We start from the raw sequence: 142,313 nt of genomic DNA on the forward strand, positions 1-142,313 counted from the left end.
TTTGGATAAACGGTCAAAGTCAAAGACACGGAAGCACTCAAAGCAGCCATATATATATATGTATATATATATTAGGTTATATGTCAATTCCCATGAATTAAAAGTCAGCAATTATCACTTTAATTTATTTCCTTTTGTTATGTGTGGAACGCTAAAACAGTCAAACTATTTAATCACACAAATAAGTCTTAGACCTATTATCCATTTTACTTCAAAAATTTAATAAACTGTTATACTATTGCCATACAACGAAAGTAAATGAACTATACAGGCTTAATTAAGGTTGTAGTATCATAATGGGTGTCGGAGACCAGTGGGTCAAACGAACTAAACGAACGAACCTTCCAACAAGTGTCACCCAATCACCTATCCTCTCTAGTAGTGGCCATCATGCTTTGACCAAAGCTTACTGAATTAGGTGCTTAAACTAACCTATTAGATGAAAAGATATGTGAATGACTATGTGATTCAATATAACAGTACGTACCTTGTTAAGTCCCCTTTTGGCAACCATTGGCGTGAATTCAAGTCTTGTTTTGCACATGGAAATTAGCTTTGTTTTGGCAACCCAAAATGGAGGAGCAAATGATGGGTTACGTTGTCAGGACGTCCGTTGAAGATAGGGACGATGAAGTCATCCAGTTGGGAATGATGGGTTGTCGGGACATCAATTGTGAAGTATGGTGGTATGTTACGATATATTCTAAGTGTCACATATTAATTAAGTTAATATTAACCATATGTATATAAGCTTTTAGGCACATTCCCCTTGCAAGCCAATTTTTAAGAGTGAATTCTATCTAAGATTTGTATCATTTGGTATCAGAGCATTGATCCTCAATTGATGATCTATACCGGCAAACAAATAAAGAAGATAAGAGTTCTCGCGATTCATGAAACGTTTAGAGAAATAATAGTAAAAAATGGTTGAGATAGTGTTAGCCCTCCACTAAAAAATACAATCAACGCTTAGAAGACACCCAACACTTGCAAGCAAATAGCAGCAACTACCACTTGATGACAGCCTATACACTGCCACCACACCACGAGGCTCCCTCCACACTGGGAGCAAACCATCCTATCATATACATTACGGTTGGAGTTTTCTCGATCGATATGACGGTGGAGAGCTATCAGGCTGGCTCTATAGAGCAAAGCAGTTTTTTGACTACCACTAGACAGCACCAATGCAACAAGTCCGAATTGCTTCCTTCTATCTAGAAGGTAAAGCGCTCCAGTGGTTCACATGGATCTGTATACCTTGAAGGGATAGAAATATTAAGTAACGTTTTAGCAACTATGACAAGGAGTTTAAACCTTGTTTTAAGAATGGAAGAAGCTCAATTGTGAAAACCCACTTATAGATATTATTTTTGTCATTTTCGATCGCGAAATGAGACATTGGAATTTCAATAGTAAATTAGAGAGGGAGACATTACAATAAGAATAGTAGTTAGAGAAAGTAAACATAATTGTAATTACGTTTACAATTACTCTTAAAGTGCGAGATTGGAAAAGAAAAAAGAAATTTCTCTAAAGGCAATTGGACAGACCAATAACTAGAACATCATTACATAGAAATTTAGACATGTGACGTGGACAGGGAGTCGGTTGATAACTTAACCTAGTTAACCAACCCATCCAATCATACAATGTACGGAAAGGCTTCCAAAGTTCCAAACAACTGCCAAAGACCAAAAGGGTGGGCCTCCTTCCTTGTTTCCGTGCTATTCATGAAGGACTTGTGTGTCTTTTTCCTCTCTTTCCATATATATACCTCATTGACCTAAGCGTCACAAAACCCATATTTAAGGAAAACTGAGAGAGTTGAGAGCTCCTAGCTTGCGCCCCAAGGAAAAAAGCTAGAAAGGGCGCGTACGTAACGTACGTGTGATCAGTTTTTGTGTGAGCAGAGATCGAGATCGATGGAGAAGGGCATCGACGGCGGAGATGGAGGATACAGGGGTGTTCCGGTTCACAGCCAAGTGATGAAGATCAAGCAAGAGATGGAGAAGATCAAGCACCCGTCGCTGCAGCAGGCGGAGATGAGGCGTGTTCTTCTCCGGGGATTCGCCGGCAGGGAGCGCTCGCCTTCCCCGCTGGGACCCATCCCTGTCGGGAACGCTTAATTAGTTACAACTTTTGTCAGTTTGTGGTTGTGGGGGTTTAGTTTTTGTACATATATAATATCCGATTAAGAATATGGTGAAGGCTTTTTATTATGTCGCAAAACTTCCTTTCTCAATCTGTTTCACTTGTTCAAGCTAGTCTTGCAGATTGTGATGGAATACCATACTTTTCTTCCAAGCTTCTCTCTCTCTCTCTCTCTCTCTCTCTCTCTCTCTCTCTCTCTCTCTCTCTCTCTCTCTCGCATGTATCAGCAGTAAAACTTTCAATGGAAATAATTAGCTTTCTGTATTGGCTTGCGAATCTTCCAATCGAATAATCTCGAAATATCTTCCTTTTTTTTTATTCTTTTTTTGGTTTGGTCGAACATTTATTTATTCGTTTATTTTTACCATATTTTCTTTCTTCTTCTGTCAAGGCAAGATTAATTCCCCCACTTAAAAATAAGAAACAAAAAATAAAAAAAGAATAAAAAAGAAAAAGCATCTGCCAATGATATAATTTTCCACGTACAGTTCTGAAAGCAGTTGAGGATATACTTGAGAGAACTAGAGTATATCAAGAACGGACAATTCCTTGCACACCAAGTAATAATTATTGAGTCATGTCAGCAAAGCTCAATATCTTCATTAGCAAGTGACATGCTTTGTCCAATACTCAAATCAGACAAAGGAAAAATGACAAAAAAAAAAAAAAAAAAAAAAAGAGAAAGAAAGAAAGAAAAAACTTTTATATTCATAAGTCTACACAGCAAGAAATTAAATCGGTAACATGTAGCATTACTCAAGTGTTATCATTCGCTAATAGTGGTGGTTTGTTGGCCTCAAGAAAATTCCTAAGAGGGCGTGGCTTCAAATCCCATAATGAACATCCCCACACTAGCCTGATTGGTGAGTAGTATTAGCTGTCTTGAGTCCTACTAATGCTCTAATGGGAGGCTAGGTCAGGTTATGACTTTAACGAACTTGAAGGAACACTTCGGTTCTCACCATTTAAGCCCCTCCTATGCGGCTCCCAACAGGTAGATGCTACTATAGTTACACCAAGCTAAAATAGCAACAGTTGGTCTCTCCCACCTGCCCTTTTAGCTTAGGAGAAGAAGAAGAAGAAAAAAAAACAAAAAAAAAAACCATCTCCTGCCAAGTTGCCGTGGGTGTGTTTGTTTCACGATGGCTTAAAACATGATCACAAAAATCACGAAAAAAAAAAAAGGCAGGTTAAACCCAAGCAATCTGTCTTTTTGTCTCTTTATTTATTTTTTTTTTAAAAAAAAAAGATTAATCAAATCTGTACAAGGCCCGATGTTAAACAAATTTTTAGATGCGATGCAGGTTGGGTGTTTTGCTATATAATTGTGTAGACATAACTAAATAAACCCCTGTGAAAAACCTTAAGTGAACAAGGAGGTATAAACAGTCAAAATTTTCTAGAAACCCAATCATCATGAGGTTACTCAAAAGCAAAACAGAACAAGTTAGCAATGACAACATACATGACAACGTTGGGATAGAGAGATCGTTGAGAGCCAAGAAGCCACACTGAAAATGACTCCACCATCATAGATTAGCATTTTGCTGCCGCGGCTTCCTTCAACGATAGTAACTTCACCCTCCTTGTCAGATCTCTCATCACATCTATAATCACAGATTTCTTCTGCATTCTGAACTGGATGGCCAACTCGGTTGAACCCAAGACGCCCTCTTTTTTCAATAGGGATTCATCCTCCATTATTTTGGTTGGGAAGTGTCCTAACGCAATCACACAGAGCGCGATAACGGTGCGGAAAGCAGCTACTTCGTTTGCAATACCAAGAGGAGCTTCAGCTGACAAAGATTTAAGCGTGTTCAAATCATGCTTATGCACTGTTTCCATATCGCTCGCAAGGAGTACTCTTAAGGCTGCCAACAAGCGTCCCTCCACCAACTCTTCACCTCCTAAGCTGACCTGTTTGAAAAACAAAAGGCAAATGGAAATGGTCATCCCTAAACTACTGCAAAGAAGAAGTTTTTCATGATTTTGTTAAACTTTAACGCAGCCAGATCGATGGTAATATTGCTCCAACTTATGCCTTGAGAAAAACCACTAGCAGTATACAGCTTACAAGATTATGTTCATAAGATGGTTGTAGGGGAGTTGGACATGCAAAGAGAGTAGGCTTGTTCAGAACTCTTTTGATGGTCAACAGGAAACGTATTTTTGTCACCTTCCAAATAGATAACAACCCACAGAAGTATTATTACATTTTCTTTTTGAGTAGAGAAGTATCATTATTTGGATACTCTACAAGGGCAGTTTGTTCAAGGGTTTTGAAACTGAAACGTAACGACGAAAAGTATTCTATCAAACATTCTGCACAAAGTCTATATCTACAAGGGATGGCATAAGGATTTTTTACTGAAAATATCATATAAACATCTTGTGCTTTCATCGGTTTTGATTTTAAAACTTGAGTTTTACATTTTTTATTTTTCTACCTCGGGCTATCCAGTTTTTTCAATGCATGGCCTCCATGCCATTTTCCATCAAATTGATAACAGAAATCATTACAATTATGCCTCTTAATATGAAATACATTTTAAAAAGAGAATGCAAAAAAAAAAAAAAAAAGCATAGAAGACGAGAAAAAAAAAAATGGAACTATCCAACCTCCATGACCATGGAAAGCCATGGAGGAGGTTCAACGTCCATGGTAGCATGGAAGATGTCCAACTTGGTTATGGAGGTTGGACCTCCATGGCCATGGTCATAAAGGTTTGACCTCCATGACCTTCCACGGCCATGGAGGTCCAACATCCATGGTACAATGGAGGTTGGACCTCTATGGCTGTAGAGGTTGGATAGTTTTTTTTTTTTTTTTTTAATTTCAATATTTTTTTTTTTTATTAAGGGCATAACAGTTTACATACGTTCTATTATCAATTTGACAAATGGAACGGAGGCTGCCCGTTGCAAAAATTGGATAGCCTAAGGTAGTTAAATAAAAAAATTGGAAACCTATGTCTTAAAATCAAAATCAACGAAAGAACAAGATAGTTACTTGATATTTTTCCAATTTCTTATTTTTGCCAAATCTTACAGATTATTATAGTAAGGAATTCAGCTGCTAAGAGTAAAAAGGATCGTATATGACTAATTACAAAACAAAGATTTCTTAAACAGTGTCATTTATGAGACCAAATGCAATTTCAAAATAGAAGCGGGAAAAAGAGAAGGAAAAAATATAAAGCAAGTCTAAAATAGCTGAATTTTATTTCACCTGAAATTGAGAAAAGAAAGTAGACAATAAAGATTGGTTCAACCTAGAGAAAGTGTACACGAGAAAACATGTTTCAATTAATTAAAAATCAATCCAAAAGGGAAACAATGATGGTAAGAGAGTACAGACCTTGAGAAGAGGAGCTTCTCCATCTAAATTAAGCTGGGATAAAAACTTTTGCTGCCATGGAGCTGGAGCAGAGAAGTTGGGCGAAGAAACTCCGGCAGCCATGCTTGCAGCATCCAACAGAGCACCGTCATATTTGAGTTCGATATTGTCATTGGGGTTTGAAGGTATCACAAATCCATAATCCAGCAGGAAAAGATCATTGTTTAAACAGCCATAATTAAGTACTAAAGATTCATTTTCTTTGATCACTGTTTCTGCTACAACCTGGTTTCAGAGAGAGAGAGAGAGAGAGTTTAGCAAAGAAAAATGCGATCCAACTTTTACACCCATTTAAGATTTGTGGGTTCCAAGAATAATGGAAAGAAAATAGAGAACATGCCTTTACTAGTATCCCGGCATCTTGTTCCTGAACTATTCGGGAATTTGGATTGAAGCTATGGTTGCACATATCGATGAGAGGAAGCATCATGGGGACATTACTGTGGGTTCCATCTGGGAGCTTTTTACCATGCAAACGAAATGCCCTTGAAGAGACGGCTGACATTGCCCATCCTAGGGAAGATGCATCTACATTTTGGCCACCAAAAGGGTGATCATCTGGTTCCAGATTTTGAAGAGCATGTCTGACATCTTGCTCAAAGTCGAGAAGAAACCGGCATCTCTTGTTTACCTGGTAGAAGAAAATTGCTAGCGTCTTTAAATATTATTGAAAAAACCATATGTATTGAAGGAATCTCGACATTGTCTATATTAGAACAACTCATATTTAGGTGTTGGATACAGATGTCTAAGTACCAGGCTTTGTCTAACTCCTTAACGCTTAAAAAGTAAGGAGACAAGGCCAAATTATTGAAGAACCTGATTCTGTTCATTTGTATTTTAGAGGAAAGTGAAGTGTAACCCAGCATGCCTGACATAGGTGCTTTCATAGATTTTGTTGTGCCATTTAACAAAAAAGCAAATATGCAAAGTAAATAATTTTGAATTAGTGAAGATTTTCCTTTCTTCCTTTGTTATACGCCCTTTGAATATGTTTGGTGGCTCTCTAGAACATATTCCACATTCATACCGTTAGTAGAATTAGTTAGTTTGGTAAATTGTTACAAGTTTGTTAGTGAGCTGTTAAAAGACTCTTTCGTAATTCTACCACTTAATAAAATCTATATAAAGGGGTTGAGAGGGCTATGATTGAATCAATCTAGTCACTCTCTCTTTCCCATATTTTTCCATACAAGTCTCTACACATTCCATCTCTTTTATGTTTATCATGGGTACTCGACACATCCTGAACTGTTCATGAAACATAGAATAAGCGAGTATATACGAAAACATAACCAAGAGAAACCACAAACAAAAACATAACCGAGGAATTCTGCAACGATGAAAACTGATGACAGATTGGATTTTGTGGCAGGATTTTCCAGCTGCACATGCAGCATTTTAGCAGTTTTGGTTTTAAGACATTGTAAATGGTGTCTTTTAAACTGCTCAAATGACATACCTGGTGAAGAAGAGGAGCATACTGCAAGTTCTTTATATCCTCCCCAGGAAAGAAGATGGGTACACTGTAAGTTTCAGGGAGATTGCTGATGTATGGCCACCAGAAGGACCCAGCCTTTGCTCTTTCTTGCAGAAGCTTCAAACCCAATTTCATTGCCCACAGTTCCTCTGTCAAATGCTCCCACAATGTCCAATTTACTCATATTCAAAACTCAGTACAGCCTAATATGCACAACTTGGAGTTACTAACCTATACTGAGTAAAGAAACCTATGAGCTATCATACATGCGTAGAGTTTTATGTTATGAGAAGATTTGCATACAACACACAGTTATGCATGCCATAGCTAAGTTATTAACGAAAACAAAAATTAACCACACTTTCTCAGATTATGCCATCAGTAAAATTTATAAAATACACATACATACATGTCATACAACTAGGGGTGTAAACGAGCTGAGCTACTCGTGAGCTTACTTGAGATCGGCTCGAATAAACTCGACTCGTGCTTGAATCGATTATTAAATGAGCTACTCGTGAACACGAAAATCAAACTCGATTATTAAACGATGCAAACTCGTATAAACTCGGCTCGATTCAACTAAAGCTCGTGAACTCGCTCGTATAAGGATCGACTCGTTTATTAAGGCTCGACTCGTATATATATATATATTAATGAATAATATACTATGTGTATTATGTAAGCATAAATTAAGTAACAAATAACAATAGTTATTAGTCAATATATATTAATTGTTAGTCATATGATATAATGACAATTCAGATACTTAATCAAATTATTCATGTTCTATAATATGATTATAATTTATAAGACTATAGGATCATATAATAATATAACATTGTACCATACTACCATATGACATGTAAATATAAAATATGCAATTACTTTATTATATGTTATGAGTATTATCATTAAATATTTAATAATCATTACATACGGATTGTTAGATCATGTTATTATGTTAAATATACTATCATATGATAATACTTAGATCATATGATCATATAATATTAGTATTATTAGTAGATAGTTATAAATTATGATAAATTTGATAATTATGATTTATGACTGATAAATTTATAATGATCATACTTAATTACTTATTATAGATTCATAGATAATCTTATAAATCAAGTGATATGATATGATTCATAATTCATAATCATAAATATATATACATATTAGTTAACATATATAATTTTTTTTGATAAGTAAATGAATTTTATAAAAAGCGTAAGGCGCCTCTCTAAGTACACTGGAAGTATACACAAGGAAACACCTAAGAAGGCAAAGAAAAACGAACAAGAAAATCAGAGAAACTAATAGACACTGGTGACAAAAAAGCCTTCGTCCAAAGATACAACATAAGAAAAAACGAAGCAACAATATCCTCCATGGAATTCTCTAAGTCTTCAAAACACCTAATATTTCTCTCCTCCCAAACACACCAAAGAATGCAAATAGGCACTATCTTCCAAACTACAACACTCCTTGACCTACCTGCCTTCCACCAACAAGCAAATAAATCAACAACTCTCCTAGGCATAACCCAAGACAAACCAAACCGAGAAAAGACATGATTCCACAAAGTAGAAGCCACATCACAATGAAGAAGAAGGTGGTCTACAGTTTTCCCATCTCTTTTGCACAAATAGCATTTATCCACAATGATGATCTTTCGCTTCCTGAGATTATCCGCTCCAAGAATCTTTCCAAGGGCTGCCGACCACGCGAAGAAAGCGGCCCTCGGAGGAGCTGAGTCCTCCACACACTCTTCCAAGGGAAATGACTACCCTCACAACCGGCCAAAGAGCTGAAATAGGACTTCACCTTGAACACCCCTTTCTTAGAAGGGACCCACATAAGCCTATCAGCACGATCTCTACTCACCGTGGCTAAATGCAACACATGATAGAAAGATGCAAATACACCCACTTCCTAGTCATGCGCCTCTCTAACAAAGCTCACATTCCATTGGATAGATCTGCCCAAAACCTCCATATTATCCGCAACAGAAGCATCCTTCATCCGAGCAATACCAAACAGAACAGGAAAAGCTTCCTTCAACACCCTATTCCCGCACCACAGATCATGCCAAAATTTTGTTCTAGCCCCATCCCCCACTTCCAATCTAGAGAGACCAGAGAACCTCCCCCACTATTTCCTGATATTAACATATATAATTATAGCTACGTAGTGCCAAATATGATATAGACTATAGTATACAAATTCATACTAATATAATGGTTTAGTATTTAGATACTTAGTTAGATACACTCATACACTTAATAAGTATGATTTATGATTTTAAGTATTTAATAATTATTAGTAATATTTAGATGCATTGACTATGTATATAGATTACATACGTAAGTTACGGTAAGTATGAATTCACATTATTCATATGATATAATGATACTTATGAAACTTAATCATATTATTCATATATAATAATAATGTGATTCATACAATCCCAAATTAAGTTATTAGGATTGGAATTACTTATATATTAATTATAATCACAATTCACAAGTTATGAATTATCATTATAATTTAGATATGATTTAACATTGTGATATATAACCATTCGTCGTTAGATATGATCTAATTAGTATTATCAATCGACTTTAAAAAAAAAGTATTATCATTAAAAATAAATAAATAAATAAATAAAGTTAAAAATAGATAATCGGATATATGGTGCATTTAAAAGTTATTAGTTAAACTAGATAAAGTGAGATTTAATTAGCTATTTTAAATTGAGATTTAGTTAGCCATTTTATATAAAAATTTAAATAAGACTTTGAAAATGCTCTTAGTCATTTAGACAAGTCCCACCTACTCATAATTTCCTATTTAACTTAGCCTAAGTCTTAGTCTGTTAAGACTTTTCTTTTTTTTAAAAAAAGAAAAAGAAAAAAAAAAAGAAAAAAGAGGTGTCTAGTACTACATTTCTCATTGTCTTGTGTAAAGGGAGTTTTATATTAGGAAAATGATAAAAAAAAAAAAAAAAAAAAAAAAAAAAAAAAAAAACCCCACAGTTACAGAGCATGCACATACCACCCTTTCAAACACTCCCCTTTATATTAATATGACCGTGTACACTATAACATCATATCTTCTTTTTGACTTGTCTGACTCAAGACCCATCATTCAACCCTTATATATTAAAACAAGAAAACAATTCACATCCAAACTCTTGATTTAAAGGAAAACGCGTTTCTCCAATTTTTTTTGTTTTCCTGAATGGTAAAAAGCTTTGTCCTTTGTTAAGTCAAACGAGGTGTTTTGGCTTTGACACAATCGTCCGCGTGTCAGGAAAAAATGTGAAGAAATGTTTTGAGCAGTGCGCCTATCACTTGCAATAATGACGCCTATTTCGCCTAACGTAAACATTTCCCTCCAAAAAATATCAGCCACTTTTATTCCAAATTTATCCTCAACAAATCTCGCATCTTCTCTCTACTGACTCTTCACATTTACCCCTCAAGGAAAAATTTTATCGTGGTTGACACTGTCTCGTCTTTCCTTCAAGTTCAAGGTGCATCTTCTTCAACCTCCTTTGCTTGATTTTTTTGCTTTCAATTTTTAACGGTTTGACGAAATCACCTGAAAAACTAACAAAATCTCGGTATGACTCATGAATCTCAGCCACAATGATCCACAACTCTGAAAAAGGACTTGCTCCAAAATCATTTCTTTCCAAGCTTTCAAGATTGAGAATGGCGCTTCTGGCTTCAGCTCCATTCCATCTGGTTTGTTTTCTACTTTCCTGTCCTTTCCTTTTCTGGATTTTGTGTAAGGGATTTGTTGGTTGATTTTTTTTTTAAGTCGGATTTGTTGGTTGATTGGTTTTGATTTTAGGGTTCTCGATCTACTTGTTTGTGCTAGGATTTTTTTTCACTCCAGTCGAGTTTGAGCTGAGTACTCGAGCTCGAGATCGACCAAAATGATCGAGCTCGAGCTCGATCAATAATTCTTTCTTAGCGAGATCGTGGTTGACACTGTCTCGTCTTTCCTTCAAGTTCAAGGTGCATCTTCTTCAACCTCCTTTGCTTGATTTTTTTGCTTTCAATTTTTAACGGTTTGACGAAATCACCTGAAAAACTAACAAAATCTCGGTATGACTCATGAATCTCAGCCACAATGATCCACAACTCTGAAAAAGGACTTGCTCCAAAATCATTTCTTTCCAAGCTTTCAAGATTGAGAATGGCGCTTCTGGCTTCAGCTCCATTCCATCTGGTTTGTTTTCTACTTTCCTGTCCTTTCCTTTTCTGGATTTTGTGTAAGGGATTTGTTGGTTGATTTTTTTTTTAAGTCGGATTTGTTGGTTGATTGGTTTTGATTTTAGGGTTCTCGATCTACTTGTTTGTGCTAGGATTTTTTTTCACTCCAGTCGAGTTTGAGCTGAGTACTCGAGCTCGAGATCGACCAAAATGATCGAGCTCGAGCTCGATCAATAATTCTTTCTTAGCGAGCCGATCTCGCACACCAAAATTAGGCTTGTGTCGAGCTCGAGCTTCACTGTTACATAAACGAGCCGATCCCGAACAGTCAATACCCGCTCAGGATCGGCTCGTTTACACCCCTTCATACAACAATAACAAAATGTCGACAGAAGTTCTCAAAATGAACCACTTTTTTTTCTTTTTTTCTTTTTTTCTTTTTTTTGCTTAGTAATAATTCACGCACCCTGTGCAATTAGAGCCTGGGACGTCTCATCTACCACCCCATCTTAAGAGGGTGGAAATGTCATCACTTGGTAAACTACTACATACATGTTCTGGGAAACAATCATGTTTATATTCTTAAGGGGAATCTGGCATTCAGATTGCCGGACATAACATATTAACAAACAAAATGTCTGTTATATGCCTTATACCATAACATTATATCAAAAAATAATTTACCAAGCTAAGGAATGATTCATGCGGATAAACCTTGGCTATGATAGACTCAAACGTGCTCGCATGGCCAACACAGAGTATTCGAGAGGCAACTGGGTTGCAGGACGTGGCCCCACAAAGCAATCCACGCATGGACAACAACCCATGCATGCTGAACACGAGTAACTGAAAATATTGTTGACAGTGGTCCATGCGACATGGAAGTTACAAAGAGCTCTATTCACTCCTGTTATACGCAACTAAAACAGAGGAATGGACTTACAACTGCTTTAACATGGGAGTTTGGTCAGACTACATGGAGGAGGTTTAGCGTTGAGTGTTATGTATATATATGGGTGTTTGTTAGTTGTTGGGTAGTTTTTGAATCTCGAATACTTGTATTGTGGTTACTCCCACCCTAAGGGAGCCAGTTATCCAAAACCTGGGTTATTTCCTCCAGTAGAGTCTCAGTATCCATCTTCTAGTATCAGAGCATGGCTACCTATAAAGAGCGCATCGAGAAGGTAAAAGTGGATGTGCATGAGGTTTGTTAAGCTATTCACTGACTGGAAGTTGAGATGCAGAGCGCCAATGCGCATTCACAGGGAATGGAATCAAGGGAATTCTTATGAATAACCGTGGTCAGGGATTTGAATGGAGATAAGGCTCCGGGTCCTGATGGCTTCACTATGGCTTTCTTTCAGAAGTGTTGGAATATTTTAAAAACTGACATTATAGATGTTTTTGCAGAATTTCACACTCGAGGCAAGTTTGAGAAGAACTTTAATGCTACTTTTGTCTCTCTGATTCCAAAGAAGACTGGTGCCATGGATGTGAGAGATTTTCGCCCTATTAGTTTGGTAGGGGGGATATACAAGATTATTTCCAAGGTCCTCGCGAATAGGTTTAAATCAGTTTTGGGCAAGATTATCTCCAACACTCAGAATGCATTTATAGGTGGTCGACAAATCTTGAATTCAGTGCTTATTGCCAATGAATGTGTGGATAGTCAAATTCGATCAGGGGACCCTGGGCTGTTGTGTAAGTTGGATCTAAAGAAGGCATATGATCATGTGAATTGGAATTTCTTGCTATATTTGTTGCACCGTTGTGGTTTTGGGAAAAAATGGAGGTCTTGGATTCGTTTTTGTATTTCTACGGTGATATTTTCTATTCTTGTGAATGGAACCCCGTCGGGGTTCTTCAATAGCTCTCGTGTTTTGTGACAAGAAGATCCTCTTTCTTCTTTTTTGTTTGTGGTGGTTATGGAGGCTTTGAGCCGGATGCTGAGTGCCGCATTGGATCAAGGTAATTTGACTGGGTTTTCAGTAGGTTCCAGGGAGTCTGAAGCCTTAGTTGTGAACCATTTAATGTTTGATGATGACATGTTGATTTTTTGTGGTGCGCAAGAAGAACAAATTCGACATCTAAGGTGTATCTTCCTTTGCTTTGAGGCAGCTTCAGATTTAAGGATTAACTTAGGAAAATCATAAATTGTTCCTATTCGTGCGGTAGAGGATGTTGAAGGGTTGGCTCATTTACTTGGATGTCAGGTCGCTTCTTTGCCTATAACATACTTGGGTTTGCCATTGGGTGCTTCTTACAAGTCCATGTCTATTTGGAATGGTGTTATTGAGAAAATGAAAAGGAGGTTGGCTGGATGGAAGTGTATGTACTTGTCAAAGGGTGGGCGACTGACTCTTCTTAAAAGTACGCTTTCCAACCTTCCTAATTATCTCTTGTCATTGTTTCCTATTCCAGTGAGGGTGGCTAATCATCTTGATAATATTCAAAAGGCTTTTCTTTGGCGTGGTATTGGGGATGAGGCCAAATTTCATTTCATGAAATGGAATATGATTTGTACTCCATTGCATTTGGGTGGGTTGGGAGATATGGTAGGGAGAGAGAGGCTTTATGGCGATTGGTGATTGACGCAAAATTTGAGAGCCTTAAGGGTGGTTGGTGTTCGAAAGAGGTGTCGGGTTCCTTTGGAGTGGGTGTGAAAACATATTAGGAGGGGTGGGAGAAGTTTTGTAATTTTGTTCGTTTTGAGGTGGGGGATGGGTCAAATATTAGTTTCTGGCATGATTGGTGGTGTAGGGATAGATCTTTGAAGCAGTGCTTTCCAGTTCTATTTAGTATTGTGAGAAACAAAGATGCGACGGTGGTAGATAACTTGGTCGTTCATAATGGAGCTATTCAATGGAATGTTCTTTTACGAGGCAAATCCAAGATCCACAAAGGAGGGCCCCTTCCAAAGAGGAGCCAAACCCGGCCTAACCTCTTCTTCCTTCCCAACTGTCTTGACCAACGCAAGTGAGGACCCAGGCCCGCAACCCGTTTTGGCAGAGAGATAATCTCTAGCCTTTCTCAACTCGTCCGAGAATTTGAGCCAACCCCACCCTCTACGCCCCTCAGGGATCACGATAAACCCTTTCCAGCCACCCATCCCGAATGCTACCACCTCTAAGAAACGGCCTGCTTGGTTGCCACCTCTCGGAGCAATCAAGATTTTCAACCCTTCCTTGAAGGATTTGATGAAATCTTGATCTTCCGAATGACCCAAGAGAATCTCCAACGTAGTTGCAAGCCACTCAGAGCATTGAGAACTGATGATGATTTCTCCGGAGAAACTTTTTCTTTTCTCCCCCACCCTCAGCATTGACGCCCCATCCGGCACCGAGAAGACAAAAGTCTTCGACTCCACGATAAAGCTTTTCTCCATCTCAACACACACCCAACACTCAATCGGCCACCTCAGAAGAAGAACACATTGTCGCCGGAAGAGAGAAACCCAAAAAGAGAAGCCACCGTTTGAGCCCCTACGCACGATACAAACGAGACCCAAGAACAGGAAACCTGAAGCTCAACCCCCAACAGCAAAACGAACAGTAGGAAGGCGAAGAGAAAGAATCTCCTAGCTTGACGCGCTCTCACGCACTGTTGAGAGAGAGAGAGAGAGAGTAGAAACTAAGTTAGGAGGTAGTAATGAGTTGCTTCAGTCTGTAACTCATGATACGTTTATGGATGATTAAACTTAGTAATCTCAAATCATGATTTTCGCTTTCCGCATGTTTTTTACTCTGATAAGTTTATGGGTAATTTCATCAGTCAATTACCAGTTAATTAATCTGGAGGAATCGCCAGTAACTCTCAAAATTAAATAAATACAATTACCTAATTTTGAGAACTACACCAACACCTCATATATGTGTCGTTGAGCATGACCCATCTCTAGAAGACACTAGCCTAACAGCAGTCTTGGAGGGCTTTTCCCATGAAGAACCAAAAGCGGATTCAGACCATGAGCACTCCAAGATTTCCTTACCTACACTGTCAGGGTGGTCAAGACCAAAAACTATGAGGGTCACAACAATCATTAACAAACAAACTGAGATGGAGTTGATCGACAGTGGATCAACACATAACTTTATCAGTGAAAAGGTGGCTTGCTCACTTCAACTACCTGTTTCGGTCACGAGGGGATTCACGGTTCGAGTGGCAAATGGTGAATGGGGAACGGCTAGAATGTAAAGAGTATTACGCTGATATTATGAGGCAGGTCCAAGAATTTCAGTTTTCAGTTACCCTTCATGCTTTGCCGCTAACTGGTCTAGATGTTGTGTTGGGCATCCAGTGGCTCAAAAAACTCAAACTAGTCTTGAGCAATTGGGGCAAATTGATGAGGGAGATTCAATGGAAGGGATGTACGTATGTTCTCAGGGGACAACACAATAGACCAGTACAGCATGCAGCCCTACACACATCGGCTCGGAATTTGTAGGGGGAGGTGACTTATTTGCTTTGTGCATAAAAAAAAAAAAACAGCAGTTCAGAAAAGCCACAGATACCCCAAGACATTAGCATCCTCATACAGGAATATCAAGACATTTTTAAAGAGCCCCAGATGCCACCATCATCTAGAGGAATCAACCATCGCATCCCCCTCAAGGATAGAGACACCGCCATCAATGTCTGACCGTATTGGTAAGCCCATTTATAGGAGAATGAAATTGAAAGGCAAGTGACTAAGATGTTGTCTACAGGGATCATTAGAACCAACACAAGTCCTTTCTCCTCCCCTATTATGTTGGTGAAGCAAAAAGACGACAAATGGAGGTTTTGCACCGACTATAAGGGCACTGAACTTGGTGACTATCAAGGATCGATTTTTAGTCCCAACAGTGGATGACATGCTTGACGAGCTCCACGACGTCATGTACTTCACAAAATTGGACCTAAGGGCTGGTTACCATCAAATTAGAGTCCACCCTAATGACATACACAAAACTGCTTTTCGGATGCATAGTGGCCACTATAAACACCTGGTGATGTTGTTCCGATTATGCAATGCCCCTTCGACTTTTCATGCAACCATGAACTCCATTTTTCGACCATTCCTCTGTAAGTTCCTCTTAGTTTTCTTTGACGATATTCTAACATATTTTGCATATCCATGCTGCCTTCGAGGTGCTAAGAAGAGAGAAATTTTTTATCAAGCCCTCTAAGTGCACATTTGCCCAGTATGGTAGAGTACCTCGGGCACATTCTTTCAAATCAAGGGGAGCAGGTTGACTCAAGGAAAGTGGCAGCAATGCAGAAACTGCCTCTGCCCAAGACGGTGACCGAGTTATGGGGCTTCGTCAGCCAGTCAGCCTAACCGGTTACTACCGGAAATTTGTCAAGGGCTACAGTCCCATCGCTGCCCCCTCACGGCCTTGCTCAAGAAAGGCAATTTTGCATGGAACTCTCAGGTGGAGCAAGCTTTCCAAATGTTGAAGGAGGCAATGACAACCACCCCTGTAATGACCAAGCCAAATTTTCAAGAAACCTTTGTGATTGAAACAAACGCCTCTGATGGAAGCATCAGAGCAGTCTTGACTCAGCAAGGGAAGACATTGGCTTACATGAGCTGGGCCTTGGGCCCATTCAAGAAAAGTTGGTCTGTTTATGCAAAAGAGATGTTGGCCATCCTTGACAGCATACGTTGCTGGCGCCATACCTGATGGGCAGAAGGTTTCAAACAAAAACTGATCAAAGAAGCCTCCAGTTGCTGTTGGACTAGTGGATTATCACACCCGAACAGCAAAGATGGGTGTCCAAACTACTTGGGTACGACTACAAGGTTATCTACATGCCCAGCAAGGAGAATTCGGTGGCAGACTCGTTGTCAAGACAAGCTAGATCACCCGAGCTTCAAGCCATCTCATAACCCCAGCTGGAACTGTGAATTGAACTCAGAGTGGCCGACAAAATAGACCCATATATGCAGACCTTAATGGATCATGTCCAAAACGGCCAAGAAGAAAAAAAACCAGTACCGCATCAGAGATGGGGTGTTATTCTACAAGGGCAGAATCGTTGCTCACCCAATTCACCCTTCAAACCTCTTCTCCTCAATGAGTTCCATAACACCAAGCTGGGGGGGCCATTCAGAGCAGCTAGCTCAAGTTTCCTTTTGGGAGTCGAAGTGCAAGGATGTCCAAAAACACATTTTAGCTTGCACTGTTTGTCAACATAACAAGTACGACGCCTGTTCTCCAGCAGTGTTACTTCAGCCACTACTGGTACCCTCTCAGGTGTTGGAAGAGATATCGTTAGACATATTACATGAAAAGTACAACTTACCCTGGGTGGCGTCCAGAAAATTTCTTTGATACAATAATGAAGACCACTTTTCTTAAATCTTACTCTTCTCATGACAAATTTGGACCTTGCATAGACTAGAAGTCTAGGTGGTTTTTGATATCTTAAATACGCAAGGATATGAATTGACTTCCTGTAAATTATCTACAACTGGCCACAGCTTAGGGATGTTAATTACGAGTTGAGGCATAAAGCAATGGATACTTTCACATATCTCAGTACTCGTATTTATTATTAACCAGGTCAAGTAACCAGGTTTGATTGAAAGCTTGGTAAAATAGAATTGCCTCCGACCACTTGTGTCGAATAGCTAGGAACATATTTTATCTCTAAATGGAATCTGTATTTATATCACTGCTTATTTCCCAAAACAGTCATATATCAAGGGCATTTCTCTATAAACCAAAACCAGAGTAGATATTAACTGAATGCTACAAAATGCACACTATATTTACTTGCCAACAGCTCATTCAATATGCAAGTGTTTACCGTGTTATGACACAATCAACGACATTATGTGCCACCTTAGCAACTTGGGCAATCAAATGATATGTGCAAGCCCGCAAAATGTATTCAAATTTCATCGGAAGTCCAGAAACACCTGATTGAATGATATAAACCCTACATTATCTAGTTTTTTCTTTTTTATAAGTAATCAAAATATCATTGTCTAGTGTTTTATCATGGCAAAAGAAACTTCCATTTCATCTTAAAAGATACTGCGTTAATAACAACCCACTATTTAGTTCACAGCTGAAATCACCTTATGCACTTAGCCACTTACTGTGCTTGCCCCGTTGTACATCATTTTAGTTTAGAAATAGGAACAACCGTTCGTTACAGTTGAAACAAACTTGACATAAGACCAGCTCAAAAGAAATTCAAATTGCACAATACTGTCGACACAAGAAAACTCCAGGATTTCCAAAACCCAATTATGTTATCAATAAGTTTCAAGAACTCAAATAATCCAAAACCCATATTGCTGTTCACAATCAATCACAATGATTCTCTAGAAACAAAAATGGCAAAATGCAGATACCCATTAACCAAAACATCCCATAAACACGGTCTAGAAGAGAAAATCAGCCCCAACATTAACTAAATTAAGTGTATAAGTAAAAATCCATACCGGGAACTTGGTGAGCCAAATTGGCCAAGACAGAGTCAAGCCCACGTCCACCATCCGATTCAAACCTCAAGGGTATGTGATCAGGAAGGGCAATAAGGTCGGACCCTCTTGGAATTTCTCCAGAGACAATGAGTCCAAGACCGGTGGTGTCGTCCTGAGCTATCTTCACCGACGGGTGCACGAAGCCACCTTCCCTCCTGACCCACTTGATGAGGTCTGGTGGGTGCGGCACCAGGCGCGCAGGGTAAGAGGCTGACGCTGAGGCCGTGGAGGCGCACGTGAGAGCGCGGCAGTGGGTTAGCGAAGCCATCACCATCTTTGAGGTAGCCATGTTGGAGCCACTTCAGTACCCGCTCATCCACCACTCGCCGGTTATAGCCCTGTAGGATTTTCTTGTGTCCAATTATTTTCCTTAAAAATCCAACGTATAGAAAGAATTTCAAAGTTATGGTTATAATTAGGTAATAAAGTTGTTGTTTTTTTTTTTAAGCATATATAAACTAGAATAAACAGACTTTGGATAGATTTAGTGATATTTTATGAAAAATATTCAAATCAATAATTTGAAAATCATCTAGACACATTATTATTTTGCTACATTTTATATTAAATCTAACCCTGAATAGTGATCATCTCATCAATATTTTTAAATGATCTTGTTATGCTTTTATACCCCCATGACCCCAAATTTTGATCGTTATGGGTAACCACTATAGTCTAGTCTAGGATTGTACAAATAAGACGGTTATTAATTGTTCTCCTTCAAACAATCGAGGGAGAACAATCATTTTTTTCTTCGAACGATCAAACGTTTGAAGTTTAATTCAAACGTTCAAAGCTGAGAGGAGTTTTTTTAAAAAAAATAAAATAAAAAAATAAGACACCTTAGCCATTCTTATGCAATTGATTGGCCTATAAATAGAATGCTATGCCCTCTTAAAACCATTTTCGCCCCTGTTGCTCATAAACCCTAAGAAAGAGAGGAAGAATAAGAGGTGGTTGATCTTGAGTCTTCTCTCAATAAATGTAATACATTTACTCTAATCTCATCTTTTACTACCTTTCCAACCTTGCTTTTCTTGAGTTGGTGTTCTATTGTTTGCTTTGTGGTGATGGTTTGTATTTTATTTTGAGATTAGTGATCTCATACGTACTTTTTGGTATATGTGTAATACCTCAAGTATTTATTGAGTTTAAGATTGCCTTAATAAAACAATATGGTATATTAGGGTTGGATCTAGAGAAGGGGAATTTTAGAATTTTGAACATTTTCTGTGAAGGCCGAACATTCGAATAGGATATCAAACGCTCGATGGGATGCCGAACATTTGAGTTGGAAAGCGAACGTTTGAGGCAAACGATCAAGGTTGGATACCAAACAATCCATGTCAGTTTGAAAACATTGTCTCAAGAGGGAAACATTGAATTTTTGAATTCCAAGAATACACTAAAAAATATTGGAATGGATACAGTTTCGTGTGTCTCGAAAAAAAACATTCTGAAATGGGGTCGCACGCAAAATTTTGAGACCCATAGCAAAAGTTATGCATGTATTACTAAACATTATACGATGTGGTTAACTGCTGAAAAAATGCAACTCCAAACGTTCGATGGTCATTATGGAACGTTCAATCCTGCATCAGACACAAAAATATCAGATTTTTGAGCTATAAAAAATGGTATTTGGGAGCTAAGCTTCCATTACGTGTGTCCCTCAACCCCAAGAACGACACGGCAACCTCTAAAGATAAAATAGAAAGAGAAAGAGAGAAATAGAAGGAAATATTGGATTTTTTTAAGAGGAAAGCAAGAGAAGATAGTGTGTTTGGAGCAAGAGGGCTTAGAGGAAGCTTCAAGAGCAAGATCCTAACACTCCTCTCTTTAACTTTCTTGAAGTTTCTACTGATTATTGGCTCATATATTTACTATTTTGAGATTTAGGTGATATAGGTTTGTATTTAGTTAATGGGTTTGTTGTTTAAGGTGTCTATGATGAATCTTAGAGGTTTGATGTTGGTTAATGTATGGATTATGAATAAGATTGTGTTATCTTGATAGTCTTGCATGATTAACCTACTGTTAAGAGATATTAATGAATACCCATGTGCGTTTAGAGACGTATTATGGTAGATCTAAGCTTACAAGTTGGATATTATAAGTTGATGTTGCTTTATGGAAAGATTAATGATGGGTTAGGGATTAGATGTTGGTGAATGGACATGTTTCTGCATAGAAGTTATATTTGGGCTTTGAATCATATTGATATTAAGAAGTGAAATCGAATCTTGAATTGTGGTAGAATGGGTAAAGTTAAGGACATTTTCTTAGAATTGAGATTCTGTCAGCTAATCGAACGTTCGATGGAAGTACCGAACGATTAACATCAATTGTTCGATATGAATATCAAACAATCAATGCCGATCATTTGACAAGAATACCGAACGTTCAATGGTCATACAAAATGACCATTTTGCCCTGAGAATAGGTTTAAGGATATTTTAGCTTAGATTAAGAATGATGATAGACCATTTCACAGATTTGGATGTCATTGACTGTTAAGGGAATTATTCAGTGAAAAATCACGGCCAAGGTGAGTAAAACTCACAATGGAAATGGATAAAAACTTTACTCCGTTATACTGCAAATGAAAACTATAGATTTTCTTAAACATATGAAATGGTATAATGTTCTCTATATGTTGTGAGCCCTAAATGTATTTCAATTACTAAATCGCGTTTCACATGCCAAGTATGTTTTATCAATGCAAAAGTTATGAAAATGATATGTATATCATATGACAACCTCAATTGTACGAGGGTTAACATACAAGTACGTTTACGTTACCCTGGGGTTGGCTATTGGTATGTTACAAATCATCTGTATTAGGGACTCAATATGTTTTGATAACCTCAATTGTATAAGGGAGGTACAAGTATGTTTATGTTACCTTATGGTGGGGGTACCGGTATTACGAATCACCTTTAATAGGGATCGGTATGTTTTGTTAATCTCAATTGTACAAGGGATAAGGTACAAGTATGTTTACACTACCTTGTGGCACGAGTACTGGTATGTTATAATAACATCCACTGAATGAGGATTTATATACGGGTACGCTATTATGATGAGATAATGATTTGATGAATGATATGTGGAATATTGTTTTATTCATATTCAAATGTATTTATGCGTCAAGGTAAAAATGTCACGAGTCATGCCTTGCATTGTAAAAAAATCAATTTTCATAATTATCTAGCAAACATTTGTGAAAATCCCTTAAGGGAATGATGTTGTGAAATGTCATTTTGAGTTTATTACAAGAGCTTATTACATGATTTACTTCCATGTGGTGCTTACTCATTAAGTTGTGGAGTTACACTTGTATCTTTTCTATATATGAAATATGTGTTGTTTTATAGTTAGACTACCTTTAGATGTCCGATTCGAGATGGACTTCGAAATAGATGTGGCCGTTTGGCACAATGATATCAATTCAGTTGACGCTTGAGAACTTATTGCGATATTAGGTGGGCTCCTCATGGTAATTAGAAATTTTGGGTGATGTTGTAGACTCTAGAGTTTTGAGGCATGGTTGTATATATTATGGTTTAGTCTTGATCTCATATAACGATGGTTCGTATAGTATGATTTCAGTTAATGTGACGATTTTTAGTACATGCTCTGATTGTAATGATTAATGTTGATAGAAATATCTTATGTTTCCGCTTTCTTTCTTTTTTTAAAAAATAAAAAATAAAAAAAATTGAAAGGAGCTAAACCATTTACTTGTGAACTGAACCATCCCTTGAAAGGTGAATAGTTGCCTTGAAATGTTCATTGGTAGGCTGGTAGCAATAGGTTGGTGTTGTTTGCTTTCCACGCGTATTACATTCAAATCATCTTCAACCTTGGTCTTCTTCAACCTTCGTAAACCTAATTACCATAACGCCTGATTCCTGAGCATTGGCAAAAAGAAAATCACATTGACTCATATGGCAAAAAGAAAATCACGGTGGCATGAGTCATTAGTTTCAGTCCTTTCGAAAAACATTTGCCCCCCAATGAGTGCAGAGTGGGGAAATCAAGGAATTCAGCAGAATTCTACTTGGTGTAAGGGAAATTCTTTAGAGGTGAGGGGAACATTTGACCCCTCTCGACCCCCTGCCTTTTCCCTTGCTTATATTAGCTCTTTCACGAGACTTGCACTAAAATGTCTCTATTTGATTTGCATGTAGACTGTTATTATTCAAATGGTACTTGACGTGTTGCTGAGGTAGACCGTTCGAATGTCTTTCTTATTTTACCATTACCTACTGTTCGAATGTTCTGCGGAGAAAGTTACTCTAAATGTCCAAAACTCTCAATTCCTCTCATTCCTGAAATTTAGGACTAACAAAACTCTATCGAAACACTTAGGCATTAATTAGTGTCCTCAACCCTGATTGTGTGTGTGTGTGTGTGTGTGTGGTGGGGGGCAATCACCCTCAAATTCAATCGAAATGGGCGGTCAGGCCAACCCAGGGGCTTTAGAGTTTTGAGTTACAATTTGGAGTGATAATAATATTCTCATAAAACAATCTTTTGTTTAGATAATGATAAAGAAGAAACTATTTTGAAATTATTTCAATTATAATTATGATTTTACACAATCTACTGTCATGCTCAGAGCAGGGTCGTCTCAATTTATTTTGGGGTCTAAGGCGATAATTATATTTAAATATCAAATAATATAATTTATTTTAATTTTTATATTATATTTTAATTTAAAAATTATTCTTATCGCCTTTAAAATTCAATGTTATATTGCTCATAGCAAATTTATATATGTTTTTTCTTTTCTTTTCTTTTCCTTTGAGTTTCAATTGATGTTTTATTCTTCTCTTTTTTAAAAGTTTTTTTATATATCCAAATGCATGTTTCTAACAACATTTATAATAATAAAAAAAAAAATGTAAATAAAAGAAACATCATCTAAGATATAAAACTACAATAAAAGAATAATAGAACCGGATTTATTCAAGACCCTTTAGCTTCCCTTTATGATAAGATCATCTAATTCTCTCAATCTATACAAGCAAAGTATTTGTTGACAAAAACGTAACAATTTACTAGTATCATTTCATATGCCTAGTATTAGCTTATTTATTTAAGTTTTTGTTGACAAAAAAACATAATACTTTCTTTTTTTGGCTAAACAATTTTATTATTCAACAAAAATATAAATTTTTAGTATTTTCTTTTTATTGTTAAGGATTTCTTCATGCTTATTCGACATTGGGAGCCACAACACAGTTGATCTACTTATATTTTTTGGACAGTAGTTAATTTTTGTTTACAAAATTGTAACATGAAATAAGAGGGGAAAAATAGAGAGAGAGAGAGAGAGAGAGAGAGAGAAAGAGAGAGGGTAAAGCCAAAATTACAATCACAATGACCAAAACAAATAAATAAATTACAAAGGAAAATGTACTTGTTCCACAACCACACATTCTTTGTGAAAAAAAAAAAAAAAAAATACAAACAAACTATGGTAAAAGTGTTTTTGTTCCACATCCACACATTTTTGTCTTCTCTCTTCTTGTTGCCTACACGTTTAGGTTTGAATACAAAAATTTTGAACGATTTAAAAAGAGGCATAAACATCATTGGCGAACTCTCAACACAAAAAAAAAAAAAAAAGTAGCAACAGCTTCGATTACCCCATCACGGTGGTTAGTGTATCAGTAGTGGTTGCTTTTACCTTGGGTCATGGGTGTGAGAGATTGCCGAAGGGAGAGGCTACAGGTGAGAGCTAGCGGGTGGTCAAGTGAACGAGCTCCTAACGACGGTCTTGGCCTCCTACCTCATGGCTACCAAAGAAAATTGTAAAGTATTTCAGAGAGTGATTTTTTGGTATTTTTCTGAAGAAATATTGTTGAGAGAATAAGAGTTGTGTTTTTTTTTTTTTTTGTAATTTTTTTAAGGTTTGTGTTCCTTGGCATATGGGGTTTTCTTTTCTTTTCTTCTATGCGGGAGTTCTAGAGTCTTCTATTATGAGAGAGAATGCACTGTTTTTTTTTTTTTTGGTATTAATTGTTGTATTCTTGGGCCTCTAACTTTTGATTTTTCTAGAGAAGTTAAAGAGTCTCAAAAGAGAGATTATACTTCTTTTATTTTTTTTCAAAATCATTCCAGACTATGATTAGGCTCTTTTTAAAAATAAAAAATAAAAAAAATAAAAATAACATTTCTTTGGGGCCTTATTCCAATGGGGGCTTTGGCAACCACCTAAGTGGCCTAGTGGATGAGCCGACATTGACTCAAAACCTCCCCCCCCCCCCCCCCCCAACGCAAACAGGCCATGACATTCAACTCTTAAAATAAACGAAATTATTCAAGTAAAACTCAAAGATATTTTGCTTTATCATTGTATAATTTTTTGGTGATGAATGAGGCTTTTATTTAGGTCAAAAAACAAGGCTTCAAAGAGAGAAGACAAAGAAAGAAATAGTTTCATCCCACTCTATACTTATATACGATTTGCCCGACTTGCCCAATGAAGCAACTCATTTATAATGAAAAATTGATGTGCACAAATCATAATGCCAAGAAGAATAAAACCAAGGCAAAATAGAGTATAAAAAAATTGAAAAACAAAAAACCATTGAATGCTCAAAATATTCACAAATCTTCATCATCATTGATCAAGAAGCTATGAAATCTCCCTAGAAACAAAAAAAAAAAAAAAAACCAAAAAAAAAAAAACAAAACAAAGAAAAAACAAAAGAAATCAACGATATAGAATATGTAGTTATTGGGTAAGATCATTGGTCCATCAAATCTAGGCGTGACCCCTTCATCATCATCACCTTAAACTCCTCAAAACTAATCATTCCATCCCCATTCCTATCGACCCCGTTGATCATCCTTCGGCACTCGGCCAACGAGCAGTCGTCATTCAGGCTCTTCAACACCTCGTGCAACTCCTCCGCTGATATCAACCCGTTCCCATCGATGTCATACACCGAGAAAGCGACCTTGAGATTCTCCAACGCCTCGTCTGAATCCACTCCCTTGGTGTTCAGCTCCACGAACTCTTGGAGGTCGATGTGACCGTCACCGTCGGCGTCCACCTCTTTGATCATCTTGTCCAACTCCTCTTCTGTGGCTGGGTGCCCTAGGCTGCCCATGATGGATCCAAGCTCTGACGACGAGATCTTGCCATCGCCATTGACGTCGAACCTCCTGAAGACTTGCTCCAGCTCCACGATGATCTGGGCCTTGCTGTTCTGGGACTGCGAGCACGGCGGCATTGGGATTGTGGCAATCATGGTTGATGGGAGGGAGGAACCGGTGGCGGAGTTGGATTTCTTTTTCCGGCGGAAAACGGATTTCAAACTCATGATCTGAGATGGAAAGTAAAGAGAATTTTTTTGGGGTTTGTTAGGAGAGAAAACAAAATGGGAGGTATAGACCGAGAAGAAATGGGAGAGGAAAGAGAAGGAGAATCTTAATGAGAATGATCAGTTGGTAAATTGTAACCGAATGGATCTCATTGTGGGAAAATGGAAAAATGTGAGTACCAAATTTAAAGAGAGAAATCGCGTGATACAAGCATGGGATTTGGGAGGTTATAGAGAGAGTCATAAATATTTATATATAGCATCTCCTATTTATTTCCTTTTTTTTAATTATATTTTTTTAAAAAAAAATTGCAGTTAAGTCATGCATTGCCACTCACTCTTTCAGATGAAACATTCACATAAATCTTATTTCTTTCTTCTTCGAAGAATACTCTATTAATCTATAAAAGACCATCATTATCACAAATGCTTCTTCTACTTTACTCTTAAGAGCCTACTCATATCACAACCTATAAACATTAATTTTAACGTTTGCAACTGATTTAAGCATAGGAATTTGTGAATCCTTAACATATACTGGGTAAATTATATGTAATATTGAGAAGTTTGTCACCCAAAATGTTGGCATCAATGCTTCTATTTCTTTGTATTATCATGAAATCACATAAACACTTTTCTCTTCTCAAAGTCAGGATGGATAAATTGTAAGTAGAACACGTTATATAAAACCAATTGCATACGTTAGAGCTCATAATTATTAGTGGTGGATCTAATGTTTTGGTTTACATGGGGCAAGATTAAAAAATATAAGAAACAAATATTAATGAATATAACTAATGAAATAAATAACTTATCAGTCTTATTTATTTTCTATTTTAACAAATGTCTTTATGTCACATGTTAACCATAAGTGTCCAAAGAGAATCTATTAAAGAACATATGAAACTATATGTTACATGAATATGTAACGGATCTTGCAACGCGCCTTTTAATAGGAAAAGAAGCTGGATTTATATTCTACCTATTTTGATAGATTGTTAGGTTCTGAAGGAACCTAAACTTTTTAGATTCTGAAGCCCTCAGAACCTAGACATTTTCAAACACAAGGTTTGGATTAATTTTTTTTTTTAATCCTTTTTATTCATGACTTATTCTCTTTAAATAGATAACATAGCATTGTAGGATTGAACCACAGCCAGGTACAATTCCTACTAGGACTCAACTAAGTGGTGATAAGCATCCACTCAAACTAATTATCAAATGACTCCTACCAATCGACTATCAACTAACACGATAACATAAACCATAGTGATAGACTCACAGTGATAGACTCATACTCGACTAAACTAACGATAACAATAATTAAAGATAAGATAAAAATCCACTATTAATGACAAAGACTCAAACAACAAACTAACGTAGAAGACTCTAACAACTCGGGTGATGACTCCTACTCCTCCATCTCATAACACTATATATGAAAATGTTGTGTTTGTTGTTCTTGACTTTCAATGGAGGTTTACCTTCTAAACATAAAATAAAGTTTGAATATTTTGATGCTAATGCATTTATCGTGCCAGCAGTGCTTTTGTTATAACCAATATTGTAATAATATGGGATATTTATAATAGTTTATTATACCCGGATGGACAACTCAATGATTAAAATCAATTCTTTTTTTTCTTTTTTTTTTTTAATAGCTCTTTTATAATAAAATTTACAACTCCCTAGATTTCCTTGTCTATTCAGTATTACCTTTTCTTTTCTTTTCTTTTTTTAATATAATCCATTACCTCCCAAAAAGTTACAAAGCACATGTTATGATAATAAAGTGCAAGGGATTAGCATGCCGTAATATCTACTTTTGTTGTGAAGTCAATGTTGCATTAGGAGTACTTAGTATCTATTCCTATATTTTATTATATGTCAGTATTGCAGTCGGATTACATATGGTAGCCATGTAGTTGATTACATATTGTAATCTTGTATTTTGTTTATCTTTATTATTAGCGTGAGTGTGGTATTAGGATTAAATGTTAGTCAATTGGGTTTGTAGCACTATTGTGCATTTGTTTGTGTGTAAGGGGTGAAACTCTAAGTCATGTAGGAGTTATCTCCTAGTCGAGTGTGAGTTATCTCCAAGTAGGTGTCATTAAGGAGTTCTACTCCAAGTCTTAAGTATTGTATTCCTTCTATTTAAACGATGTGAGTGAAGAAATAAACAAACAAAATTAATCTCAAACTTGGTGTCTAAAAAGGTCTAGGTTTCTTCAGAATCTAACAATTTATCAAAATAGGTAGGAAGAAGAAGCTCAATCAAGTTTATTTTCCTGTCGAAAGGTGCATTACAAGATCTGTTACGCAATTTGGTATCACAGCCAAGTTCTTGCTCCATGGCTGACCCACGTATGGATCCACTGGAACAGCAAATTGCAAGCATCAAAACGGTGTTCGAAGGGCTGATGAAACAAACTGGAGAAAACAATAAAGCTTTGGCTAAATTATCCAAAGGTGCGAAGAATTCAGGAGAAAACTTGATGTTCAAAACTCATGACAAGCAGTCCCACGGGTCCTTCAACTCGACAATGCCAAAATTAGCCAAACTAGATTTTCCAAGGTACAACAGAGTAGATGATCCCACAAGCTAGATTTGTAGGATGGAATAATTCTTTGAATTTCAAAGAACAGAGAAAGAGGATAAACGACCCCTTGTTGCCTATCACCTTGAATGAGAGGCGAAGATGTGGCATTAATTATTTAAAGAAAGTAACGAATTCCTAATTTGGGACTCCTTGAAAATAGCCCTCCACGTCCGTTATGGTCCAACAATGTTTGAAGATCACTTCGGAGATCTTACGAAGCTGCAACAAATCGGATCAGTTAGGGAGTACCAACTTCATTTGAGCAACTTCTCAGCCGCGTATGGAAGTTATTCGTCCCACATCAACTAGGGTGTTTTGTGAGTGGGCTAAAGGTGAGACTGAGAACAGAGGAACAAGCGGCAAGACCCGCGACTATGATAGAAGCAATTGGGCTAGCACGATTGTATGAAGCTTGCCATCAAAGGACTAGAAATATGTTTGGCATGAATATAAAGAACCTGAACCATCACCTCTACCGTGTTCTTCATTGAACCACACACAAGAATATGTGGTGAATTGCCTAAGTCCAGCAGAGTTGTGGGAGAGACGAGACTATGGCCTATTTTTTAAATGTGATGAACGACCATCGTTCCAAAAAGCTATTCTTTCTTAAAGGTATATATCCTAAGGAGGAGGAGCCTAGTGGAGATAACTATGGTCATCAAGGGGACACAGGAGCCCCTTTGAATCTCAAATAAGATTTTCTTATTTTGCCTTTAAGGACAAGGGTGATTTTCAGGGAGAGGAATGTTATGATAATAAAGTGCAAGAGATTAGCATGTCATAGTATCTACTTTTGTTGTGAAGTCAATGTTGCATTAGGAGTTCTTAGTTAGTATCTGTTTCTATATTTTATTATATGTCAGTGTTGCAGTCGGATTACATATGGTAGTCAAGTAGTTGATTACATATTGTAGTCTTGTAGTTTGCTTTATCTTTTTTATTATTAGTTTCGGTGTGGTATTAGGATTAAATTTTAGAGTTAGTTGGGTTGCAACACTATGGTCTCTAAGTCGTATAGGAGTTATCTCCTAGTTGAGTGCGAGTTATCTCCAAGTATATATCATTAAGGAGTTATACTCCAAGTCTAAGTCTTGTATTCCTTCTATTCAAACTATGTCAGTGAATATGGGCAAAGGGAGGGGGGGTCGAGAGGGGTCAAATGCCCCCCCACCCCCCACCTCCTAAAAACTCTCCAACAGGTAGTATAATTATTTCTTATGCCCTTGGAATGCCCCCCCACCACAGCAATTCATCAAGGGGCAATCGGACAAACTTGCCCACCATTTGCCGTGATTTTTTTTTTGTCACCTTTCTCATTTCTGTAACTAGGTTAAAGAAAATTACAGACCTCAAAAGTTTAGAGGTTGAAGAAGCCAGAAGGGACAAAGGTGGAAGATGACAACTTTTTTTTTTCTTCAAAACACACCGTTTAAAAGTTGGATGACTTAAAAAAAAAAAAAAAAAAAAGTTGGATGAGTTGAGTCTTGAAGTGGATGAAAGCTGGCCCATGTTCGGTTAGATAAAGAGAAGAATTAAGAAATAAGTAGCCAGTGTAGCCTTAGCCTAGGTTCTGCATCTTCTGCCCAATGCCCAGCAGGGCACCTGCATGTTATCAGCCTTTGCTGCTTATTGGCTATCAAAGTAGTATTGAGTCTTCACAAATCACAAGGGATTGAAGTCGTGGCTTTATGGGTAAAAAGCCAAATGAATTTAATGAGTTGCTTGCCAAACTTCAAGCCTACAACTCTACAGCTATAGCCTACAAGGCACATGACATCTTGTGGCTTAGAAAAAAAAATCTCAGTTAGTGTGCATCGTGCGTGTGTGGTGGTGTGTCATCTCGGGTTAGTGTGTGACGTGCGTCTTGAATTGAGTCAGTTTAGTGAGTTTAGAGCCGTGTGCGTGTCATTTAATCAGAATGTCAAATCTCAGTCAATTTTTTAGACTTTGAGGCTTTGAGTGTAAGAGCTTAGGGTTAAACTTAACACACACAAGTGTTATTTTTACAAATTGCGGAAAAGTCTGAAATAAGAGAGTAGAAAAATTTACTCTGTAGAATTTGTTAGGTATTTCTTTCAAGCTCCAACTCAAACATTCAACAATTCAACTAGACCTTTTAAGTTCAACCGTTCAAATCAATTTCTAAACAACAAAATCCAGCCTTTCAGTATCAGCCTATTAGGTATGTAATAAACTTTAATTTTGTTTAAGATTTAAGCTTTTATATTTGAATTGTTCTTTTATATTTAGTTTTTTTTTAATAATTTTTTTTATTTAATTATTTATGAATATATATAGTTTTTGTTTCATATATTAATTATATAAAATATATAATTGTAGTTGCCTGAGATTATGGAAAACAATGATTCAATTGAGCTATAATCAAATTCTAAACGAGCTCGTATTGAGGTAGATTTAGCAAATCTGCCAACCAATCCTTGCTTAAAGAAAAAAATTTATAATTACCATCCTGTGATAGAGACCAAATTCGAAAAGCATATCTATTAAATTAATGATCAATTATTTATTTATTGTGTTAGCTAAAAATTTTAATTAATTTTTGTTCAACTTTCGTTTTTTTATTTATTCATCGAAAAAAAAAAAAATTCTTGACCCCCCTCACCCAAAATCCTGGCTCAGCTACTGTTAGTAAATGAATAAACAAGCATAATTAATCCCAAACTTGATATTTGAAAAGGTCCAGGTTTCTTCCAAATCTAAAAGGTCTAGATTCCCCCAGAATCTAACAATTTATCAAAAAAAGTAGGAAGAAGAAACTCAATCCAGTTTCTTTTCTTGTCAAAAGACGCGTTACAAGATCCATTACGTATTCACATAACAGTATGTACAACATATCACTCTCCTATTCTTAAATTTGCGAGGTGTGGCTGATATTTTGGACAATAATCTAGGTTTGAAGTTTAAACTATCTTCTAAGAGTTAGATTACAGGTGATAAGGAACATAAGTACGAGTGATATGGTGAATTAGGAAACAAAGAGAATCACGGTTCAATGCAAATTACGCGTCTACACTATATATGTAACCATGGTGTGACTTGTCAATGTAGAACTTCATGCCAAGCAAGCTATAATAAGCTACCCAAACAAAAAAAGAATAAGCTTCTATCAATAAGTAAGCCATTTTTGGGTTAAAAGCTAAACGAGCCATGGGGGCCATTTGCCCATTCTCATCACCCATTGGCTCTGCCTATGACTTATATCACTTCGTAAATAATTCAATTATGATGCTATAGAAATTAACATATTTTCACGAGAAATATATACGTAAAAAATGCAAATTTACAGGTGAAAATATTCATGCTTGATGATAATTTATTTTGGCGTTTTCGTGGCGATTAATTACCTCGAGCGCTACAACTCCCCGCACGAGCTTCTTAGGAATTTAGAGGCTCCTTACTATGCATTATACTCTAATATTAGTAATGTTCTAAGCAAAAACCCTAATCTACACTTAAAATCCAGATTTGCACATTTACTACCAAACCAAAAAAATAAAAAAGTGTTTACTAACGTTTCTTTTCTCAGCGTTTGAAACTAATTCTATTATCTCCATCATTTGTTTCAAATGCGACAAAAAAATTCTTGGCCTTTTTATAAATACGCCATTAAAAATAAAAACTCTTTGTTTATTTATAAAATATGTAAGGAATGGAATTTTGTCTAGTCGTTTTGATATAAAACATTGGAAACCATAGAATTCATGACGTTTTTCAAAAAACGCTAGGAATATTAGGGTAAAAACATTAACATTCTCATTGCACCGCTCTCTCTCTCTCTCTCTCTCTCTCTCTCTCTCCATTGACCACCAGCTTCGTTTTGCCCCACCACGAGCCATGCTCGTTTTGACGCCGCCATTCAGCCAAAACCCAACTCATTACTCTCTCACTCTTTCTAAGTTAAATACTAAAATGATCTTCCTTTTGATGATGATTTCAAATTTTGCAAATATCTTCCTCGAAAACTAAATAGGATAGGGTGATTTTCTATTGTCTATTTGATTTAGGTCTTGCTTGGCTAATGTGGGTGATTTTCATCTAACTCGTGATTTGGTTTGAAAAAAATTTGGGGTTATTTCGCGGTTGATCATTCTCCATAATGACTTTTTTGCCAAATCAGTTGTTGGTTATAAGTTTTCAGGGTTTACTTATTTGATGTTCTTGTTGATTATCAATGATTGTATTTGATATTGACCGAATAAGTGTTGAAATTCTGATTGTTCTATGGTGTTTGGGCTGATTGGTGTGGTATTGTTTTTGTGAATATGATCTTGCAGTTTGAGTAGTTCTTACTTTCTTTCTTTTTCTATTATTATTATTTGTTATTATTCAAGAATGGGAAAAGGAAAAATTGAGTTGTTCTAACTTATTTATTCATTGCATGTTTTTACTTATAGTTTGTAGCTTTAGCTTCATATGTAAAATGGAATAATGCATGGGATTTGGATATGAACTTTTATTTCTAGGCCAGAAGATGATCATTGGTCCATCAAATCTAAGCGCGACCCTTGCAACATCATCACCTTAAACTCCTCGAAACTAATCATTCCGTCCCCATTCCTATCGACCCTGTTGATCATCTTCTGGCACTCGGACAGCGAGTAGTCGTCGTTCAGGCTCTTCAACACCTTGTGCAACTCGTCCGCCGATATCAATCCATTCCCGTCGATGTCGTACGTTGAGAATGCGTCTTTGAGATTCTCCAACGCCTCGTCCGAATCCACACCCTTGGTGTTCAGCTCCACAAACTCCTGGAGGTTGATGTGGTCGTCGCCGTCGGTGTCCACCTCTTTGATAATCTTGTCTAGCTCCTCCTCCGTGGCCGGGTGCCCTAGGCTGCCTAAGATGGATCCGAGTTCTGACGACGAGATCTTGCCATCGCCATTAATGTCAAACCTCTTGAAGACCTGCTCGAGCTCCGCGACGATCTGGTCCTTGCTATGCTGGGATCGCGAACGCGACGGCATTGGGTTTGTGGCGATCGTGGTTGATGTGAGGGAGGAACTAGTGGAGGTGTCATATTTCTTTTTTTTGCAGAAAACGGATTTCAAACTCATGATTTGAGATGGAAATTAAAGATAATCTTTTTCGGTTGTTAGGAGAGAAAACTAAATGGGAGGTAGAGAGAATATGGGAATTTGGGAAAAGGGAGGAATGGCCAGTTGGTAACGAAATCGGTCTCATTGTGAAGAGATTGGGAAAATGTGAGTACCAAATTTAAAGAGAGAATGCGCGTGATAGAATCATGGGATTTGGGAGGTTAATCTTAATTAGAGTCATATTTATTCTTTATTTGTTATTAGGTTTTAAATGTGGCAATAAAGTCATGCATGCCACCACATTAATGTCAGTGCCACTCTTTCAGCTAGATGAAACATTCAAATGTACAAAACCTTCTTCTTCTTCTTCGAATAATACTCTATTACTCTATAAAAGACCATTATTTTCACAAAGTTCATATCACAAATGTTTTTTCTACTTCAATCTAAAAAATCTAAACATTAAATTTAACATTTGCAACAGATTAAGCAAATGAATTTGTGAATCCTTCATATATAATGAGTAAATTATATGGAACATTGAGAGGTTTGTCACCAAAAATGTTGGCCACAATGCTTTTATCCTTCTTTGCATTATCATAAAATCACATGAACACTTTTCTCTTCTCAAAGTCATGATATATAAACTGTAGTTAAAACATGCTATAAAATTCATTACATACTTTAGAGTTCATAATTATCGATGGTGAAGAGATTTTAGTTTATAGGGAGTAAGGTTAAAATATAGAATCAAAGAATATTAAAGAATAGTACTAATGAAATAAATAAACAATTCAATCTCTATTTTAACAAAGGACCTTAGGTCATATGTTAACTATATGTGTCCAAAGAGCATATGAAACTATATATGAAAAAACTGCATTTGGTGTTCTTGGCTTTCATTAATAGAGGTCCACCTTCTAAACGTAAAATAGAGTTTGCATATTTTGATACTAATGCATCTATTGTCCCAATAATGCTCTTGTTATATCTAATATGATAATAATATCTGATGTTTATAATGGTTTATTATATGCGGATGGAAAACTCAATGACTAATATCAATTTTTTCTCTCTCTTTTATAATAAAATTTTCAACTCTCTAGATTTTCTTATCTATTTAGTATCATTTCAATAATATAAGGAGAAAATATGCTAGGCCCCCGGTGCTTTGCGTCATTTTGACATTAAGACCCTAGTTCCAATTTTGCAAATAAGATTTTAAATCTAAGAACTTTATCTATTTTTCCCTCAAAAATAATATAAAAAATAACATGAACATTTAATTTTGTTCTTCCTATTAAAATTTCAAATAATAATAAACAAGGGCCACTACTGTGTAGAGTCAAGGGTTGTCAATTTGGTTGGTGGATTGGGTTCAGGTCGACCTACCAACTTGTTAAGAGTTAACCCGAACACATCCCATTTAGTTAAACGAATCACACCCTTCAATCTGAAGATGACCCGCTTGACCCGTTTGACATGTTTAGATAGAGAGAGAGAGAGAGATTAGACTTGTTAAACCTGTTTGACTTAACCCGACATGACATGTTTGACCCATTTCGACCGAAACACGACTCATTTGACTTGTTTCAACTTGTATTTATTATATAAAAAATGTATATAATTTCATAAACCAGTGAAGCAGGTTGACTTGTTTATGACTAGTTTATTAATCGGGTCAAGCGACTTGACCCGTTTATGCCAAACCCAAACCCAAACCCTTTAATGTCTTTTTTGGTTCGCGAGTCATATAAAAAATTGTCAGGCCTAGACTATAAACCATAGTCTCAACCACCTCGGTCAAAGAGGGTGGCAATGAACTAAAGGTTGGTTTACAGCCACCCCCAACAAAGCGTGGCTGCCAGTAAATGGGGCCAAGGCCTCCATGGCTATTGCTCTCTTTTTATTTTATTTTTTTGCCTTTTTTTTTTTTAATACAAATAACGTAACTATATTTTCATGTCATTTTTGTTATGAGAAAAAAATTGGCAGATGTCTTAGATTTAAGATCTTGTCATAAACTTACAAAATTAAAAGCTGAGATCTTAATTAATGCTAAAATTGCATAAAGCACAAAAAAGTCCTATAATATTTTATCTAATATAATTGTCCCAATCAATGTATGGGGGTTGCAATAACTGAACATATGATTAAACTAAATTTTATTTTGGTTTATTGTAACCTATAGAGTTGGATGTTGTTCTTGGCCAATCTCAGCAAGTTATCCATTGCAGAGTTTCTGCCAAATCTAGGGCTTGGAGTAGTTGCATTGCTTCTTTTGTTTACGGTGAAAAGTGTCACTCATCTTAAACTTTGACATTAGTTAAAAAAAATTGGTTTCAACATGGAAAATGAATCAAGTTGAGGTAAATTCAAATGTAAATTTTGATTAGGAAAAAGTTTACTTGAGAAATTATAGCTCATTCCAAATGTTAGTTGCCTTCACGAATTACCACGTACTTTGTCACTCTTAACCAATTAGATGTATAAATTCATCAGTAAATTTGTGGAACCGCATGTAAGCTAAGTTTTAGAAATTCAATAATAATTTTTTTTTTTTTTTTTTTAAAAAAAATGAAAGAAATTAACACCAAATGCATCACGTTCGATACTAAAAAAAAGAGAAAAAAAGAAAAAAAAATTATATTAATTCTAGCTCCTGCCCTACGTTTATTTATGCCCCCACGCGAATCATATAAATATGATGATTATTATTCATGCCACATCAGTGACATCACAATTGGAATTACGCCAGAAAGTTAATTGTAATAATTACTTATTATTCCTAATTAATATAGTACGGATGATTCGTATAATAAATAAATTATGAGAGAGAAAAGACACGAAAGATATCTCTGCAATATTGAATTGTTTGAAAGATATTTTGGGTTTTAACGGAAAAATTCAAACACAAAAACAATTTTTATAATTACGTCACATCAAAATATTTTTTAAAATAATAAAAAATAATAATAATAAAAAGTATTCATACTCTCTCAAATTATCAGATAATTTACAATGTCTCTCGCAAACTATCAATTGAATCATGTCCCCCCAAAAATACCCTTAATAAAAATTTATAAAATAGAAAAATATTCCAGATGAGGCAGAGGCTAGGCAGCCACCCCACCTTTTTTTTTTTACCCTTTTTTAAAAAATAAAATAAAATAAAGTTTTAATTTTTAGGTTTTATATGTTTTTTTAAATATATTAATATTTTTTTATTAAGAGTGACACGTGTCATCATTTCATTGATGCTGACGTGACACATTAGCAAAATTCGTCAAGTGTTTTAACGAAATTTAATTGTAGGGATTAAATTGTTATTTTGACCAATTTCGAGGATCTCTGAATTATTTTTTATACCATAGAAAATAATTTGTAATTTAGGCCAATCAAATTGATTGATTTTATATAAAATAAAATTTCAAATTTATGAGTATTTTTGTCTTTTTGAAAGAAAAAAAATTAGGGTTTTTTTTTTTGTTTGTTTGTCTTTTTGCCAGGCTTGTGTCCCAATTAAGCTCGGGGGCATGCACACGAAGTGATTTGCACATGCATTAATGCATATATGGGGTAGCAATCGTCATTAAATATTTCAGATACACAAACTCTCTTAATTCCTCCTCTCTCTCTCTCTCTCTCTCTCTCTATATATATATATATATACACACATACACTTTTGGAAGCTAGCCGGCCACCACCATTCACGTACGTGCAATCTGTGTGATTTGATCTATCAGTAGACGATCGACGTAAGCTATGGGTGAAACACGCATCATAACACGCATCATGAAGGAGTTGAAGGACGTGGAGAAGAGCCCTCCCCCATTCTGCAGCGCCGGTATGGCTGGCAGCAACATTAGGCGGTGGCAAGCAACGATTATAGGGCCGCCGAAGACCCCATATGAAGGAGGCGTGTTCAATTTGTCCATCGCCTTCCCACCGGGGTACCCTATTAAGCCGCCGGTAGTTACCTTCAACACCAAAATATACCACCCGAACATCGACAGAAACGGCAACATCTGCCTCAACATTCTCAAAGACAACTGGACCCCTGCCTACACTGTGTCTGCTGTCTTGGTCTCCGTGTGCTCCTTGCTCTCTTCCCCCAACCCGGATGATCCGCTCGAGCCTGCAATTGCTGCCGTCTTCAAGAAAAACGAAGGGGAGTACCAGATTCAAGCCCGTGAATGGACCCAAAAGTTTGCCATGATGTGATCAATGTTGTTTCAAATCGTATCCCATGCTTTTTAATAAATAAATCAAAGAGTTAATATGGCCGGAGTTTTATCTGTTGAATTGAATGGGAACCTGCTTCTCTCTGTTTCTGATCAATGAGCTCGAGAAACAGCCGTACGTGCTTTTCCTTTTTGCATGCGATCGATCTCCTCTAATGCTATATATATATATATATATATATATATATATATATATATATATATATATATATATATATATATATATAAGTGATTATTATAGCTTTGTCAAAATATATATATGGAGAATATACACGTTATATTCATTTTCTATCATTTTTTTTTTTAAGAAAAAAAAAAAGCTTTTAGGGGATTAGATTATTCATTTCCTTCTCATTTTCTCTTTCATTATCTCATTTTTAAAAATTATCATTAGATATGTGAGGTTAGGGCCCCCCTCCAAAGCCCCAAGGTTTTCCTCAAAAAGAAAAAGAACAATAAATAAATAAATTTTACCCCTATTTTTTTTTTCTTTTAATTTTGTTAGTTTTGCCTCCCAATTTATTTATTTATTTTCAATTTGACCCTCCAAATTGTGAAAATTGGCTTCGCCCCAGTGTGGGGTCCATGTGAATCCCTCCTATAAATCTTATAGATGTAATGGTAATTTTTCAAAAATAAAAGAATAGGAGAAGACGGAAAGAAGATGTAACAAATTAAAGTGAATTGGTTCGGTATTACTCCAACTAGAACCATTATTTTCTGTCGTTTTGAGCTTAAATGTGGAGTTTAGAAGGTGATTTTGTGATAGAATTTTAAGCTTTTGGAAAGTATGATTGGAATTGGGAATCTAATCTTAGTCCCCACCACCAGACACTAGTGCAAGTCTTAGTGTACACTTACATTTAAAAGAATCCTACAAATCATGTTTTGTTACATCAAAAGTTTTAAATTATTCGGACAGGTAATTGTGATAGAATACTTATGGGACTCACTTGATTGAATAAGTGGTTGGGCAACCTAATTTTTATTTGGTCAGATATGTCTCATAAGTGGTATCTCACAATTAACTATTTAAATTCTCTCAAATTCAGATAAATAATTTGAAAGGGTCATAATCCGCTAGTGCTGGCCTAGCCCCAACTTTGTATGCATGTCCTTTAATCAAAGGGTAAACGCTAAACGAGTAGAAGTCAGAGCATTCACAATGGTCTTTTTATAATTTCTCTAAATTTAACTCACTTTTTTAAACTATCGAACAACAAATTATCTATAAATGTTTCTCTATTTTAAATAAATACTATTTTTTAATCATTTATAATAATATTGTTACATGGAACAGTTTTTATTTATAAGAAAAAATTGGTAAAATTAGTACGGATTGCAAAAATTATTATTAAAAATATTATAACATTGTCTTTTTAATTTGGCTATTTAAATCTAAAGAGAAAATCTGAAAAATGTTAAGTTTAATATTTGTTGAAGAATTTGTTATTTGGAAATTTTTATAATTTTTATTAAAAATGTAAAAAAATAATAATAAAAAAAATTTAACTATAAAGAGTCAATTATTAGTGCTCTCATGTACGGCAATCTAATTGGTGTCAATTTCCACCAACCAATCAAAGCAAAATAAGGTCTCGTAGATATATTTTATAGAATAGAGTTCATTAATTCGAATTTTACTGCCATTCCTTTGTGCGGAGATGTCAAAATAAATTGAAAAAAAAGGGGGCGTGTGACAGTGTGAATGTGAAGAACCTCACAATTCATACAATTCGCAACGAGATTTGATTCATACACAACACCATCACAACAACCACACAATAACTCCTTACATGAGGGTGGGCCCCAGTGTGTAGGGTCCACTCTCATGTGAGAGGTTGTTGTGTGGTTATTGTGTTGGTGTTGTAAATTTAACATTTTTCTTCGCAACAAGTCAATCCCCTCCACATGGATTTTCTGTCAAGACGGACCCACCCATTCATCACCCACGTCATCATTCATCATAACATGGCCGCTAAAATAGATTTATTTTTGTTAATATTCACATCGTCCATCATAATCATTACGATCAATTTTACTAACAATATTCTCGATTGCCGAAGTTGTGTTTGGTGGGTAATTTTAAACTAAATAGTAAAATTGAATCATTTAAAAAAAAATTGTAATTTAAAAATATAAAAAAAAAAAAAAAAAAAATTTGACTTTTAAATTACTGGCAATTTTAAAATTTATAATTTTAAAAATTAAATTACAATTTTAAAAATCAATTTAAAATCTTTATTTTCAAATCTCACTTCCGATTGTTTATACTTATTTTTACCCGTTATTTATTTATTTTTTGTTAAATAAAAAAGGGTCCGATAATTACAAAAGTGGAAATGACAAAAGTGGAAATGACAAAAGTGGTCCTCTCTCCGGTCTCCATTGAAAGACAGGTGGGAAACTTTCCAGTGGGGTAAAAGGAACTTTAATACAAGTCTTTTTCCATTGAATGAAAGGTGATAAGCCTGAAAGCTGTCCATTTTCCTTCGTATTTTCTCTTCTTTTTCTTCATTCCCATCCATGAAAAGTTAGAAACTTGGGGAGTATCATGGACTCTCACTCTCTGCGCTTCATCACCCACCACTCCTTCTTCTCTGCCCTTCGATCCGGCAACCTCGACTCCGTCAAACGCCTCTTGGATGAGCTGATCGGAGACGGCCCCTCAGATGGCTCCGCGGTCTCCGATCTTATGGCTTTGCAGAACGACGCAGGGGAGACCGCCCTCTACGTCGCCGCTGAGAATAATCTGCTGGACCTTTTCAGATTCTTGGTCAGTTTCGCTGATATTCAGACTCTAATGATCAGGTCCAAGTCTGATATGGACGCTTTTCACGTCGCCGCTAAGCAGGGCCACTTGGGTATTTTTCTCAAACTGTTGCTATGCTTCGGCTTTCATGTAACTGTGTCTGGAATTTTCTGATTTCAATTGGTTTGTTGGGAATCAGCTAAAAACAATTCGTTTCTGTATGGTTGTATTTGATTTATTGATGATTGTTTCTGGGAATATAAGAGGGGATGATCTAAGTTAGTTTGATTAGTTACTATTTGTTAACTGATTGGAAGTACTACTATTGTTTTCAAGGGCTAAACGCAGTCTAATTTTTTGCATCCCGAAGCAAGTAAAGTGCTTTGAGAATTCTAACTAAGCGATGTCTAACTATATGCTCATTTATTAGGCATATGTCGTTGCTTGTAACTGCTGCTCTTGATAAAATAAATTTTTGCTTTCATATATTTGGAGATTTCGGAGAATTAAATTTCATTGATTGGAAGCATAGCTCTATTCTGGACTTGGGTGTGAGGAAGTAGCTCATGTAGTAAATCGGCTTCTTTTTTTCTTTTTCCTTTTCTTTTTCTTTTCTTTTTTTTCTTTTTTTTTTTTGTGCAGGGAAGAGCTCAATATTTTGTTTCATACGAGTGAATTTATTGAACCATGGAATCATTGAATTCATCCTAAATGACTTCAACTCAAACTGTTACTGAGAATATTTATTCGTAGTGAAATGCTTTTATCTTTGTCGTTTTCATGATCTTCTTAGCCTTTTAATGGGGAAGTATATCATGATTTATTTCAGATATGGGGAGAAAAAAAGGAAGAAAGAAAAATCTGATTGAGCATTTTTCTTTCTTTGAAGGTTGAGGTTGGAAAGTAGAAAATAGTCGCTCATGGTAAATTTTTTTGAGTCTTCCCAAGTCATCATGTGAATGAAGGCCTGTAGTGCTCCTTGGAATTATGCATGGATAACAACTGATGTAAATTGCACTCAATCAACAAATCTTCATGGTTGTTTACTTCAAAAGAATATTGTGTCGTAGTCTGCTAAAGCACCTACAATTAATTGTAGATGTTTGTATGATCCATTAGAAAGTAACCACAATTTTGCCATTAACATTGAGCATCGTGCATCTAGGACTTCACTATTAGTAACCTATTGGTCCATCTTGCTTGAATTATTTACATTTACTATATCGTGTTAAAAGGATTGCACTTTACATTTATTATAGCGTTGAAAGGATTTCACTTATCCTTTAAAAAAAGGAGAGAGGATTTCTTTTTCTTGAGTATGGCATTGACTGTTATTTTCTTTAGGGATTGTGAAGGAACTTTTGAGCATTTGGCCTAAGCTTTGTAAGTCGTGTGACTCCTCAAACACTTGCCCCCTCTATTCAGCTGCTGTTAAGGACCATTTGGATGTGGTAAATGCCATCTTGGATGCCGATGCCAGCTCAATTAGGATAGTAAGGAAAAATGGGAAGACTGCATTGCACACTGCTGCTAGGTATGGCTACCTTCGTATCGTTAAAGCACTTATAGAGCACGATTCAGAAATAGTCAGCATCAAAGATAAGAAGGGCCAAACAGCACTCCATATGTCTGTAAAAGGTCAGTGTCCTTTGGTTGTCGAGGAGATATTGTCTGCCAATTGCTCTATACTTAATGAACGTGACAAGAAGGGCAATACAGCTTTGCACATTGCCACAAGGAAAGGTCGTTCAGAGGTAATATTCTACTAACTTTAAGATGAGAACACATCATATTTGTTTTCCCAAGAAATTTTTCTTCCATTTTTTCATTTAAAATGATCCTTATAGAGTCTTAGAACCTGTTTGGGATTGCGTTAGGAAATTGAGCTTTTAAAGTCAAAAAGAGCTTTTAGCAAAAGCTTCATTTTTAAGCTTTTTCCAAAAAGTGCGTTTTGGCCATTTTTAGAGTAAAAAAGTCAAAGAAGTACTTTTAGAGTTTTTTTTACCAAACATGCCAGCTTTTTGTTTGGCACAACTTTGTAGGTATGAAAAACACCTTTTAAATTCTCTAACGCAATCCCAAACAGGCTCTTAAGATTATGGAAGCCATTTCATTGTTGTGAGGATTCAGCTTGCAGCATCAGTACCACTTGCCAAGGAGCCTTCTCCTAGACTCTTTCACACTACCTGCTAGGGATATCTGTTTCACCTCTTGCCTACCAGGATATCTGTATCACCACTTTACAGATTTGTATGACCCTGGTAGTAATTTAAGATCAGGAAGAGGATTAGAAAAGCATAAAGTTATCACTCCTTAACATACGTAGGATTGCAAGGTGGCAGGGTATTTGAATTACTCTTATTTTAATTAGCATATACCATTGACCGTGAAAGTGGATTTAAGTGAGTAGATGCATCGTGTGAAAATTGGGAGCTTTAAACATGTGGGATTGCAAAGTGGTGGCTACGACAACTAACAAAGCATTAAATTATAAATGAAAAGAGTACCTCTTATGTTATTTAGCATTTACCATTGACCATGAAAGTGGATTTAAATAAGTAGATGCATCACATGCAATGTGTTGGGTGCTTTACCATCTTTTCTTGTTTCTTGTGCACCTTTTGGTTGTTGAAAACCTTGTCAGTGCTTGAGGTACAGATATTGGGAACTCTGTTATCTTGCTGTGTGAATGAGATAAGTTGCAAAAGGGAACATCAATGTTAAGAAATAAATTTTGATGTACTTGAAGGATGAGAAAGTAGGAGACTTTCAATATCAATCATCATTATAGACTACAGCAACTTAAAAGGGTTTTCATCCTTTAGCTTTGCAAACTAGTAAGTAGTAAGTGGATGTACTACCAAATTGCCTATTTAAATCTCTCTAATTCCATGAAAATCTACTCTATTTCCACTTCCATGTGTACATATCTAAGTTTTATCCAAGGAGTGTGACTGCATTCCCTCTAAGTTTGTTCTTGATCTCATATAGTATAATAATTGTATGCCTTTACATGTGTTTTTTGTTCTTGCTGTAATTTTGTTGGTTGTTTTTCCTGTACTAATATTGTTCTCTATTTTTCAGATAGTAGGCCTTTTGCTGAGCTATACATCTGTTCATGTCAACACAATTAACAATCAGCAGGAGACCGCTATGGATTTGGCCGAGAAACTGATATATGGAGAATCAGCATTGGAAATTAAGGAATTTCTAGCAGAAGCTGGTGCCAAGCATGCTAGGAATGTTGGCCAAGTGGATGAAGCAATGGAACTCAAAAGGACTGTGAGTGATATAAAGCATGAGGTGCACTCGCAACTCAAAGAAAATGAACAAACCCGCCGCCGAGTTTCTGGTATTGCCAAGGAGTTAAAGAAACTTCACAGAGAAGCTGTTCAAAACACCACCAATTCTATCACAGTTGTTGCTGTTCTCTTTGCCTCGATTGCTTTCTTGGCTATATTCAACTTGCCCGGCCAATACTTTAAGGATGGACCAGATGTAGGGAAGGCTAACATAGCTGACAATGTTGCTTTCAGAGTGTTCTGCCTTTTAAATGCTACATCTCTCTTCATTTCTCTAGCCGTTGTTGTGGTTCAAATCACTTTGGTGGCCTGGGACACTAGGGCTCAGAAGCAGGTTGTGTCAGTTGTTAACAAGCTAATGTGGGCTGCCTGTGCCTGCACTTGTGGGGCTTTTCTATCAATAGCTTTTGTGGTTGTTGGAAAGCGGTCATGGATGGCTATTACTATAACCCTTATGGGAGCACCGATTCTTGTGGGGACTCTTGCAAGCATGTGCTACTTTGTTTTCCGACAACGCTTTGGGAATTTCCGAAGCGACTCCCAGAGACGCATCAAAAGGGCGAGTGGGAGCAAGTCTTTCTCATGGTCTGTGTACTCTGCAAATATATCAGATCCTGATGACCATAACTCCGACTTTGAGAAAATCTATGCTCTTTAGACATTGTTTTTTGAACGGTGAGTTATCTGCGCGAGCTCTTCAACCACTGAATGCTGAATGTTTCTTGTTTCGACAAACAAGAAATTATGTATATTCACAAACATTGAAGTATATTATGTTAGTTCAGTCCATGTGTGAATTTAATATGTTTCCAGCACATTGCTTTCCGATTGCGACAGGACCAGTTAGACTCTGTATCATGTTAGTTCAGCGTATATGTTTCCAGCAAATTCCTTTTCCAGACCATAGAAATAGAAAGAAACAGTGACACCACGTTAAAGAGCATGAATATTGGCTGATGTTTTAGAAATAGTTGATACACATCCGCACAATATATGGGTGAACAAATAAGACTATTCATAATTTTTGTGTGGAATTTGTCTGCAAGAATTAGTGATTTCTTATTATTATTATTTTTTTTTTTATATAAGATTGCTGTAACAGTTGAACATAACGAAACAAACTGCATTTCTCCCCCTAACCCACGTGGTTTTCAATAAAAAAACAACAGAACCACATGGGTTGTATATCTTGCTTACAAAGTCAAAAGAATAGCTCAGAAAAAACCCTATCTTATCTTTAATCCAAAACCCTTTTCACCGTCCCAACCTTTTATAACAACGAAACAAACTACTACGATATACAATTATACAAATCATACCGGATCTCAGGCATGCCGAGACCAGTATACAATTGGGCTTGACTAGGGGCAGGGAGCAGCAACATTATCATAGTTGTAACTGTCCTGGGCCTCTCCTTGATGATCTTGAAGTAGGCCCACTCGCGTCTGATCCGGGCAGGCGCCGAGCTTCTTCGGGTCTTTCCACCTCCTGCATACACAGCACGCAACAATGTTATTGCAAGAATAACAATAGCATCCTAAAATGCAAACTGAGGGTACAAGTTGCAATTAGTTTTTTTTTTTAAAAAAAAAAAAAAAAAAAAAAAAAAACTTGCTGTTTCAGCTAAAGGATCTAAAAAAGCTCTCCCTCCCGACCCTGGTGGATTATTTCTCTTTTTCACTTTTTCCCTTTACTTCTCCTTTTCTTGTAAGCATAAGAACATGAACATGGCACCACCTTCAAAATCGTCATTCCAATTCTTTAAATTTACTCATCTCAACATTTTTACCTAAAACACACTCATTCAGATGTTTATAAAGCTCAAATGATACTCTGAACATCAAGGAGAAGCCCCGTGGCCACGGACCTTTGATAATGAAGTGGTAGAACTGTTACGCAACTGTGCCTGCGCTTTTGCATGCATACGATGCTGGTGCTGCATTTGCTCAAACTGCTGTAGCCTTGAAGCAAAGTTAATTCCATTATGTGAATTTCCACCATCCTGGATCCCGTCTCCATCCTCGGTGATTTGTGACCCACTTGGCATGTGATGTATAGTTTGATAGGGGTTCCCTGATGATGTACGCCTTAATTGCTCACCATTGAAGGAATATGAAGGTACAGTTTTTAAACGAGTTCGTAGTATCTTGAAAGCGGCGCTTTGCTGCATTCAAGTGTCAAATGTAAGGCAAACGTGAATGACTAACATAATTAAAGCACGAACAAAAAATATATTGCACCATGGAATTATACTAGGCAGCAGCTAAAATTAAGAGCAATATTTTTTTTTTGGTTAAGTTTAAGAGCAATATTAATCTCCTTTTAGAATTTTAAGACCACACCCCCAACAGCAAATAAGGCTGATCCCAAATTATTGAGAGCTTAAGAGAAGAAACCACCATACTTCTTATATTTTGAAGAGAAAAAAGGAAACAGAAAGAAGCCAAAACAAGATTTCAAAACACATTTGACAATAATCCTTCCCAACCAAAACTCAGAAGAGGAAGGAAGAAGCATGCACATGCCGGACAGAAAAGCTCTCTTAGCTGCACACTTCATAAACAAATAATGATAAAGTGCCACAGAAGAGGGAAACTACACTGGCTAGTTTTTACTTTAACCACTGGCATGACCTTCCTGGAATTTAACAGGCTAAAGAGGAGAGAAACAGTATTGCTTGTACCGACTATTACTAGTGTAAACAACTATATTCATCTTCTTTCGAGGATGAGGAGAGAAACAGCTGCTCGGTAACCTTAAGATTTTAGTAACAAAAAGCCCAATTGGGAAAACAATCAGGTAAGTCACAATGATATGAATCCCGCTCTTTTAATTGGGTGTCAAAATCCACATTAAGCAGCTTTATCAAGGAAAAAGAGCAGCTCAAATTTAATATGGATGATAGTTTTTAAGTGCTCTCTGCCTAAACAGAGCATCAAACTGACTATAGTTAGATGAATTACATTGAATAAAGGAGATATTTGGCTAAGAATTTATTATAAAAATTTTAAATACGGGAAATATAGAGGAGAACATAAAGAATTGTGATTGATTAATTTTATGTGCATTAACATAGATAAGTACATACCCACTTGCATAATTGTAGTGCATAGTCAGTTTTTAATGCAGGCAAATATGGTCATCACTAACAGAGAGCAATGAAAATAAGACTCTTCAAGAACCGCACCTGGGGAAGCAACATTAGAAGGCCATACAAGGCTTTTAACAGCCATATATATCTTCCTGGTTCAAGAAGCTGCAAGAATCACAAAATGGGTCAGGCACTCCCAACATATACACTGACTTGGAGAGACAGATGCAGGAAACATGAAAAATATATACATATATCCATTTAATTGCACCAAAAAAAAAAAAAAAACCAGTAAACATTTTGTACAACAGTAACATCTGTATTGAGAATGCAAAAACCCCTTTTTTAATCCAACACCAAATGCATAGAACAAACATTATATGAGAGATGGTCATGCATCATACAAACATTCAACCAGCACTACTACATCTAAGGCATAAAATAATCTTTCCATGTACAAAGGATTTTATTGTAAGACGAACAAAAAGGGAAAAATTGTATTCATTGACAAGGCATATTTCCCATATTAGCCCGACTTAAACAGTATATGTTAACACCACCTTTTTCTTAAAAGGATACTAGCAAAAGCGGTTGCTTATGCTACAGTCATTCCCTTTAAAAAAAAAAAAAATCAAAATCAAAATCAAATCTAGAACTAACCTACAGATTTAATTTAATAATACTCTTAATTTCATAAGAATCCAAAAGAGGGGCACAATCAAAACACTACAAGTATACAAATAAAACCCTTCTCGAACAGGGGAAAAAGAGATAGAAGCCCAATCCTAAAGTTAAACTGATTAATAAACTCCCAAAAGAGACAAGGGTTCGTTCATAAGATGGATAACTGAAACCAAAGAAAACATGATTTTGAGGAACCTCATTTCTATCTCCCAGTAGTTCCTCTTATTGAAATCAGTCATTCCCTTTTAAAAAAAAAAAAATCAAAAATCAAAATCAAATCTAGAACTAACCTACAGATTTAATTTAATAATACTCTTAATTTCATAAGAATCCAAAAGAGGGGCACAATCGAAACACTACAAGTATACAAATAAAACCCTTCTCCAACAGAGGGGAAAAAGAGATAGAAGGCCAATCCTAAAGTTAAACTGATTAATAAACTCCCAAAAGAGACAAGGGTTCGTTCATAAGATGGATAACTGAAACCAAAGAAAACAGGGTTTTGAGGAACCTCATTTCTATCTCCCAGTAGTTCCTCTTATTGAAATGTCAACTAAATATTCCACATCAAAGACATAAAATTTCTCTCCAAGCAACTAAAATGCATTCCAGTATCAAATTTCCATATCCAAGAAGCCATCAATCTCGAGCAAAGAATAACCCAATATATACAAGGGGGGGGGGGGGGGGGGGATCGTTCGAAAGCACCTATTCCACCCAACAATCATTAAAAAAATGGTATACTATTTCCTTGTCCTGTTTGCCCAAGTAACTTCCACAAGGGATAACACTTTCAGTGGGAGCCCTTACATGCCAGATACGCTTCCAAGAAACCTCATCTGCCATTCTCCCTGTTACCGCACAGCAACAAATAAAAACATCTCACCTCGGACTTGGGACTCCTCTCCAACAGATAACATTTTCTCCTACCCCACAGACCTGAATATCATATAAGAGATAAAGGGCATCAACTGACCGTGTTTCCCAATTCTGCACAGGCCACACAACCCTCAAATTCAAATGTGATACACTCCCTGACCAACTTATATAGTTAGCCACAATGAGACACTTCTCCACACCACAAATCATATACTACGAGAATAATACTTGTCCCCTCACCCCCTTAAAGGAAATATACTCCACAAACTCAAGCCAGCCCTATTCCTAATTGTTCTCCACACTCTTGCCTAATGTATTCTCCTCACCACATTTTCAAAGAAAAACATATCAGCACTTGTGAAAATATTATAAGAAATAACTCGACTAGGAAATATTTGGTTAGAGTCACTAAGAGAGAAACCCCAGATCAAGTATGAACACATGCCATTACAAGGACCAAGTATGTAAGGCGAGTTAGAACTTTGTCATTCACTCATGCACCTGCAATCTAAGATAAGCAAAAATTGGAGTTTCCAGCAAGCGAATCAATTTATCCAGCTGAACCAAAAATTTGACATTAATATCTTCCTCCACCAGAGACTGAATTACCACACTTGCATGCTGGTATGTCTGCCAAGCAAGATAAAAGATGATCACTAAATGAAACAAAAACATAAATGTTGGACAAACAAGATCACTAAATGCAGCAAAAATCTACAAACTTAAAGGGGTTGGGGGGTGGAAGATTAAAATGAGATGGTTTTCCATGAAAAAAATCAAAACACTCACCTGTGCTAATAAGCAAAGACTTATAATTGCCATGGGTGAATGACACCATGAAGCATACAAAGATACAAATAAGTTTCTCCCAGCAGGATCCACCAGTGAATGTTTTAAAAGATCCCGAAGCTCAGACAATTCAGAGGATGTAAGTAAAATCAAATTCAACGCCTGAAATAAAAAGAAAAGCATCAAATGGATAAACAAAAATTCACCTCACTTAAGTGGTTAAATATTTGACAGGCAAGAAGAAAAGAAAATTAACAACAAAAAAAGAACAGAAAAAGAATAAAAAAAAAAAAAGAGACAATTTTAATAAAATATGGTCTGTTTTATAATTGCTTCATTTTATTAAAAAAAAAAAATTATAACAAAACAAAACATCGTTTCCTTTGGTTACTCATACACTACAGGTTTATAGAAGTTCTTAGATAACTGACAGAACCTGAACCATAATTGACGCAAAATCCAGGTCAGATTCTCCTTCTAGTATGGTTGAGAGTTCACGATAGACCCTTTCAGCATTTAAAAGTACACAAAGCCGGCGGATTATCAGGGCACCACGCCTGAGGAATAAAATAAAGAACAAAACAAGAAAACTAATCACAGAAGAAAGAAATAATACAGTTAAACTATTACTTATAAAGCATCGGTAAGAAGAGTAGCTTTAAGAAAAAACAAAAGAGATAGGACGGAAACTCACTTCTCCAGAAGAGAATTGTCTATCCGGAAATTATGAACAAGGAAAACCACAAGCTGGCGAAAATGCAGAAGATCTTTTGCTATGCACGCATGAACCTCAAGAACAAGAAGCACCACCTGCAGAGATCCATCATTGCCAAACGATTATAGACAGAAGACAAAGGTTGATGCTTTCTGGTACTCTATACAAGCAAGAATTATTCATATACTTTAAACCAATTAATGGAGTACAAACACATACATCAAAATTAATCAGTTTAATTTTTATGTTACTATTTTAAACAAAAGTTGTAGTTCAAAGGAAGACTATTACAAGGATATGACAACAAAGCACACAAACACATATAAAGAAAAGGAGATCAAGGGCAAAAAAGCTGTCTTGAAACAAATCTCCTCTTACCACTGAACTCAGTATCCATGCCACCAAGCATACATAACACCCAAAAAGTATAATGACACCAATCTCCTTCAGTTTTTTTTTTTAAAAAAAAAATGAATAATAATTTATTTAGAGAAATGGCAAAGCCCTTGTACACGAAAAGTATACAAGAGAGATAACCACCCTAAAGGTGTCTGCAATCTAGAAAGTTAACAAAATCTACAAGATTCAAATTGGAGAAATTAGGAACAAAGATTACAGCCAAGTCTAAGAGAAATCTCAGAAAAGAGGATTTTAAAATGAACACATTGGTCTCGCAGTCCTCAAAGAGACACCGATTTCTCTCTCCAAATGCTCCACATTAAAAGCACAATAATAACTTTCCAAATAGCCTCTTGTGAGTGTCCCCATCCTTGAGTCTTCCAATAGTGTAACACAGGTCTAAGATATTGCTAGGCATAGCCCACAAAACCCCGAATAAATTGAGAACCGAGTGCCAAAGATCACTGGAGTACTCAAAATGGATAAGCAGCTAATTTACGATCTCCTCATTCTTTTGCATAGGCAACACCAGTTTACAAGAGTAAAACCCCGCTTTCTAAGAATATCAATTGTAAAGATTCTACCCAAAGCTGACGTCCAAATGAAGAAAGCAATGCAATGGAGGGGATTTGACCTTCCAAACTCGTTTCCAGGCGAGCAAACAAGGCTACTGTAAAGTGATAAAATAGCTCTTCACTTCGAAGCCGTAATTTCTAGGTGGGGACCACAACATTCTATCTGCCTCCTCAAGGAGTATAACAGGTTGAGGAAAGAGTCGAGCGATTCCAACTCCCAATCCTGGATTGCCCTAATGAAACTCGAATTCCAATGGGTATAAGTACCGGATGAGTCCGAGTAATCCGAAACTAAGGCCTCTTTGTCTCGAGCTATAGAATAATAAAGTTCTAAGAATAAAGACTGGAAAGTCGCTTCTTTGCACCAAACCTCATGCAAAACAAATGCGGAACCCATCCCCAACCTTAAAGGAGACATAGTTGGAGAAATTCCCTTTACCATTCCTAATATCTCTCCAAAGGCACCCCCGTAGGTCCCTCTAGTTTCCTTTGAGCACCAACCCCCGCTTTCGATCCCACACTTCACAACAATCACTTGTCTCCAAAGAGAATTCTTCTCTTGTGCAAATCTCCAAATGCATTTACCAAGTAAAGCTTTACTATACAGCATGAGGTTTTTAACTCCCAACCTCCTCTAGGTACAGAGGAGCAAATAGTCTTCCAACTCACCACCTATTCCATCCCAAAGAAAGTCTCGTTGAAGGCGCTCCAATCTTCTATCTATACCAACCGGTAATGGAAAAGGGATGAGAAATACGTAGGTAAACTATATAACGTACTCTTGATGAGGGTTAGGCGACCACCCCGAGACAAGTAGATTTTCTTCCAACTCGCCAATTTTCTTTACATTAGCTCAATTACCCCATCCCAAATAGCTTTTGACTTAAAAGAGGCACTTAATGGAAGTCCCAAATATTTCAAAGGCAGAGAAGATATATTATAGTTAAGAATATTAGCCAGCTCTTTTGTATGCAGTACCTCCCTCACTACAACCAATTCAGATTTTTGAATATTGACCTCCAATCCCGAAATAGCCCCAGAAAACAAGAGAATGTCTCAGATTATGGATTTGATCTCAATTTGAATCACACATAAATGTGTCATCTGCAAAATTATGGGATGTTTCCAAGGGGCCAACATTTTGGAGGTCTACCAGGAATTCAAATAAATAACCCTCAACCATAGATCTAGAAAACATCCTACTAAGGGCCTCTGTGACAATCACAAGGAGAGGCGAGAGCGCGCCCCCTTGACGGATGCTCCGGGAGCTACCAAAGAAACCATGCGGACTACCATTAATCGGGACGAAGAAGCGGGCCGTGATGATGCAAGTAGACATCCATTTTCTCCATTTAGTACCAAAGCCAAGACACCCCAAAAGATAGAAGAGAAACTCCTAGTTGACATGGTCCTAGGCTTTTTCCATGTCCAGCTTGCAAATAGCACCAAGAATTCCCAATTTCAATATGCTTTCCAGACGCTCATTTGCTATAAGAATTGAGTCCAGAATTTGTCTCCCCCCTATAAAGGCATTCTGACTATTCGATATGAAAGATCCTAACACCTATTTCATTATGATAGCAAGGACTTTAGCCAAAATTTTGTAGACACTCCCCACCAGGCTAATAGGTCTAAACTCCCTTATTTCCAGTTGCACAATCTTTTTAGGGATGGCAACAATTAAAGTAGCATTAAGACTCTTTTCAAACAACTCATCCTCATGAAAGTTATGGAAGCCGCGCACATAAGATCATCCTTCACTATAGCCCAACATGACAAGAAAAAAGCAATAGTGAAGCCATCAGGCACAACACCTTATCCACATCCATAATAAGCAACGCCTGAAAAACTTCCTCCTCCTCCTCTTGAAACGGTCTTCCAACCAAACTGCTTCTACAGAGTCTAAAATGGAAAACTCCAAACCATCTAATTTGGGGCGCCACTAAACTATATCCATAAAGAGATTCTTGTAATACTTGATGATTCTAACATTGATTGCCCCTTCATAAAAAGTATCAATACCATTGATGCTAAGATTGAAGATAAAGTTGTTTCTCCCGTTATAGTTGGCAAGGCGATGAAAAAATCTCGTATTGTGAGCCCAATTCTTTTAACCAAGTCACCCTAGATTTATACTTCCAACTAACTTTCTTGCATAAGAACTACCGATGCAAGACAAACAATAAACACAAAACTCACATGATGAAAGTAGGGAGAGAGAAAGAAGAGCCACGGGAAGTAGAGAGAAGAAGATAGGGGAAAGAGAAAGAGGAGGGGGGGGGGGGGGAGAAAGGGATAGAAGAGAATCAATTTTCAATAACTTGCTAATGTTGAGCCTTTTCCCTGCATCATTAAGTCCTCAAACATTCCAACTAATAATTTTCAGACTCATAATAGGGTTGAAGCCTTGCCACGATACTAAGGACGGGATTTGGATGGATTCCTCTTGGAATCATAGTTCACTGCACGCCAAATTAAGCAATTCCCTAACTCCTCTAACCCTACTCCCAGTCTCCTTTATGAAAGAGGTCAACGTTCCTTTGTGCTCCTTACAACTGGATTCAATTGCAGAGAACAATTCCGAAACCTCCTATTCAAAACCCTCATATGAAACCCCCAAGAATTTTTCTAACCCATACATTCATCTCTTGACCCATTCTAAGCACTCAAATTGGCACGCTTGGCGGATTGAGGAATTCAAAGAGGGAACCTCAAGGGTAATATGAAGGACACTAGAGGAGGGGACCACAGAACCTGAACTGAAGGGTTCAGGATCTACTATGAAAGTGTCCATTGGAGATTTGAGCTTATACCTACCAAACCCATTCTCATAGCTCTGTGTAACCAAACACTGGTAAAGACGAATTTTCTCCCCTCATATTCACTAGCAAGTACTGCCACTAGGAGAAAATCGATTGTCCATGTCTAGAAGGGAAAGCAAATCTAGACAAGATGAGAGAGAGAAACTATGGCAAAGGGAACCAACCTCGAGCTTCGTTGCCAGTGGTGAAGACCCATTCAACAGTGCAGCTGTGGCCATGCCCGCCAACGTTTTCGATCACTCTATCCCCGCCCTTGCCCGGATTTCATTATTGATTCAACACCTGCCACAAAGTCGAGCAACGAGAAGGAGATTACCACCATTTTGCATTGGGTTTGAATGGACCACCTGCCCAAAAATGTTATTCGAATTGAAAGACATAGCTCGGGCCACATGCCTGTTAACAGTCGCAAGTTAAAGCCCACTACTAGTTGGGCCTTCAGGAAGCTCATAACAGAAGCCCATTCATTAAGTATCTCGATAAAGGCCCCACTTATCGCAAAAGGATTGAGGCGGGCTAAGAGAGCCCAAAAGAGGGCCCATTGCTACCATAATATCCTTAGCACCAGTTCACCTTACATGACATGGGCTAACAAATTTCTCTGGGCCTAGCACCAACAGAAACAATACCTCCATGGGGATCTTGTGAAGATCCTTTAAGCATGGAACCCACGCATAGGTCACCTGTGCTTGCTCTTTTATCCAATAGATGTGGCACATTCCTTTCTCATCCACGCGTACACTCAATCTTGGCCCTTTGCCAATGCTAGAAGAGTACATAAGCTATACTTTTTTTGGATGTGTATCTTCAACGAAGGAAAATACAACAGTGCTCCCTCCTTCGTGCTCCTAACGATTTGTTTTGGCGCTCTGAGCTTGCCTAAGGGGTCGTACCTTACGATGAATTGTGTTAGTACTCTCTTTGGCACCCTTACTGGTAGGGGTGGACAAGCTACCCTTTCCAACAACCACAAGCACCCCTACTAGTAGATGTGGACAAGATACTCTATGGTGAAGGTATGACGACGACCTGAGTTGCGTTTTTCACAGAAGACGGAGACATAAAAAACTATTGCACCTCCACAAACCCGCACCAACCCCATTTCTTCTTTCCCTTGGGAATAAGAATAAATCCCCACTACCCACCACCACAAAACTCCTCAATGGCCAAGTAATTTCCGTGAGAATTGCTACAATGTTGGCCCATGAAGGTTCTTTGAGAGTCTTTGAACTTTCGCATTGTCGTTCACTCTAGCCACCTCATCAACCGTCAAGAGTAACCAAAAAGCTCCCTCTTTCTCCAAAAAATTCAAACATAGGTAGCCCTTCCATTGTCCCACTATTCTTAGCCTGAAGGAGTCACCCATGGTTTGATGATGAACTCAAAAGATTACGCTAAAAAAAAAAAAAACCAACCCTCCCCATGTGACTTTTGTTACTCACAGACTCAACAACACAAAACATGCGCACCAACCTACTCAGCCATCATCGACAACAACCCAAGGCACCCAAGCAATGAAATAAACAACCAGAGAAGCTATTACACGAAGAAAACCAACAAAACCAACACACCAGCACAGAAACTAAGCGGGACGCGCCCTCATGCGCTGCTGAAGGGGGGAGAGAGAGAGAGAGAACAAATAATAGACAAATGTTTTTTCCCAATCTCATTAAGTGGATATATATATGACCAAGGTCCATCATAGCCCACTATTATGGTATGTGATACGACAAAACAAGCATGTCTCAAGCATGATACTCATGCCAATGAATTTCACTATAGCTAGGTAACTACAAACGCTATCAAATGCAGTCTCAGGTATTCATTGAAGTAGATTTTGGACAAAGGATTAACCCTAAGGCTACAATTGGTACCAGTACCAGCATTTGATACAGTTTCACAATACTACTATCAAAGATGTAATTTATGAAATATTCTTGTAAAAACTAAAGCATAGATCTCAGATAAATATACCAAATAATCTTTGCTGGAAGATTGATTCAAAACTCGACACTATCAAAGTGTGAAGAGACCAAAAGGCAATGATCAGATTTCAAATCATTGCTCATTTTTTACAACATTTGCTCTTCACACTCAAAGTCTGCCCAGCAATAGGGGAAAAGAAAAACTGAAAACAAAGAACTGTTAGTGACTTGAATTCAATAATAGCCCAGTATAAGTATTCCTCACTATCAGAGCATATATATTCTAGCCTCTTCACTTTTCTCCCTCCACATCATTTTTTTTCAACTATCATCTTTGCTGCATTATCTCACTATGAACTAATACCTGATCCCCAGAGATCCAAGCAAAGAAAAAGTGGCATGGTCCATATACAGAGATCGGCAGCAGTGCCACCAAAAAAAAAAGTAATTCTAATTGCACTAATGTTGACAATAAAATTCATTAGAAAATGTAACTTGAAGAAATAATCAGAGATGAAAATGTACAATGAGGATAAAAGGATTACCTCATCAGAGGGATCTGATAGCGCTTTCAGAAGGGTGTCAAATATGTCATCAAGGAAACTTAAGACCTGTTCCAGGTAGAAAAACAAATTTAAACTTTTCAACAGACAACTACAAACGTAAATTCAGAGCACAAGAAGTCAACAAGAAGAAATGGCCAACAAATTAATTGGTAAAACTGAGCTGATTACAGCTTTTCATCCCTTCCTTTGATTTGGAACTTCACTTGTTTTGCTCTCTTTTCCCCAGAAATATATATTATATATGGTAATTAATGAATTACCATACAGCCACATTTGTATTCTTATAAGCATGACCACGCCAGAGGCCGCATTGTTGTACATACGTCAGGTCAAGTATGCATCTTAAATCTCATATTCACATATTCCAAGAGCTGCAACTGAACTTAAGCCAAATGCCTGCGCTTAATGTTGCAAATGACCTGAGCCAAGAACCTACTACCCAAGCTCGCCTCCATCAGAAAAAAGAAGCATCACTCCAGCAGAAGCCGTTAAATATAAGCTCAAGCTTAACCCAGCACAAAAAAGCTTAGAAGCCACTCAACAGGCTCAAGCAAGTTGCCACAGAAGTTGCTGGCAACAACAGTTTTGGGCTAACATCTAATTTGGTTGGGGTAAGACTTTTTGAAACTTACAAGTTAAATTTTAATATGTCAACCACTGGTCACTGACAAGTTCATGTGATACGCCCTCATTTCCATGGAAGTCTAAGCTAGTTGCAAAGGTGGAAAAGGCAATTCATATACAGCAAATGTCACCTCAATTGCAGTCTTTTCCAACGTGGGATTTACTGTTATGAGGCAAAATGTTGTCTAACTAAAATCTACTCGATGAAGGGAACCCCAAGTGTATAATAGTTACAAGCCTCTTTCCCTCACTTGACATTAATCCTATTGTCAACTCATGACAAGCCAGCTCGCAAACTTCCAAGACACAGAATGCTGCGTTCAGGCTTGGCTCCTTTTCCATAACAAGCCTCACAATAAGGCGCAGGCTTGATTCATTTAACAAACTAACAAGCAAAGCCCAAGCTAATTGCAAGCGGCTCATTTTTGTGGAAAAAGCATATAAGATTTTTTTAATAGGAGCTCTTTAATGAATTTTTTAGAGAAGCCTCCCCACAACTCTCAACGTAAATATATGATAAATAGTGCTTTTTCTATAAGTAAAATAGTGTTGCCAAATACATTGGAAGTTTGGTGTTTCTCTTGTAACTTCCTGTGACTTGGGTGTGCCCTTTTTCGTTTTAATGAAGTTCATTTACTTATAATAAAATAAAAAATAAAAAATAAAAACATTCATAAAAAGTGCTAGATAAGATGTATAATGATCTCTCATGGAAGCCAAATCATCATAAAAAAATCATAAGTTCAACAATCATCATATCTATTCTCATTAATTCATATAATAGAAAGAAATTGGTAATGAATATAATAGAAATGAAAGCATAGGTAGATCTCAGCAAGGACCTATATGATCACTCATCATCAAGCACCTAATCCCTCAGTCAACCTAATCAAGAATCCTATGTAGAACTTGCATACGGCCCCAACAAAATTGTCAGTGGGCATTTAACAGTAAATTATCTATAGAACCATATGATTAGATAATACCAAAGAGGAATGTGTGTAGACAGGCAATTATACAAACCAAAAGGTACAGAGATAATAGGTTTAGATCACTTTAGATCCCCAAAAGACCTTTTGGGGAATCAATTGTGATTGAACACCATCTTTTGGAAAAGGTTCAATTGGCATATCCCTTGAACAGAATACAACTGTTAACATGTATGTCAAAAGGCAGAAAAACAAGCATACAACCTGATATTCATATTACTCATATGACATGCAGTTACCTCGGTGCGATGTCTGTTTAGAAGGGTTGAAATCCAATGCAATGCTTCAATTCGAGTAGCCTCCCATTCACTAGATAATTGCCTGATCAGACAAAATAGCCAGTAATCAACATAATATCTTTCTACTGAGTAATCTGATTATCCTAATTGTCGTAACAGTTAAAGAAGGTACTCTTATAAGCACTTCTCTGGCTCCTCAAGAGGAGACAGCATATACCCATAAAAGTACAAATTTCTAGTTACATTTGAAACGCAGCTTTTTTCCAGGTTTCAAAAACAACACCTTCTTGCAATAGTAAGGATTGGTCCTACATCGAATCCTTCAGCTGGATCAGCATTGATTGAACGAAGCTCTTCATTTGTTTCTCGAGCAACCTTATAAAAATATAATGTATTTAGATGACCAGGGAAAACGAAGACTTCGTTGCATGCACTATTTAGCAACAGTAAATATTAAAAAAAAAAAAAAAAATAAGAAAAATAAGAAGAAAATGAACACCACAACCCCCCCCCCCCCCCCCCCCCCGGGGCAAAAATAAATAAATAAATAAATAAGAGAGAAAAAGAGGAAACGAAAGCTAAAAACAACCTACCACTCTAATTTTCTCTTCTTTATCAGATATGCAGGGCAAAATGGCTCCAAGGATATCGGCATAATAAGGAACAAGCTGGTCCCCACCAAGTTTTACAAACTCGTTTATCTGTACAGCCAAGACTCAAACAAAGTTAAATTACAATGAGGCAGCAAATTGCCTGTAAATCTAGAAAAGATGTCAATACTCAATCTACAATCAGATAGATAACTATATCAGAGAGTGATAATGATTACAAATAGCAGAATACTTTCTGTATTGTGGTTCCACTTACCCATGTAATAGCCGTTAACCGAGTAAATTCATCTAGAGAAGCGGCCCTCTGCACCAGTATTTCAGCCATGCGACCATAATCTACAGACTTCAAGAGTAGCACTGCTCGAGTCAGAAAATTACTAATGAACAAAATATTTTGTTTCTATGTCAAAATATTTGGCACTGGTGCATTACAAAGCCATTCTTTGTTTGAATCCAAAGTCAAAACACGACAATCTTATGGTTCAGATAGTGCGGTAGAAAAAGAAAAAGGGATAATGCCTGGCACAAGATTGGAATGGCGAGGTACGACAGCATATAGTAAAGAAAGCAAAATTGGCATTCAGCAGAAGCCTTACTGGGGAGTTTTTGATCTCTTGTAGGAACTCTGAAAGAGCGGAATCAGCTTGTTGCCGTATTTCATGGCTAGAATCGCTTAACATATTAAACAAACCTGAGATTTATAAAGGATGTGATACGTTCATATGCATTCAAAGAAAAGATCAGATATAAAAGAAGTTTATCAGCTTTCAAATAATGAAAACTTACCATCAAGAAAATCAGGAAGGAAACCCAGCATATCAATATCTGGAACACTGTCCAATACAGTGATCCATCCTACCAAAAACTGTCGGACATAAGGATTTAGGACATTCATACGCTCCCTTAACAACGGTATGAATTCTTCAATGCTGAGGAAGACAGAACATCGTAAAGCAGTTCACAAACTCTTCTAATTATGTCTGATTCTTAAGAATAAGGTTACAGGTCTAAAACAGGAATAAGAAGATGGCGCACCTGAATTGATCACTTTCAGTAACAATATCCTGTTTCATTATAGTAAAATCTGAGATTTGATTTAACAAAAAAGAAAGCCTATTTTTAGACAACTATAGGGAACATGCCAACAATCTGTTGGTGTTTTAGTTTGTACATGCGTTGGGGAGAAGGGAAGGATCCCATAATAATTGTTTACCTTCACAAGCCGATCTAAAAGATGAGCAGCACTTTGTACATTGGCATCCGAGTCTGCCGACAGCTTACATAAAGCATCAAAAATCTGATTAAAGAATACGATGAAATCCCCTCTTACAACCTGTGCATCAGGCCATCAACAAAAGAAAATGTATAAAGCCCAGTACACATCCAGAAGAGCACTAATATATAATTCTGCGGATCAACTCTCACCTTTGCAATATTATATAGAGCTTCACAAGCATAATAGCGAACTCTGCTATCTTGGTCAGAAAAAGAATTAAGCACAGGTGGCACAATTTGCTGGCATAATGGATTAGAAACAAAAGCCAATTATGAATTTTATATCAATGAGAGAATGGGGAATACAGAAGAATGAAATGTGCAATTATTTTTGCAATGCAATATAACAGACAGTTATGTCCTTGTTAAGAAGACTAGCAACCCTAGAACTCAATTCCATAAAAATGAATAACAGTAGACTGGTCCTCTTAATCTTGCCCATGATTTGAATCTAATATGCATTGCCAAAAACTGCAAAAGGACGACTTAAAAACAGCTGACAAAAATAGAACCTCTCATGCTGAAAAAATAAAACTCACAAACACATTATCTGGTTGATGATTATGGTTGGTCTCACTTCTTTTTTTGATGAATATTGGTTGGTCTCACTTCTTATTAAAACTTAAATTAGTAAAAATCATAGCGTATGCTCTTATGGCTGGCAAAAATATTCCATAAAGTATCAGCATCTATAGCATGCTATGACTACTATGGCCACCATTTGAAAGTATGAATTCCAAGAACCACTGATTTTAAGTAGCCCGCTTTCTGTCTACAAAATACGTTGCTTCAGAAAGTAGGAGTTTCAATTTCTTTAATGAGTTCCTATCACTGTCATTGGCCAAGAAGAAAGCACTCTTATGTCACTCCTACCCCATAATATACCAATATACATGAAGAAAATAATTAATAGATAAAAGGCTACCAGGAGCTTTAATGATGAATATTGTGCATGTCACCTTTATTTTTTCTTTAATTTTCCTTTTTTTTTTCTTCTAGCCCTGGTAAGGTAATTAAATTTCTATCATCTTAAAACGACAAGCAAAACCATTTCAGGAAATTGCTTTCCTACAAGCACGATAATTAATCCAACCATACCATCCAAAGGCAAGTTCAGACCTCGCTTCAAATCTGATCAAAGCAAATTTGCTCTATGGAGCGCATATATAACAAAACACAAGTGAACCTGAAATAGACAAAAAGGTTGAAGAAATAATGTGTTTTTGGTGCTTTGCCACCATCCCCTATGTCGTTGTGATCTAGCTGCAACATTGGCTCAAAGGAAAAGGAAAACGTGGCCTCGTGTCAAATATATATTTATTTTTAGAACACACTGCCATGGGAAGATTATAGGTTTCTAGTGAAATTTGACACATTCAGTCATTTAACAAAGCACCAATCTAAAATTTAACCCCGGCCACAAAGATCAACTGGTAAAATTCAAACTTAACTAGACCCAAAATTGACATACAAATGAATGACCAATAAAGTAATGTGCACTATTCAAACCCCTTACCTCAAGATGTTGAGCTGCTTCAGAAGTCAATCCAACTGTTGCAGCAGCTAATCCTATCAATCCTCCCTACATCAAACAAAAATAATACAACCAAATTTTTTAAAAATTTTCCCACAAAGAAAACCAAACTCCACAAACCTCTTAGACATAATTGCAAACCAGATATCATTTGAAATCACAAAGTCCACACAAGTCAATTCAATTATTACTCATTCCAATTCACTGAAATACCTTCCGGTAATTCGCTTGCGCCGAATACGTAAAGTCCAAAATCAACAAATTGATCACCGCCGTAATCTTGTCGTGATCCCCAGCCGTCGCGAGCTGCTTCACGATTCCCTCGACCTAACATACGCACACACAAACAGATAGATATACACACAAGTCCTCCAAGATCCAACAAAAACCACACAAAAACCCTAGAAACGAAAACCGATCAAAGTGGGAAACAAAAGGGACCTCAAGAGCGGCATTCTTGCGCTTCTCGTAGAGCTTGTCGGAGAGATTGCGAAGCACGGAGGCGGGGATGACAGAGAGCGCGTCGGCCATGGCGAACCCCTTCGAATTCTCTCCAACTAAATTTCCACTCAGAACTCAAAAAATCAGAGTCGTTTCCGGATCTTCTCCTGCTCAAGTCTGAACATCTCTCTAGGGTTTTTCTCTTTTCCCAAAGATCGCGGAATCGACGTAACTGCCAACTGGTAATGAAATCGGACCAGGAACTTGGAATTTGACCTTATTTGGATTATTTGGACACAATTCAGATCTACGAATTTTGGTTAAAACTTTAACCGTCTGCTCTGGGTTTTCTTTTTCCTTTTCTCTCTCTCTCTCTCTCTCTCTCTCTCTGAATTCTTTATGTGAAGGTAGTTGCCAAGTGAGGTTGGGACTTGGAAGCGGTGCGTACGGACGAAAATGTCCTCGTTTTGTATATTTTTCTCGTTTTCTGTCTATTGTGCATGTCCATATCTGGTATTTCGCAAGGGACACAATCGTTTTTGTTTTTTATTTTTTTTTTATTTTTTATTATTTTTTTCCTTCTTCTTCTTCTGAAGAAACTGAATTATACGAGGGAACAAGCCTTTTTGGGAAAGAAAAACTACCATTAAACGCTTTCTCATATGCTTATCATCAGAATTCTTTAACAGTAACCAAGGTCCAAGACTAGTAGGAGTGATTTTTTTAAAAAAATAATAATAATAATAATTACTTTTAACCTCACATATTTTATATCCTCTTCGATCAACAAATTAAAAAGAAGAACGATATAAATAAATAAATTCTCTAAATTTTCTTGATTGGGATTCAAGAAAATGATGTTGCCAATTTTGACGATTTGCATTTTGAGTGGCCATAACTCGAAATCATTATTAAGAGGTATGATATTTAATAAATTACTATATGATTGTCACAATTTGATAATGTAACAGTAAAAATCAACTTTTAAATCAATACTTATAAAAAAAAATGTTAATTGATTTTCATGTCATATCGTCTCAATTGGTTTACTGAATATCACTGCTCTATTACTAGAGGAATAAAAACAAAATATAGGAACAAATAATGACTTCAAAATTCATTTATACCATTTTGTTTTGTATTTATTCTACAAATTCATCCGTTTAATTGAGCCATTCACACTTTTGTGGGAATCCCTCGCGCCATTAAAGGTTCGTTTGAGTTTGTGATTTTAAAATATGCGATTTTAAAATAGCGAATGTAAAATGTGCGATTTGAAAAAATAATTTTTAAAAACTCAGTTAAGCGTTTGGCAAAATCGCAGTTTAACCTTTAAAAGCGTTTTCAAAAAAGCTCTTGCTTGCCAGTGATTTGAAAAAACAGTTTTTCTGCGTTTTCAAATCGCAATTTTTCAATAACGCAATTCAAAAATGATTTATTTTCTGCGATTTGATTTAAAATTGTAATTTTTTACTAATAAAATTGCAATTCCAAACGTACCATAAACTTTTTTAAATTGGAGGGAGGTATAGAGCTTTTTTGTTGAGATTAACATTAATCCATTTGAAATAAAAATGTTCACTCTATAATTATTTTTTTTCTTTTTCCTATTCTTATTTAATAATTTATTTCACTCTACAATGTTTTTATAGTGATGCTTTTCCTTTTCGAGAAAAGTCAGCTGGAACTTCATTTTCATGGAAAATAATAATTACCCAAAGATTTGTATGAATCCTTGACCAGCAGACACAAACGACAATCATGGGATCATTACTTCCTTAAAAAGGAAGTGCTTACCGCTTAGGGTAACCAAGTCATTGAGGATAGATAAATTACACAATTTAGTATTCTTTTATTATTACTTTTTTCTTTTTTTTCTTTTTTTTAGTATTTTCGGTTGACGTGGCATGCCTTATCAGCTCTTCATTAATTTTAATTAAAAAAATTCATAATAAATTAAGCATGCCACATCAGCTAAAAATGCTAAAAGAATGTTAAATAATATTTATTTTTACAAATTCATGACAATTTGCATAATGCCACATGGCAATACATAAGTAGAAAAAATTAATCAATAAAATTTAACAGATAAATTTAATGACTAATATGATAAATATCGCGTCAATCTACAAAGAATTTACAATAAAAGTTAACAGTATTCCAAACAACAACTTGAGGATAAATATGATGGGAAATTTTGTATTTATGATGGAGTCACTTCCTCTAATATTTTTTTTTAAAACTTTACATAGGTAAACAGGTCTATAAAAATAATAAAAATAAAACAATAAAGTTAATATTTGTATGAAATACAACTCATGAATTACAGTAAACACAATTAGAGCTTAAGACAGCAAATATAATTTTTGAAATTATAGGTTAGTCATTTGAACTCGACCTAAACCACAAATGCGACAGGTATAATTAATTTCTCATAAATAGTTCCACTCATAATAAAAATCAATTTTTAATATGTAAAATGGATAATGCACAAACAATCTTGATAAAGTGATGCCCATCATAACTGATGACATATATATATTCAGGTTGATAATCCAATCTTATTGTTTTATGTTATATAATTCTAATCATTGTTTTCTCGGGTTTCTTTCATAAAAAAATAAATAAAATAAAAAATACATTGCATTAAAAGGAAAAATAAAAGTAAGAAAAATGACCTACAACCACTCCGTGTGTCACCTGGTGATCATCAACATGGCCGTGGGTTATTTATTTATTTATTTTAGTGTTTATTTTTTTTATTTTTTTTTATAATTGCCTATTACAGTACATGAAATGATAAAGATAATTGTAAAAGAGATAATTGTTATAAATGAATAATTGCAAATGAGACTATTACAAAAGGATAATGTAAAGGCTAAATTTCTAAACAAGGAATTGAAGGATGAGACTTCTAAGAGAGAGACATAATTCTGAAGATGCTGTCGACACTCGACATATATATTATAATTGCAGAAAAGTGGTGAACAGTAGAAAAGAAATTATTAACTTGTATAGATAAAGAAAAGTTAAGAGTTCGTTTAGATGTGGGTTTTTTTCTTCTTTTTTTTTTTTTTAGAAGAAATCAAGGGGAGCTCGGTGTAATGCCCCAAAAATTGATTAATTAAAATAATCAACTTAGAGTGTTACTCGCAACACCCCTTGTGATACCCCGAAAATAAAATTGTTGATTTATAAATCAAAGACCTACATTGAAGGCCACACATAAATGGTTTCCAACAAAATGCCATAAAATGAATTTCTTTTAAAAACCTTTGAAACTTTGTATTTTCTTCATAATCGAATATTTGACATCCTACTAAAACGTTTGATACCTTCCTTAGCCAAACATTCAACATCTCAGTGAACGTTCAAGACTTTGCCTAGCCGAACATTCAACATCCCACTCAAACGTTCGACCCTATTTGAGAACATTTTTATCTTTTTAGCCACCTCAGTCTTTGAGCTTGCAAGGACCCATATAAAGCCATCTATCCTTATCTTTAGCAAACCCTATGTTCGTCATTTCTTCTCACTAGCAACCGTCGAGGAGAGAGAGAGAGAGAGAGATCCTAGAGAGAGAAAATGTGGTTTTTGTGAGGCTTCATCCTTAAGAAGAGGTAAACCTAAACCTCAATCCCATTTAAATGAGTTAGCATTTTTTTTTTTTTTTAATCTACAGCTTGTGTTGTTTTATAGACATTCAAGCATATTACATTAGGATTTTATAATAACCATGCCTAGATTAGCTAAACTTTCAAAAGTTATGAACCCACTCATATTTTTCGTGCTATATCACATTATTATGATTTATTATGACCTTTAGCGTTATTAGGTGTAATACCCAAGAAAATAATTAAAAGATTTATTGTAGTTAAATCAAATAGATAAAATAAGTGGAATTAATAACCAAGCAAAACACTTAGAAAATTTTAGAGAAAAAAAAAAAAATCAGTTTTGTGGTTTTTTGTCTAAATGAGAAGTCTTCTATTCGAACAGTTCCATTGTGATGCACACAATAGAAAGCCTTTTAGAACCATATGTCCCATTCTCGTTCCCTTTTCATCCGGACAGGCATCTGATAGAATGTCTTTTTTGATTCTCGTCCCATTTTCGTTCAAACTGGAGTATTACAATGGGTCTCGTCCCATTCGCATTTCAAACTCGTTTGAACGACGAATCACAGTGGGTATCATTCAATTGTAGTCTGGACGATTAGTTTTGTTGTCGCACTCGAACGAGTTCATTTATATGTTCGAACGCGGCATGTTCTATAGGATTTTTAGGAACTTCATGAGAGGGGTTTTCAAACAGGCCATTTATCAATTCGAATGGTGAAGTCAGGAATTGACTATAAATAACTAAAACTCAAATTTCTAGCTCATTTCTCTCATCTCCCACGACACAAGCACACTTTTGCTCTTCTAGGGTTTGTTCAAACCTTATAGTTGTTATCTTTAGAGGTCTCCAATGCTAAATCAAACGCCGGAATCACAATCCTTGGTGTTAGAAATTTGTTTTCACCAAACATTTTAAGGTAAATCTATAAACCCTAGTTTTTCCTCAAATTGAGCTACATTGCTAAATGTGATGCCTAACCTTCAATTTCTTTAGGGTTATTGTTTATTGGGAGGTTCTAAGCTACGGATAGGAGTTTCGTAGATCGGGACTTCAATTCTACCGAGTAGTTTGAGGTAAGGCCTAAACTCTATATTTTATCTAAGTGTTATAATTTAGAATTTTGGTGTCCAACCCTAGAGATTCTCTATGGGTTAATAATGTTATTGATTAGCAAGGTATTAAATGGAACCCTATATTTCAATGGGTTACCATGAGAGATTGACACTTGCGATAATCAAGTACCAATGGGCTGTCTAGATTTAAGGAAATGTTACGGGTTGAGTCTTATGGCTAAATTGCAATGTGAAATGTAGTCCTTCATTGCAAGGCTTGCATTGGGAGATCCTTCACAAGCTAGGTAAGCGGAAATAGTAAGTATTTATACTTACTAAGGATGATACTACCCTTTAAATGTTTTAATGTTTTCAAAGCTTAGTGAGTTTTCCTTGCTAAGAAAAATGAAATGAATTTTAAATGTTTTTATCAAGCATGATATGATTGTTTAAATTTCAAGTTGATGATATGTTGAGATATTACACGTTTTATGATACTTTGATAAACTGATGAATGTTTATGAGATATGTCTTTATGAATGTTGTTGTGCAAATATCTACCTAAATAAATAGGCAAATAATTGTACGTTTTACTCGCAAGTGCACAAGATCAGAAAGATAGTATAGTAGGCAAATACGAGATCATTCCCACGAGGATTGGCGAGGATTGGTAAATTATGTTTAAAAAGATATTCCTAAAATAAATAAATTTAATAAGACGGGATAAAAGATTGAATTAAAAATAATAATAAGAAAAGGTAGGGCTTCAATATCCACCGCTAATCATATTCAAATAAGATTCGCAATATGCACAATACTATAATCATAACATGATGCTTAATGTTTACCAGCCACAAGTGAATGATATCTTCTCCTAAAGCTATTGATTTCCCTGAGCAACAAGTTAGGCATGGTATCTACTAAGTTGTTCTTCATGGAATCATAAATCTATGGAAATCGGTAAACACACTTAGATTGGAATATGGTATCTATTCCAGTTATCTTTATGTTGATTAATCCAAGAACCTGTGTTGGGGTTCTTTCGTTACTTTATTATGCCCAGGACTCGGTCATCCAAATTGACATAAATAACAAATCCATACCACATACATATGATGGCCAAACATAAACATGCGAGGAATTCAAGAAACTAGAATTAATCAAGTTAAGCATCAATATATAAATTGTAGCAAAGCAAATTGAAAGACTTAAAGAAACATGATTAGGGCTTCAATCGAGCCCTAACTAAAGTATTAGTTACAACTAATATAAAATAAAATTATATACATACAAAAAAAAAATAAAGAAAGAAAATAAAAACTAGAAAGAACCTCCTTCTTGATGTAGCCTTTAATTCTTCCTCAAAGCTTGTGTTTCTTTTCTTCAAAGGCTAGAGGCCTATTTATAGGGATTAGAGAAGCTCTAGAATTCCTATTACAATTCTAAGTAGGTCTTCCAATCCAAATAGAATAATTACAAGTCTTTTCCTTTTCTGAAATTTCTATCCAAGTAGGAAAAGGATTCCAAAATTCGTACAGATTTGCGGTCTTTTATTGAGGGGAAATTTTGGCATGGTAAACATCCGAATTAGGAAAAACCTATTTCTGACATATTTGTTGAAATTCTTATTATCTTTCCAATGCCACAAATTTTGTTGCCATATGATACCTGAACCGAAAGTTATGATTAAATTACTGAGACGTGCTCATTCTGGATTCTTTCCAAAAATAACAAATTTTTGCCAACTTCTCTTTCCTTAAATTCAAAATTGATTGGAATTGAATCTATCCAAAAGTGAGTTTGCTGAATTCATTATAATCTTGGAATTTGATCGGTTTTTCTTCCAAAACCTGTAAAATATAAGAAAACACAAAAACAACACAAAACATCAAACTATAACAAAACTAAGAGCTTAACATATGTAAATTAAGAGACTTGAATGTGTAACATTCAACACTTATCAAATGTTTATGAGGTTTATCATGTTTATAAGTGTAAAAGATATGATGCATGGTTTGAGTTGAATTGCAATGTTAATGATTTCATGAGCATGTACATGGGGAAAAAGGAAATGTCTGATGAGATAAGACATAAAATGAAAAGGAATGAAAAGGGTAATGGTTAAAGGTTTGATGAAATAGGAGAAAGTCATCAATGGAGGTGAACTACATTCGTTAGGAAGGTAATGATAAGATGCAATATTTAATGAATGGTGAAAGAGGAGAAAGTCGTTGTTGGGAGTGTCACGCCCCCGTTTTGGGAAATAAGGGAAATGCGAACTAAAAGATAAATAAATAAGTAAATAAAAACGGAGAGTTTCAAGACACGAGTAGTATTACTGTTTATACTAACTATGATAGCAGTATCAAAATTTTTACACTAGGGTTCAAGGTTATTTACAACTCAAAAGTAAAGTAGTAAAATAAAAGCTAGCAATCAACATTGCTAGAAAACCACATAAGTTAAAGGACTGAAATGTGTGCAGTTTCCATCACAAAATAAAACTATACTATTATGATCTATCAGCTCTACAGTCCTTGTCCATGAAGGAGTCCCCAGGTACTAAAATTGTTACTATTTACAAAAATCTACATCTTCAGCTAGTCCACAGAACAGTAAATCCAGGTTGCCCACGGATGGGGCCAGATCTGTGGATCACTGACAACCAGGAGTCCTACTGGTACTCCTCCCCTCATGACTATTATATAAACCTTCATCTGAAAAAGGTTATAAGGAAAAGGGGTGAGTTCGACAACTCAGTAAGGAAATATCAACACTAGGAAAATAAAACATGCCATAAAATCATTAATTATGCATAATGACAATCTATACAAAAATATCAAAATGAATAATTAAGACAGAATTTATAAGTATAATTAACAGAACTTAAAATAGATGAACAAGAAACATGAATAATAGCATGAGTAATTTATAAATAATCAAATCAATTCTTTAAATCTATTTTCTCTTTAATCCTTTAACTGTGGTTTAACCCTTTACAGACTCTACACCGCTGTTTCCCATGAGAGGAGCACGTTGGCTTTTGTCACACAGACCTATGGACTCAGCCTGTCGTCACAGGGGAGAGCCGTACCGGGTTGGGGATCTTCCCTAGGTGAAGGCCAACACCGGATGGTAGCACACACCGACTTACGGTATGCTTGCCATGCTACCTTATGGGTACCAATCCTAACTGTAATAGTGCCTCAGGGTTAAACAATTATTACTGCACATGAACGTTTTCTGTAATTCTGTAGGCTCTGCAATAACTGTATACTTTGCTTTAAAACTGTAAGAGCCGTTTTCATAAGTATAGTCATGTGCAGACTTTAAACCATAAATCCTCTTTTCATTCAACATTGTATGCATATATAAATAATAAACTTTGAAATGCTCTATAATCATAACTTTGAAATTACTTTTATGCATAATCCATAACTTTAAAATGCTCTTAATCATAATTGTAAATATGCATAAAATTGCATGAATAATAACATATGAGAAAATAACAGCTTGGCATTTAAAATTTCACATAAATATAATGCTTTGTAAAATTTCCCAACACTTTTCTCAAAAGTTTTGTAATAAAATATTGTTGGGATTTTTCGGTGTTATATCCCCTTACCTTGCTAAACCAAAGTTTGAGATGCCCTTATACCTAAACAAAACATAAGGATAAATTTTAGAATAACCTCTATATAACACCTAAAAAAAATGGTCATTAACACTGTTAATCCTAGAAATGAATATATATAAAGTTTGGGAGAATTGAGGAATTTTTTTTTGTTAATAGACCTTAACACTAAGACTTACTGTCCTCCTAAAAACATCATGGAATCAAAAGCAAGAACTATTCGGCCTAACCAAACCTCTGCAATTAGCCACTCAAGAGAACACATGCAGAGAATAGGAGAGAAAAATTAATAACCAATCAGCCGTCCAAATTGCCCAAAAGCTCAAAAAAAACATTAACCAACAATTTCACCTACATCTTAACCAACCTAAAAAAATAAACAGAGAAGAGTTTGCGCAGGTTATACCCATCTGAAAAAAAACAATTCTGTCCAACAACCCACTCGCCTACCCTCAAAATCTGCTCTAAATCCTTCTAAAAAATCAACTAAAAATGAAAAAGGACTAAGATTTTCATCTACCCATGGAGAAATTTGGCTTCCAAAGATATGGGTACCGGCAAAATCGCCGGAAAAAGCCACCAGGGACGTCGCCGCCGCGGAGCCGTGGCCTGCCGGTCCGGCGACGTCGTCCGCCCAGTCTGGTGATCAACCCACCGGCTGGGCCCCAATTCTTCCTCCCCTCCCTCACTTGGCCAACCTCAACTCACACACGTCTCCCTCTCAGTTGGTGCAAGGAGAAAATGAAGAAGAAGAAGCAAAGAAGGAAGAAGAAAAGAGGAAGGAAAAGAAGAAGAAAGGAAAGGAAAGAAAAAAAAAAATTAACTTGAAGATAAGGTCTGGGACACGCACGGGCATAGAGAGAAAAGAAAGAAAACTGGAAAAGAAAGAAAAAAAATAATAATATGCATATGCCAAAAACGTTAAAGAGCTAGAGAACAAAAGAATGTGCACTAGAAACTTAAGAAAAATACCTGAAGAATTTTCTCTGATTAAGAGCTTCTTAGTTCAGCTAAGGGAAGACGTGCAGAAAAAAAAAAAAAACAAGCACAGCCCTTTTTAAGCAGATGACCGGTTGAAGGTTACTTGGAGAAGAAGAAGTCACTTACGTGTAGGATACGCAAATTAAACACATCCATAAAAACATGAAGTTACCAACTTGCCACGTCCCTCTAATCTGCCAGATTTTTTTTTTTTTTTCTTCCAGCATCTTATTATTTAATCTTAAAATATTATTATTATTATTATTATTATTATGGGGTGCAGGGAGTGAGCCCCATCTTCTCAACAAAAGGGTTTTAAGTGACAAAGAAGAAAGTTCTCGGTGAGGGTGAGCCTCACCCGTCATTGTATTTAACAGTAATGAAAAGATGACATGTTTTATGATTGGGTTATGAATTGGTTTATGATGGTTTTCACGGTAAATGTGCCAATATGCATATGCGTTTGAATGGAGCAAATCATATCTATACAGACACGGTTAGAATGCACATGATGATTTATGATTTCATGCTTAAATGTGCATATATGCTTGTTCTTTGCCATAAGTCTTGACGACATGTATACGTTCATAGATGAGAGGTATGATATGTACCTATATATTTAGATGAGTTACTCCCTATGTATTATGTCTCTGTTGCTACTCTCCGTGTTAAGTCTCCACTACTATGATATGTAACTCTGATGCAATAGGTTCATTCTCATAAGACATTATGAGATGTATGTATGGCACATGTCCTTGTGATTATCCGGTTTTTTAAAAATAAAAAATGACATGTTTTGAATCGGGTCGCCACATTAAACATGGTCCATAAGACAACTAAAACATGGATAAAACAAGATAACAATTAACAATGAAGTAGTTCATGAAGAATATACTCCATTTGAATCAATCAAAATTATGCAAAGAGGAACACAAGTAACAACTTCCCCAATCAAAAAGTCAAGTATGAATGGTAAACTAAAGAATTTAAACAATATAATTCAACAAAATAATTATACAAATCCATATTTTAAGTCTGTTGGAAAGCAATTAGAGAGAATTAAAAACCAAATTAACCCAATTACACCTGAAAAGAATATTAATAAAGAATGACATTTATTTATTCCTTATGAAATTCCTGAACATTTTCAAGTAAAATTTACAAAAAAAAAAAAGAAAAAAGAATTATTAGAACAATTAGAAAAATTGGACACTACAAATATAGCATCTACTTCCAAAATCACTTCACCACCACATAAATTACAAACAATATATAAGGTTGATGTTACAATCCTCATTGAGTTAGGACTATGGTCGTCAAATCTCTGTCTACCCCTCTTGACGGTTTACTAGGAGTAGTAATTATGTTTGTCTTTATTTGGGTTTATCTTCATTTCCATGTAAGGGTCGTAGTCTGTGTTAGTCCACATTCCCATGTTAGTCTTTATTTCCATGTAAAAGTCATAATTCGTATTGGACTATAAGTCCTAACCCCTTAGACGACCATCACTACAAAAAAACTGTTAATTAGCGGCGATTAATGGTCTAAAAGTGTTGTTAACTAATTAGCGACATTTAATTCGCGACGTTTGTGTTATGCCGCAATACTTTAGTCAAGAAAAGTAATTCGAGACGCTTTTGGGTGAAGCGTCGCGAATTTAGCGGCACTTAGAGAGTAAACGACGCTACAGTGTTAGCGGCGCTTGTATGACTTATAAACGTCGCTAATTAGGGACACTTGTTATGCGTCGCTACACAAACGATGCTAATTTGGTTAAAAATGCCAACCGTAATTTGGTATTTACATTTAAAAGGTTTGATCACTTGTAATGTGTTATTATTATTATTATTATTTTTCATATAGATGATTACTCAGAGCATTTATCAGCCACAAACAAGCAAAGATATATTGTTCAAAAAGCAAAGCAATACATTATGAAAACTGAAAAAGTACCTTAATTAAGACAATAACATAAATATTTTAATTGTCATATAATTATAATCCAACATTAAGAACAACTAGTCAAAATGATGCAAAATCCTTAAGAGTACATATAGTCTCCACCCTTGAAGGCTTGAACAAAACATCAAAAATAAATATCAACTAGCTAGATACTTTCTTCCATTAAATTTTGTCCAATCCACTGCATGTCAGCATCTCCCTGAATAAGAAAATAAAAGAATTCAGGACAACACCAACAAAAAGGTAGGGAACTTATCCAATTATCCATAACCAATATAAGTAGAAGTCACATTGCCATCAAGGAAGCAACATAAATTACATTAAGGATAACATAACTAACACGATGTATAACTCAAGTTGGATCAATGCTAATACAAAAAATGAAAAACAAAATATGACAAAATGATCTACTTGAAGATCCAAATTAACCATATCTTTAAACAAGGAAAATATTGATGAGCTTGAAGATCCGAAATTACATTTCACATTGCTCATGTCAGTTATTGTTTTCCAGATCATGATACTCATTTCACTATACATTTCCATGGAGCTTGAATATAAATAAAGATTTAGGACAAGTCAAGTATGTATTCTCTAATAAAACTGGTACACTTACAAAGAAACATGCATGATGGAATTTCAATGTGCAAGAATAAGGGGAATAGATTATAGTGGTGGCAGCACATGTGTAAAATAAAGAAAGTTTATTAATGCATAGTAAGTGTTTAATGCATGACCTTTGCTTGCCAAAGATCATTCTCCTGCCATCTATGCGCCTAGTTGTCCAACATTAGCGTCATCGTCTTCCATCACAGTTTGTGCACCTATAAAACATCATCTTTCACATTATTTAGTGTTTTCCCTTAAGAGGTATGGTGTGGATAGTATATAATGTGACAATCATACCCGGTCGACTACCAACTAATGATCTGGGCCTCATAGGTGGGGATCCTGTGGCAGGATCTTGCATTCCAATTGAGTTCTCACCTCTATCCATATAAGCTTGGAGCATCCTACGCATTTCACTTATCTGATTCTAATGCATTGTTTGCATATGCAACATTTGAGCTTGCAATTCATTAACCTTGCTCAGAAGTTCAGTTTCATTGGATGAAGATGTAGACGCCCCAAATGTATATGATCTGGATCTGCTCGATGTAGGCCCAAGCCCCATTCCGCGTACATGCCCCGAGTATTCCGCGCCCATGACTTGTGTATACGCGTCGTCCAGAGCCCATTGTATTGACCCTTGTGTACAAATATTTGATTCGCTTGAAGGCTCTTGTGACACTATTTCCCTCATCTTTGCCTGCATATTATTAGAAGTTAACAAAAAAATAATTAATGAAGCCTGTAAAAAATATACGTAAATGGTAATCCATTTAAAACACTGCATCAATAGAATAAAGTTACAATTTTTTCCGTGGCCTCATCATTCATAGGGGTGCCATCCTTTTTTGTGTGAGTATCTATAAAAATTTCTTTTATCCAGGGGGCATATTCACTCGATAACTCCTACAGAAACAATTAAATTATATACCAAATTACATGTAACTACATAAAGTGAAAAAAAATCATATTTAATTGGATAAAATATAATTTACCTTCTCAAGGCAAGTCGAGCGTAGCTCTTCGAACTCGAGGTGTGAGTAAACTTTGACAAGCTATGAATTTGTCTGTTCCTCTCAGCCCTTACCTACATCATTAATATATATCACTAATATGTAGATAAATTTAAATATGTATAAAAAAAATATTACCATGTGAATTTGTCTCACTCTATTCTCCTTTTTCAACCACATTTCAACACAACACTCAATGGCGTCTGCATCAAGTAGGTGGAGATTTGGTGTCGTAGCCATTACATCCTCAAGGGATTCACCTAGTTGAATCTGCAATGAATGCTTCACGGAATGCTTGAAGTCTCTTTTTTTTTTCTTTTTTTCTTTTTCCAAAATACATGAATACAACCCTTTTAATATCTTTAAGCGGTTTACCAATCTCGATGCAAAACTTTTTCTATATGCAATACAGAATCACATATTAGAAATAAGAGGTTAAACTTTCTATATATATATAATATCTACAAACTTTCCACTTCTAACAAGTTTTCCCGCAATCCTGCAGAATTTTTCACTGCTTGGGCCCATTGGTTGGAAGGAATTATTAAAATTAATCACTACCCTTTCCCCGTTAGGGATCTGCCAAATTTGCGAAGGACCGCCAACCATCCTCACATTCCTTACCCTGTCCTTATCTGCAATTTGGTATAAGTCATCAAAATAATTAGTGCAGAATGCTAGAAATGAAAATAAAATATAACACTTGATATGTACCAATTATGTAGACCTGCCCTTGGGGTAACTGTTGCGGCTGCTGCAGTTGAGTTGACTGAGTGAAGGGTTGTCCATGTCCATTAGAAGAGGGTGTGGATGTCTATGGGTGCATACACGCTTCTGGCGTGTCGGTGGATTGGTGTGTCAATGGATTGGTGTGTCGGGGGATAGACGTACCAAGAAGTTTCGACAAATGAGGGTTACTGGACAAATCTACATTCGTCGGGAACAAAGATTCATCATGAGGTTGCATGAATGTTGGTATATAAGCATCTTCATTTTGTGGTTCGCTAGGACTCTGTGTCTCAACTGTATCATGTGTCTCATTTGTCCTAGCTACTGGTACCCTACAACGTCGCGACAACCTCGGTCTTGTCTTTGGTGGTATGTCTACCTACATAGACAAGCTAATGTGTCATAGATAGAATATGTATAATATAATCATAGACAAATAAGTGTAAAAAAGAAATGGGTCAACACAATATAATCATAGACAATAAGTGTGAAAAGACAATGGGTCATCACACGCATCTTACGTACTTTTCAAAATGTACGATGGTGGTGGGTACATCGGTACGTGCACCCTCAATATTTTCATTAGTGACATCAACATCGTGATTAACATTCAAATTGAAAGGCTTAATCTCCTTATAGTTACCAGGGTCATCAAAGTGACCTTCCCTTAGACCAACGTCGTACACGTGCCTTGTTTTCGTCTTCACAGCAACGACCCAATCTGGATGTCTCTCATCCTCGACATAATATACTTGGGATACTTGTGAAGATAAAACGAACGGATCATCAATGTTCTGCTCTCCCATATGTATTAACTTTTTGAAATTGACAAGTTGGAATCCATATTCGTCATCTTTGTATCCCTTATCTTTTTTAATGTCTACCCAGTCACACTTGAATAGCACATATCGAGTCCCGTCGTAATACTGCACCTCTAGTATGCATACAAGTTTGCCGTAGTATGTCGGGCCGTCTACAGTTGTGACACATACCCCACTATTCTGAGTTCTCTTTCCATTTTCATGTCCAATAGTGCGAAACATCATTCTGTTAACCACATAGCGACTAAATTCAATAGCAAATTGCATCGACCCTTTCGAATGCCATACAAGTTTTCACCCAATTTATTTTTCCGTGTCTCGTCCAATCAGTCAACCTGATATTTCGAAAATGTTCAACCTAATGAGTATAACGTACTAACAAGGTGCATTTTTGTATTAATCGATATTATATTAGTAATTATTAAAGTTTTCTTACGTAATCCCAGTACCAATCACAAAATTCGTCTCTATGCTTCATATGTAACTCCCTAACCGATTTCCTGTTGCGATTACTTGTTTGACTTAGCATCTCAATGTGCATCCTATATATGTGATCCACCTTAAGTAACCTAACAATTAATTGTATAATCATTATTTGTAATAGGTTGTAATGCAACTCACGTGCGCAATGGAAGAAAGTCATTAGAGTTGAATAGAATATATCTATGTGCATGTATCGTTGTGATTCTCTCGAGAGTAATATTAGTCATTGCCCCTCCACAATCATTTGGGTTTCTTCGAGGCATTGTGTGGATTGTTGGCGTGTTAAGTAAATACCGCGAACAAAACGTCAATAATTCATTCGCAATGTAACCCTTAGCAATAGACCCTTCCGGGGCAGCCTTGTTGCGAACGGTAAATTTGAATCGACCAAGACTCCTACAATACAAAAAAATCGATCGTAATACCATAATCTATTTGAAAAAAATAAACATCGTGCAGAAGAAAAACTTCATTATTTTACTGTAGTAATACCTCTCAATCGAATACATCCACCGATAGTGTACCGATCCACTTAGGTTGCATTCACGAACTAAATGCATGACGAGATGCACACTAATCGTAAAAAATCCAAGAGGCAAAATTTGTTCCAAGTTGCACATCCCTTAGACGACCGAACGTGTTGATAGGTTTTGAATATTGCATATTCAAGCCCTTTAATTTGCTATTGTTAAACCCTTAGCCTTATTGTAATTTAACATTTTTTCCTTGTTTTAGTGTTTTTAATATTTTTAGGTGATTGACGCAAAAATACCAAAAACCCCCAAAAATCGGGCTTGAAATGGAGAAAGAGGCATGACTGAACAAAGTCGCTCGAGCGACTTGTCTTTGGCGCCGAAGAAAAAGACTTGCGACCTGCAAGTCTGAAACTGAAGGAATAAAAGAGAATAACGGCTAGAGCATGCGATTCCTTCTCTTGGGCAGTGCTGAAACTATTGGGAATTGAAGATGCTTTCCATCCTTTTGAAGTAACCTTTTCCCCCTTCTCAAATACAACCGTCTGGACTTCAGTCAGCTTGGTCCGGACGCACGTTCAACAGATATGGAAATTGCGTATTCAACTTCAACCGTCCGGACGCCTGCCTTTCATGATCCGGACGCGCGCTCATCTGATATGGAAATTGTGTCTTGAAGATTAACCGTCTGGACGGCCACCCCCTTGGTCCAGATGCGCGAATGCCTTATATGTAAATTACTTGCAGCGGACATGCGACCGTCCGGACGACAGTGCCTCACCGTCCGAACGCGGCTCTCAAACAGGAAAGATTTTCAGCGAAAATCTCAAAAATTCTATCGCACAGTTGTCCGTCCTGACGGCTTAGGCTCACCGTCCAAACGACGTCCGTACATATTACAGTAGTTGCCCATTTGAACCCTCAGCCTATAAATAGAGGCCCCTGGGCATTGAGAACTGCAAGAATTCGATATTGAATTCCTTCAGAGCTTAGAGAGTTATTTTGTGAAGTTATCGGATCTGATTTGTTCTCTCTCAAGACATTGCGAGTGTGATGTTGCTGCACTACAACTGAAGTCTATCTTAGGGGACGGCCCTAAGATAAAGGATTCCATTCAAGACCCCTTCAGGTAGAAGACCTAGTTGGGAAGCGTTCGTGTTGGCTTACACGTTAGAGAGCAAGGTACGACCACTGCATCAGGGGTATGTGAGTGTTACTACTTTGTATCTAGCTTTGTCTTCTGAATAGTGGATATCCCGGGTTTGGCTGCCCCAGAGTGGTTTTTCTCTTAATTGAGTTTCCATTTCGTCAACAAAATATCTGTCTATTTTAATTCCGCATTGTGATATTTTGTTACACACTATAGCACACGCTTGTTGTTTTTTTTTAGAAGTCAATTTCATTTTTCAATTGGTATCAGAGCTTGGTACACTCTGAGAAGATTAATTTCTTGAGTGTTATTTATTTTTGACTTCTATTTATTATAATGTTTCAAACTCTTAATTCTGTTCCTGCCTTTGATGGTACGAACTATGGCTATTAGAAGGCATGTATGCGGTTCTTTTTAAAATCTATTGACTGTTGGGGTATTGTTGAAACTGGTTGGACTAAACCAGAGGATGCAGCACTCTAACTAGTACGTCAAAAAACCGCTCGTCTTTCAAATGATAAAGCTCTCCATGCTCTGTGCCAAGCACTTTCACCATCTGAATTCGCAAAAATTTCTAATTGTGAATCAGCAAAAAAAGCATGGCAAATTTTGGAAACAACATATGAAGGCACCAAACTTGTAAAATTTGCCAAACTTCAAATGTTGACTTCAAAATTTGAAGAGATTAAGATGTTGGAAGAAGAGACATTTGGAGAGTTTTACTCCAAGATGAGTGACCTGAGAAACTCCATGGTGAGTCTTGGGAAGCCTATCTCGGATGTAAAACTCATTCGAAAAATTATAAGATCTTTGCTTGAGCATTTCAGGATCAAGGTAACCACCATTGAAGAAAGCAAAGATCTAGAAGAGATGAAGATTGAAGAGTTGGTGGGATCTCTTCAAACATATGAGTTGTCTCTCCCCCGGTCAAGAAATTGAAGACCATTGCCCTGAAGGCTTCCAAGAAGAAGGTAGAAGCATCATCTGAAGGTGACTCTGAGGAGGAAGAAAAAGCTGTGGCTATGTTAACCAAGAATTTCAGAAGACTTATGAGAGACGACCGATTCAAAAAGAAGTTTTATGAAAAAGTGAAGAAATCTCCTAGAGAAGCTGAACCTGAGGAAGAAGAAAAGAAGGATCCCAGAGGGCCCAGATGTTTTGAATGCTCATGTTTTGGGCATATCTGAGCCTATTGCGGGAATCTGAAGAAGGGCAAGGGGAAGGCTTACAATGTGACTCTCAGTGATGAGTCAGAAGAAGAAGCTCCAGAGTCTGAAAAATTTCTGGCCTTTGTAGCCCCACATGTTGAGGAGGAAGACTCTTACTATTCGAAGCATAGTGATAATGGGAAAGAGCTCAAGGAGGCTTACAAGACAGTTTACATAGAATATGAGAAGCTGAGGGAAGGCCGAAAGCATCACCTCAATGATCTGAACAGTTTGCAGATTGAGAAGAGTTATTTGCTGCTCAGAATACAAGAGCTCGAGAAAAAGCTACTAGAGACGCAGCTCCAGCTAGAAAGAGTCATTGATGAGAAGCTGAATCGTATGTTGTCTATCCAGAAGAGCCTAACTGACAAGACTGGTCTCGGGTATATAGCTCCCCCTTCTGATGCTCCTTCTACTTCAAAGACTATATTTGTGAAACCTACAGTCCCAGAGACTCCTCCCACTGTTGAAGATAAAGGGATGGACAAGGTCAATGATGATGTTTCAGGCACTCAGAAGCCTCATTCCATCAGAAGACCTCCCATATGCCATCACTGCGGTCTAAGTGGGCATGTCCGTCCTCAATGCTCCCTCCTGAAGGCTCAAAAAGCCAAGGCCAAGAGAGAAGTGCCCCGACAGGCTAATCATGGCACTAGACCTCAGGCCCAGTTTCAGACTCCATGGTATCAGGCTCCTTATCATCAGGTACCAAGATATCAAGATCCTTGGTCTCATGCACCACGATACTAGGCACCTTAGCAGCGATTTGTACCAGCCAATCACAGTGGCAACCCCAAGAACAAATCCAAGCAGTTTAGAAGGCCTCAGAAGGTTAAACAATATCAATATCACAATGATGTCCTGCTAGCAACCACCCTCAGGAAGGCAGGCTTGGGTCAAGAAGGACGGTCACCCCATGAGAGGGAACAGACACACCTAGCAGGTTCGGGTGTTCATGCCTAGGATTTGGTTCCTAATCCTACGGCATCAGGTTTGATTGCGTATTTCTCTTGCTACATTTTATATGCAATCTAGGAACCAGTTGTGCTTTTAGCCCCTATTTCTCTTAAGAGAACTTTGCAGGTATTTGTTAGGGGAAGACAGAAAAAGCAGGTCGAGCGACTGTTTTTCTGTATTGGCATCATCAGGTTTGATCTTACCGTGCATATGATGTTTCTTTTCCATATTGCATTTTTTAATAATAATAAAAAATAAAAAAAAATTGGGGAGAATTTGCAGGATTTTTCTTTTCTCTTGGCACATCATATATTGCTTGTGTTTTCACCTGATCTCTCTATTCTTTGTGCATTAATCTACTATACTTAGATATAATTGAGAGTTTATGACTATAATCTGCCAAGTGTTTTCCTGTATATGCAAAAGTAGGATAGCTTCTTTTCTCATGCGATGAAAAATGTGCACTATCCATGACTCCTCTAAAGGTACATCTTTCATTCTCTGATTTTGTGTTTCTTGAAATTTTGGATAGGAGAAGAGGTCTTTGATAAGATGGCCAAATTGACCACATGCTAGTTGAACCTAGAACCTAAAAACTCTAGTATTCTCTCTAGGTTGCAGCACCATAGGAATCAAGCAGTAAATCTTTTGCATTATGTGCTTTATATTATATATTCACTGTTTATGTGCTGAATTTGCTATATGTATTGCCCTCTACGTGCAAGTAAATTTTTTTTTACTTTGTCCTTCATGGTACAAGTAAAACGATTATGTGCTGCATCTCAGGGGGAGTGTATCAGATGAGGGTGACTAGGCCCTAGTAAGTTATAAGGTTTGACTTTTGACTTATCTTTCACTGATTTTCTCTCTTGTCTAGAAAATCGAGTTGCCATGTGTCATGTCATTGACAATCATACCTTGTGGGTTAAGTCTTTACACACACACGCATTGCATGAGTTGAGTTGTCTATTTAAATTTTCTATGTCCAGGAAAGTAATTGTGCTGATTATACTCTCAACTCTCTTTTATATCCTTGTCTAGTTTTGAAATGCTCTCTGATTGGGTTATCAGTAGATTATACATGCGTGTTCTGAAACTGACTTGAGAAAATTTGATTTCTGTAAATTTTTCTCAGTTTTCTGATGTTTCAGTGTGGAGCGTCCGGACGGTCACTCTTGGCGTCCAGACGGGTGGAGTTTCATCGTCCGAACGGGATCAGGTTACGTCCGGACGCGCGCGGCAACCAACGGCCGAACGGTTAGGATAAATCGTCCGGACGCGCGCGCACTCTGTCCGCATGGTTCTGAGGCAGCTCATGTCCGGACGGCATTAATTCACCGTTCGGACAGGGACCCCACAAGAACTATATATACCCCTGGGCGCCGCATACCCCACCCTACCCCACCAAAATCTCCCTTTTTGGCATCTTGTGTATAATTTCCAATGAGTTTTTGGATTTATACTGCCTTTTCTTGTCTTTTTGCACATTACTCTCACTTTCCAAGTATTTTCCAATCTTCTTCATTTTCTTTTCAGTTTATTTATTTTTAAACTGTTAGAATTTCATTTTTTTTTTTTTTTTGGAATGTTTTTGAGATAATGAGATGCATATATCTGCCATATTGGGATAATCTTTGATGATATTCTTTTGGGACTACAATATGATATATTTTGTCAATATTTTTGGAAGTCCTTTTACTGCTGTTATTCTGCCCAATTTTTGTTGTGACCTAACAAGAATATTTTTGGATTATTTTTTCCAAATTCTTGTTGGCTTCTTTTTACAGCATCATGTCTACAATCAGTTCCCAGCGCAGGGTCCGCCAGAGGACTGAGGAAGAGAGGAGCGCACTCCAAGCCAAAATCATGGACCGCACAGTCATTGCTGAGCGCAATGTGGTCCGATCTGACATCATGGTGCCTCCGCTGGATAGTATTTATGAGACTATCCAGACTTACCACTGGGGATACCTCTACACCTATGCCTGCATTGTCCTCACCAGGCTTGTCAGACTCTTCTCCGCCAACCTAGAGGTGGCGCATGACGATGATTGTGGGTTGGTACTGCAGTCCACTGTTGACGGGCATATCATCACTGTTGATCCCCAGATCATTAGTCACTTCATCGTACCAATCCTTGAGCTGTCCGGTAGTCCCTATAATGAAGTGGTGCTTCCTTCCTCTATGGAGGATCTCTGAGAGTTCTTCCATACAGTTCCATAGGGAGAAGAGCGGGCTACTACCATCTGGATCGGCGCCTTGTCTCCCTCTCATCGCTTGCTAGCCAAGATAGTGCAGCACAACCTATGGCCAGTTGTCAGGCGGAGTGACCTGATTCTGAAGAAGGCCCAGTTCGTTTATGCCATCCACCTCCGCTTGCCTTTCTGCCTATGCAAGCATATTATGAGCGTTATGTTGGAGGCCCGTGATGAGGGTAATATCAGTCTCCTTTTTGGCTGCCTGCTCACTCAGATCATTCTTCAGTCGGGCATCAACATTACTGGAGAACCGAAGATGAAGATTCAGCAGCCCATCAGCATGCAGACTTTGATGAAGTCTAATGCACAGCTGCGGAGAGATGACTCCGATGATGAGGTGCCCATCCCTGCTACCATGCCAGTCAGCTTTCCAGACATAGCTTTATCCTCTCAGACAGTCCCGCCTTCAGAGCCGGAGATCAACTTTTCACAGATAATGGAGGCCTTAGATGCCATTCAGGGAGGCATGAGCACCATGCAGCAGTCCATCACCTCTATGCAGCAGGAGGTGTATTCCATCAACAAGCGGGTGGAGCAGAACCAGCTGGATCTCAGGGAGTGCCTCAAGTATCATCATCCTGGCAGTAGTGATGATGAGGATGATTCGCATAGGACTGCACCTATGGCAGAGGATGATTGAGTCTTTGTTTTATTTTGTTTTGTTGTCTTTTTGTTTGAGACATTTGATTTATAATTTGCTATGTAAAAACTCTTTGACTTATATTACTCTGTTTACCCTGGTCCTTCTGAGACCGTTAGGGGGAGTAATTTTTATTACAGATGGTTTATTTTATTACTCTGTTTTACCCTTTGTCCCTTTGTGACAAAAAGGGGAAGTAATTTTTATTTTTGGACCGGGATTGTATTTCCAAACCGATCAAGTGATTTTTGTCCTAGAATGGCCAAATAGGGAGTTTGTTAGTTTGTGATTGGCCTCATTCTGTTTGGACAAAATCACTTGTATGTAAAGATGCTGTTTTACAAGGGATTCCGCTATTCAGAAGTGTTTCAGAAGATTCTGCAAGTTAGAAAAGTCGGTTCCTTGCCAGCCATCCGGACGACGTGTCATCCCATCCGGACGTTCACCTGTCCACAGTTCCATCCGTCCGGACGACGTGCCATACCGTCCGGACGCCCAGATTGACCAAGCATCATACGTCTGGACAAAGTGGATTTCCGTCCGGACCCTTCACTACATCGAGAAGCTTCTGTTCCAGCTTGCATTCGTCCGGACGTCTTAGCAGCCCGTCCGGACGACTTCTAGTGATCGATCAGCTTCAGATTTCTTTCCAAAGATCAAATAAGGGAAGATTGATGCAACCGTCCGGATGACGTGGATTCCCGTCTGGACGCGCTCATTCATAAGGCAAGAATTGCAATTCAAATACAACTGTCTGGACGTCAGTCAGCTTGGTCCGGACGCACGTTCAACAGATATGGAAATTGCGTATTCAACTTCAACCGTCCGGACGCCTGCCTTTCATGGTCCGGACGCGCACTCATCTGATATGGAAATTGCGTGTTGAAGATTAACCGTCCGGACGGCCATCCCCCTTGGTTTGGATGCGCGAATGCCTTTTATGGAAATTACTTGCAGCGGACATACGACCGTCCGGACGACAGTGCCTCACTGTCCGGACGCGACTCTCAAACAAGAAAGATTTTCAGTGAAAATCTCAGAAATTCTGTTGCACAGTTGTCCGTCCGGACGGCGTCCGTACATATTACAGCAGACGCCCATTTGAACCCTCAGCCTATAAACAGAGGCCCCTGAGCATTGAGAACTGTAAGAATTCGGTATTGAATTCCTTTAGAGCTTAGAGAGTTATTTTGTGAAGTTATCAGAGCTGATTTTTTCTCTCTCAAGCCATTGCAAGTGTACTGTTGCTGCGCTACAACTGAAGTCTATCTTAGGGGACGACCTTAAGATAAAGGATTCCATTGAAGACCCATTCAGGTAGAAGACCTGGTTGGGAAGCGTTCGTATTGAGTTACACGTTAGAGAGCAAGGTACGACCACTGCATCAGGGGTATGTGAGTGTTACTACTTTGTATCTAGCTTTGTCTTCTGAATAGTGGATATCCTGGGTTTGGCTACCCCAAAGTGGTTTTTCTCTTAATTGAGTTTCCACTTCGTCAACAAAATATCTGTCTCTTTTAATTCCGCATTGTAATATTTTGTTGCACACTATAGCACACACTTGTTGTTTTTTTTAAGAAGTCAATTTCATTTTTCATCCGATTCTAACTAGAATTAGGACTTGTAAAGTCTATAAATAAGAGGCTCTAAGCATGTATTGTATCAAAAATTCAGTAGTGAATTCCTTGTAGCTTAGAGAGGGTGTTTAGGGAGATATTAAAGATCTGCTAGCTCTCTAGATGTTGCATTTGTGTGCTCTTTGGTTCGTGTGAAGTTTATCTTAAGGAGAAGCCCTAAGGTAAAGGAATCCATTGAAGACCCCTTCAGGTAGGAGACCTAGTTGGGAAGCGTTCACGTATAGGTATGTGTCAGAGTAATATGTACGATCGCTGCATCGGGGTATGTGAGTGTTACTATCTATATACTAGCTTTGTCTTCTGAATAAAGGATATCCTAGGTTTGGCTACCCCAGAGTGATTTTTTTCTTAACTGAGTTTCCACTTCGTTAACAAAATATATGTCTCCTTTAATTTCTGCATTTTGATATTTTGTTACACACTATTGCACACACACGGCTAAATTAGAAGTCATTTATTATTTTCATATTCGGTTGACAGCAACTCACGGGTGACGGGGCTTCAACTCCAAGTGATCTAAGGACCTCCATGCATGGCTAAGCTCTAGCTAAGCTCTCCCTAAGGTTTTGATAAACCTTATTTAAGTATTAATAGCTTAATTGTATTTTTCATTGGGATTTTTGTTTTGACCATTGATGATTATATAACTATGAGAATTTCATTTTTGTAATTGATTTTAATGTTTAAAGCAATCATGATGAAATGTTTATCTTGTCTTTGAGAAAGCTTTTTATTTTGATTGTACTCAAATTGTATTTATTGTCCAAAAGATGATAAATGTAATGGTTATGCAATGGTAATCTTTGAACATGCAATAAGAGGTTTTGATAGTTCATGTCTAGGATAGATGTGATCGTTTTATTGCGGGGTAATTGTGGTATAGTAAACATCCGAATTAAGAAAAATATATTTCTAACATATTTGTTTCATTTTTTATTAGCTTTTCAACGCCACAAATTTTATTGAAATCTAATATTTTAGCAGAAAGTTATGATTAAAACATTGAGACATGTGCAGAGTCCAAATTTGAATCCAATCCGATTTTGACTCTTATTGGAGAAATTTTGATTTAATCATTCCCTTGATTTGATTAAATTTAACCACATCATATAGGTCTTCTATTATGATGTGCTAAGCTTAACTATATCTTCGAGGTCTTCTCAAAGTGTGCTTTAAGCCTAAATCAATGGAATTAATTGTATGTTTATTTAAAACCTGAAAACAATAAAACAACACAAAATCAAACAAATAACAATGCTAAGGAACTAACATATGCAAGTTATGGGGCTTGAATGTGCAACATTCAACACTTATCACACCCCCAAACTTACATATTGCTAGTCCCTTAACAATATAAAACAAAAAATAAAACTGAAAAGCAACAAGATAAATCTTTCTTTTGTGGGATGTACGATTGCATTTAGCGCATGCAACAAGCCTTTTAAACCACTAGGACTCTCTAGTAGACAAGTGAAGTCTCGTAAGAGTTTGCCAAAATTGATACCCACAAATATTATGCAAGATCATCTTGTTTATAAGATTGAAATGTCACAAAACAAACTCCATCTTCACAATTTCAGGGAATTAAAAATTAAGCTACTAACATGGCATTATGAGATATCACAAGATTCAACTAGTGTAAAGTGAACTTGGCACATAGTTATGAGGTTTCAAAAACTAATCTCAATCATGAATGGTTCAATCCTCAAAATTTGTTGGACTTTCCATTAGATAAAACAATCAAGGCATATTTTCTTCTTTTTCTTATTATTATTATTATTGAAAAAATGAAATTGACTTCCAAAACAAATAGCAAGTGTGTGCACAAAGTGTTAACAAAAATAAATAATGCGGAAAATAAACAACACAAGAATTTTTGTTAACGAAGTGGAAACTCAAGATGAGAAAAACCACTATGGGGCAGCCAAACCCAGGATATCCACTATTCAGAAGACAAGACTATATACAAAATAGTAACACTCACATATCCCTGATGCAGTGGTCGTACCTTGCTCTCTAACGTGTAACCCAACACGAACGCCTCCCAACCAGGTCTCCTACTTGAAAGGGTCTTCAATGGAATCCTTTACATTAGGGCCGACCCCTAAGATAGACTTCAGTTATAGCACAGCAACAACACACTTGCAATGACTTGAGAGAGAACGAATCAGCACAATAACCTCACAAATAACTCTCTAAGCTCTAGTGGAATTCACTACTAAATTCTTGCAGCTGGGAGTCGTCCGGACGGTGGGCATGGGCCATCCGGTCGGACAACTTGCGACCAGAATTCTGAGATTTTCGTTGAAAATCTTTCCTGTTTGAGAGCCGCGTCCAGACAGTGAGGCACTGTCGTCTGGGCGGTTGCACGTCCGCTGCAAGTAATTTCCTTACTAAGATTTCGCGCGTCCGGACCAGTGGGATGGCCGTTCGGACGGTTGATCTTCTACACCCAATTTCCATATCTGTTGAGCACACGTCCAGACCATGGCAGACTGGCGTCCGGACGGTTGCAGCAATCTTCCCTTATTTGAACTTGGAAAGAAAATCTGAAGCTCGATCACTGAGATTCGTCTAGACGGGCTGCTGAGACATCCGAACAGATGCAAGCTAGAATAGAAGCTTCTCGATGCAGATGAGTGTCCGGACGAAAATCCACGTCGTCCGAACGGATGATGCTATGGTCTGTCGGGCGTCTGGACGGTATGGCACGTCGTCCGGACGAATGGAACTGTGGACCGGTGAGCGTCCGGACGAGATGACTCGTCGTCCGGACGGCTGGCAGGGAACCGAAATCTCTGACTTGTAAAACTGTGCAGAATCATCTGAAGCACTTCTGAATAATGGATTCCTTGTGAAAAACATCTTTACATACAAGTGATTTTGTCCAATCAGAATGAGGCCAATAACAAACTAACAATTATTATTATTATTATTATTTATATATATGTAGGCTATGCAATGCTTAGCTCCCTTAAGCTTTCTAATTGACCCATGTAATGAGTGTAAGGTCAATGACTCCCAAACCATATGGTTTTAGGGCACTAGGTGTAAAATACCCTAAAGACTTACTAACTGGTGTAAAATACCCTATGCTAAGGTTATTCCTCTAATAAGTTACCCAGCTACATCCAAGATATTGATAATAGACATAACTGATTTCAAACTTCATACCCTACAGACTACGTGCTTGTGTGCTTGTAAGAATCAAATTGAAACAAGTAATATATCATGCTACCAAAGAAAATAACAAAACTTCTTAATTCCATAGTCAAGTGATCATGTGTTCATCATATTAAGCTCACCAATGAAATACAAATCAGAATTAAAGTTCAACCAAATTCTTAGAGATAACATGTTCAGGCAGTTATAATATGTATAACAGGACAGCAAAATGTTTTTCCTACCCCCAAACTTAAACGATACATTGTCCCCAATGTATAGATAGAGATACAATACCAGTGGAAAGGAAAAATTGAGGCTGGTCGTACTCCCCCTAACTTTAACGTTTTCAACCAAACAAACTAGATCCACAAAGAAATCAAAAATAAATATGAGGAAGGAGAAGAAAAACTCCTGGGATCCGTCAAGTATTTGGAAGCAACATCTTCATTCTGTTCAATGCCCTTTAGGTAGGGCTGTAATTATTGCCCTTGGTAACTCTGTTATTTATCTTCTTGGACCACTAGGAAAGAATGTTACTTGGAAGTAGTAATCGAGACGTTCTGGGTATGGCCAATGGAAGAACGTTGAGTTTGGCAGTAGTGGGAAGCTAGAAATTTGCTTGGCCTATGGATTACCCTGTATCACAATTATCCACCTTGATGTGCGTCATACCAACCTCAAATGGATCTTTAGGAAGAATGCAAGGAGGGGGCTCTGTAACCAAGTTCTTTACGGAGTCTAGAAAGAAGCAATCAACTTTATCCAGTGGTTGCTAGAAGGTATGGAATATGTTCAATTTTACCTTCAGATTCCCAAACCTGATCTTCATAATTCTAGTCCTACAGTTTATGTTTGCATTAGCCGTAGCTAAGAAAGGGCAACCAATGATTACAGGGATTATCTTTGTGGGATTAGCCACTGATTCAGTATCAAGAACAATGAAGTCCACGGGGAAATAGAAAGTGTCGACTTGGATAATAACATCCTCGATGACTCCTTGCGGTTTCTTGATGGATCAATCAGCCAATTGCAAGATAATTGGTGTGGGCTTTAATTCCCCCAAACCGAGCTGTAAATAAATCGAGTACGGCAATAGATTCACTCCAGCCCCCAAATCAAGGAGGGCTTTATCAGTCATGTGGTCTCCAATAATAGAGGGGATGGTGGGAGCACCAGGGTCCTTGAACTTGGGAGGGAGACTGTGTTGAAGGATAGAACTGACCTGCTCAGTGAGAAACACCTTCTTCGGAGTGTCGGCCCTTGTTCATCGCTTTTGAGTATACAGATATTTGAGGAATTTGGCATAAGCAGGCACTTGCTTGATGGCATCAAGGAGTGGGAGGTTAATTTTTACCTGTTTGAAGACTTCCATCATATCTTGTATTTTATCTCCTTGTTCCCCAAAGTGAGAAGGTGCTTTGATACGTTCTAGAAATGGGACCCGAGGCTCATATAGTATCTTAATAGTGGGAGCAGACTTACATGCTTACCCTTTTCCTTTTGCAGATTTTGTCGAGTCTCCGTTTGCTCATCCTCCTTTTCTTACACATGATTCTCGAACCTTCTTCCACTACGCAATGTGGTGATGGCTAGCACTTGCTGATGATTTGAAGTACTTGCTTCTACCATGTAGTGTCCCTTCGAGTTAACTACCGACTGACTTGGAAGTTTCCCCTCTTCCATCCTATTGAGTGTATTAGCCATCTATCCCATCTGCACCTCTAACTTGGCAATGGCTTGAGAGTGAGAGTCCACTGTCTAATCCATCTTGCTCATAAATTTCAAAAAATGATCTTGAAGGTCAGAATCCAACCGAGGAGATGGTGTAGCCTGAGACTGCTGTTGTGGACGCATGTATGTGGAAGAAGGTTGATAGGGCTGCATGTTAGATTGAGATTGATTGTACACCTCTGGGACCGAGTTACTTGTAGCTTGAGCCTTCCATGAGAAGTTGGGATAATTTTTCCACCCTGGGTTATAAGTATTGGAGTAAGGATCATTACCCGGATGTGAAAATGCTGCATTAACCTGCTCAGTTGAAACATCAGAAAAATTTGCAGCCGTAGGACAATCATTGACTTGATGCATAGGACTCGAACAAAATGAACATGGTTAGTGCCATGTGTTCGTGTGAGCAGAATGAGGAGCAAAACCAGCCATCATCAATTGATCGAACTTCCTATTGATAGCATCAACTACTTAAGTGGCTACATCCGAAGAGTGTCTTACTTCAAAAAGACCTTCAGTCTTTGGTGCTTTAGGGACAGGTACTTTACGTCTAGTGGATGTATGCTGAATGGATTATTAGTCAAGTTTTCAAACAAAATCCATGCTTTATCCTCACTTTTCATCATGAATGTTCCCCCACAAGATCCATCTACCATTTGTCTATTAGACTTTGTCAATCCTTCATAGAAGCTTTGTACTAACTGCCACTTCAGGACAACATGGTGTGGGCATGATCTAAGTAGGTCCTTGAGTCTTTCCTAGGTCTCATACAGTTGTTCTCCCTCATAATGGGAGATACTAGTGATAGCTCTCCTAATATCATTGGTCTTTTTAATGAGAAAATACTTCTTTAGAAATTCTTGTTGCAATTGAGCCCAAGAAGTAATGGAGTTTGGTGCTAAGGAATGAAACCAATGTTTGGCTTTTTCCTTGAGGGAGAAGGGAAAGAGACGCATCATTAGAGTGTCCTTCGTGAACCAACTCAATTTAATGGTAGAACATATTGCTAGGAATTCACTGAGAAAGTCGTAAGGATTTTCAGTACTAAGTCATAGAAAAGATGGTAAACTCTGTATAATGCTAGGCTTAATCTCATAGTCTGCTGCCGTAGCATCCGGCATCCTGAGACATGTAGGAGAAGTGTATATGGTAGGGAGTTAGTGATCTCTCAAAGCCATAGGGTTATTGTCACCCATAGTCTGAGTGGGGCGCTCTCCTAGCAAATTAGAGTTCCTTTCGGATCTAAGTTGTCTAAGAGTGCATTCAATGTCAGGGTCACAAGAAATTAAAGGCAATGATAGAGAACGACGACCCAGCATCAAACAAAATAAAATAAAGATAAAAACAAAATAAAAAGCTCACAAACGGCCCGTATGAATGCTGGAATCTAGCTACTGCAGATGCTGATGGTGCTGAGTGAGGAAAACTAAAAGAAAAAATAATAATAATAATAATAATAAAAAAAAAAAAAAAAACACTAAAATCAAAATTAGAAATGAAAATCAAGAGTAAAAAGAAACAGGGAAAAAAAGAAGAAGAAGAAACTAGATTTAATCTTTAAAACTAAATAACGCAACCATTAAGCAGTCCTTGGCAATGGCACCAAAAATTGATGTGGTCGTTTTATTGTGGGACGATTTTGGCATAGTAAATGTCCGAAATAGGAAAAATATATTTTCTAACATATTTGTTTCATTTTTTATTAGCTTTCCAACACTACCAATTTTATTGCAATCCAAGATTTGAGCAGAAAGTTATGATTAAAATAGTGAGGTGTATGCAGAATCCAAATTTGAATCCAATCCGATTTTGACTCTTAATGGAGAAATTTTGATTTAATCATTCCCTTGATTTGATTAAACTTAACCACATCATATAGGTCTTCTATTATGATTGGCTAAGCTTAACCATATCTTCTAGGTCTTCCAAAGTGTGCTTTAAGCCCAAAATCAATGGAATTAATTGCATGTTTATTTAAAACCTAAAAACAATAAAACAACACAAAATCAAACAAATAACAATGCTAAGTAATTAACATATGCAAGTTAAGGGGCTTGAATGTGCAACATTCAACACTTATTAATAGACAAGTCATGCTACACCGTAGATTAGTCTAATTTAGGTAGATGATTTGTACTAATCTTAAGATGAGCTACACTTAATCATTGCTTGTGTGTAACCAAGTAAATAAATTTGATAATCCTAGCTTAGGTAGACAATCCGTGCTAGTCAAAGATGGGTTACACTTATTTTTAATGATGGTATTTTCTTGACACTTTGTTGTGTGCTTGACAACTACACACAAGTAATGTCATGCCTAAAATGAATGTCACATGTTAATATGATAGCAATTAGTACAAGGTTAGTGGTGAAATCAATTTCCTATTTTCCATTTCATTTAGTTCAACTTAAATTTATTTTCCATCAATTTAATTGCAATTGTTAGTTTATAAATTAAAAAATCACAAAAACATCATTTTCTGGGGATAAATTAGAATTGATTTTATTGAAGCTTAATAGATACAATCAATACAATCACTATGGATCGACACCCTCAATATAGACACTATCCTACAGTGATTCGTACTATTGCGAGTGGTATTATTATTGAGTTTGAAAACGACCACATCACATGTTGCCTCTATTTAAGAACGGTATTGAAATAAAGTATAACATAGAATTGTTTAGTAAATCAACACTTGTGTTGTGAGATCTAGGTTCCCTCTAAGAACGTACCCAAATGTATCCCGTTATAGACTTAATATTTATGTTTGTAATAACTTTGTATCAGAGCCAATAATGGCTTCACCATCTTCCAGTTTCGGTCAAAGACTTCATTGTTTTGAGGAAAAGTTTGATTTGGATATGCGTGAGATACGAGAGTTATTGGCTGTCATGAACTTCTGATTTAATCAACTGATGGAGATGCAAGGTAAGAAAATTAATTGATGCCATGATCAACACATCTTCATCTTCACCGAAACAGAGCAATAATAATGCCAATCCAAATTCAACATTGAGTCCTCATGTATCTACACGGCAAGAAGCAATGAAGGGTACTAGTGAAAGCACATCCTCTTATGGCGGCCTCTCTCATCAGTAGCAAGTACCAGCTAATTTGGTGATTGAGATAGTACCAAATAACCTTTCATCGAAGGACCATATGCAAAAAAGCACAAATCGCAATCCCATAGTGGTAATGATCATTTTCCATTGTGCAACTCATTTAGGAACCGCAAGGGTGGATTACTTCCACGTGGAGATGGTTATCACAATCATTGTTATGGAGGGAAAGTTGTTTTTGGGGAACATGTGCAACCTTCTCTAGATCATGTTCCTCACATGTATTTGTGGGCAGAAGCTGTTACGCCCCCATTTTGGGATATAAGGGGAAACGCGAACTTAAGTGGTAAAAACATTTAAATGAAAGCGTACATTTGCAAGATATACATTGTAACTTCCTAATTTATTTTTCATGCCTATTAATAATTCTTTACAATGCCGTGAATTCCAAAAAGAGACATATTATACAATATAAAAGTTTGGTCGGTCCACAATGATCTATTGCTCTTAGCGAGGTCTATGCCATTACAAAGAAATGACTCCATCTTACTGTGTCATCTGAAAAGATTTGGGGGAAAAAAATGGGTGAGTTTGACAACTTAGTAAGGAAAGCACAACAAACAAAAGTATGATTTTTTTTACAAAAATTCTAAATAGAGATCAAATAATTTAGCAAGTAAAGAAACAATTAAATGACATGCGATTATATCAATTGCATGTATCAGAGTGATGCATGAATCATTTATGCAGTGTGTAAGTTTTGCCTTCCACTGGCTCACCTCCGCTATTTAGTCGTGAGCGGCGCATATTACGTTTGAACGTCCAAAAGGACCGATCCCGAAGGACCTAATCGCTCATCCTGTTGTCACAGGGGAGAGTCGACAGATTAGGACCTTCTCTAGGTGAAGGCCTCCCGACCGATAGCCCACACTTTTGATGTGGTTGCCACACTACTCATATGGATCCGAATCAAAACACGATGCAGCCGAGGAGTAAAACTTTGTGTAATATATGCACATATAATCATGATGATGCCATCATTTTTCGCTCACGTGGAGCACATGCAACATATACGATATAGTGCACAAATACAACTATCAAAACCTCATGAAATCATCATATAACACATATACATTTGATATCATATAATCACATGATTTCTCAATCACATTTGATAATAACAGTAATATCATGACAAAATATTAAAGAGACAATTAATATAAAGGAATAAAGGAGTTTAGGAAAAATCCCTGACTTTTTTCTTTTGAAAAGTCTTATTAAAATTTTGCCGGGGTTTTTAGGTTGTGTTCCCTTACCTGGACTAGCCATTAGCGCCGAGGTCGAGCTTTTACTTAAATAAATTGAAAGAAGAAGCTTAGAAGAATATTCTGAATTTTGAAGCCTACAACTTAATTAAAGTAGACATAACACGTAACAAGAGGTCTCCAAATTGTATTATCCATCGATATTCATAAGTCCACATTACTACTTAGTGACTAAATCATCAACGCTCTAGGAATTTTAATATGAACTCATTTGGCCTAACCCGCAGAAACTCCCCAAAAACAACAATTCCCTTGAATTAACTAATCCTTAATCTGAAACTTCATATCCAAACAAACCAATATTAAGTTGAACTCATTAAGATTTATGGCAACATAATAGAACCTTATCCAAAACATAAACACCATCCGATTTTCAAGAGAGAACTCAATTCTCATCAATTTGTCCAAAACATGATAAATCCTCAAGCCCTTAAGCAGAAACTCAATGCAATAAAAATCATCCCACAATAAATCGTAAATAGAAAACCAACATTCTCAGGCAAACCCAGAATTTATTCTCAAATTAACCAATTGATCAATAATTTTCAATATATTGAAACCCAAACAGAATTTTCAATAAACGAGATTTCAACCCAATCAGCCACTAACCAAAAGTCTTTCATAAAAATTCCCAGCAAGATCATTTAGAAAAATTATCACCACAACAATTCCCAATCAACAAAATCATTGATATATATATATTTACAAGGACATAGCATCATGAAAAGAAAGAGACAACATATCATCTAATCCAAAATTCTTAAACCATATCATTACCCTTCTTCCCATCAATACACCAACACCAATTTATATACCTACAAAACAGAGTATCCTTTAACAAAATTGACCCCAACATTATAATCAAAACAACTCTCAAATCACCCATCATAATTTAAACCCCATAAACTAACCAGGAAATCAAAATTACTTACTACTCCCACCTTCTAGCATCAACAATCCAAACCAAGTTTATGACATCAACCTTAGAATTTTAAAATAGAAATCCATTAAAAATCTTCATACAAAAATAAACCCAGAATAATTTTCACAGTACCCAACTGGTTTTTGTCTTCAATAACCCAGTATTTTTTTTTTTTACACTATATTTGGTCATTAATTGAAAAGGGAATCCACAAAATTACAACACCCATTCATCTTAGAATTCTACCAATATCTTCATAAAACAATACCCAAAATTAGTATACAAACAACCGGAAATTCAACCCTCAAAACGTAATGAATTCAATTTTTACTTCTACACTATACCCAAATCAAACCATGAAATCAAAACTCCAAAAATAATTAACAAAAACCCATTCAGCTTCTTTCCTGAAAATGAAACCCATCAATCAGCCATCAAAATAACCCATAAGTTTCTCCTGCCTAAAACCCACAGAAATCAACACTCACTTAGCAAAAAGGAAGACACAAGAAATCAATTCATTTGATCTATCCAACCAAAACACCAGAAAATCACACAATCAATAATCAGTTCTTCAATCTTACTCAGCCAACACCAACAAAAACAGGGGAAATAAATCAACTCTCAAAACCCATTCAGCAATTAAAGAAAATTCCACCATTTTTCCATACCCATATTGTTCCACCGAAGAATACCTTCACAAAATCCCCAAAAATTCAACAATACCCATGCGATTGACCCAAAATCATGATACCCATTCAATTGAAAATCAAAGTTTGAGAATTTTACTTACCTAAAACGAGGCTCCCCGCAACCTCGCCGACACCAAGTCGTGGCCTCCCGGTCCGACGTTCCAGTCTGCCCCAACCGGTGGCTCACCCACCGGCTCTCTCGTTCTCCCTCTTTCTGTTTATGTCTCTCTCACTCTCTCCGACAGCATCTCTCTCTCTCTCAGACTCACTCTTTCAACCTCTCGATCTCTCTCTCCTTCTCTCTCTCACTGTCTCTGTCTCTCTCTGTTTCAGTTATAAGAAGAAAGAAGGAGAAAACAAAGAGGAAACAAGAAGAATAAGGAAGAAAGAACAAATAGAGAAGAAGAAAGAAACTCAATAATATATACAGTGAGTGGTGCGAGTTCTGTTAAGAGAGGAGTGGGATAATTTAGCAACTTTATAAACTTAAGAGATAAGTTTATTAACTTGAGTTAAAATAAAATATCCACTTAACCCAAGTTAAGTTCTATCTTAATTAATTTAACCTGGGTTAACCCGTAGATATTAATTCAAAATTTACTAATTAACTTTTTACCGCAGATATTTTTATCTCAAACTTTTACTATTTTAATTTAATTGATTAAAATATCGATCTAAGTCCATTTTGAGTCCAGTTCGTTTCATTGTTAATATTATTATTAGAGTCTAATAATATTTCATATTTTATTAAATCAAAGTTTATAAAGTTAATGAATATTTATTTTCATAAATATTCATATTTAAAATACGGGGTATTACAGAAGCAGGTGACGCGTTATTTGTTTACGTCATTAGAACAAAGCCGTATGAAGATGTCTTAACTGATGCAAATTACTACAAAGTGCTATAGTTCATGAGGATACTATGAATGGTCTCTCATCATTTAAAAGGCACCAAAGAGCTAAGGGTTATCGGAGGTAAGGCTGGTAAGACGGGTTGCTGTGTTAGGTTCGGCCGTTTAGGGTCAACCCAAACATGACCCAATTAGATAAACGAGTCAAAAAATCCTCCAAAACATGAACAACGAAACCAACAAGGGTAAATCCCACAAGAGAAACAAAAAGTCTATACAAAGAGTTTACCAAAATATTTCCATATAGAAAGAAGCCATCCACATATATTGCCATGTTGAATTAACAGAATTAGCTTTAGATGAATTTGGAATGTCACTAGAATTGATATCTGTTGTCAAAATTTCTTCTTCTAGTTCATCCAACTTTATTTATGTGTGTTCTGTATCAAAATAAAAGAGTAATTAGGGTTATTGAAAATTTAAAATGACTTCTAATATAAACAAGTGTGTGCAAAAATGTGTGCAACAAAATATCAAAATGCGGAATTAAATGAGACATATATTTTGTTGACGAAGTGAAAACTCTGTTAAGAGAAAAACCACTCCGGGGCAGTCAAACCCAGGATATCCACTATTCAGAAGACAATACCAGTTACAAAACAGTAGCACTCACATAACCTTATGCAATGGTCGTACCTTGAACTCTGACGTGTAACCCAACACGAACGCCTCCCAACCAAGTCTCTTACTTGAAAGGGTCTTCAATGGAATCCTTTATTTTAGGGCCAAACAATAAGATAGACTTCAGATTAACGCAGCAACGGCACACACAGCAACGGCTTGAGAGAGACTAACTTAGCACAATAACTCTAAAATATAACTCTCTAAGCACTATGGAATTCAATACCGAATTCTAGCAGTTCTCAAGCCTAGGGACCTTTATTTACAGGCTACAGGTTCAAATGAGCGTCTGGCTTGATAAACCTAGGCACCATCTGGACGATAGACATAAGGCGTCCGGATGGACAACTGTGCGATCGGCTTTCCAAAATTTCACTGAAATTCTTTTCTTATTTGAGCCGCGTTCAGACAGTGTTGTCCTGTCTTCCGAACGGTCGCACTTCCACTGCACGCAATTTCCATATCAAGGCTTTGCGCGTCCGGACTAAGGGAATGGTCGTCCGGACGGTTGATCACATGCACACAATTTTCATATAAGTAGCTCTCGCGTCCGGACCCTAAAGGCTATCGTCCGGACGTCTGAATTTTGAATGGGCAATTTGCCTTATGGATGAGCGCGTCAGGATGGGAATCCACATCGTCCAGACGGTTGCAACGATCTACCCATATCTGTGTTTTGGAAAGAAATTCCATAGCTGGTCGAACACTGAGTGTCGTACGGACGTGTTGCTGAAACGTCCGGACGAATGCAAGCTGGAGCAGTTCGATGCTTCTCGACACAGAGGAAGGTCCGGACGAAAAGTTCTTATCGTCCGGACAGATGATGCTTGGACAATTGAGCGTCTGGATGGTATATCACATCGTCCAAACGGCTGCAAGGGATCCGATTTCTCTGACTTGAAGACTGTGCAAAATCTTCTAGAAGAACTCTGAATAGTTGAATCCCTATTTAAATGCATCATTACATAGAAGTGATTTTGTCCAACATAATGTAGCCAATTACAAACTGATAGTTATTATAGTGTAGTAAAAAAATAATACAAATTAATGAAAAAATTAAATATGCAAATAACTAATATTACCTTGATCTCCATATAACGAGTCTTTGGTGCAAACTAGTGCCTCAACAATATCAGGCTTGAGTGAATTCTTATATTCACCAATCACACGTCCACCAACACTAAAAGTGGATTATGAGGCAACTATAGAAACAAGAATACTCCAAATATCACTAGCCATAGTAGCTATTGTAAGATAGCGAAATTCATTTCATTTCCAAAATAAAAGAATGTCAAATTTTGCATTCCTATCTACCTTATGTTCATCCAAATAAAGTTATAATTGACTCTTTTGTGAACTAACAACCTCCCCACCAAATGCATCAAATTCCCACATGAAAAAAAGAGAATATAAAATATAATTTACTAAGTAGTAAAGAGTATATATACTAACGATATTACATAAATCACTAAATAAACATATAATTTTACCTTCATCATGATGGTAGGCTCCATGAGAAGTTCTTAGGAATCAACATGTTTTTCAATAGCTATGGTGCTTGAAGTTGGTTATTAGTTCTATAATTATTAGTTCATACTATGTATAGGCCGATTCGTTTTTTTGAATCCTAAACCTAAAAAACCAACAAGTCACACTGCAAGATAGCCAAAATTCGTTTCCTTTCCAAAATGAAAGAATGTCAAATTTTGCATTCCTATCTACCTTTGGTTCATCCAGATGAATTATAAATTTTACCTTCATCATTTTAGTAGGTTCCATGAGAGGTTCCTAGGAATCAACATGTTTTTCAACAGCTATGGTACTTGAAGTTATAGAAGAAGAACCACTATATTCCATAAAAAGAGATAATAATTTCTCATGAACATGCAAAAACTCTCTAGAATTAGTAACTCCATAAAGCTTCATATAACAGAAATTTACAAGGTGAAGCTTGAAACGAGGATCCAAGACAACTGTTATGGCCAACACTGCCTGCATTCTGACCAATATTTCTCAAACTTAGAGAGCATTTGAGTTGCCATTAATCTCTTATACTTATCTTCACTCTCAATTTGTTGCTTCAAGGTCACAGAAATCATGGAAACCATTGGATAGTATACGTTGGTTGTGGGATACTTGGTACCAAAAAATTCATAGGAAGCACGGTAAAAGCAAGCCAATAAACTTATGATATTATCCACATTTTCCCACAAAGGTTTCTTTAGGTTGTAACACTTGTGAGATTCTACTTTTGTTGAAGTCTTGAAGACATGAAGACTTTAGGTTGAGGTAATTAAGACTTCCTATTTAGTATTTAGTGATTATGACTTTATTTTGCATTTACAAAGTTTTAAATATTTTTTATTTATATTTTGTGAACTTTAGGAGGAATTTGAAGTGGAGATTGTCTTACTAAAGTTACAATAGCAGTTTGACTTTGTACTAAGTAAGTTTATCTGTTTTAATATTATTGCATATTTTATTTAGTGGATTTTGTTGGACAATACAATATTGTTGAAGACATGAAGACTTGAGGACTTGAAGTAATGTATGACTTTATGGACTTCTCAAATTCTATTTAATGATTATGGCAAATTAAATTTTGCATTTTTATAAAACTTCTCTTGACATTTTAATCAAGTGAAAGATTCTTTACATGACTAAGTAATGCAATGGAGTAAAAAATTTATTTATTTATTATTATTATTATTATTTTTAGTGTGTGTGTGTGTGTGTGTGCAAGTTTATAGATGTGAAGTTCATTGAACCGGTATCAAAATATGGGCCCTTACAAAATGGTCTTTGATTGCCAAGTCCTGCCTGATCGCATAGTCTTTGTATTTGATTTGTAATTGTTTAATTTGTTTATGTATAATTTTGTTAGTAAATAGAAATTATAAAAATGTCTTGGTAAGTTGTAATTTATTTCTTTTGTTATCAACTCTAAAAATATTAGCCATTAGGAATTTATGATAGTTTCTCAAGATAGTCTACATGAGTCTAGCAAATCAGCACAAGCTGCACAACTAGAGAATATTGTGAAGTTATTGATAATTTTGATTTATAATTACATTTGACCATTTGTATTTGATTTGTGATTGTTTAATTTGTTTATGTATAATTTTGTTTGTAATTGTAAAAAAAAAAAAAAAATTGTAAGTTGGATAATTTAATTATAATAATTGATATTTTTATTATGATTGTTAAAATTTGATATTTTCTATTTTTTTTTTTTTTTAAAAAAAAGAATAAAATAAAAAACAGTTGGCATTTCCTCACGAGCCGGGTACCTGATAAGACACTCGGCTCGTCAAAAAATCGAGCTCGAACTCGAGCCTGGACATGATTTTACACTAGGCGAGCCGAGCCGAGCTTCATATTTAATACCCATCACAAGCTCGAGCCAAGGTTTGACAACCACTACTCACCCAAGCTGAGCTTGTATACATGCCTAGCCATATTCATTGACTCCTTGTTTTTGCTTTCGTTTGGGTTGTTTCGTGTTTTTTTGTTTTGTTTATGCGCTCTATGTAAGTACAATAATTTTTTTTGGGGAAAAAAAAAAAAAAAAAAAACTTTTCCAAAATCTTTAAATGTTCAAAAATCTTCTCAAATATAAGTTATTGTATTTAATATTCCTATGAAATAGAATGGAATAGTCATTCTTTTATTTAGTAAGAGTTTTTTCCTTTGCATAGTTATTTTCATTGGAATAACTATTCCTTTATAAAGAGAGATAATTGAACCGTTGGTCCCTGTTGTATGCCATAATTATTTTTCACTCCCTATAGTTTAAAAAGTTCATGGGAGGTCCTTGTGGCAAGCAATAATTACAAATTGATCACCGGCGTCAAATTCTGTTAAAATTTTTGACAGATTCTGTTAAATGCCACGTCAGCGCCACGTCAGACTAATAAGAATGTAACACGTGTCCATCTTAATAATAATAATAATAAATCTACTTATTTTTTTTTTAAAAAAAAAAAAAAAAAAAAAAAGGGCTGGCCGTGCGCCACCCTCGGTGGCTGAAGGCCACCCCTTGCTTTTTTATTTATTTTTTCTTTTTCTTTTTTTAAATTTTAATTTCAATTTTTTTAAAAAAATAAGTTTATTTATTTATTTTTTAATTTTTTTTAATTAAAATGGACACGTGTTGCATTCTTATTGGTCTGACATGGCGCCGACGTGGCATTTAACAGAATCTGTCAAAAATTCTAACAAAATTTGACACCAAAGATCAATTTGTAATTATTGCTTACCACAAGGACCTCCTATGAACTTTTTAAACCATAGGGAGTAAAAAATAATTATGGCATATCACAGGGACCAACGGTGCAATTATCCCTTATAAAGAAAAATACATATTCCTCTCAAAAGTAAGAAGAATAGCTATTCCTATAGAAATAGACTACATTTTCTAAAAAAATCACTCATTGTTAGATCATGTATAAATGAGTTGATCCTTATACGAGCAGGTTCACGAGTTTTAATCGAATCAAGCCGAGTTTATATGAGTTTTTATCATTTAATAATCGAGCCTAATTTTGTGTTCATGAGTAGCTCATTTAATAAGCGATTCGAGTGAATCAAATTTATTCGAGCTCATATCGAGTAAGGTTACTAATAGCCCAATTCATTTACCCCCTACTTCTTAGTGTTCCACTGTTCCCTTGGTATTGCTGCATAGGGGAGGCGTTCAGATACTATAGCATTGCTCAAGTCGCTAATCCAAAACTAATTAATAATTATAGATTTTATAAAATTATCCTCATTTTTTCTTTGATAATATACACTATTCAATGTCTTTTTAAACGTTTAAGCCCCTACCCTTTTTCGTATTTTCCTGATATAGTGAGATGCACGTTGGGGGTTCCTATGTCATTTCAAGGCTCGGCTTGAGCAAAGAGGAAGCAGAGGCAAGACCAAAATGGAGAATATCATCTCATGCCTTTGTTAATTACATTACATAATAACTTAGACAAGTACAATATAACATGATCACATCCTATTTCAAAATTTTATAGCACTTTTTTTCTATTTAGAATTTGTAACAAGCAAACATTCATACAACACCATAAATGGCACAAAGAAAAATCAAAAACGATCAAAAGAGAAAGGACTTATTAGTGACTCTTCAAGTTCCCGAAAGCCTCGGTAAGCGGCTTCAGTCTGGTTCTGTGGAAGGGCCAACCTCCGGACCTCAGTCATATACCTGCTATTCCAAATTCAATGAGACCAAAACAACCTAAATATGAAAGACTAAACCTTAAAGAAACCAGCCCCTAAGCTTTACAGATACACAAGCCCAAACATTCTTAATTGTATCAGTCCTTTAATTACTCAGTTCAGCACAAATAAGACAGCTTAGCCAATCCTTGTAATAGCAAAAACCTCATTCGGCAACATGACAAAATTTAGGGTTGAAATGACAGCCAATCCAGCCGTCCTCATTCTATAGTTTCGTAAATGAACGAACCAAGTATATCAAAAGGGATGTTGAGTACAACACAATTCTGTTGAAAATATTCAGCCTTGACAAAAAGAAATAGAATGACAACCATACATGTTGCAAGAACTTTAAGATGCATTTTAAGGACTCAAGTCTCGATGAATATAGGTAACTGGGTACAGAAAAATGACATCTGCAAGTGAAGTCGGGCCTTTTCCTATCTATACATCTGAAATTTTATAGCAGACCCATCAGAGAGGCAATACCAATTAATCATTCTGAATTATTAAGTTTGTGGGGCAGCCTATGGGAGAGGAGGAGGATAGATATTGGAAAACTCCATAGTAGCAGGAATAGTATCAATACGTTATGAATAATAGATACGCCATAGAAAATGGGGAGAGTTTTACAATTATCTAATGCCTAATCAGACAGAACATGCAAGCTTCATCAGGATGGAACATTTGACGCCTTGGGGCTTTTTCAATTTCACATTGAGCCATGAAATTTGAAGGTCAATTGATGCCTAAACTGGGGAATGCAGGCTAGCCAGCTAATTTATGTCATAAATGTTAATAATAAGTCGATCACAACTCAATATATATATATATATATTAAAAATAAAAAGAGAAGCAGGAAAAATAACAAGAAGTTTACCTGTTTGCTGCACTTGTGATCTTATCTCTGACTCCTTGGTTAATGACTGCTGTTTGCTCCAGTGAGAATGTTCCACCTAATATTAGAGAAGCTCCAGTGGCACTTGTACCAATTCTCTGTGCAAATACAGACATTGCCCACTCACGAAGTACAACAAGCACTGATCGGAGAAGGCGTAACCTGAACTTTGGTGATGGCAGAATAGCTCCGTTTGATAACAATTGGTCGTAAGTGTTCAACACAGGTTCAGTTGCACCCTTGCAAGCAGCAAGAAGTGCTCTTGCAACATCTTCATCTCCAACAGATTCAACCCCCGATTCCAATCTCTCCTGCCAAAAGATGTAAGAGTACATTAACTTAAATAAGGATTATGCATAAAGGCCAAAGCTAAATATTTCTGCAACAAGCTTCCAGACTAAAAAAAAAAAAATAGAAAGAAAGAAAGAAAGAAAGAGAAGAAGAAGAAAGAAAGAAAGAAAGAAGAAGATGATGTACTCTTGTTTGCAGTAAACATTTAACAGGTGAAGCTGCTAAATTATAAGTAAAAATGTACCAGTGCGGCCTTCTCAAGGTGAAGACAGAGAGTGTCCAAAGGTAAAATAGCTCCATCTCCGGGATAAATGTTTGAACCAACTCTTTTCAGTACTGAACATGCTTCGGCAATTCCACCCCTTGAAAGAGCCTGATCAATAAGTCTAGCCCAGGTTTCTCTTACAATGCTACTATCAGCATCACCTGAATAGTTTGCAAAGTACAGCATTTCCAGACATATCTGCACACAGGAAAGGAAAAGCAAAAGATTTTGTAATGAAATGGAGAATCGAAAACGTAATTACAATACAATAATAGATTTAATTTTGTTCAGGACAAACTACAAATTGGTTTCTCTAAGTTCGGATTTGTTTCTCTAAGTGCAAATTACAGTGGGATGCATAGGTATTTAATGCAGTATATTTGTGCAGTTTTCCTTATTCAAATAAACACAAATTAAAAGAGAAGCTGAAAGGGGGAGAAGAATTCCTCATTATAGATACAACAAAGAACAGCGGCAAAGAGAATGTAGCAAGATACAACACTGGCAACAAATGAAAGGAGCTAGATGATACTTACCACCTGTCTCCATGTGTGTGTTAGGGGTTCTGGGGGGTAAATGTCCCAACAAAATTTATGATGCATTCAAACCTCTTTTACGAAAAAAAAATCAGTTTAATATGATTTCAGGAGAAGGAGATACAGCTATATCAGACGGCATATTTTCAGTTTAAAAATCTCATGGAAATATACAATTTCTGAGGCACCTAACAAAACAGCAGAAGATAATTCAACTGAAGTTGTAAATATAAATAGATGGGATAGCTTAAATGTATTATTAGTTGAAATTACAAGAACAAAAAGAAGTTTGGTTCATTAGTGTCTCCTTTTACAGAACAACACAGCTAGGATATGTTTGTAAATAGTCGTATGCGAAAATTCAGAACCAACTCTACTCAAATTAAAAGAACTTTATTCCAACGTGCTAGTTATAGAGTAGGAACATAAAGAATTCATGTGTTTAGCATAGATGACTCGATTGATAATGAAACAATTCATTTAAGCAGAAAAAAGAGAATAAAGTACCTCCCAGAGCTCGAATGGAACAGCGTATTCATTATATAGTTGAGTTATGCTCTTTAAATCTAAAGATAGCTCTGCTGCCTTTTCACGTGCAGCATTTGCAATATTGGCATCAGCAGTTAAACTGTTTTCAGGGTTTTCATTTTGGACAGACTCAGGTGTTCCAGGTGAAGCTTCTAACCTGGAAGCTAAAGCCTCCAGTTCCTCTTTGATCTTTATCTGAAACCGAAGAACAGCAAGCTTCCCTTCAAGCAGATCTAGGAGTCCAGTATCAAAAGCACCTTGAGCAGAACCTACCAGACCATTACTGTTACTTGCATTCTTCGCCTGCAGAACCGCATTACTAAGGTACTGATACCTGAGTTTGACAAAACGTAAAAATCTGTCATGTACTGGGGGTTGGAACAATATTGTTCAACATATTCATTCTGTTATGGGGAATGGCAGTTCTAGAAGGATGTTTGGTGCTGGCAGGAGCTTTTCAAATTTGGTTTTCTAGATTTATTGAACATTGTGCAAACAGGAAGCTACAGCCACGAATTACATGGGATTCTCTGGATTTCATCAATCTCCTACGTTTGTAAGGGCACTTAAAGGTTGGGAGGTGGAATCATTAAACATTCTGTTAAGCGTAAATGGTATGAGGTGGTGATACGCAAAATAATAAGAAGCTCTATCTGAAGTTTAATTATGATGTAGGGGGTAGAGATCTTCTTAGAAAGAGATTTGGCAACTTTTGCACCTTCAGAAGTAGCCTTTTTCATTTTGCTTCTTCGCTGGAACTACAATCAATATTGGTTACTGCCCTTCCATTCCACATTATGCATCCATATTAGTAAACCAAGTTATTAAGGGGACATCAATTATTTCTCTTGCAGAGAAAAATATAGGTTCCCAAAACTAGCATAAAGAGTTGGTAAGAGACAACTTTTTTACAACTAATCAAATTTTATTATAAGTGCAGAGGGGCACAACTCAACTACACAGAGTATACAAGAGAGACACCCAATTAGGTTGGAGAAGAACACAAATCCAAAAGGTCAAGAAAATTAGAAAAGCGAGAACTATTGTGGGTAGCCAATCTTCAAAGTTTTGGGCATTGAGTTCTCTCTAAATACACCACATTAATCATAGGGGAGCCGTCCTCCAAACTTCTATATTGGGTTGCTACCAATTTGACATCTCCAACTAGCCAACAACTCTACCATCCATTTGGGACATAACCCACCGAAACCCACAAATCTCTAGCCACTTCACAGTGGACCAAAAAATGATCAATGGATTTTCCACTCTTCTTACACATGCAACATCACTACATTGTGACATGCCTCTTTCTCAGGCTATCCAATATCAATGTCTTCCCTACCGTAGAATGACACCCTCGAGGAGCCCTATTTCTCCAAATGATCTTCCAAGGAAAGGGAGGGCCCACGGGAGGGCTAAGAGCATAATAAAAAGATCTAACCTCAAATGTTCTCCTTTTTGAGGCGATCCAACAAATATTATCCTCGTCACCTTGTTGCAACTTAAGAGAATACAACAACAAATTAAAGAACAATGAAACCACCTCCACCTCCCAATCATGCATTGTTTTATTATTAGATGGAAAAATAGAGGATAAAGAGTCTGTTGATGAGTCTTATATGTTTCTGGGGTATCTATCTAGTCTTTTCTTACTATAATATCCTGTTTTGATTGTATTGTACTGTGTCATTAACATCCAAAGAAATCCCCTGTTCCTTGGTTCAAGTTCTAAGCTAATTTTAAATAAATGGAGGAATTTCAAGGATACTTAGAACTAGATATATTTAGGTGTTATATTCCACTGTAAAGTGTCGTTAGAAAACTGCATATGATTTGCCACTAAGGTCTCCTTAAAGCAAGCAATACTAAACAACATCGGGAAAGCTACCTTCAATGTCTGATCACCACATCACACATCATGCCAAAACTGACCTTAACCCCATCTCTCACCTCAAATATCACAAATATGGAGGACCCCCCCCCCCCCCCCCCCCCTTCGAATGTTTTTCTATTCCCTAACACCGTAGGACCCAAAAACCTCATTGGAGCACTACCCTCCTCACATGCTATCAGACTTAACTTCCACCACCGATCTCCACAAAGTCTCCCTCTCCGTGACATAGCACCATTACCATTTCCCCAAGATAACTCAATTAAACAAAAGCAAGTTTATAATTTCCAAGCCGCCTGAGGGGATAAGAGTACAAATATTCGACCAACTAATAAGATGGAATTTGAACTCATCTCCGACTTCACCCCACAAGAAATCCCGCTAAAGTTTCTTCATATGGTTAGCAACTCCAAGTAGGATCTGAAGAGGGACAAAAAATAAGTAGGCAAGCTAGATAGAGTGCTTTTAATCAAAGTGATCCTACCTCCCTTAGATAAATAAAGCTTCTTCCAATTCGCCAAACGACGTTTCATCTTGTCAATAATGTCATCCTAGATTGATTTAGCCTTAAACGAAGCCCCCAACGGAAGACCTAGGTACTTCATAGGGAAAGAGGCCACCCTACAACCAAGAATGCTAGCAAAGCCTCCAACATCTTCCACGACACCAATTGGGACTAACTTTGATTTAGACAAGTTAATTTCAACCCCGAGACAGCTTCAAAGCATAAAAACAAACACCACAAATGACGGACATGATCAGAACTTGCGTCGCAAAAAATCAGGATATCATCCGCAAATTATAGATGAGACACTAGGAGCTCTTCATTATTCTTGGACCCCCACCAAGAAACCTGATAAAAGCCCCTATCCACAGTGGCAGACAACATTCTACCCAGAGCCTCCATGAAGATGACAAAAAACATAAGGGAAAAAAGATCCACCAGTCTCAAGCCACAAGAGCTATCAAAAAAACCAGAGTGGCTCCCGCTAATCAACACATAGAAACGCACCGTAGAGATGCAATGTGCTATCCAATCACACCATTTCTCTCCAAAACCGCATATCCTCAACAGATACAACAGGAAGTCCTAGTTAACATGGTCATAGGCCTTCTCTAGGTTCAATTTGCAAAGCACACTTGGAACCCCTGATCTAATTCTATTGTCAAGACACTCATTTGCAATAAGGATTGAGTCTAGGATCCACATGGAAAGGAGGTCACTTAATATGGGGTGTAGGGAGTAGATAAAGGGGGGAATATTCATCCCAAAGCGGTGCCAGATGTGCAAACATAATGGAGACTCACTCCTACACCTTGTACTTAATGTCCAATGGTAAGAGTGGTGGTACAAGGGCTTTTCTTACCTTTCTTAGTGTTTAAAAGGTGAGATATGTAGTCAAGTTATTGGATGGTTGAGCAGGAGGCTTAGGCAATAAGAAGACGCTTGGTATGGAAAATAGAGCCCTTATGTTTGATATGGATTGTTTCAAAGGAAAGAAATGTACATGTGTTCCATGGGAATTAGGTGCTATTGCACAAGTTAAAATTTTGGTTTTCTTAAGAGCCTTTCTCGCTTGAAGCCCCCCCCCCCCCTCCCCCCCTTTTTGTTCTTTCCACTTTTTTCTTGAATTTTTAGAGTCGGTATGATATAATTGTGTGCCTTGAAGCTAGTAAACTTACAAAATACGTTTCCTATATATTTTTAGATTAGCTATATAAATGCATTTTTGTATCTCTGGTAAAGTAAAGCTAGGGGTAGATTCAATTTTGGGTTATGTTAAAGTATTAAATGATTAAATTCATTATTATCGTATCAGCTTAAGCTTTTGAGACAATTGGTGATTTAACCTTGACTCCATACTTTTCCCCATATTTCAGTTAAATATTCCACATATTTTACCTCACTTATTGAAGAGGGGGTTTGAGCCCATACGTGAGGAAGTGTATTGAAGGGTTAATTAAATTATTAAATTTATATTTCCTAGCAGCTTAAACTTTTGGGACAATTTGTTATTTAACATGTTATATAACCCAAAAAAAAAAAGTTGCAAAATTAAGCAAAGTAACATCCTTCTGCAAAACACAAGCTCAAAAACTTGGTGACAAAAAAGAAGTGAAGAAAATTTGGAGCTTAATGATATAACACAGATTGAAACATCTTCTATGGAAGGCTGCCTAGGATATTCTCCCAACCAAAGATAAGTTGGCAAGAGTTATTCAATCAATGATATTGAGGTATGATCTTGTCTTCTTTGCAATTCTAAGATAAAAACTACTCAACATTTAGTCTTGTATTGTGACATAGCTAGAATCATCTGGAGAAATTATAATTGGCCTATAAATGTTGCTGCCTTGAGGATTTCCACATATCTAGTTGGGTTAAGGTTATTCTTGACCCTTCCAAATACTTGGTAATTCCTAAGCGGGAGATTTGAGATTTTCAATACTTTGCAATAATTGCAACGGACATGATCTGGTATACTAAAATTCAAGTGGTACACAACTCTTATCAAGTTGATGTCTCGACCTTGTTAAAACAAATCAAGATGACATTGAAAACTCATAAAGCAAACTCGGGAGAAAGTTCTTCCTATGGGAAATATGTGGAAACCACCTCCCTCTGGTTTTCTAAAAGTCAACTTTACCGTAGCAATTAAACCAAAATTTTCAATAACCTCAGCGGTCATCGGTGATGAATATGGGAAAGTGATTGCAGCAAGCTCTCTAAAGCTTAATTCTTCAAAGGTGAATGTAAGGGGGGCAAAAGCTTCTTTGTTAGCTACCAACCTTGCGGTTTCAAATGGAAGCAAATCTCTCATTTTGGAGGGGTTCCTCAATTACTATCATGGCTATTAATAGGCCTAATCTAATCTCAGATTGGCAAATTGCTCCAATCATTAGAGATATTCATCAAAATCTTGCCTTATTTCCAAATTGGGAAGCTTCAAAAGTCCAAAGGCAACCAAACCTGCAAGCTCATTTAATTGCCAAGTGAGCTAAGTCGCACAATTTTTTTAGATATATACCCTGTAATTCCCCTTTATTTTCTGTTCTTTCTTCTTGTTTGTAATTGCACTCTTCTGGTTTCCTGTATCGCTCAGGGAAGAAAAAAAAAAGGGAGAAGAAGAAGTTGCCAACCTCTGTTCTAGGGTAGGAACATCCCCTACATCAGCCGAGTGCCTCTCGGCCAGTCTCAGCAGTACATGAGCTGCAAGTATATGCTGGCGCTTCAAGACATAATACCGAGCCAAAAGATCAAAGTACTTGGATTGATTGGATGGGACAGGTGCTCCCAATTGACCCATACGAGAAGTTGCTGATGTCACTGCAGAAACAGCTCGAACCTACAAGACACATGATGGAAATATGATAAGAAAGCCCCAAAAGATGCTGATACAAATACTGTAAAAAAAATAAAAAATGCATGTTTCCAGTAGCCAGGAGCAAAATTTATATACTATCAAGATATAAAGCATTTAAGATAATCTCAACATATACCAAGGCTTTATATAATATCCAAAATAAAAAATAAATCAAGTAATTAAAACCTCTTGTATAGGTTCACGGCCAGGACTTTGCAGAAAAGGCACCAAATCAGGACCTCCATACTCCAACAACTCATTCTCAAGACCCAAATCAATCATAGCCCGGTACAAGTACTCATGAAATATTCTGTCAGGTGATTGGACACCAAGTTGAACAATCTGGCATATATATTTCTTCCGAGAGGCTGGATCAAGGAAAGATCTTGCAGTAGCAGGCCTCACAGGAGATCCAAATTCCCTTTGTGAAGCATCACCTTTCAGAGAACGCAAAGCACTAATAATTATCTCATAGCACTGTTCACGCTGAACAAGTGCATGTTCCCGAGTAGCTGCATCAATTTGCTCATTATTAGCATCACCTGCGGGGTCAAGAGCTTGTGCCTTCTGCAGAGGTAATCGAACTACAGCTTCATAAAATCTGCAACATGCCTCTAAAGATTAGGTTATTGACATAATGATCTAATTGAGAAATTAATCAATCAAAAGAACACAGCCTTAGCCCTAGGCTTCAAAAATCAACTGACCTTAAATCCTCAAACCGTTTGCAGACAGTTCGTAAATCGGCAGACTCTGGAACTTTACTCAAGTAATTGAAGGCCTCTCTAGCAAGATTCTCCTTTTCCTCAGCATCTGGAGTTACAGCAGCTCTTTCAAGACATTCCACAGCTAAGAAAAACTTGTAATCAGGCTCCTTGTAATAGCTTGGACAACCTTCCCTTAATTTTGCACTAATATCTTCTACTGTCCCCCTGCCATCAGGACCAGTATAATACTGGAGCAGAGAATGACATCAAATTAAGAAAGATAATTCAAAATGGACGATAGAAATGTCAAATAAAGTCAAAATTGGCAACTAAACATGTCAGATGAAAAGAAAATTTTGTTGGTTAATATAACAGCTTGTTTAAATGGAGCTTTCCTTAATGAGTTTGATCTGAACTTGTATTACCTCCATTAGAGCAGATATAAGCCTAGTAGCGAGGCGGTCACCCTCCTCAGAACAAACTAGTTGATGGAATGTCAATTGAACCAATGCCTGTCGTAGATTAGCATCGAACCCCTGAACCAAGCGTGTGACATGATGCTGGGAGACAAGTTGGAGTAAAAACAGGGCCTCACCAGATCTAAGAAGCAACTGCCTAATGCACTCCATTGCCCTCACCTATAAAACAACAAACCAAGAGTCAACAAATGAAAGGACCAGTATAAACACTTATATGACTACACTAGCAATTTCAACCTACCTCCATAGCAGCCAATTCTGCAGGACTATATGGTAATCTTTGCCTTTTATTTGGTGTCCCACCACCATTTGAATCAACATTCCGCGAGTAAGAACCAAATAAGTTTCTCACCATACTACGGTCACCAGCACCTAATTCTGAACCAGTTCCATAAAGAATAGAGCCGGTCAAGTCTCCCAAACCAGCTACACAGCCATAAAGTCCCCTCCTCTGGTTCCTTCTAGACCTTAGAAACTTCTCTAAAGACTGTATCTTGTTTTCAAGGATTTGCATGGCCCCAACAGAGAGTCTGCATACAACTACCCCATTTTCAGACAAGGCATCACTTGAACGTAAACCACCTTTTACGACCATGACAGGAAGTTCCCACAGAGGAAAAAGCAACCTTGAAGAGCACAAGCAAAGCCCTTCATGCGCCCCTGAAAACACAGGCTCAGCCTCCTGAACAACCTGACCCATGCTGAATCCCCCAGCAGTTGTTCTAGTGTTTGACAATGCATTACTACCTTCAAGTTGTGGCATTCCAACGAGTCTTGGATCCTCAAAAGCTTCAGCTGCCTTCTCAGCAACAACATTGGTTATAAGGTTTTCAGAATGGACTGTCCTTGCAGCAAGCATTAAACACATTGCAGCTGCCTCGCCAGCTCCAAAACGATTGAAGAAATCTTCTAAAATTGATCTTGGTGAGTTGGACTCTAACAACCTTCTTAAAACGTCCACAGGCCGGTTGAAAACTAATTCCATCATTCCCATGGTACTGAAAATGACAATTCTTCTCCTCGGCAATATATGTTGGGTTGAAAGGTCACCTCTGGCCCAAAGTTTTCCAGATGCTTTTTCACAAGACTCCCCCGAGCTTTCGAATCCTCCAAATTCAATTTCAGAATATAGTGACTGCACAGTAGCTGCGGTATCTGGCAATGGTAAAACATCTGCCACAAAAAGCATTCGGCCTTCAACGGGTAGAGAAGATACAGATTCCCGTAATGCACGAGAACTCCTTGTACTTGTCCCTAAACTACCTGAAAGAGATGATTGTGTACTTGAATCTCTGTTCACAATTAGAAGAGAAGACATGGTTGGTGGTGATGAATCAGAAAGGAGAAGAGTTCCAGCAGAATAATATGCTGTCTCAACCTTCAGTGAGAGATCCTCATTTTGAGATCTACCAGCAAGAGACATGGCTCCAAAAGCAAGTCCACTACTAACCCCCAAAGGAGGAGAAGGCCTAGTTGCCACAACTTTTAAACAGCTTGGTTTATGAGGGTTAGAATTAAATCCACCCAAGTTTCCACTAGATGGAGAAGTGGAAAGGTACATCCTTCTTCCATCAGACAAAACAGCAACAAGGTGTAGCCACTTGGATTCCAGCACAGATAAAGCTGAAATACAGACAATAGATGATTTTGTCAACCGACTCGTGGCTCTTGGACCGGTTGATTGTCTACCTCCATAATGTGCATCCCTCTGATTGATCAGATTCTTTTCTTCGGCCACTTTCTTCAGTGGACCATCACCATTTGGCCCCACAACAAAAACCTGAAGTTTCATCTCTTCAGTACGTGCGTATAAAATTTGTCTTTCATTATCAAAAACCATTTCGACAATGGGGTCCAGAGCTCCAAACTTAAATACACTTGGTACAACCCATCTGAAACCAAGGACGTGTTTAAGTTAATATTGAGCATATGCGAAGAAAAGTTCAAATTTCAACACCAGGATGAACTTCCATATCGAAAAAAAAAATGTGAAGATTAAAGCCATCAGAATCAATGACAGGGAGACTATGAACATCTACAGCTCTAAAGGATTAAATAACACAACATACCTTGAAATGACACTTCCTAAACCAGTAGTAAGGCAAACTTTACGACAACGCTTTTGCCAGCCCGAACCAGTTGTGTACTGCAACTCATAGATGTGGCCATCACGACCAGCCAAGAAAATACGACCCTTATCAGTACATGTAATACAAGTCATGGTGACTCCATCAGATGGTATTGTGTACTCAGGCAAAGGCTGTAATGAAACCTCAGCGAACGGATCTGTACCATCACCCCCTCCAGAACAACATACTCCTACAAGGATCAACTGACAACAAGCATAGGCTAATAAGAAAAGTAAGATCATCAACCTAGAGATGAAGTACTAGAAAGATTTTTTTCCTTTTTTTGACTGGTAAGTTACACAAAAACCCTGTGGTCCTGAACCCACAACAACATGCTGCACGCCTTACTTATGGGGAAGAGGTGCCATTTGAGCTAGAGCTCATTGGCAGAATATATTAGGTTCAGGTGGTAAATGAATGAAGTAGATTGTGATAGGTCTATAAAACCTTGAGAAAGAAAATAATACATTAGAAGGAAAAGAAAACTCACAGAAAAAATTTGATAAGCAAAGTTTATAAAAAGCGTAAAGCGCCCCTAAACATACAGTAAGTATACAAAAATAACACCAAAACAGGAAAAAAGAGGGAAGAGAGGAAAAACACCCGCAAAACCCAAAAACAAGAGAAAACCCAAACACCCCAACATAACCAGCCCACAAAACCCAGAGACTATTACATCGCATCAACAAAAGATTAGATGAATAAAAGTAAAGAACCCTAAATATTTTGCAAGAGAATAATTAGACAAGGTAGAATACATACACAACCTTAACTTGCAGACATAAATGGGGATGCCATAGTAACCTTATGGAAATACCTTTTAAGAATCTGCATCAAAAAGGTACTGTATCTGTTGATTTAACTTTTTAGTATCAAATCTGATCAAACTCCCTTTCCATGTTAAATATGAAACCCATCCTCCCTCAAGCGGCATCTTATATTGAACAGTTTAGCTGACATTCTTGCTGCCAAAGCCAATTTTTAAGCATTTAAGTTATAACACATGGATCTACGTAATGTAAATACACAAGTTAAATGTGCTCCATTCCTGCAGCAAAAGCCAGGAACTGACAAGCAGATTTTTAGTCTAATTAATCAAAAGGCTTCTTCTATGTCTTAAGTTGAGATGGGTAAACATGAAGAGACTTCAGAAACAAGGACACTACATATATACCCAACTCACAGCTTCCCCCTTCATTCCAGCACCAGGTAAGGTCCAAATAAGCATCACAATACTCATTGTTCCAGCCATCATCGACAAACTTCCGAAGGGAAAGCATCCATTGCACAGCCCAGGATTACACCCTTTTCTTTTTTTACAAAATTGAGATATTATTAGAAGCGTAAGGCACCCCCCCCCCCCCCCCCCGGTACACAGGAAGCCCAGGATTTCACCCTTAATGTGGAATATATCTCAGGACACCAGAATTGTTTTCTTTGAAAAGAAAACAGCTGTTAAAACACCCTCCCTTCACTTTAGCCCCAACCCCCACCCTTTCCTTTTCTTTCCCAAATTCTTTCCCAAATGGAAACAAGGTTGATAAGATGATTTACTTCCCTTATGTATCATTCCTCATGTAACACAATAGAGCTATAGAACTACATTATCGCATGGCAATATAAGAATAACGATAATAAAAACAACTGTAGTAAATATCATGATACCAAATAACAATACAATAAAAAACGAGAACACCCACAACAATAACATTAATTACAAAGATTTTTTTTTATGAATAATAATTTTTCAGAAGAATAAGCAAAGCCCTCGTATACGAAAAGTATACAAGAGATGCAACCACCCTATTGGAGACAAAAATCTAAAAAGTCAACAAGATCTACAAGATTAGAGGAAGAAAAACTAGGAACATAAGCTACAACCCAATCTAAAAGAGATCTCAAAATGGAGGATTTTAAACGTAGCACATTGTTATTATTAATAACAAAGATGATAATGGCAATAACAGCAAAAACTATAAGAAGAACAAGAACAGTAACATGTTTTTAGATGCCAATTCTCTAAATGTGTTTTGTATTAGATTAGGACTAGTCATTAATTGAGTCAGTTCAGCAACACAAGTTTCAGAACATCTGTTGATATTTCATCAAGGCAAAAGTTATGCTGAGAACTCACTTCCTAACGCCGAAGATTCAATTCATGTGCATTCATGAATTGGACACAAATTCACATTTGCATTACTCAAAACTATTTAATGATAAATATATAAATGAGTGTGGTGTGGGGACAAGGCCCTTAAGGAAGCTTTTCTATATTTATTTGGTATTGCTTGCGCTAAAGATGCTTCCGTAGCAGCCCACCTGGAGCTTTCTAGTGGTTCCAATAAGTGGAACGTAAGCTTTGTTAAAGCGGCTCATAATTGGGAGGTGGATGTTTTTGCCTCTTTTTTCAATTTGTCGTACTTAATCAGAGTAAGATAGAAAGATGAAGACAAACTATGGTGGACCCCCTCTAAGAAAGGGTTGTTCATTGTTAGCTCCTTCTACAATGTCCTTATTTGTAATGGTGGCATTCATTTTCCTTAGAAGAGTGTTTGGCAGACCAAGGTTCATTTGAGAGCAGCTTTTTTGCTTGGTTTGCGGCCCTAGAAAAGATCATTACCACGAACAATCTTAGGAAGAAGCATGTCGTTGTGGTTGATAAGTGTTGTTTATGCAAGAGGGATGGAGAAACTGTGGACCATCTTCTTTTGTGAGGTAGCTTGTGCATTATGGAGTACGGTTTTCAGTCGTTTTGAGCTTTCTTGAGCTATACCTAGAAGAGTAGCTGATTTGTATGCTTGTTGGTAAACTGGTGGTAGCACTCAAAGGGCTGCTGTGTAAACGATAATGCCTTCTTGTCTCTTGTGGTGTCTCTGGAAGGAGCGGAATGATAGAAATTTTGAAGAGCATGAGAGAACGTTGGTAGAGCTTATGTCCTAATTTTTTAATACTCTATATATTTGGAGAGCTGCGTTTTTATCTCTCTTTGTGCTTAGCTTTCATGATTTTCTTGTTCTTTTTTGTCCTTCTAACTAGGTGTTTTCTCTTATATACTTCTTGTGTACCCGAATTGCGCCTTTCACTTTTAATGATAATTCAAGTACTTATTAAAAAAAAAAAAAAACATAAGAGATCTCAAAAATGAAGATTTTAAACGTAGCACATTGTTATTATTAATAATAAAGACGATAATGACAATAACAGTAAAAACAATGAGAAGAATAAGAACAGTAGCATCTTTTGGATGCCAATTCTCCAAAAGTGTATTGTATTAGGATTTAGGACTAGTCATTGATTGAGTCATTTCAGCAACACAAGTTTCGGAACATCTGCTGATATTTCATCAAGGCGGAAGTTATACTGAGAACTCACTTCCTAACGCCGATTCAATCAACAGCCATACAGAAGTTATCATTGACACAAATCCGCATATGCATTACTCAAAACTATTTGATTAGAAATATATAAATGAATGATACAGCCTATGGAGTCATTCTTCAAGTACGGAGTTGAAATTAAAAAACTTTTGATGTGGATCTTTCTTTCATCACTCTTTTTTCTTTGATTGGTTCAGTCAGCAAATAAACACTCAAGAAACAAACTTTGCAGGGAAAGAAAATAGGAATGGTACTAAATTAACTCCCAGGATCTATTAGTGTGACTGGCACGTCAATACCATCCCAAATCCATAGAATGCTAGTCAATTACGAGCAAGCATGTAACTATAAGTCTAACTCAAGAAGTGTTTTCAGCATTTTGGAACTTAAATTATTGGAAGAGTACAAACAAGGACGAGAAATTGTTTCTACCTCAACAGGTGTTGCTAAAATCAAAAGATATTGGATAGCTTCAACAAAAACACCAGGTTTAGATTTGGCAAGCCCAACAGCACATATAGCTTGTTCCTCCCCATTGTATTCAGGACATTGACCATCCCTAATCAAGAGAGAATGTTAGAAAGAAAGTAGTAGAAAGCATGTAGGGAAGAAAACCATTGAATCACATTTCAAAAACTTATTACAATAGAACACTGATTAGAAAAATGGATAATGATTCTCAATATTAAGTATCCGGTGCATTATTCTCTCATAAGCGTCACAAACAAGTTTAATGCATCCTTAGCACGTTTCACAGGCTCAAGGTTGTACCAACTAAGAAGAAGAAGAAGAACAGAAAGAACCTACCAGTTTTAGAGTATAGGAAGGTGACTAAAGAACTAAAAAATAAAAGTAGAGGGACAACTATATAGAAGAATGAAATTAGCAGGATAAGTACCACTGTGGAAGACCTTTCTTTCTCTAAAGTCCTACCATCTAGTCTGGTGGCATGTTTTTGTGTGTTAGCCCTACCAAACAGCAAGAACTCTTTTGAGTCAATCATGAACCAAAGAAAACAAATGAGCATTGTGGTATACAGTATCGCGAGTGACAGTGTCTTTCTTATATGGCGATTCACATATTGTAGATTCAAAACCGAAGCAATGGTGTTTCTACCCTTATTTATGCAAAAAAGTAAATTTATAACTCAACACTGAAACTAAAAGAATCCAGGCAATGACCCATTTATAATAGTAGATATATCATTTATATATTTTTTACGTATGTATTCACAAAATCTCTGGCTAATACATCAAAGAGATTCCATTAATGTCCAATGAAATATGCAAAAAGGATGTGACTTCTCAATCCAAGCAAAAAGGATTTAAACAGAACCTTGTCCAAGCCAAACACGAGTTCGACCCTAGGCTGACTGCACAAACCAATGTACTGATTGTAATAAATTAGCATGCTGCTGATGCTTGAAAATCTTAGTGTATGTTTGATAAGTGTTTTGAAAAGGCTTTAATTTGTTTATCTATGCAGGAGGTGTCACCCATTTTATATTAAAATTTGGACAAGTCATCTTGAGGTGATCTTCCCAAGACCACAAATCCATGTGTTCACCTCATCTCCCTTCAAAGACCACTGACCAGAGCTCGCTCCCACCCTCAACAAGTAGAAAATACAGCAAAATATTACTCTCCTGAAATGAAGGACAGTCACAATCAAGGAGTTCTCACATATGTCTTGAGCTTAGAAATTATAGTTTTTGATCCTTCTAGTCCAGGTCACCAGCCTGAATAACGTCTTTTGTAGTTGTAGAGGCAGCCAGCCATTCTACACATTATATAAGAGTTTCTTAAAGTATCAAATTCAGTAATAAAACATAGCGTTGAAACATAATTTGCATCTTGGCAATAAGTGGAATAAAGAAGGCAGAAAGGTACTTGGCTTGGTTGGCAATACTTCTTAGGACAGAGCATTAACAAACAACTCAAAACACAAACTACTTTCACATTTATGTCGCATCATAACCGAAAAGCAAAAAGCACCCTTTTTTTTTATAAGTAATTGCAATTTTATAAAAAACAGCGTAAGGCGCCCCTAGTACACACGGAGTACACAAGAAGCAACAACCTCACCACCGACCCGACAATGAACAGCCCACAAAACAACCCAACCCTAAGCCCCTAAAGCTCACAATCTTCAATCATATCCCACCTCCTATGGTCCTCATCAAGGGCAGAGAGGAAAGCCATAGTTCTATCCCCCTTATCCCCAAAAAACATAGAGCACGCCAAGGACAGCGCCAAAGGAGAGGTAGCCTGGAGACCACCCGCAGAATTGAGAGGGCAGGCGCTTGAGAAACTACGATTTGCCTGTGAAAGAGAGGAGCTCGACTCAAGAAACCCCTGCCTGAGAAAACCCATATCTTCGTGATTTCCTTGACCCATCACCGGCTTTGGCTTCCTCCCTTTACGTTTGTACTGAATAAGAGGCTTGGACGTGGGTTCTTCCAGGGAAGAGGAAGGGAGAATCCTCCCTTCCGGCGAGCCCATCACAATGGAAACTTGAGAACCCAAGGCAGAAGTCTCCGACCCACGCCCTAAGTCCACAAGATCAAGAACCTGTGGAAAAAGCTTCCGACCAGCCTCTGAGGAAGCCATAGAATCCGTAAAAATAGCCCCAGAATCTGTCGACAGCAAGGTCACCAGCCCAGAAGACACTGGAATAGAAGAGGGAGACGCCGGAACAAAAAATAAAGGCGACGCCGAACCCGCTACCTCAGAGGCATCTGACGAGGCAATCTCCATACTCCCAGAAGGAGAACGAACTAGAAACATCTCAAAAGACATCTCCTTCTAAAAAGTTTTACCAAACGAACCCGCTATTTTTACACTAATTATTGATAGCCTATGGAATTTACCTATGTATATATACGCATATACTTATAGATATGTACACGTGTCTATCTTTATGTAGGTACATAGGTATGTGTGTACATGTGTATGAGTGTAAATACGGATATGTATATACACAAATATATGCATGTGTCGATACAAACATTTAAGCATATATACATGCATGTTTATGTGTACATATGTAAGGTTTGAAGATTAATTTGGCCAAGTCAATGCTGGTTCCTGTGGGTGCTGTGGACAATCTGGATGAGCTGGCCGGTGTTTTGGGCTGTGGTGTCTCCTCTCTACCTATAAAGTATCTTGGGCTTCCGTTGGGGGCTCCTTTTAAGGCCAAGTTCATTTGGGATGATGTTGTTGGAAAGATAGAAAGACGGCTGGCTAGCTGGCAAAGGATGTACCTGACTAAGGGTGGTAGAGTTACCCTTATAAAGAGTACTTTATCTAACCTCCCCACGTACTTACTTTCCCTTTTTCCCATCCCTTCCAGTGTGGCTAATCGCATAGAAAAACTTTATCGGGATTTCTTGTGGGGAGACCTAGGTGATGATTTCAAATATCACCTGGTTTGCTGGTCCTTGGTTTGTACTCCTATTCCAGAAGGTGGTTTGGGTTTACGGAATTTGAGGATGTTTAATCAAGCGTTATTAGGGAAGTGGTTGTGGCGTTATGAGCACGAGAAAGAGGCTTTGTGGAGATCAGTTGTAGATGCTAAGTTTGGTTCTGTACGGGCTGGTTGGTGTTCTCTAGATCCCCCTGGGACTCATGGAGTAGGGCTTTGGAAGTTTATTAGGAAGAGATGGAGTTCGTTTAGTAGGCATACCAAACTTATCTTGCGTAATGGATCTAGAATTAGATTCTGGGATGATTTGTGGATCGGAGAGATGCCCCTCAAGGAAGCTTTTCCAGGTTTGTATGACATAGCTTGTGACAAGAGCTCGCTAGTTGCAGTGCATTTGAATTTGGAGTACGAGCCTTTCCAGTGGGATGTCAAATTCATTCGAGCTGCTCATGACTGGGAGGTGGATGACTTGGCTTCTTTTTTCGCCTTATTGTATTCTATAAGAATAGAGTGTGATGCAGAAGACAAGCTTTGGTGGTCTCCTTCTCGCAAAGGGAAGTTTGATGTTAGTTCCTTCTATAAGACTCTTGTTTACAAGGAGTCTGTTTGTTTTCCTTGGAAGAGTATTTGGCGAACTAAGGCTCCTTCGAAAGTGGCTTTTTTCGCATGGACGACAGCGCTAGGGAAGATTCTTACTTTGGACAATCTTAGAAAGAGACAAATCATTGTGATTAATAGATGTTGCATGTGCAAAAAGAATGAGGAGTTTGTGGATCATCTTCTTCTTCACTGTGAGGTTGCTTGTGTTCTGTGGAATGCCATTTTTTGTCGTTTCAGACTGTCTTGGGTGATGCCTCGTCGGGTGGTAGATCTTTTTGCTTGTTGGTGGACGGGTGGTCACTCTCGGAGTGCGGTGGTGTGGAAGATGGTTCCTAGCTGCCTCTTATGGTGCTTGTGGATGGAACGTAATTATAGACAGTTCGAGGACAAAGAAAGATCAATGGAGGAACTCTTGTATTTTTTCTTTTCTTCTTTGTATTCTTGGATGGCCGCGTTCCTAGCACCTTCAGGGATTAGTTATAATGATTTTCTTGTTTTATTTTCCTCTTCTTAGCAGCCGTTCTTGTATACTCCCTGTGTACTTGATCGCATTTTGCGTTTTTAATAAAATTTTACTTACTTATCAAAAAAAAAATGTGTACATATGTATGTACAACAAAGAGAAGCCAGCATTGTGTCGAGGGAATTCCAACCCGGTTGTTGCAGAAGAGTTTGACTGAATTGACAAGTTTATTAAAGTTTGAGAAAACTCTTATCCTTCAAACTACAAAATGTAGATTTTGTTTTTCTTTCTTGTTTATTGGTAAACAACTCATACACTCCATCCTATTCTTACATGTTTTTAAAATATTGTCTCCCCCCCCCCCCGCGGAAAAAAAAAAAAAAAAAACAAAAAAACAAAACAAAAATAGAACTAGGGAGTAAACAAGCTGAAGCTTGGCTCAAAGGAGGATATATAGGGCTCAAGCTCAAGGTCTACTCACTATGAGCTTGACGAGCTACACGATAAGCCTTAAAATTTAAAGCAGACCCAACTTTTTTCAAGGCTCACGGCCCATATCAAACAAATAAGCATTTTAGAAAAGAAGGAGCCCCAAGTCAACAATGGGCATGAACAGAGGAGTTTCAGGCTCTATTAATAGCCAGCAAACTTCCCCAGCTATCTCACAGTCAATGTAGGAAACGCAGGTCTCAAGTCTGGAAAAAGAAGATACCCATCGACCTTTCTAGTTTTTCGATGTTGGGACAAGAAACTCTCTCATTAAAGTCTCATGCTCAAGTCCCACATTGCCCAGAAATGAGAAACTTGAGGAGAAGTATCTCCATGAAATCTAATGCATCACCCTGTTTTCATCTGCCTTCTCAAGCAGGCTCGCAAGCTCATGAGTTGAGCACCATGACATTCGAGCTAGGCTGCTGTTTTGACTAATCAAGCATACGGATAAGGCTTGGCCTTAGCTCATTTGGATCAACAAACAACCTGAGCATTTGAAAAAGCCACTTGTGAGTGGTTCATCTCATTTACACCCTTATTTAGAATGGTATTACCATTGGATAAAATCAATGATGTTATCTACAAAGTTATGTCCTCTCAATTTAATTTTCAAATCTAGTCTACCAATTAGCTTGGCATCTGCTTAATATGTTATATCTTTGGGTGTCGGCGCATAGCCCTGGTAATATGTTGTTCGCTGACTTTTTACTTTCTTGTTCTTTTATTTCCTTTGTATAGGGGCTTCTTTTGTATACTTCATGTGTACTAGGGTTGCGCCCCTCTGCGCTTTTTAATGAAATCTTACTTATCAAAAAAAAAATTAGCTTGGCATCTGTTAAGGATATGATAGTCAACTCACATCACATACCCGGATCCCACTCAGTAGCCGTCCTCTTATAGCTCAACGGCTATATTGCCATATTTACTTTCCTAGAACAGAATATTTTTACCTTATGTAATCTATGACAGTGTATCATGCCTTATACACGGCACATTGTATCTTTGTATATTCTTCTAAATAGTACATCAATACTAAAACCTAAGCATCAAGTGCTTAAGGCTTTTACCGTAGTTCTCTATTAAGTTTACATGGTATCAAAGCCTACCAACAGCCAACACTTATCTATGGCCACTGTCACTCCTCCTGCCGGAACCAGTCCTACTGCTTCCGATCTCATGCCCAATGTCACCGTGCCCTAGACTGTTATCATCGCATGGACTATGCCTACCAAGGCCGTCATCCACCCATGCAACTTGTTGCCATGACTGCTCAGACTAATGAAGAATTTGCTAATCAAGACTGGCTTGTTGACTCCGGTGCAAACACACATGTCACGGCCGATTCATCCCTCCTCACCGACCCTCAACCGTTTGATGGTTCAGAAACTGTTGGTGTCGGTAATGGCACAGGTTTGCATGTTTACAACACCAGTTCTTTCATTGTTCAATCCCCTAATTCTGCATCTTCTAAACTACTCTCAAATATTTCACATTGCCCTGCTGCTTCTGCCAATTTGCTTTCTATTAATAAATTTTGTAAAGACAATAAATGCTGGTTTGCTCTAACTGATATTGATTTCACTATGAAGGACAATTTGACAGGGAAGGTTCTGCTCCACAGACCCAGTGAAATGGGTTGTACCCCATCCGGTTGCACCCTCATTCCTTGAATAAAACACCCGGGTTCACTGCTCTCCTTGGTGTCAAAACCACTGACATGGTCTGGCATCAGCGACTGGGACACCCATCTACCTCTATTTTTCAGCACCTGCTTCGTCATCAGCACCTTCCCCTTCTCGATTCTGTCAGTCAGTCCAATATTTGTGAGTGTTGTCAACTTGGCAAGTCCAAGCAACTTCCGTTTTCAGAGTCTATTAGGAGTTCCTCGAGTCCTTTAGAAGTCATCCACTCTGATGTATGGACCTCCCTGGTTCCATCACTGAATGGGTGTACTATGTTTTGTTTATTGATGAATACAGTCGATTTACTTGGTTGTATCCTATTATGAATAAAAGTGAAGTTTTTCAATGTTTTATTAAGTTTAAATTCCTAGTTGAAAATCTATTCTCTACTATTATTAAATACTTTCAAACCGATAATGGTGGAGAATACACATCCACCACCTTCAAACAGTTTTTAAGCCAAAAATGGCATTTTCCACCGTCTTACATGCCCACACACCTCTCAGCAAAATGGTATTACTGAAAGAAAGCATAGACACATAGTTGAAACCGGCTTAATCCTACTAGCTCAATTCGGATTACCCCCTAAATATTGGGTCGACTCCTTTCTTACTTCTATTTTCCTTATCAACCGCTTGCCTTCACTAGTCACACAAAACAACTCACCTTTCTTCAAACCCTTCAAGGAAGAACCCGATTACACACTCCTACACGCCTTTGGTTGCCTCTGTTATCCCCTTCTTCGTCCCTAAGTTGCACATAAGCTACCCTTCCGAAGCAAGCCTTGCCTCTTTCTCGGCTATGGTGCCAATCAACGTGGCTACCGATGCCTTGATCCCCAATGTCTCAAAGTATACCTTTCCCACAATGTTGTTTTTTATGAAACCAAATTTCCAGTCAAGACACCATCTCTCTCCCAAGGTTCCTGTAAAATCACTACACCCCAAATACTCCTGTCTTCTTTCAACCAGCAACCCTATCCCCACTAACCCCTCCCCAAAACTCATTCCTTGCCTCCTCCTTTCCCAATCCCTCATCTCCAATCTCTTCCACCCCAATGCCTCCCACTGCAACTCCATCTCCCGTCCCTACCACATCCTCAATCTCTATCTCTCTGCCTCCATCCCCACCCCCTACTCTCATCCCCTCCCCTATTTTTGCTCCCCCCCTCCCTAACTACCTCGTTGCCCCTAGCAACCGTCCTACCACACGATCCCAAACCGGGTCATCCAAACCCAAAACTTATCCTAACTTCATCACTTTTCATGCTACCAAACATCCTCTAGTCACATATACCTCTATCCTCCCACCCGAACCATCCACATACCGTCAAGCTGCGTCCCAACCAGAATGGCTTGCTGCCATGACTGCAGAATTCCAAGCCTTGCTCTCCAACAACACTTGGTCCCTTTGTCCCCGCCCTTCAAACCATAATGTTGTCCACATCAAATGGGTCTACAAACTTAAACAAAAACCGGATGGGAGCATTGACCGTTACAAAGCTCATCTCGTCGCCAAAGGCTTTGATCAACTTTCTGAAATTGATTACCATGATACCTTTAGATCCTGTCATTAAACCCCCTACCATTCGGTTACTCATTGCTTTAGCCGTCTAGTTTGACTGGAAAATCAAACAATTGGACATCTCCAATGCGTCCCTTCATGAATTCCTTGATGAAGATGTTTATATGAAACAACCTCAAGGATTTTTAGACTCTCAGTTCCCCACCTATGTGTGCAAATTGCACAAAGCTCTCTATGGTCTCAAACAAGCTCCCCGGGCTTGGTTCACCCGGCTTTCTACCACTTTATTAGAAATTGGGTTTTCTAGTTCTCAAGTTGATCCTTCTCTTTTTATTTTTCACACTAACGGATCTCACATCTTTCTCTTAGTCTATGTCGACGACATTATTGTCACAGGTAAGAATGAAGCCACCATGCAATCGGTTATTGGCAAACTCCAAATTTATTTTGCCATGAAGGACCTCAGCTCCCTCTCCTACTTCCTTGGCATCCAAACCACCCGGGACTCTACTGGCATTCATCTCCGGCAATCAAAATACATTCAGGACCTTCTCCACAGTGTTGGCATGACCGACTCCAAGCCCTACTGCACCCCTGGCATCTCTGGCTCCAAGATGTCAAAGCACAATGGTGATTTTTTTTTTTTTTTTTGATAGGTAATAAATAGAATATTATTAAAAAGCGTAAAAGGCGCCCCTAAGCATACAGGGAGTATACAAAAAGGACACAAAAAAAAAAGGAAACATCCGAAAAACCCAAAAAAGAAAATTACATCAAATCCCCATCTTCTTGCCCCTGTCCCGACTAGAACCCATTCCCCTAGCATCGAAATTGATAGAACATTCTAGATTCTTGACCTCTCTTTTTCCCTTTTTCCTTTTTATCTCCTTATCCTTCTTAGGAGGGGATTCAAAGTCAAAGCGCTCATCCTCGATCAAAGCCAAAAAATCTAGAAATCCCTTCTGATAAGATCCCACGAACGAAACCCCCATCGTGCGAAAACACGACTTGCTCTCTTCCACAACCCTGGAGTAAACAACAACACTATCCTTTGGAACAACCCCTTTAGAAGAATCCCCCACCTCAACGATTCCAGACGGCAAACCAGGAACCAGGGGGCACCCAACAACACTTCCTTTTGGATCAACCCCCTTTGAAGATTCCCCCACCTCAACGACCCTAGACGATAAACCAGTTAACTGGGGGTGCCCAACCACAAAGGGGAACGGTCTTAGCCAATGAGGAAACAAAACCCACTGACCACAGGGAAAGGAAACCGAAACCCCAGGAAGACCCAAGAGATTAACCCACCAAAACTCCTTCCCAAGGCAGGGACATCCACAAGCATCCCTGCCTGCCGACGGAGAGACGATGTTCGATACAAAGAATTACCAGAAGGCGCACTAAGAGCAACGCCGACGAGATCACGCCCAGCACCGACAGACGAGTCACCAATCTCCCCAAACTGAAAAACCTCAACGCCCGACCTCACCCCAGCTGACGGAAGAACCCCTGCCTGCCGAAGGATGAGCCCTGATTCGGAAGAACTTGAAACTAAAGAAGGCCGCACCCCAGAAGGAATACCACTCAGAAACACCGGCGGACGCAACATCAGCGCCGGAAGAGAGGAAGGGACGGCACCCTCATTGACTGACTCGACCACAGGAACGAGCACCCGATCACTGGATCTAGCCCCGGAAAGAGACAGAGCCATATCCACCCCAGGATCTGCCGCCGAAGTCACGTCCGGCCGAAGGGCGCTCCCATGGAACTCCATCGAACGCTGAAGACAACCCTGACCCGAGCCCCGCCCCGATATTGCACCATCAGCCGACGACAGCTTACAGCCCGAAACATCGTCCGAATTGGCATAGGGCTTAAACTTTGCCCCAGCCCGAAACCCTTTAACAACAGACTTTACCCTCTTAAGCACCCGACCCGCCACAAAACCCACCCTACGTTTAAGCCCAAGGGAAGACTTATAGCCCAGCTTTTTCGGCAAGCCACAGGCCCAAACCAGCGCCTTGGAGAACTGGCCCAAGATTTCAATCACCTTCTCGAACACTCCAACCAGTCCCTCCCCTTGCAGAGAAACGTCACCCTCAACGGCTGAATTCCTGGACACGCCAGCCTGCCTACAAACACAACCTCGAGACCTGGACTGGTCTTCTGCACGAAGGTTCAAACCCGAGACGCCGACCGGTTGCTCCTCCAGAACGGAGCAATCACTCACCTGAAAAACCGCCCCCATCTCCATTCCCCGCAGCTGCGTCTTCTCCACGTCGCACCTAACCGGCAGAGGCCAATCACCAATCATCTTTGTCTCAACCCTAGTTCCTGAGACGGTAGCTGCTGAACTCACCACCGCCACAAACGACGGACGTCCTGAACCTATCCCCAATTTACCGCCCGACGGCAAAACACCAGAAGAAGAACGACCGCCAGAAGACGAAGGCCCACACATGTTATCCAGAAAATCCAACATTTTGCTCAGCTCCCCAGAAACACGGCTCCACCCTCTCCCGTCCCGACCTTCAGGAAAAAGGATGCACCCTCTTCGACCTCTGTCGAAAACTGCCACCTCCAAGAACCGCCCAGACCTGTTTTCACCTCTCCGAGTGATGGTCGCCTTTGATCCCTCCCTAAAGGATTTGACGAAATCCTCGATCCCAGCATTACCCAAGACTTCTTCCACCCTCGACAGTAACCAAGCAGTGCAACTCAACCCGAGAACAGCATAACCTGAAAACCCTTTTCTCTTTTCCTCCACCCGAAGCTCCGCAGACCCTGCTTCCACCGAGAACCGGAAGGACTTTGCCTCCACATAGAACCGGCTCTCCATAAGGCAGAAGCCGACACCCCTACAGGGAAGACATCCCTTCCAAACAAACGGAACAAAAACTCACCACCCAGCAACCACTGAGAGATTTAAGAGAGAACGACAGAGAGACCGAAGGCTAAGGTAGAACCCCAGGCGGTACGTGCCTGCACGCGCCACCGCAATGAAGAAAACGGATGAGAAGCGAGAGAAAAAACTTAACTATAAATTTTATTGCCAGAGAGCTCTCCCCAACCCTTCCGACTATCAACAAATAGTTGAGGCCCTTCAATATGCCACCCTCACATGCCCAGACATTGCCTATTCCGTAAATCAGCTATGCCAGCACATGCAAGCTCCCACCTCAGTCCACTAGACAGCAGCCAAACAGGTTCTTCATTACCTAAAAGGCACCATAGATTCTGGTCTTCGTTATACCAAAGGCTCCTTCACCCTCCATGGCTTCTGTGACTCCCCGATTGGGCAGGCAGCCCTGACGATTGCCACTCCACAACTGGATATGGTGTCTTCTTTGGTTCCAACCTCATCTCCTGGTCTACTAAGAAACAAACTGTCGTCTCCAGAACAAGCACCGAAGCCGAGTACAGTGCCATGTCTATCACCACCGCTAACCTCTACTAGCTCTGCATGCTCTTCAAAGAATTACAGCTTCCATTACCTTCTCCTCCCACAATTTGGTGTGATAACTCTGGCTCCCTTGCCATTGCCTCCAATCCTGTCTCCCATGCCCGAACCAAGCACATCGAAGTTGACGTCCACTTCATCCGAGAAAAGGTTCTCAACAAAGACATTTAGCTCCACTACCTCTCCACCATTGACCAAATTGCCGACATCTTCACCAAAGGTCTCACCGCCAACCACTTATGCTTCTTGCGTGACAAACTTCCGGTCGTCCCTCCCATTAGTTTGCAGGGGGTGTTAAGGATATGATAGTCAACTCACATCACATACCCGGATCCCACTCAGCAGCCACCTCTACCAACTCAACTTCACTCATAAACAGCACACAAACCCTAGCAGCCGCCTCCACAGACAGCACACAAACCCTAGACCAATCAGCCGTGAATCAAGGCAATCTTCCCCAACATACACATAATCGGATATCCTCTCCATATCAAACCTACATCTAGCATTATTCTCTCGCATCATTCCTCTTATAACTCAACGGCTATATTGCCATATTTACTTTCCTAGAACAGAATGATTCTTACCTTATGTAATCTATGACAATGTAACTTATCAAAAAAAATCTATGACAATGTATCATGCCTTATACACGGCACATTGTATCTTTGTAAATTCTTATAAATAGTACATCAATACTAAAACCTAAGCATCAAGTGCTTAAGGCTTTTACCCTAGTTCTCTATTAAGTTTACAGCATCTTTACTATTCTGCAAATCACTGGCTGACCAGAGGATAAATTATCACATCCATGGAAAGGGCAGCAAAAAAAACTATAAATTACTCAATAAAAATCAAGAATACTCACCACTTGTCAAAACGCCAAAGAAACAAAGAATTATCTACTGATGCCCATGCCCTACGTATCTCAGGGAATATTCCACATAATGCAGTTCCTTCACCACCAGCTGCATTGTATCTTTCAATCAATACTGGAGGCAACTCCCATGTATCCACCACCTCAACCATAGGAGGCCACTGCAATGAATTCACATAAAATTTTAAGTGATGGAGACGGGGTAAAAAAATCCATTTCCAAGAATCCAAGATGTCCATGGAAGCATACTTTACCATCAAAGATATCAAATTGTTAATGTAAAGAGCAAGCATACAAGCATTTTCTTTTTTTTACAAATAAAATTCTGAAAGATAATTGAATCCAGCAAGCTTAGGAATGAACAGAAATATAATTACACAATGGAATGATGCCAATATCAATAAAAATATCCCACTTCAATCCATGAGATCACAAACCATACCCTCACATTATGACTTATGACGTTACAGTTATTAGCAAATAATATGCAGCTAGCGTTTCTGTCAGTGCATCTTACCAAAAAGAATGAAAGCCAATGAAAACTCCTCCACCTCACAGGGTAATTCGTTGAAAGAAATCTAAGATTATTAACAAATTTTTAGACTTTCTTCAAAACAAAAATATAAAAAATAAATAAATAAAATAGACATCCACTTCTTGTTCTTGCCTGAAAATGCAATAATATGACCTTAGACAAGCAGTGTCGGGAAGCATTATTCTTATCCATCCTGACTCCGTGCAGACTACTCACGACATGACCCCCTTTCCTACCTCTTACCATCCATCATAACTAAAAGGTGACACACAACTACAAAAGGGTTACTTCCATATACTCATAGAGTATCAAATGATAGGGTCATTGACATACTAGTGGCAGGAATCAAATTACAACAAGAAAAGATTCTTTGAAAACCCTTACAAGAGTAGAAATGTTCAAGCACCCAAGCAAGTGTCGGAATCATATCAAACACGAACACCAAAACATGAATATTTTAATACCATTTCTGTCACGTTTATATATGAGGCAAATTATTAGCATAAGAGAAACGGTTGTACTTGTCTAAAGGGGGTAGGATTACCTTGATCAAGAGCACTTAATTCCAACTAATTTGCTTTTTAGATTGTAGTACTCTTTAGGGTACTCGACTCTCTTGTATACTCTTTGTATACAAGGGCCTTGCCCTTTTCTTTCAATATTATCATTATTCATCAAAGAAAAAACTTTGTCTAACTTCCCTACCTACTTCATTTCTTTGTTTCCCCCTCCCACCTAGCGTTGCCAAACAAATTTAAAAGTTACAACGGGATTCTTGTGGGGATGCATGGGTGAAGAGGTCAACTTCTACCTGGTAAGTTGGTCCAAGGTGTGTTCTCTGATCACTGAAGGGGGTTTGGGGGTTTGGAATTTGCTCACTTTCAACCGAGCCCTTATGGGGATGTGGTTATGGTGTTATGCTTATGAGAGAGAGGCTCTTTGGAGAATGATAAAGGATGTTAAATACAGTAGTCAATGGGCTGGGTGGTGTTCTAATGGAGTCATTGGGTCATATGGGATGGGGCTCTAGAAATTCATTAATTGGGGTTGGCAGAAGTTTTCTAGATATACTATATTTGAGGGGATACAGCTCCATGATTAGTTTTTGGCACAATGTGTGGTGTGGAGAACATCCCCTTAAGGTAGCGTTTCCAGAGTTGTATAAGAGTGTCTACCTTAGGGTGCTTCTGTGGCAAATTATCTTCAATTCTCTAATGGCTCTCCTCAATAGAACATTAATTTTGTTAGAACAAAGCATGATTGGGAGTTGGAATTATTTTTCTCGTTTTGATCAATTTATTCCATCAAATTGAAACAGGACGGTGTATACAAGCTTTGTTGGAACCTCTCCAAGAGAGGGTTGTTTGATATAAGAATGTTCTATAATGTCTAATCCCCATGATAGCACTCCCTTCCCTTGGAAGTGTATTTGGCGGAGTAAGGCCCCTTTGAGAGTTACTTTCTTCGCTTGGTCAGCCACTTGAAGTAAGATCCTCACTTTGGATAACTTAGAAAAGCAGAATATCATTGTGGTAGATTGGTGTTGCATGTGTAAAAAAAGTAGGAAAACTAGTTGACCACCTCTTACTCCATTGCAAAATAGCTAGTGCCTTATGGGTCTCAATGTTCGGTTTATTCGGTTAAGCGCGGGTCATGCCTCATCGAATGAGAGATCTCTTTGCTTATTGTAGAGGGCAATTTAGTAGTCTTCAAAGTGAAGCTATTTGAAAGATGATTCCGCTCAGTACGATATGGTGTATTTGGAAAAAAAGAAATTACCGAAATTTTGAAGACAGTGAGAGGATGGTGGCAAAGCTAAAGGCCTTCTTTTTCTATACCATTTTCCAGTGGATGGTTGCCTATGATTGTTTTCATATTTCTAGTTTTCATAACTTTTTTTTTTTACCTTTTTTCTTTTTCTAGTTAGGTATTTATCTTGTATACTTGAGTGCGCCCTTTGGTTTTAAATGAAATCGTTACGTAATTCATCTCAATTTTGATTAGTTTCTTAAATTTGCTAGAAAATGTTGTCTCTTTCTGGGTTACTCTCTGCAGATATTTAAATTGAACTAGGCCAAGCTTGATAATCTTATCACGAAAAGCTTAAAGAAAAATGAGGAACCAAAGTGGGAAAATGAGAATAAGAACACATGAACTGACAACCAAACCAATTAGTTCCAAAACTACGTTTAAATACAATGCTTCTAGTGACGTCGAGCTAAAGCAGTGACAAAATCACTTTAATAAACAAGGCAATTGGTCTTTGGGCATATAAGACCTTCTAACAAAGTTGTACAACCTAATAAAAAGAAAACTTTAAACAAAGCCTAAAAGAAAACTCTTCCCTCCCAACATGACTTCCGAACAAGCTCAAACTACCAGATTGCATTGTTCATACAGTATGATCCTCTTTTTAGTTGCAAAGTGAACACAAAACACGCGAGAGATTGAACCACATATTTTACATCTATTGGAACCCGAAAAGAAAATCTACAGCCTCCACTAAACAGACCCACCAAAATACAAAAATGCTACTTCCCCAGATGGATTGGCTAGGGACACTGCACGCAGTAAGACAACAAAAACAATGAAAATTATCGTGTTCCCAGCCAATTCAGCCGTGGACATAGCACTTCTAATACATATACATATAAATTAATAAATCTTAAAACTCATTCTCTCAGCAAGTTCGTAAATTCTTAAACAAAGGAATAAAAGTGAAACTTACTTTCCTTTTGAAAACACTATGTCCAACCTATGAAGCTCCAAATCCACAGAATCTTCCAATAACCCAATGCAAAAGGTAATTCATACAATTCAATCTTCCTCAACTATTTAAATAAAATTCGAAATTACCTCTCTGGGATGAGTCGTATACGGATGGCTGGCGTATCTCGAGGCTTCTAGGGCTTCTTCGAGGTCGAGCTGCGATGCCGCCTCTCGGCCAATGCGGTCGCTCACGACGAGACCTGCATTCGCAACATCACGCATCACGATCTCTTCTTCCCGCGACATCTCGCTCGAAACCCTAGATTTGATATAGATATCGAAATCGCTTCAGAACCCTGGAATGCTAGGATTGTAAAATTGAGAGCTTGAATGGGTCTGCTTTCCCTCGCTTCTCGGGAACCAAATGAGGGAAGTATCAAAATGAAGAGCGAAATTCAAAGTAGGAGGAGAGAGAAAGAGAGTAGCGTTCAAAGTAGGGTTTTGGGGAGGGTTTATTACTGGCGGGCAATTTGAGCGCTTTTGAAAACCGGATCGAACCGAGTCAACCGACGGTCCTAGTTTTTCACCCAAACCCTCGTGCCCTGTAATTATTTTCACCCAAATTTTCTGGATCATGACTCTCCCTCGCCTAACAAACACCAACGCATTGAACCTGTTAAAACAGATTCCGGTAGGTGACATGTCAATCAGTAATTCGCCGAAGTGCTCCTTCAAAACCTGCAAGCAAAAGTTGAGTCGGGGGGTGCCGACAATCTCGCTCCGATACTTAAGTAAGTGAATTGTTTGAGAATAAATGCTCAGAGTAATGTTAAGGAGATCAAGAGTGTACCTCAACCTCTGAAGAGATCCTGGTATTTATAGGGACTAAGGAGCAATTAAGATAGTTCCATGTTCATGCAAGAATCGATAGTTGAAGAAGACGTGGCTTCGGGCGCACGGATATTTCAGGTCCACGATCGCCTATTCTCGAGTGCATGATCCTTTAGGGGTGACATGTCATTGGTGAAGTTTCGGGTGCACGATCTAGATTTGTATCGTGCGTCATGCTCCTTTGATCCCGGATCATCTCGAGATATACGCGGGCGTAGGTGTCACTAGGCACCCAGGTCGGCTACCCAGGTCGGGTGAACCGGTTGGGCCCAAATGATCTTGATGGGCTTTTAGTACTTGAAGGTGTGACAAGTGATTTTCTCGATTGGTTTGGCACGGTCGGGTGGACCCCCATGGGCCCGTCTGACCAGGTTGGGCCTAGTACCCGAGGAAAGCGATATTCTCCCTAACAGTTACCTCCCAATTCTCTTATGCAAATTTTGTGCATAAGTGAATTTAGGTACAATCACTCGATCTCAACTTGCTTTGGATTTCAAATTGGGTTGAAGACACGTTGCCGAGAGCGGTCGATAGGCCTTTACTTTATGTAGATTTCAGAACTGACTCGGCAGCATACCTAGAAGGTTTCAATTCGTAAGCCGTTGCTTCACCCGAGGAATGTCGATCCGAGAGCCTCTGGACGTCACTTTTGAAAAAATCCCGCCCTTTTTCAAATTCAAATTTCAAACTTTACTTTTAGGATCCTGGGTTTTGGGATTTGCTGACGTAGGCGACAGGCGCATTCAATGCGACTTGACGTCGGTTCAGCTTTCAAGGAATACAACGGCATGTCAGGTATGAAACCGGAGGCTCTTCAGTTGCCAGTTTGGAAGGACAGAAATCGGGCATGACCTTTCGGCTTCCAATTATCGGAAACCAGCGAACCCGAGTCACACCCCTTATAAAAATCCCTCATTCCGCATTTTGGCATTTCTTACTTTGAATTCTCTTCTTCCTTCGAACCTCTGAACCTTCTTTTCTCAAGCCTCAAAATCTCGAAAAATGTCTAATGTGGAAGAATTTCAAGGGGATGACGTCCCGAAACTTGAAGGAGAGGAGGTCTTCTCCGAAAACGATGACGTCGCTGATCAAGATGATGAGCCGGCTCCAGGCGATGTGGCTCCCCGACCTCTAATGCCTCTTGACCACCGAGGGGTTACGAAGGTTTCAGTTGGGGACGAGCACCGTCTTCGGAATAACTACGACATTCCTCCCTCGGTTTTACTGCACTTTCAGAATCCAGTTGGCAGGGAGATCCGAGGTGGAGACATCGTTCTTTACGAGCGGATGCTACTGGCCGGAGTCCGATTACCCTTTATGGATATTGCCCGGGAGCTGGTCCTATACCTGGGCGTCTCTCCGAGTCAGATAGCACCTAATGCGTGGAGATATCTCTTAGCATCCTTCATTCTATGGCACACGGTGCTCGAAGCTCGGATGACGATTGCAGAGTTCTTCATGTGTACAGGATTACCTACAAAAGAGAAGGCGTCGTAGAGTTCACAGTGAGAACGAACCTGATATTTATCTATCTTTCTCCGAACAATTCTAACAACCGGGGGTGGAGATCAAAGTTTTTCAGGGTCTTGGGTGATTGGGAGTCGGTCGCACCCCTGCCAGACAACCAGAGGATGCCCCGATAATGGAGACCCATCCGAGTTGATTTGAGGGAGGCTCCACCCTTGAGTGCAACTGGGAGGAGGAGGGTTGCAACCATGTTGACGTTCTCACAGACCCCGGGGAATGCCTCGAAGATCGATTATGACAATATCATCACCGACGAGACTATGAGAAAAGTTCGCAAGTACATATCCCTGCAAACAAGGTCTGGTACAACTGTAAAGGGAAGGTGGTGGCTAAGAAATCTGGGAAGGTGGTGGCTAAGAAATCTGGGAATGAGGTAGCTGCCACCCCCCGGGTTAGGAGCTCGGCAATAGCTTTTGGACAGAAAAAGAGTACAGAGCCGAAGATAGATCTTTCTGGACCGAAGAGGATCGGGAAATCAGCAACTATCCCAAAAGGGGTGGTTATGTCCGAAGGTAGACCGGGTGGTGTTTCTACCATGGCCGTTCCTACCAAAGTGGCCGACCTTGGGAACGAGTTAGCAGAGGTTCCCGAGAAGGGGATTTCCACAGCTTCTGTTTCGGTCCCTCCTACCAAAGTGGCCGAACTTGGGAAGGAATCGGCTAAGGCTTCCAAGAAGGAGTCTCTCACTGCCTCCGCCTTGGCCGTTCCTTCAAAGGTGGCTAAGACCGGGAAGGAGTTGGCAAGGGCTTCCGGGAAGGAGACTCCGGCTGCTTCGCCCGAGGGTCGTTCGGCCGGGATTACTCAAGCGCCCGCCCCTGACGTGATCCACATAGAAGATGAACCCGAAGAATCCGAGAAGGAGGTTCGAAAATCGGCCAAGCGCAAAGGAAAGGAAAAGGTGCAAGAGTCACCGAAGAGGACCCACTTCGCCTCGGATCCTAAACTATATGCGCTTACTCGAGCGAGTGAAGCTGAACTCCTTTTCGGTCACCCACGCTTTGTATTGCCGACCGTGCCGGTTACACATGAGATCCCGGCAAAACGCTCTCTTCCGGACTCCTCTACTTCAGTGGCGTCAATTACTGGGGAGCCTTTGGGTCAATCCCCAATTGGAGAGACCGAAACTTGCTTGGAGCCCGAGGCTGGTTTGGTATCGGGGGACCAACCGCCAGCGGAGCCCGAAACCTCCTTAGAACTCAGGGATGGCTTGGAGATCGGGGACCGCATGGTGATGGAACCCAAGGATCGTCTAGAATCCGGGGTTGCGGATTTGCTGGAGCCGATCGGAAAAGACTTAGATCAGAACATGGTGATAAACCCCCCGAGAGCCGAGGGGCTTGGAGAACCCCAACCCGAGGCTCAAAACCCCTTGCCCAGCCACAGGGAAGCCAGCACATCCCAACAAGGAGCGTTGATAGCTTCTATGGGGGAGGGCTTATTGGCCTGTCCCTTGGAGGCCCTGCTGGAGATACTCCCGGAGGAGTCTTCGTTTATGTCCGGGACCGAGTCCTCGGGGGAACTTGCGCAGGCCCTCCTTCATGCCCAACTTCAAGTAAGCCTCATGAGCTGAAAATAACCTCTTATACTTATTATTTTTCTTCTTACCTTTTTTTTTTTTTTTTCTTTTTTTTTTTCTTTTTTTTTTTTTTTTTAAGGGCACAATAAGGTTGATTGCCTTGTGGCGAGACCACCAGGGATCTACTGAGAGTCAACTTTCTCTAAAGGCCAAGGTTGTCGAGATGCAGTTTCGGGTTCAGGAGCTGGAATTCAAGGTGTCCCGGACCGAAGATTTGAAGTCTGAGATCGAGGCCTTAAAAAATGATATTCAGATCCGAGATCAGACCATTAAGGCTCAGCTGGTTCTAGCTCGGAAGAGGCTCGTGCCCAAGCGCTTGAAAGTGAGAAGACCCTTGATCAGGTATTGACCAACTTGACCGAGGCTCATGAAGCCAAGGCAGCTTTGACTGCCCGGGTAGTAGAGGTGCCGTTGGAGAAGGACTCCCTGGCAGTCAACAAGCAAGCTCTATCCGAGAAGCAAAAGGAGGCTCATGCCCGATTCAAGAAGCTTCGGAAGAAGAGCCATCATTACAAGTCTAAGTCCAAGCGCTTGAAGAAGCAACTCGCTTTGGCCCCCTGGCTCCGAGGCCTCAACTGGGGCCGAGGATCAAACTGGGGATTTGAGAGCTTGAGAACTATGCTTCTCCACCCGGAAGTTTTCAAGGTCGATCCGGAAACCATGACTCTCGATCTCATCGGGATGCCGGAGACTGCCATTGACGAGCTTCAGACTTTGGGAGTGGAGTTATTTCTGGATGTGAAGAACTAGACCGAAGATGCTCCAAATCCCTATCGAGATGACTTGACATCCGAGCATTCTGTCTTGGACTGTACACCCGGGAAAGAAGAAACCGAAGAGGTTGAAGTTGGTGATGAAGGGGACTCTGATGAGTGCCAAATATTGTGTATTTGGACCCCTTGATTTACATTAGTTAGACCTTTAGCCTTGTTATTTTCTGATGCTTTGGTTAGTTTTTGTGTTTTTATGTTTTGCAGGTCAATAAGTGAGGAATGGCAAAATTCATGTGGAATTGCTTGGAAAATTCGGAAGTTCTAAAGAACTCGATCGATCGAATTTTGCCCGAAGTCGATCGATCGAAATTTTCCAGAACTTACTTTTGCAGAAGCGTGCCAGAACACCCAATCAGGAGCTTCTCCATGACAAAAAACAGTTCTCCCTCTGATTTTCGCAGCAGAACACGCTGGTTTCGTGACCTTAGTTGTCTCTAGCAATAGAGGAACCCTAGAGGGGGTTAGAGGAGTCATTTTACATGGGTTTCTAGCCCTAATTTCCTTATATAAAAGCCATAGTCATGCCTCCTTATTGGAAAGTTCAGAGAACAGTAGATAGGTTTAATTTCGTGCATTTTGTAGTGTATTCCAGTAGCTTTTGTTCTTAGACACTTTCTTTTTGTAAAGCTTTCCTTTTATTTCCATGGTTGTTCTTCATTTTCTTGTGGTGTTCTTAGTCATGGAAGGCTAGTAACCTCAACTAAGGTTGAGGAAGAAACCTTTCCATTGATGACACTCACACTCTTGTTATAATACTTGCACATTTGATGATATATCATACTTATTATTCAAGTTCCATTCATTTAAATGCTTTCTCTTTTGCAATGAATGTAGTTGTTGGTAGATATAGGACATTTAATGTGTTTCAACCGATGGATACATTGTTTTATCAGTTGAATGATGATATCCATTTGTGATTTGTTCATTGAATGGATACATTGGATGATTTGATTTCAAATGGGTACTCTTTGTGATTTATCTTTGAGTTGGATTCATTTAATGGTTCTAGAGTATGTGGTTGCGAAACTTGAATGACACCCTAAGCTTAATGTTCTTTGGGTGTTCAAGTAGAAACCAAGAAGTGTGAGTTGTTGGATTTGGTTTGGTGGATTCCTTAGCCTTAGTTCCTTTTAATTTGCACATTTCATTTCATCTCTTTTGTTTAGTCTTTTACTCTTGAATCAATCCTCAAACCTTTGGAACTAGGTTAAAATGAAGTTGATTAAACAAGACACCAATATTTGATCATTTCCCTGTGGAGTCGACCTCGCACTTGCACACACTATATTGCAAACGATTCGTGCGCTTGCGAGTACTCATTAAAACACACATCAAGTTTTTGGCGCCGTTGCCAGGGAGATCGGTTCAAAAATTGGTTTTTGTTTGATTGATTTTGTTCTTCTACTAGTTAGATAGATTTTTGTTTCATTTTTCTGTTGTTTAGCTTCTGTTTTGCATTCTAAGTTTTTTCTTTGTTTTTCCCGGATCTGTTCTGCAGCTTCTGCAACTTACTGGGTGCCCTGAAGAATCGATCGATCGAAATTAAATTCTCGATCGATCGAGTTAGCATCTGCCTAATATAAAGTCGATCGATCGAAAATATATTCGATCGATCGAATTTTGATCGATCGAAATAGACTTCGATCGAACGAAATTTTTGCACAGCAGCAGCTCGGAACTAGGTAAGTATCTCTGTTCCAGTACTTCTTTTAGTTCATTTTGTTCATAATTTGTTTCTGTTTAATAGTATTTTGCTGTTTGTTTAATTTTCTTTTAGTTCATTATAATTTAGTTCAAATTCTATGTAGTTTGTGTTTCATATTACCCTCAATTTGTTTTATTTTGTTCTAACAAAAAAAAAAAAATGAGTTTCTGTTCTGTTTTTGTTCTTGTTTCTGTTCCTGCATCATTTCAAAAATTCGATCGATCTACTACAATTTCGATCGATTGATTCTCGATCGATCGATTTTATATTCGATCGATCGACCTCAACTCAGAAGGCAGCTCCTAGATAAGATCAGTAGCAGAAATTTTTACCAAAAATTCTTTTTGGTCCCAATTTGTAAGTATTCTTATTTTTACCTTTGCTGCTATCTTTGTGTAAATTGTATGCATTTTTGTTAGTCTTTACCTTTTTATCTTAGTTGTGTTATTTTTCTTTTGATTAAAAAAAAAAAAAAAAAAAAAAAAAAAAAAAAAAAAAACATTTTTTGCTAGTGTGGATCTACTTAGCTATCTAAGGACAATGACAAGGTGAATTCTGGCAAGGAAAGGTCTTGAGATTTAAGTGTGTCCAATGTGACCCCCCTCACCTACCTGGGAACTAGCCTAGATTGTACTTTGGAGAACTTTGTTCCCCATTAGGAAATTCTTTTTTTATTTTTTGTTTGTCTTTTGGTTAAACATTTGTGTATGCTTGGTAGAAGATCATTGAACCTAGATTTGACATCTCTAGATCCCAAAATTGAAAGAACTCTTAGGAGAAGGTTTATAAATTATGTTGAGATGGGAGATAACATGCATGCGAATGAAAATGAGAGGAATCGGGGAGAAAACGTTGATCATACTAGGACACTTAGGGATTTGTTTGCACCCGTTGCAACAAATTCTCCTTCATGTATAGTGTTACCCCCAACCAATGTCACTCACTTTGACCTCAAGCCTCATGTCATCCAACTCCTACCCGCATTCCATGGCTTGGACCTCGAAAATCCTTATAGCCATGTGAAGAAATTCAAAGACATCTGTGCCACCTTCAAATTTCAAAATTTTTCTGAAGAGTCTGTGCATCTTAGGCTATTTCCTTTCTCACTCCATGATAGAGCCAAGGCATGGTTGGATTCAAACATGCCTGGTTCCATCACTTCTTGGAAGAACTTGCTAAACAAGTTCTACAACAAATTCTTCCCCATGTCCAAAGTCAATGAGTGTAGGAAGGAGATAAGCTGATTTACTCAAGAAAAAGATGAGAAATTTTATGAGAGGTGGGAGAGATTTCAAGATATGTTGATTAAGTACCCTCCACATGGATACGAGAAGTGGATACTCGTGCAATTTTTCTATCAAGGATTAACTCAATCCAACCATAGCATGATCAAGTCGATGAACGGAGGCGCATTTCTGAGTTTGACGGGAGAGGAAGCGTATAGGACCTTAGATCAGTTATCCGACAATTCCCAACAGTGGGATTTTTCAAGCTGTCGAGATAAAGCTGCTCGCATTCAGAAGAAGGGAGGCATCTATGAGGTTAAGGAGGATATAGAATTAAAAATGAAGATAGATGCTCTCACCAAAAAGGTCGAAGCCCTAGTTGTTAGCAAATCCATGAATGCTGCCAATCCATTCCATGTTGACTGCTGTTCCATCTGTGCTAGTCCCATGCACTTAGCACAGACTTGCCCATCATTGCCAGCTTTTTTCGAGTCACCAATGGAGCAAGTGAACGCTTTCAACGACTATAGGAAGCAAGCCAATGGACCTTTCTCCGAATCATACAATCCAGGGTGGCGGAACCACCCTAACTTTTCTTGGAAGCAGAACCAGCCTATGACTCAAGGGGGAGTTCCTCACCAATCCCATACTCAATACCCCTTGGATTTCATCAGCCGGTTCACCATCAAAGTCCTCCCAACCAGCCAGCACCGACATACCAAGCCCCTACTCAAGCCCGTGCCTCTTCTTCACAGTCTTCTTTGGAAGACATTCTTAAAGCTTTCATCCAGCTCACAGGCCAATCCATCAATGACGTGAAGAATGCTACCATGGTGAACACCCAAGCTATTGCCAAGATGGAGACCCAGATCGGGCAAATTGCTAGTCACCTGGGGGAGAGAGAGAAGGGAAAGCTCCCTAGTCAGCTTGTGCCAAATCCGAAGTTGCAGTTCCATGAGGGAAGTTCATCAAATGCAGTGCATGGGCTGGAGCATGTGCAAGCCGTTGTCACACTGAGGTCAGGGAAACAAGTAGACAACCAAGTGGTTCACCTTGAGGAGAACCCTTCTGCATAAGAAGAACAAGGAAGCAAGAGCATAGTGAAGAGAGATGTCGAGCCATCTACATTAGCTCCGACCATAGAGACTCCTCCTAGGTCGTTCATACCTAAGGCGCCATTCCCCGATAGACTTCTCGCGCCAAAGAAGGGAGGAAAGTTCGAGGACATTTTAGAGGTGTTCAAACAAGTGCAGATCAACATCCCGTTCTTGGATGCCATCCAGCAAGTGCCATCTT

The 142,313-nt window shown here is 37.9% G+C and overlaps 7 protein-coding genes across 7 annotated transcripts; 2 read left to right on the forward strand and 5 right to left on the reverse strand.

The window, feature by feature from the left end:
• Nucleotides 1-3,536: 3,536 nt before the first annotated feature.
• Nucleotides 3,537-19,109, reverse strand: LOC133877268 (uncharacterized). Its single transcript, XM_062315511.1, has 5 exons — nucleotides 18,702-19,109; nucleotides 7,014-7,180; nucleotides 5,892-6,182; nucleotides 5,513-5,776; nucleotides 3,537-4,071 (listed from the first exon to the last, which is right to left on the reverse strand). The coding sequence occupies exons 1-5, from the start codon at nucleotides 19,030-19,032 to the stop codon at nucleotides 3,691-3,693; spliced, it is 1,434 nt and encodes a 477-aa protein (XP_062171495.1). The 5' UTR covers nucleotides 19,033-19,109; the 3' UTR covers nucleotides 3,537-3,690.
• A 6,395-nt stretch (nucleotides 19,110-25,504) lies between these two features.
• LOC133862968 (probable calcium-binding protein CML25) lies at nucleotides 25,505-26,083 on the reverse strand. Its single transcript, XM_062298910.1, has one exon. The coding sequence runs from the start codon at nucleotides 26,081-26,083 to the stop codon at nucleotides 25,505-25,507; it is 579 nt and encodes a 192-aa protein (XP_062154894.1).
• A 7,102-nt stretch (nucleotides 26,084-33,185) lies between these two features.
• LOC133862309 (probable calcium-binding protein CML25) lies at nucleotides 33,186-33,764 on the reverse strand. The gene has a single exon (XM_062298089.1). It carries the CDS (start codon nucleotides 33,762-33,764, stop codon nucleotides 33,186-33,188), a length of 579 nt encoding a protein of 192 aa, XP_062154073.1.
• A 3,747-nt stretch (nucleotides 33,765-37,511) lies between these two features.
• On the forward strand, nucleotides 37,512-37,970 carry LOC133856391 (ubiquitin-conjugating enzyme E2 11-like). Its single transcript, XM_062291492.1, has one exon. The coding sequence runs from the start codon at nucleotides 37,512-37,514 to the stop codon at nucleotides 37,968-37,970; it is 459 nt and encodes a 152-aa protein (XP_062147476.1).
• A 2,461-nt stretch (nucleotides 37,971-40,431) lies between these two features.
• On the forward strand, nucleotides 40,432-44,859 carry LOC133877286 (ankyrin repeat-containing protein At2g01680). The gene is made up of 3 exons (XM_062315531.1): nucleotides 40,432-40,854; nucleotides 42,087-42,496; nucleotides 43,827-44,859. The coding sequence occupies exons 1-3, from the start codon at nucleotides 40,545-40,547 to the stop codon at nucleotides 44,700-44,702; spliced, it is 1,596 nt and encodes a 531-aa protein (XP_062171515.1). The 5' UTR covers nucleotides 40,432-40,544; the 3' UTR covers nucleotides 44,703-44,859.
• Nucleotides 44,860-45,153: 294 nt separating this feature from the next.
• Nucleotides 45,154-62,638, reverse strand: LOC133877278 (protein VAC14 homolog). The gene is made up of 20 exons (XM_062315521.1): nucleotides 62,203-62,638; nucleotides 61,975-62,088; nucleotides 61,744-61,809; nucleotides 60,378-60,467; nucleotides 60,166-60,285; nucleotides 59,988-60,016; nucleotides 59,739-59,881; nucleotides 59,549-59,643; nucleotides 59,209-59,295; nucleotides 58,935-59,042; nucleotides 58,625-58,716; nucleotides 58,342-58,423; nucleotides 56,469-56,534; nucleotides 50,182-50,297; nucleotides 49,924-50,044; nucleotides 49,488-49,649; nucleotides 49,200-49,328; nucleotides 47,232-47,300; nucleotides 45,912-46,208; nucleotides 45,154-45,532 (listed from the first exon to the last, which is right to left on the reverse strand). Exons 1-20 carry the CDS (start codon nucleotides 62,290-62,292, stop codon nucleotides 45,431-45,433), a joined length of 2,178 nt encoding a protein of 725 aa, XP_062171505.1. The 5' UTR covers nucleotides 62,293-62,638; the 3' UTR covers nucleotides 45,154-45,430.
• Nucleotides 62,639-102,778: 40,140 nt separating this feature from the next.
• LOC133877292 (nuclear pore complex protein NUP155) lies at nucleotides 102,779-133,925 on the reverse strand. The gene is made up of 13 exons (XM_062315546.1): nucleotides 133,467-133,925; nucleotides 130,067-130,236; nucleotides 117,984-118,110; nucleotides 114,115-114,377; nucleotides 112,287-113,937; nucleotides 111,992-112,204; nucleotides 111,567-111,814; nucleotides 111,046-111,460; nucleotides 110,636-110,841; nucleotides 105,583-105,937; nucleotides 104,519-104,737; nucleotides 103,966-104,294; nucleotides 102,779-103,071 (listed from the first exon to the last, which is right to left on the reverse strand). The coding sequence occupies exons 1-13, from the start codon at nucleotides 133,623-133,625 to the stop codon at nucleotides 102,954-102,956; spliced, it is 4,473 nt and encodes a 1,490-aa protein (XP_062171530.1). The 5' UTR covers nucleotides 133,626-133,925; the 3' UTR covers nucleotides 102,779-102,953.
• Nucleotides 133,926-142,313: the final 8,388 nt, after the last annotated feature.

This window comes from Alnus glutinosa, chromosome 1 (assembly GCF_958979055.1).
Source record: "Alnus glutinosa chromosome 1, dhAlnGlut1.1, whole genome shotgun sequence".
In the NCBI taxonomy this organism is placed as follows: Eukaryota; Viridiplantae; Streptophyta; class Magnoliopsida; order Fagales; family Betulaceae; genus Alnus; species Alnus glutinosa.

What these genes read in the sequence shown, in the direction of transcription:
- LOC133877286 (XM_062315531.1), top strand. Translation starts at nt 40,545, where the DNA reads ATGGACTCTCACTCTCTGCGCTTCATCACCCACCACTCCTTCTTCTCT. An exon ending in CGCTAAGCAGGGCCACTTGG is followed by an intron (nt 40,855 to 42,086) that starts GTATTTTTCTCA and finishes TATTTTCTTTAG; the next exon opens with GGATTGTGAAGGAACTTTTG. An exon ending in CAAGGAAAGGTCGTTCAGAG is followed by an intron (nt 42,497 to 43,826) that starts GTAATATTCTAC and finishes TCTATTTTTCAG; the next exon opens with ATAGTAGGCCTTTTGCTGAG.
- LOC133877268 (XM_062315511.1), bottom strand. Translation starts at nt 19,032, where the DNA reads ATGGCTACCTCAAAGATGGTGATGGCTTCGCTAACCCACTGCCGCGCT. An exon ending in TTTGGCTCACCAAGTTCCCG is followed by an intron (nt 7,181 to 18,701) that starts GTATGGATTTTT and finishes AGCATTTGACAG; the next exon opens with AGGAACTGTGGGCAATGAAA. An exon ending in GAGAAGCTCCTCTTCTCAAG is followed by an intron (nt 4,072 to 5,512) that starts GTCTGTACTCTC and finishes TTTTTCAAACAG; the next exon opens with GTCAGCTTAGGAGGTGAAGA.
- LOC133862968 (XM_062298910.1), bottom strand. Translation starts at nt 26,083, where the DNA reads ATGAGTTTGAAATCCGTTTTCCGCCGGAAAAAGAAATCCAACTCCGCC.
- LOC133862309 (XM_062298089.1), bottom strand. Translation starts at nt 33,764, where the DNA reads ATGAGTTTGAAATCCGTTTTCTGCAAAAAAAAGAAATATGACACCTCC.
- LOC133856391 (XM_062291492.1), top strand. Translation starts at nt 37,512, where the DNA reads ATGGGTGAAACACGCATCATAACACGCATCATGAAGGAGTTGAAGGAC.
- LOC133877292 (XM_062315546.1), bottom strand. Translation starts at nt 133,625, where the DNA reads ATGTCGCGGGAAGAAGAGATCGTGATGCGTGATGTTGCGAATGCAGGT. An exon ending in ATACGACTCATCCCAGAGAG is followed by an intron (nt 130,237 to 133,466) that starts GTAATTTCGAAT and finishes AATTCATTGCAG; the next exon opens with TGGCCTCCTATGGTTGAGGT. An exon ending in GCCGTGAACCTATACAAGAG is followed by an intron (nt 110,842 to 111,045) that starts GTTTTAATTACT and finishes TGTGTCTTGTAG; the next exon opens with GTTCGAGCTGTTTCTGCAGT.
- LOC133877278 (XM_062315521.1), bottom strand. Translation starts at nt 62,292, where the DNA reads ATGGCCGACGCGCTCTCTGTCATCCCCGCCTCCGTGCTTCGCAATCTC. An exon ending in CGCAAGCGAATTACCGGAAG is followed by an intron (nt 61,810 to 61,974) that starts GTATTTCAGTGA and finishes TGTTTGATGTAG; the next exon opens with GGAGGATTGATAGGATTAGC. An exon ending in TTGCGTCAATTATGGTTCAG is followed by an intron (nt 49,650 to 49,923) that starts GTTCTGTCAGTT and finishes TTTTTATTTCAG; the next exon opens with GCGTTGAATTTGATTTTACT.